Source organism: Xiphophorus hellerii, chromosome 1 (genome assembly GCF_003331165.1).
Source record: "Xiphophorus hellerii strain 12219 chromosome 1, Xiphophorus_hellerii-4.1, whole genome shotgun sequence".
NCBI classification, from domain to species: Eukaryota; Metazoa; Chordata; class Actinopteri; order Cyprinodontiformes; family Poeciliidae; genus Xiphophorus; species Xiphophorus hellerii.
In genome coordinates, this window is record NC_045672.1 from 14,478,498 (window position 1) to 14,621,771 (window position 143,274).

Genomic DNA, 143,274 nt, shown 5'->3' on the forward strand with positions numbered 1-143,274 from the left:
GGAGCTACCCTGTTCTTGCTCTGACAACAGGAAGCAAAATTAAGCCTTCACATTTCCTACATGACCCAACGAGGAGGGGAAAAAACACTTCATTAATCCAAAAGTTCTTAAACAGGAATAATTATATATGTATGTAAAGCAAAGTTATGTTTCGGTTTTTCCTGTAACATTCACACGTCCTTTTCGGTGCTCTCACCTTCAACTGTGATGTGGCTCTTTAATTGAATTCAAGCCAGCTGCCTGTTTGCCACCTAAATATAGTTTGTCTGCTCTGATCAAATTAAATCAGAATTAGCGTTGCTTGTGTTTTTAGTTTTCCTCGGGAGTCTCAGACTGATTATTTTGGCTGTTTGAATTCGTAAACTGAAGTGAGAAACAAGCAAACATCACTAGCTCTCATTTGAACCATATGAAGAAGCTGTTCTAAACGATTTTTGACTTATTGGTGTCAACATTTTAAAGAGTTTATAAGAAAGATGTACTTAAGAACTTCTAAGTTCCCATGGTAACTTGAATGTTAAATCCAGATCAAGGTGAAACAGCTTTAAAAATATATTTCGGAGGAGATTGAAAATTGTTGCATTAAGTGGATCATATTAGTTAAAAAATATTCTCAGACACAGAGTTTACAAAACATTCACAACAAAACAGAAACAGTTTTATCATGAATAAAAGAGTGAACACATTTCTCAATTAAAAGATTAACAGACAAATTATTACATCTCAAAATCATTAAGAGCAGCCATACAAGCATTAAGTGACAACACTAAATGCTGTTTAACTTCATGTTGTTTTCATCTGTCATATTTAACTTTGAGCTTGCTGACTTGAAGTGTAAAGGTCCATCAAGGTCACCGATAAACTTTCTGCTCCGCAAATCTGGAAAATAAACTTTCATTTGGTTATGGCCGTTAAAATAATCTTTGTTCAGGAGGGCAAGGAGTTGACTGAAGGCCAAATTAAACATTGAGCTACAGTCCAACTTGAGTCAAAATCTTTCAAAAGTTTTATTAAAGTAAGCATGGCACCCAAACACAAACCTAATACAAACCTGAAAGAGAACTTTAGTGACTCAACTTTTCTTCTGTGTGCTACTCAGTCAGAGAGAAAGGCGCTCTAAAAGCTATGGTCTATCCTGGGATCGGCCCAGACTGCTGCGGCAAGCTGAAGGAGCAGAGCGGCGGCCTGCAGGGCGACTCCATCGCCGACTCCATAGACTTGTCAGGGAAAAGCAAGAAGCGGCGCAACCGGACCACCTTCAGCACCTTTCAGCTGGAGGAGCTGGAGAAAGTGTTTCAGAAGACACACTACCCCGACGTGTACGCCCGAGAGCAGCTGGCTCTGAGGACGGAGCTCACCGAGGCCCGGGTTCAGGTGTGTGCATCACATCTTAAACCTTGTGTTAGGAATAGGAATTACAATTATGGATCCTAAAGATTGGCTAGTTTTGACTAACTTCTTTTAACATTATGGTCAGTGCCTTTAGAAGTGCCTTAAATATTTTTCACATTTTGACAGGCTACAATCATAAACTTTAATGTGTTTCTTTTTTTTTTTTGCATGGCTTCTTTTTTTTTTTTTTTTTTGGCAAATAAGATTTTGAAAAGCGTAGCAGGTATTTGTTTAGCCAGATTTATTCTCTAATGAAATTCAGTGCAAACAAATGCCAGTTTGTACATTTTTGATCAACAACATGACTGTCCACGTAAACTGACCAGCCTGCATTAATCACTGAGTCATCCTCAAGGTCTGTGGTACCTATGGAGGCACTGCAAAGATCCAGAGCTCAGCTGGGAAAATCTGCAGATTGAGCAACAATTTGTGGGTCTAGTAAGGAAAAGTTGTTGCTGAAAAAGCCAAAATAAAACTGATTTGCAGTTTGACACAAGAAATATAGATACAGCAAACATGTGGATGAAGAAACTTTGATCAGATTAAATTAGAAATTAACTTTTTGGCCTATGTGCAAAGAGCAATGTGTGGCAGAAAACCATCACCAACAGAATCCACATTGTGAAACATGGTGGAGGCACCATCATGCTGTTGGAGAGTTTTTTTCTTGTGGAGCATAAAGGGAAGCTTGTCAGGAGTTCAGTGGAAGATAAATAAAGTTGAATGTAAAATTCAAAATGCTGTCACCTAGGAAACGAATGCTGTCGATCACAAATCAATAATGAAACATGGGGGTGGCCTCTTCATGCAACATGGAGGATTTTTTTCACCTTGGACAGGAAAGATGTGTCCAGATGTAATTCCAATGTGGAATTTTGGGCAAAACATGGGAAGCTTAGTTCTTCATTTGAACTTTTTAAATAAAATAAAAATCCATTTCCCAATTAAACACACCATTGTGTTGGTTTGTCTCATGAAATTCACATAAAATCCAGTTAAGTTTGTGGTTGTAACTTTACAACACGCTCAGGCAGTATGAATATTTCTGCAAGGCACTTTATTTATTGTTTTTCTCTTTGATTCAAAGGTGTGGTTCCAAAACCGTCGAGCCAAATGGAGGAAACGGGAACGCTACGGGAAAATCCAGGATGTCCGCAACCATTTTGCAGCTTCTTACGATATTTCTCTTCTCCCTCGTCACGATGCATATCAGGTGGGTTACTCCAAATCCGACAAGTTACTCCACAAGAAATCTGACTTGTTTCCAATCATGCATTCAGAGCACTTTACTCTATATGAAGGATTTACATTTTTTCTTTCCATCAAGTTTCCCATCCTAAATTTGTCATCATCCAGATGCAGGGAAACCTGTGGCCAGCCACTGCTACAGCTGCCGGGGGCAGTTCAGGTGCGGCCTGCGTCCTAGGAGCCGACTCCATCCCATCGTCCTGCATGAGTCCATATCCTCACCCCCACAGCAACTTGCAGGGCTTCATGAGCATGCCTGCCTCCCCCAGCCACCCGCATCACCACCACCACCACCCGCCTCACCACCACGGCATCAACGGCCTATACTCCCTCCACAGCTTCCCGGGAGGCCTCGGCCCGCCCGCCATCGAGGGGCCGGAGGGCGACTACAAACCAACGGGTTTGGTGGCGCTGCGAATGAAAGCCAAAGAGCCGGGCAGTATCATCTCCTGGCCCACATGACCAAAAGTGATTCCCTTAACACACTGACTGAGCCAAAGCACACACAGCCGCAGAAACACACACCGCCCGCATGTTTCACTCATGCCGTTTTCACAGAACACCATTGGAAAAGTGATGGATATTTGGAAACACGGACACCTGTTTTGTCACCAGTTCCAGTTTCTTGTTACAGTGATGGGATAAAAGAAGAAGTTATTTAAGCATGTAAAAAAGCTGTAAGTATCATATTAGTCAGCGATGATCAGAAATAAAGTCCTCCATTTACATGTGCTGTCTGACAGGATGCAATTTTTGGTTTAAGACGAGACAAAAACCGAATCAGCTGGAATCGGTTCAGCCTCGACGCGGGTCTTTTGTTTGGGAGAAATGTGGTTGTGAGACAGAAATACTTTACAGGCGCATTTACCATAAACATGAGGATTTCTGCTCATTGCTCTGGTGCACATTGTGACTTAGTTTATTAAGAGCAAAACTAAAGCCAGTGACTACATGTCAGTATTGGTAATGAATCTTCACTCATGGCTGCTCATGCGCTTACACAGCTATTTGTCTTGTTTTTAACACAACTAATTATTGTGGCAATCTGAGTTACAGTTTCATGGAGAAAGTTTAATCTGGCACGTTTCTCCTGCAACCAAACCATCTGCTTCTTCGTTTTTTTCCTCATCTTTCAGAGGAAAAACAGGCCGTCTCATGTGACATATTCTGCATTACAGTATCTCCTTTTTTTTCCTCTGCCCTAAACATTTCACTTTACTGCTAAGTAAACATAGCATTGTATCGTACCATCCCATCTGGCTTAAATTGCTAAATACCAACATATTTGTGTGATGGGCAAACATGTCAGTCTATTTGAGGACTGAGCGCACAAGTTGAGCTGTGGAAGGAAAAAAAATATATATATTTCACTGGTGGACTAAAGTCCTCCCAGGAATGGAGATGGCAAAGAGGAATACTAGGTTTATTCTTTGCCTGCCTCACTGCGACTAGAACGCTCAGGGCAGATTATCTGATATTCCCTCGCTCCCTGTGCCAGGTCTCATTCAGGCTCTGTAACATGTGGTTCCAATTGAAGAATGCACAAAGCCGTCAGAAACACTTTCCACACCCACAGCCTCGAATTCCAGCCAGGCCGTGGGAGACGACTGCTAGCGCGCAGTGACATGGCGCTCTGCGACTGCGTCCCAGGATAAGTGGAGAAGATAAGAAGAGAAGGGACCACAGAGGTGGCCGTCTTTTGGAGAGATGAAGAAATATAGAATGATGATATTTTTTAATTACATATATTCTTGAGCAACAGGAATATTTTATATTTCTGCACAATTGAAAAAGGAAGTCATAGTTTTAGTGTCTTTGGTTTATTTTAAATACCTAGAATTTAGGAAAATAGTCACTGTGCAACTCATTGAAATACAGCAAAAATAAATTTACAATCAAATGTCTTTGATTGTAAATCAAAGAAATTGATTTCTTTATAAATATATAATGGATTTATATATTATGCTTAATCTCTTACTAATAAAATTGTCTTGATGGTCTTTAGGATAGGTCAAAAAGGACTTAAACGTGATGAATAAAAGCTGCAAGGCAGGATGAAAGATGAGCTCTACTCCTTCAGTTGAAATTCTTACAATAATATTTTTATGCTCTTTCAACTTTTTCACATTTTGTCATGCAACAACTACAAACTTCATTGGGTGTTATTGGTATTTGATATGACAGACAAACACAAAGTAACAATTGTGAAAAGGACACACGGCTGTCAGGATCTTTTACAAAGTAACGTCTTAAACGTGACGTGAATATGTATTCATCCTTCTGAGTCAACACACTGAAGAACCATATTTTACTGCAAAGGTAAGGAGGCGAGGCAAGTTTATTTGCATAGCACATTTCAGCAACAAGACGAGTGCTTCACATGATAACAAAACATCAAACAAAACACTGGAGTGGAAAGTTAAAGGAAATTGATTAAAAGTTGCAATACAGAGAAAAATGAATGATGTTACAGTTAATATTAGTCAAAAACAACTCTAAAAAAAAGGGGGGGTTTTAACCTCGATTTAAAGGAAGTTTGTTCCAGATTAGAGGAGAACATAAACACTGAATTCTGCTTCTCTGTGTTTGGTTCTGGTTTTGGGAAAACAGGAGGAGACGAGAACCAGAAGACCTGATTGGTCTGGAGGGTTGCTATAACAATTTACTCTTAAGTCAGTCAGTGATTGTTAAACCTATTGAAGTATTTTAAAGTCTATTATCTGAGATACAGGGAACCAGTGAAGGACTTTAGAACTGGAGTGATGTTCTCTATTTTCCTATTTTTATTGAGAACTCGACCAGCATTGTGCAGTAATGTTCACCTTAAACCAGCTTTCCACATCTAGACACTGAACGTTTTGCTCATTCTTATTTGAATAACAGCTAAAGCTCAGTCAGATTGAACATTAGTCTCAGCTTCTCAAGAGGATTTGAGTGTGGGCTTTGACTAGACCATTTTAACACAGGTTTTGATCTGAGCCATTTTAGGGTCATTGTTCTGCTGGAAGTTGAACCTTCGTTCCAGACTCAAGTCTTTAGTAGATTCCAGCAAGGTTTTTCTAATATTTCAATTTATTTATCTCCATTCAGTATCTAATTAACTTTGCTCATCTTTAACATCTCTGTTCAAGAAACGCAACCCCACAGCATGATGCTGCTATCACCATGGAGGAATGTGTTCAGAGTGGTGTGCAGAGTTAGTTTTCAATACAGAAGTTTAATTTTAGTCTTTTGTCCTCACAGCTTTCTTTCAGTAATTTCTTCTTGTCACAATTTCATAAAGATCATATTTGTGGAGTGCCAGATTAGTAGTTGGTATCTGCACAGATTATTCTACTTGAGATGTAGAGTAATCATCTCAGAGTTACAAATATATCACATTTAGCTTCATTCTGAGATTAATTCTGACTTTTGAAAGTATTTGGTTGCTCTTGGTTTTATCCAGCTGATCAGAGTAAAAATGCACACAGTTTCTGAAACCTCTAAAATTCTTATTAAAATATAGTATTATCTAGTTTAGTTTGTTTATACATATTACTTTTTTCCCCTAAAATATTTACTCCCCTAAGCTTGCAGTTATAGCTACTGGCACAAAGATGCAAGTTTACTCAAAGTAAAAAACAATCCACCAAGCTTCAGCAAAGTGTGGCATCTTTTGGTCCCCAGGTTACCATAACAACACTTACACACTATTTACATACCAAATTGTTGCTTGGGAATGATGATGCCAAGAATAAAAAGCTTTTTGTGTTCTACCGTGGCAAAGAAAAACACGTCGGGTTTGATAAACTCTGCTGGGATATTTAACTGGAACTGTGTACTTTAGTCAGATGTGATTAACCTCAAGCTTTACTGCAACAGAAACTCCAACTAGATCTGACATGAAACAAATAGAGAACATGTGAAAAAGCGCCTCATGGTCGTTAAGTATAATGGGAGATCTGCAGTGCTGCGGGTCCTCCAAAAATCCTCGTTTGAGCATCAATAATTCTTCAGTATAAAATAACACTTTAAACAAAAATTTAATGGCTACTACAAAACATGTGAAAATGTGTAAATATTAGCTGATTTGACAGGTTAAGGATTCAAAATAAGCAAACAATTTAAAAATCTTCTGGTTGATCTGGAGACAAGAGAGAATATTGGAGAACCGATGGCTGGATGATCTGGAGAAATTGTGAAAAGATGAAAAATTGTCAAAATGCCTCTATACTACGACCTTGTGAAAATGTGTAGCTGAATTCCCGTTTTATTGGCGAAAAGATGCTGATAAAGGCATCAGCAGCTGCATTGCAAATTAATATGACAACATTAAATATTGAGTAACAGTTTAAGCTACTGTGATAAAAAAAATCAATTCTGTGAACACTTTTTACTCTACAAAGGGTGCCATTCATTATGAAGACTGCTGTAAACAGGCTTTGATCACATTTTTTAACTTTATTATTTCAGATCTAGATTAGATGTGGTCACAGATGTCTTAACTCTGTTACACTAAAATTTATGCAGCAGAAATATTCATAACAAAAGGTTTTATCTATGAATAAAGACTGTGGCTGTCCTTAGGTTTATTGATTTCATGATAAAAACGATAGAAGTCTTCAAAAATATTGCTTAAATGCTGCCACCATGTGGTATCAAGTCGAGAAGAACTCAATGATCCATTAATGAAATGTGCCTATAAATTCTACAATTTTGTCAAAGTCTTAACATCTGCACCACAAAGTGCAGCAATGGACTGCAGGACTAATACAAAAACAAAGAAGGTTTCATCAGGCCTGAAGGACGACTTTTCTGTTTCATTATATTCCATATTGTTTGCAATGTGCTTTTAACTAACATCTTTCACAGTCAACAGTTAATCCAAAGAAAAACAAAAAAAAAAATAAACTGACTTAATGACAGAATATTTTGTTTGACAACTGCAGGAATCACTTTATATTATTTATTGCATAAACAGAAAAAAGGCTCCTTTTAAACACTGTTTTTGAGCATATTTTCTATATTTTAATTTTATATATTCAGGTTCCCTTAGTTCAAACAATATTGAATGCAAGCAATGAGGATTCAGTAATATTTTTTGGCAGAGAGAGTTTCATTGTGGAGAGTTTCATTGACTGCTACTGGATAACTGTAAAGTCAGAAGTCAAATTTTCTTTTGTAGACATGTGTGTACGCAACATTTTGGATGAGTTACCACAGTCCAACCCTTTATTATTTGGAAATTGTGCATTTGAGACATGTTTAAAGTAAACAAGTAGCTAAAAACCAGTTTCTTAAATTGCTAGTCAGTCAAATTGCACAATTCAGAAAATTAATAGCGGTTGAAAGAAATTGTTTTAGGTGAAAACTGTAATTTAACCATGAACATCAAGTTACTTCTTTGACTTACTTATTTGCTCTTGCAGTCATGTTGGGTGTAGAAGAATTTCAATAAAAGCTCAGCAAAGTCAGGAAGTAAAAGTACTGAGATTTGTTGACTGTTGTTGCAGAGATGGTTTTTGATAAAGCTGGTTAATGACACAGTCTAGAGGGGAAATTAGACTGCATTTGATCATATAGTTCAAAACAAGCATTTCATTATCCATTAAATTATACATCATATGTTGCTACAATTACATTTTAAAAAAAAATCTAATAATCCATCTTGGAGTGTGATTTATTGAAGGGCTGTTGCATGTTACAGTTTTATTATTTTCAGTTGAGAATTTAAACATGATTTTAATTAGTGATGGGTCCGGCAACACCGATGCGTCGGCGCATGCGTCAAGCACTTAGACAAAACCCCAAATTGTCTAATTTGGTCTAAATCCTTAGACCAGCGGGGGTTACGTTCCAAAAATAAATAAATAACCCGCGATAGGCGAAATCCGCGAAGTAGGAACCTTTATTTTTTTACAATTATTATACAATGAAATATTCCATAATACACTGAAACCAAAGAACAAAACCTCTTTACAGGCCCAAACATTTGTTTAACAAATAAAAAGTACTGTATAAACTTTGTTTTGTTTTTTTTTACAAATAACTACTGTACTGTAAAATAATAATTTTAATATGAACTGATTCCCGTGCCGAATTGCGGAGATCAGCGCCGCCCCACCGCGACCTGAGTTATTGGATTAGAACGGGAGAAAATAAAAAATGATTATGAAAAACAAAAACAAAAAAGTACAGTAGCACAAATAGTGACTCACGTGTATTTCACTGCTCTTCTGACTGAGCCGCTGCATCCTGACTCCGCTCTGTAGCGGTTTTTTCTTCTAAAGTCCGCGGTGCAGGTGTGTTTTTTTCGAGAGAAGAACATAGTTATCGGTAGCTGTTGTCGCTCTTTTTTCTTCTGGGCAAAAAGATTCTTATAAACTGACATGCCACCATCGATCATGTTAAATATGGCAAGCTGTTTTAAGTATGTGTACATATTAAACCGCAACGTTGTTGACACACAGGTAGAGAAGAAGCGGAGAGACTGTTTTGCCAATCAGAATGCAGAACACAATGCACGATGCAAATCCGCGAAGGAGCTAGACCGAGAAAGGTGAACCGGGAAATAGCCAGGGTTCACTGTACTCCGATGTTGTTTTGTTACTCATTCTGCTGCAAGTTGGCTCAATTTTGAAGCGCAAGACGTAACCGGTAAAATCCGGTTTAGGATTTTCATAATAAAAGATCCGGAAGTAGTTCATTATTTCTTGCGCGGCCCGGTACCAATTGGTCCCGGTCCGCGGCCCGGTGGTTGGGGACCACTGCCTTAGACCACAGGTGTCAAACTCCAGCCCTCAAGGGCCACTGTCCTCCAGTTTTTAGATGGACCACAGGTAGAAAACACTGGAATGAAGAGTGTCTCCATCCCTGTCCTTGGGTAACCACTGCCCTGCATATTTTAGATGCGTCTTTATTCCAAAACAAATGACTGTCTGACCTCCTCTGCAGACATCAAGTCCTGCAGAAACCTGTTAATTACTCACTTATTCAAATCAGGCGTGTGGCCGTAGGGAAAAGCCTAAAACATGCAAACGGATTGAGAAACACTGACTTAATTGCTTTTACTTTACAGAATTTAACTGCTAAAATAAATTAACTTTTAAAAATTTATTGGGAGGGCCCAAAACGTCGTTGATTGTGAATCGTATGACACATTATCATATTACAGGTAAAGTGAAAGAAGAGCTAAATTACAGACTGGAGTTTGTTTTTCACAATCTTCTGTAACAGTAACCATCTTTAATTGTTTTCGAAATACAGCCATGGTAGACACGGCTTTATTTATAAGGGCTCCGTTAATGATTGACAGGCATTTCAAAGGTTTCTGCCCACTTTTCAGCCAATCAGAACGAAGGGGCGGGATTTTAGGCTAATCTTAACAAAATGGCGACTGTTGTTGTTTTGCCGCAGGGTCACTGATTAAATCCGTTTATCGCTTCAGCTCATTTCTGCACCTGCAGGGCAGAAGTGCAAAGATAAGGCCACGAACCGGAAGGGTCGACTCCGCCCGGACTGAAATGAAAGGCAAAGAGCGGTCGCCGATTAAAAAACGGTCCCGGGCCTTGGAAGATATTCGAGACAGGGGAGGATGTCATCCGACCAGCAAGAAAATGGGGGCTCTGTCCGTTTCCAGCGGGAGTAATAATGGGAACACCTCGGCAAAAGGCGACGGCGGCTCTACGAGACGGAGTCTACTCGGTGAGAAAAGAGAAAGAGACTTCGACGGCCACGGCCGGACTGGAAATAACCACAGCTGTCAGTCCGCGGCGGGTAAAAACCACAGCCTGAGCCTGACGCTGGACTTAGCCTCGCCGAGGGGCGTCTCTTCGCGAGCGGAGCAGCGGATCCAGCCGCCCAGCACGGAGAGTGAGTACAAAACACTGAAAATCAGCGACCTCGGATCCCAGCTGAGCGACGAGGACATAGAGGACGGACTATTTCACGAATTCAAAAAGTTCGGCGACGTGAGCGTCAAGATGAGCCGCAGCAGCGACGGACGGATAGCGTTTGTGAATTTCAGAAAGCCGGAGGACGCCCGAGCCGCTAAGCACGCCAGGGGCCGGCTGGTGCTCTACGACCGGCCGCTGAAGATCGAGGCGGTCTACGTGAACCGGAGACGGAGCCGATCCCCGGTCGAGAGGGACTTGTACGTGGCGGCTCAGAGTCACAGACATCTACAGAGACCCCTGTCGCCCACTGGTCTTGGATACAGAGACTACAGGCTGCAGCAGCTGGCTCTGGGACAGCTGCCCCCGCCCCCGCCGCCGCCCCTGCCCAGGGATCTGGAGCGGGACCGAGAGTTTGCTCTGTTTGAAGCCAGGGCGCGTCCCGCTTTCATTGCAGAGCGGGCAGCGTTCAGAGAAGAGGATTTTATATCTCCCGAAGACGACCAAAGAGCCAACAGGACGTTGTTTCTGGGAAACCTGGACATATCTGTTACGGAGGCGGACCTGAGGAGGGCTTTTGACAGGTTTGGGGTCATCACGGAGGTGGACATAAAGAGACCCACCAGAGGACTAACCAGCACCTATGGATTTCTGAAATTTGAGAACCTTGACATGGCTCACCGTGCCAAGCTTAGTATGTCTGGCAAAATAGTGGGTCGCAACCCCATAAAGATAGGTTATGGAAAACCCATGCCCACCACGCGCTTGTGGGTGGGGGGACTTGGACCCTGGGTGCCTGTAACTGCCCTGGCCAGAGAGTTTGATCGCTTTGGGACAATAAGGACCATTGCCTATAGAAAAGGGGACACTTGGGCTTACATTCAGTATGAAAGTTTAGATGCTGCACAAGCAGCTTGGACACACATGAGGGGTTTTCCCTTGGGAGGACCAGAGAGACGACTCAGGGTGGACTTTGCAGACTCTGAGCATCGCTACCCGCAGCAGTTCCTGCAGCCTCTCCCCATAGCGCCGTTTGACATGGTGGCCGAGTCATTTGTTCACCGTGCCACGCCCGAACCTCTTCGGGTCAGAGAAAGGACTCCTCCACCACTTCATTTCAGGGACAGAGAGCTCTTCCCTGGAGCCGACTGGCCCAACCCTGCCATCCGGGAACGGGTACGGGCCTCGCCTTTTGAGCCTCTGGAACATTTGGAGCGGCGGACAAGGGAGCCTTGGTCTCTGGAACGAGAGCTGCAGGGACGAGAACCTGTACGCAAGAGGCGTGCAGTGGAGGAGGGACGCCATCTGGACCTCTCCCCGGACAGCACTGAGAGGACAGTACGACGTAGACGAGCCTCCCCAGAGGGGAGTCCCGGCGGCAGCAGCAGAGAGGGGGGGCGCTTCAGTGATTCAGAGCGCCCCATGCGAGGTGAGAGAGCCTCTCCAGTGAGAGAACGCCAAAGCAGCCTGGAGCGGGTTGGGACAGAACGCCGGCTCAAGAGCCAGGTTCTGTCTGATAAAGGACCTTCAGGTGGTGGAGGGGCAGCAGCTGGAGAACGCAAGCGTAAAGCAGTTGACGGTGGCAAAGGGCCGGCCAAGAGAGAACGCTCTGAAAGCAGCTCCAAGGGAGGTCAGCCGTCCAAGCTGGACGGCGCCAAACTTGGACTAGCTTGGCAAGGTATGCTGCTCCTGAAAAACAGCAACTTCCCAGCCAACATGCACCTGCTGGAGGGCGACCACAGCGTGGCCAGCGACCTGCTGATGGACAGCGCGACAGGGAGGCATGTGAGCGAGCTGAAGATCACGCAGCGTCTCCGCCTGGACCAGCCCAAGCTCGACGAAGTGTCTCGCCGCATCAAGGTGGCAGGTCCTGGCGGCTACGCCATCCTGCTGGCCGTTCCCGGAGCCACGGAGGAGTCGCTCTCAGATTCCGCGGCCTCGACCCAGCGGCCTCTCCGCAACCTGGTGTCCTACCTCAACCAAAAACAAGCAGCCGGAGTCATCAGCCTGCCTGTGGGGGGCAGCCGGGATAAAGACAACGCAGGGGTCCTTCATGCTTTCCCCCCGTGTGATTTCTCCCAGCAGTTCTTGGATTCGTCTGCCAAAGCTCTGGCAAAAAGCAAAGAGGACTACCTGGTCATGATCGTGGTTCGTGGCGCATCATAAAAAGTGACCGTACACTACAATGAAGCGGCGATTAGAAGAAAAAAAAAAAAATCTGCTGTATGTCAGAAATTATTGCATGCTGTGTGTTCTGCATCCTGGGGTACAGTAGTGTGCTTCTCCAGTGTTTGAATGTTGCCATATAACCCACTAAACGGACAAATGGTGCCCTTCCATACAACTAAAAGGTCTTTTTTTTTTAATTATTTTTTTTTAAGTACATTTATTGGGTGTTTGAACCCGATCACAATCACAAACCAGCTGTACTATCAGCCTTCTGGGGTTAAATATTGGGGTTGTTATAGAAATTCAATCAGTTCAAATCCAGTTACATGAGCCTTTAAGTCATTTTATCGTTTGGTTCATTTATGGGTTGACATGGTTACTTATCCAGTTATAAGCAAAATAAATGTTGGGCATTGAATGATTTTATACGATAACACCACCATTACAGTTAATCTACCGATTTAAAACAATGTTAGTTCAATATATTTTAAAATGTCCTAAAAACGTCATGTTTATCTCTAGGCTGCTATACTTGACGTCATCGGTCTGCAGTGGTGGTGTTATTACAACAACTTTCCTCCCTGGTTGTGTGGACCAGGCATGACCTACAGTACAGTAACATGTTGCAGTTTAAAATTGAGCTGTTCAAGTGTTGAAAAGAAGCTGAGCATAATTCCCCCCCCCCCCAATTTCAAGACAGAAAGAAATTGGTAATGTCGACGTTTAAAACAAATCGCACAGCTCTCCTCCAGTTGGTCACAATCCTGTTAAATGTACTACCTTAAATATTTATGTTGCTTCTACTGAAGCCGTTTGATACGTCTTGGAGTGTGATTTACTGAAGAAGTGTTGTGCAGGGTGTTTTAAAGTCAAATAAAATGTTTTGTCTGGATAAAAGGTGGAGAGCAATGTGAAGGTCAGCAGTTAAAGCATTTCTTAATACAGGTCAAACATTTCACTCTATGGAGTCTCATTCGTGCATTTTCTTCAAGGTCATTGTTCGAACCTTAGTGGATCTGTTTTAAAGGGATATGCTTAAAAAAAATTTGTTTTGAAGTGGGGTTTTTATTTACAATAGAAAGAGGCCACATCGCTTTAAGTTTGTAGAAAAGTGAAAATGTTCCCTAAATCTGTGAAAGTCTTAACAAGTCAGATGGACTCACTGATTTAGCCGTCTAAAATAACCCAAACTTAAAATGTTCATAATTGTGAGCTGAATTATATCAGTAAGTTTAAAACTGTCTAAACTTTCACAAAGGGGCTTTGATAAGATTTTTTTCCCCTTCTTTTCTCAGTCAAATTTAGTCTGTGCTACTGCTAGCTGGAGGATGCTGTTGGCTCTGCTGGTCCACCAGGATAAAATTTGCCATCTTTGATGCCTCTCTGCCCTGCTGGCATCCAGCTGGATCGATAACAGGTTGTTGGGACATTTAATGCCAAGCTCAAAATTACTATTTTCATTCAACCTAGAAGTTTCTGATCAGAAACGAGACGGGTGTCTCTCAGAAGATAATGCAAGATTTTTTAATTTGTATTTTGTTACAAATGGCTAGAAAAAAATAAAGTAGCACTGCAGTAATTAAAACCCTGAGGGCCCACTGACCTGCATGTTTTAGGTACAAGGAGATAATCATTCGAATCAGGTGTGCTGAAGCAGGAACACAAAAAACATGCAGGACCGTGAGAAGCTATCGGATTTAAATCGGGGCTTGACCTCTAAAAACGTTAACACTTCCAGTTAGAAGCACTCAAAAGGTATAACAAAATTTGTTTTACTCTTTTTTTTTGTTGTTTTTGTTAAAATGGGATTCAGTTTGAGTTATTTTAAATAGCTAAAATCAGATAAAACATTGAGTGTTTTTGACTGCTAGCCTTTCATGATGCTTAGGATTTTTAAAAAAAAATCTCACTGAGATGTCAGATTGCAAACTATTACTGGTAAAGGAGCCTCACTTCAAAAATGTTGAACTATTCCTTTAAGAGTCATCAATAGGATCAACAGATTTTTACAATATCTGTGAATTTAAGCGTCTCCCATGGGTCAAATAATAGTTGAATGCATTTTTTTTTTGGATAGCATAGAAACCAGCCCACACCTGCTACTAACAGAAAATACTGAACTTTTCTTGTGTTCTTAATGTGTTATTCGTTTGTGCATCCTTGTTTTGCTCGGAGAGGATCTAGCATTGCAATATATATATGAAAACTGAAGTACTTGTGGACAAAAAGACAAAAAAAGTTACATTTTTGTGTTTATAGTTTATTTATTTCCCTGAACCGGTGACCCTCCCCTTTTTATAGTAATAATTAACCCAGTAAGTGGATGGTACAAACTAATAAACCAACTATCAGTACAGCTACTTGGTTTTAGCAGTGGTTCAACAGTTAATGTGGAGTTTAATTTTAGAAGTATACTGTTACAATAACTCATGCCTGCCAATGCGGTTTTTTTTTTCTTAGATCTTCTTACCACAGTATTGTTTAGACATTTTTTTTGTATTTAGTCATGCAGTAGTGACTTACTCGGAATAATAATTTTCAGACTTTATTTTATTTTTTGTGTGTAATGAAAACATTCATGTTTGCTTGTACACTTGGACATCACACCCACTGAAACCTCGGACTCTGGAAGACGCAGAGCTGCAAAAACCCTCTGTGGAGAAAGAGAGAGAGAGAATAGGCACCGTTATCTGTGTGAGTCCTCGCTGACGAGGAAGCTTTTTAAGTTGTGTAAGTCCATCCCGCACCTGTGATGACTTCTGTTTTTAAGTGGGGGAAAAATTGAGCAATGTACGCTTTGATGTCATGGGGGAAAAGGAAAATCCGTAATGCCCATGCGAAGCTGTTCACGTAACTGCGAGTGCATTTGGGCGCCTGATGTGACCGATTGTCAATAAATTGTTCATGTGAAGGGGAAGTGTTTCTTCGATGGAAGTGAATTGACGAAAACGAGCTGCGATGCCCGGTTGTGTTTTCGAGGAGGAGTTTTGTTCACTTGAAAATGTTGTTTTCTGCTCGTGAGACGATTCGCAAGTCATTTAGCTCCAGAGAGGAGAGAGCCGTGGTTCCCCCCCCCCCCCAGAGGATCGCTGTTTGTTTAAACGAGGCCGGTTCTGGTTGTAACTTACTGTTCCTATTGACACGCAAAAACACCTGACAGGACGGATGGAGGAGCCGCCGCCTGCTCTTGTTTGAACCCGGCCTACAGAAGCAGCTTCGGCATCACTGTGAAGGTTTCCCCGTGCATCCGGTTCTGGTTCTGAACAGAAGGCAGGAGAATTGAGATTGTGACAACTCTGAAATTCGCAGAGCATCGACAGATCACTCGGTCTCCCTGGGGAGTTTTGGGTCCGATTCGTCTTTATCGCACTTTGCCCGGTTTTACTCAGATTTTCCCGGTCGTCAGGAAAGACGATTGGCTCAAATGTCAGCTAGGAATGCTGCCGCTGACCTCTCCTTCCCCGAGGAGCCGTGTTGAACCGGTACCACTTCATCATCTGAGGTCATCCGCAGCACCGGGGATGAAGTACGCGCGTCTTCGCTGGAAGGAGCAGAGGATACCGTTCACTGAAGTTCCGGGACCACTCCATGTCAAAAGCTTAAGTCCAAACTCAGCTACCATCTATTTTAGCTGAATTAGGGTTAAAAAAATGTTAAAAAAAGTAAAGTGATTCTGTGTCGAGGATGACCCACTCCCCCTTGAGAAACATTGCCACCATGAGGACCGCGGAGCGCCTGCCTTTCCTCTCCTCCTCCGGTTCTGTTAGCTGGCAGCCAGGACAGAGCAGGTATCACTGAACGGCTGCTGCTCAGAAACAGCAGCATGGTGAGTAAGAGCAAGGGCTGCCTGCCATGGCTGTGTCGGTGGCTTATAGGCAGCAGGGGGTGAGTATTACAGTGTAACACCACATTCTTAAGAAACATCATAAAAGTTTCTGTTTTGATCTGAAAATATTCAAGTTCGCCACTTTTTTCCTCTTCACTTGATCTGCTGCTCAGCAAAACATTAACTGGGAGATCAGAGGCTTCAAATCTGAAACATTCCCAAAGAAGGAAATGAAACTAGACGAGATGAAGATGAGGATTTTTTTTATTTTTTTTGGAAGAGATGCTGGTTTCTTGTTTTAGCCTCACACAGATGCGCCTTAGGTGGTTCTCGAGCTTCTTGCTTTCAGTAAAACAACTAGAAAAAATGTGCTAAGTTGTAAAAAGAGCAAGTGGCCATACAAGTCATCAAATGCTCTGTATGGAGAAGAAAATATATTTTAAATGTCCTTTTTTACATGGCAAATCAAATAATCATATTTTAGTCATAATTTTTATAGCCACTTTTTCATTTTACAACTGATTTTTAATTTTTTATTTTTTTTTTAACTGAAAGCAGGAAGCTTGATGCATGACCTAAATTAGATGAGATTTTAATTCTGCTTTAAGGTTGGTTTTTATATACCAAATACTGCAAACGTAGTTGTTTCTGTAGACACAATGTATAAAAAGTAGTGTTGAGTCTCTATGAAACATGGACATTAATAAACATTAGAAACAGGAACAGATGTTTATATGCTGAAGTTAGCGAGACAACTATTTCTCATCATTTTAGGTCAGATATAACAAATCCAGGTTCTACATACAAGAGGAAGATGATGCGGTGGCACAGGGCATATGCCTGCTATTCAGTGTGTTTATTATTAGCAGAGTTTGTGATTTCTTATATTCTAAATTATATAATGAAATAAAACTCTGTTTATCTTATTGAGATGTATTCTCTGAAGTAGTTTTTTTTTAGAGATCAAACTACAACTGCCTTTCATCTTCCAAGTCCAACTAAATACAACAAACTGGCAAAAAAATAAATACATACACTTCAAAAACACAAAATCTTATTCAAAGTATTTTTGTCTAGTTCCTAGTACAAATATCTTATTACACTTGAAATGAAAGAAAACTAACTCGCATGCAACTTTTCAGCAAGATGTAGGAGATTATTTTAAGGAAATAATTCCTTAATATTGATGAAAAAATACCAGTTCCCTTAGCAGACTATTTCACTTATAACAAGACATTTTTCCCATATTATAAGTTAATTAATCTCCCAGAGGAACAAGTATCTTTTCATCATAATAAGCGAACATTTACTTTAAAAAGCTTCCATTTCTTGCTAGAAAGTTACTTGTAAGTTAGTTTTGTCATATTTCAAGTGTAATAAAATATTTGCACTAGTCACTACTAGACCAAAACACTTGATAAAATGTAGGTTTTTTGTAGTGTAAATAAATAACAAACAAACAAGCGTGTATTCATTTTAAATTTGAAAGGCATTTTCCATTCATTGCCCAGCAAATAAACAATAAGTCAGTGGTGAGAAAAGCTGTATTAAGTTTTGGTATGTGCTTAGATATGGTGCAATACCATTGCCATAATACTTCACAACAAATCAGGTTATTGGATTATTTAACTTGACTACGTTTCATTTAGGTTATCAGTTTACTTTTAAGATGCTACACATTAGCGTGATTGAAAATATTGAATAAGTTGAAACATACCAACAGAATTGGTGATTAGATGACACTTATTGATCCTGGCAAACTGTTTATGATTTTGACCTTTGACGGTTGATGGATATAAGCCGTAACATCCCCTCCTCTACAATCCTGCAGACATTGATGTAGAAAATGGATGAAACCTTTTCTAACTTCAAGACAGATCACAACTTCAGTGTCCAAAGTCGGTCCTTGAGGGCCGCTGGCCTCCATGTTTTAGTCCTTTCCCTGGTTCAACACACCTGAATCAAATGAGGTAGATGGACCATCTCACCCAGCAGTTACAATAACAGACATGTACTTAGCTTATTATAATTAATAAAGTGACTATTTTAATACAAATACATCTAATTTACTATGGAATAGTGCCATAAAGACTGAATGTTTTCCAACAATAAGCTTCACGGGCCCTGGGCATAGCTGAGTGTATTCACTGTGGGGCGGGGGCATAGGCCAGTTATTCTCTGCATGATAACCTTGAGTAAGAATACCATGGAAACACAGTTTTTACACTAAACTTTACAACAATAATGGTCACATGGTCTAATTTTTTAATTTTTAAGCAAAAAACAAAAACCCTACCTGCTACTAATCTATTGAATCATTATTACAGCTACATTTAATGTTCAAATATACTATATTACTTACTACTGTTGATTGTAAGTGGAAATAATATGGGAATGCATGATAAATCAAAGTGTAGTACTTCTTTAATTGGTTATTAAACTAAATATTGGGTCTTTTGGTGTCCTCTACAGAATAGCACTGAAAGTCCTCTTAGCGCATACTAGCTGGTTGAAGAGGCGCGGGTAGCTAGCCTCCACCCAGCTGCTCACAAATATGCCTTTCATAGTTTGTCTAACACTTAGCTGTTCTTTCAGCCAGCTGGCTGGCAGTGTGCAGCAACAGATGGGGGAGGGGCGGTGCTGCATTATACTTTACTGTAAATGGCCAGAGAAAACTCAGATCACTTCCACACTGTCTCTGACATGCCATTAAAAATAAATAGTAGGACTGGTTTAATAGAAACTGAAAGCTAAAGGAGTTAATTTAATTTGTGAATTTGTTCATATATTTCGTCTTCCATTCACTTTTTTCTTTCCTGAAACCGACTTGTTGTCTACTTAGGTAATCTTGTTATGTCATCCACTACTAGCTCCAAATAATATTTTAATGAAATTTAGATAAAAAACTGAGAATTAAATAGGAAGTAAAACAACTGGGCAAAGAGGCCACAGTCATAAACTGATAAGATAAGATTCAATTTGCTAAGAGAGGTAAATGTTAGTAAACATCAGTTATTTATATTGACTAGGAAGGCTTTGCTATCAATGCACAGATTGTATGAACTGTAAAAACGTGGCTCATTTGGCAATACAAATACCAATGGAGGAAAGGCATTGTACAATACATGTATAGATATAAACACATCTGATGCACATTCTTGACACAAAGCAGAACAGTGAATCACTGGTAAAAGGGAACATGTTATGTTAGTCCCAGTCATAGGCAGTGATTTCATCCATGAAACTTATTGCTGATTTTATCTTACCTAACCTTTCTAATTAAAGCATTTTTGCTTTCTCAACAGACATCGATGGGTCTGCAGTTCTGTTTCCAAGACACCTCAGTGAGTAACCTTTACACAGGTAACAGAATACAAATTTATTTTTTTGTTTCAGTTCCATTTATAAAGATAAACTCTTACATTATATAGTCACTACACGGAGAGATTGAAAAGCTAAAATGTATTTTCTTAGAAAATCAAAACATTGAATAAAGTCCATAATTATATTTATTTGATGGCCTTGACAGTCATAGGTAAGACTGCTGTCTTGAGTTTCATTAACACCTTCCACTAAAAGGGCAAGTCATCAAAGGTTGGTACTAAAGATGCCCATAGAGGGCTGCTTTCCAGTACAAAAAGGAAAGTTGAATGGAAGGTAAAAGTGTGGTAGAAAAATATGCACAAGCATTGTGGTTAACAGAGAGGATTGTAAAACAACGCTCATTAAGGAGTCTAGGATTGAAGTAACAAAATAATTTCTATTGGCCTTATATAATATTCTAATATTGTAGGAAACACAAATTTGAGTTTTAATTAGCTCTAAGTGATAATCACCAGAATTACCAGCAATAGACACTGAAAATATCTGTGTATTATGAAAATTTATTGATTAATTTGACTTTCATATATATACAAAAACATATTCTTAATCTTTTTTGTTTGTATTCTTATTTATTTAGTTGCATCTGTTTGCTGATTAATATTAAAACTAACAAAATGAAATGGTAATATTGGATGTTTTTAAATGGAATTTTCAGAAAATCACTGTAAAAATACCTGAACATAAACACATTGGAATAAGTTATTTGTCCATTTTTTCTCTCAATAAAGTACTGTATGGTCAATGTGCTGTATGACTTGTGATTGTTTTTCCTGCCTGACGTCTGGGTTGTGTAAATCACACAATAACAGGTTGAGTCAGAAATCATTTTTATTACATCTGAGTTGGGCACCAATACAAGTTTTAAAAATGAAATCTAAATCTTGGAACAGAATGCCTATTATTGGTTAAGTTTATTTGCCAGACAAATCCAGGAACCAAAGCGTCAAACTAACGGAGCCTCTCCCAGTGATGCATTCACTGACAAAGAAACAAAAAAAGGTAAAAAAAAAAAAAAAACCAAACAAAAAACACACACACTCGTATGTTGTCTAGGTAAATGCCACCTTAGGACCAGATGTCTAAGACCGAGTACCATATACATACTTTTAAAGCATCAAATATTTTTTATAAGCTTTTTTTTTTTTTCTTCAACAGTACAAAAACCTTAGTGGCCCCAAATCTCAAAAACATAGCGGCTGTGAGTGAATGCAACTCGTGAGCCAAAAGAGCTTTAGTGCATGACTCGTCATGGAAACAATACAAAGAGCCTTGCTCAGTATTGTGAAAGCGAGTTGAGGGGGAATAATTTGGTGCTAATTGAGATAACATTCTTGGAGCAGGAGCCTTCTTAGTCCACAAGAGGGCAGCATGAGAAAACACACCAGCTGATTTTGAATTCAGGGTGAGGAGACCAGTTTAAATGATAGTCACAATCCACAGCATTTTATTTTCCACCCAGTTATAAGTTTCAAGTCGTAAGTAGGTTTTCTAATGTGATCTTTGGCTGACATCACAGGAAAGTTAGTAAAAGACACATTACCCTGTAAGGCAAAGGGTGAAAAAAACCCCCAAAAGAACCCACTGAAAACACACAAAAACTCTAAAATATGTGTGTGTGTATATATATATATATATATATATATATATATATATATAAGATTCAAGAACCGACAGCCTCATGTTTAAATGCAATGACACTGTAAGTTTGCACCAGAAAGTTTGGGCAACAGTCTGAAAAAAACTATCCATGTTAGACTAAATGGGCAACATCACATAATCAGTTGGTCACAGAGTTATAGACAAAGCTGACAAAGTAACAAATAATCACAGACAGCTGAGGAGAAAACTAATTTAGCTCCACCACCTCTAAATTCAACTGTGACCACAATTTGCAGAAAAACCTAACCGGATGTCTTGTCCGAAGAGCCGGTGGATTTGCAGCAAATAAACGTGTGCACCTTGATTCAAAGGAAAGCAAACGAGTGTGTAGTTGCATAGATCAGCCAGGTGTGCATCGGTAAAAAGTCAAAAATTAGTTTTTAGTTTGTAGCCAACAAAACGAAAAAGGTAGTCGATAGTTGTAGCATTTAAAAGGCGACAGCTGAGGCTTTGTGAGTAAAGTTTTCTAAATGAAACATTCTCTATTTTGCGGGCGCTTGCAGGCACTGCAACTTTAAACACAGGCCTTTGAAAAATTGTTCTCACCTGCTGAAAGTGTTTACATTTGGTCATGCTACAATCGCACCGTCAGTGAGTTTCAATGGGATTTTATGTGACAGAGAACACTGAGTGGTGCATAATTGTGAAGTGGAAGAAAATGAATACATTATTATAAGCTTTTAATGCATATGTTTTCATCCCCTCTTAATTTGATGCCCCTAAATAAAAGCCAGTGCTATCAATTTCCTTCAAAAGTCACCTAGCACCTAGATAAATGCAGCTGTTCTCTGAGGTTTGTTTGAGGACAGTAGTGAACATCCATGGATATGGCAAAGCTGCACATCTACTGACATTACACAAGCAGGATCCAAGAACCTTTACAATCCAAAAGGCCCTTTTTGTTCTCACTTCTCATAAAATTACATGATCTAGAGCTGCAAAACCTCCATGCCAGCTCAAATTTTAAGCTTACAGTAAAAACCTGGTTTGCGTTTTGGTAAAAAAAACCGTGAATTTATGTCTATCTTATGATTTTGGAACAAAAAGAATATCAAAGTTTTACAGTTTTTAAAGTTTTTCCCTGAACTGAACACATTCATGAAAAAAAGCTGAAAAAGAATGTAGCTACAATGGAAAAAAAAATAACAATGACACAACAATTTCTTGTATTATTGGCGTCATTGCTGAAGCCCTGCTAAAATAAGCATTTTTATTGCTTCTAAATTGAACAAAACTGTCCAGCTCCTTGTCAACCTCAGCTATTACCTATTCAGTTATTAACTGCCACTGTGGAGGGCAAAGCACTCATGGAGCGCCACAGCTCCGGTAATTTTTCGGACTACAAGCAAAACGATGTTTGAGGAAGAAAAACGAACATTCCTGCCTGCTGTTAAACACAGCAACGGCAGCGTCCTACTGTGGGGATGCCTTTTCTTCTTGCAGGACATGGAAGCTGGTTAGAGTTAATGAGGAGATGGATGGAGGTAAAAATCTAGGAGCTGAGATTCACCTACCAGCAGGAGCTACCACCATAAACAGTGAAATGCTTTAGATTAAAGCATCTATGGGTCTTAGGATGTCTAAGATCTAAATTAAAATTTTGAATTTGTGGCAAGACTTGAAAATTGATGCTCAGTGATGGTCTCCATCTAATCTGATTGAGTGTGAGCTATTTTGAAAAGTAGAACTTGCAAAAACGTCTGTTTATTTGCAAAGTTGGTAGAGACACACTCAAGACTTCAAAATCTAATTTCAACTTTTCCAGAGGCTCTGAATTCAAATTCAAGGCACACTTCTCATATTTCTGTTTGTAAAAACAAAACAAAACAAAAAAAAACATATTGTGTCTCTGTATTCATCCACTTCACACTCATGGTCTTCTTTGTGCCATTTTGTCACATCAAATTCCTATAAAACAAATTGACGTTTGTGGCTGCTATGTGACAAAAAAGAGAAAAAGTTCAAGCACTACTAATAACTGCAAGGCACTGTAGAGTACAACTGTTTTTAAATTTATAGGACAATATATTACTGTGAGCAACGACAGATGCAGAGATGATGAAATCAGTTGAAATGCGCAGAAGTAGTTATCATAGCTTACGTGCAAAAAGACTCAAAGGTCAGAATTACCATTTACAGGAGCTGGCAGTCAAAACGGTGAATGATTACAGAGAATTAGATTCTGACTGCAGTGTGAATGCGCTCTAAGTATTGCATAAACAGTGACAGCTGTATTTCTTACACAACTGTCTGTTAAACTAGTTCAGAAACTACTAGGGGATCAAAGCCAGTTTAGGTGTCAGGTCTTGCTGACCTTAATATGCTGAGACAGGCTTTGTGCCAGTTTAAATTTAGGAGATGAAAGTGAGTCTATGAGCAGCTGCGGGGCGATAGACGTGAAGAGTTCGTGTGGGTTTATACGAAAGCATAAAGTGAGAGTTGTGCAAAAAAGTCGACCGTCCGGCTACCCCACTGTTTGAAAGTTATGAAACACATATACCGCCTTCCTAAATATTGATCGGGTGGAGGGGAAGAAGCTGGGATGAATGGGTTCAAACCGACTGAAAAGAAACAGGAAATGTTAAAACGACAAGATGTCTTCTGTTAGCCTGGATGAACGTTAGCTTACACGTACATACTCATGAACTGTGCTTAAAGTTAAATGTTAGCACATGCCTACAATAATCTCACGGATTGTATCTTCCAATGCGCTTTTTTGGCTTCATACACGACATAATTCTCTGGGACACAGCAGCAGGCTACAGCGGCGGGGGGTTTGCTGAGTATTTTGGCTCCCTGGCAGTTTGAAATCATGCAGCATAGTCACAACTTGGCCAAAGTGCATATCAGTGAGAAAACGTTTTACACATACAGATAAATGCTACTCAAGACATCAAATCCAACACATGGATATGTGCTTCGATTGATAATGTCACAGAGACAGGAGACAGAATTGGGAGCTTGGTTCCTCGCTCTGCATTGTTCAGTTTAGTTGTTGCATTGGGTGGTAGAATACGTCGCTCCTTTGTGTGCTCGATTACCCTCAGTTGGGATGTTTGTGCTTCTGATATTAAAACTGTTTTGCAGAACACAAGGATTTTGGCTTTGTTCTTTATGCATAATCACATATCCAGAGCGTTGTGTGTTCCTGTGTTACTGTAATGCTGGTATCGCTTTTTGCCGAAAGTTATGGTCCAGGTCCCAGCTTTAGGTGAGAGGGTCCAGGCTCTGCGGGCCACGTTAGTCCAACTTCCAGGTTTCATTGTTACACAGCACCATTCTGGTCAGGGGTGAAGCAGCCGTTAATCTTACAGCTGCTTTCTGAGCTCTGGCTTTGAGAAAGTTTCTTCTTGGCTTTCCAGCGCTGAGCGAGCGGCTCCATGAACAAGGAGAGGGATGAGAGTAGGTAGCAGAGGCCCGCCAGGTAGAAAGAACAGTCGTACGTCTGTGTGTAGTCATACAGAAACCCTATGAAAACAGAAAAAACATGATCTTAGTCTTTGAAGACTATAACAGAGTGGTTTTGATTCACCAGTGTCTTTCCTCCAGTCAGCAACAGTCAGAACGACTTCCCACTTTTTAAAATGACTCGATCTAAAACCTTTTGTGGAAGTTAGAGGCATTTTTTTTTAGGTATTTTATATTTTCTCACTTTATTTGACATTTTTTAAAACTATTTACTAACAATTAAGTTTAGAATATTGTCATACCCCTGGCAGATTTATGTTTATGTTTTAATTTCACAGACTTTTTGTCTGACTGGAAGTAGCACAGTGGACCTCCACCTATTCACATTTCATTATTCACATTTCATTATTCACATTTCATTATTCACAGATTTGTCTGTGGAACGTAACAAATAATCTGAAAAGTTCACCATGAATTTTTTTATTGAAAATACTGACCACACATAACTATTCCACGCAACTATCAGATAATGTCTTTCTCAAGTATTTCATTTGATTACATCAATATTTATTAGAAATACAAAGGATGCAAAAAAACATATCGCTTTAGGCAACGATGACAACTTTTAAAAATATCTTCTGGCCAAAGGTCATTTCTCCCACTTATCTGATAAAGTCTGCCTACTCTTAAACTAGCTTAACATTGCCAGAGACCCATTTTAATGCAAATTCAAATGCAAATGCCTGAAAACCTTTTCTAAATGTTCCAGGTCACCACAAGGGTAGAATGTCTCCGATCAGTCAAATGTGTGCTGTGGGTCATTGTCCTAATGGCAGATGCAGACCTTCACCCCACACCTAGTTTTCTGACGTTGGGAAACAATTTGCTCTATAAGGTTTTGGTAATCTCTTGACGTATTCAAATTCTCCAGGTTGCATACAGAATAAAACAGTCCTACCTGTTTTTGTTTTTTTTACTGCAGGTGCTGTTTATTTTATGGGCTTCCTGATAGTGTAAACAATTTGGTGCTAATTCCCAGAGTACTTTTATGTGAGGTATATTTTTTAGAACAATTGTGTTCAGTGATTACAAAGACTGACTGTATCTCTCATCTCCAAGGAGCCACATGGCCAAGAAGAAGGAGTGTGGGGGCGAATACTTAATTTCAATTGAATTCATTCAAAGTTTCAAGTCAGGAAAAGTCGACTCCGCTGAATTTAGATTTATGACTTTTAAAGTTGGATAGATTATGTTGGACTAAGTACAGCAACAAGCAAGCCCCGCTTATTCTTCGACATGTTACATCACGTCCTAATCCGAATTAAGATTTCTGAAGTAAAAAAAAAATCAAGTGACAAAGTACAACCATGTTTCTAAAACTGGCAGCTTTAAATATACCTGTGTTAACTGGGAAAAGAAAAGGAGCCGAAGCAATTTATTTCTCAAGAGTGTCAGAGATGCGTCATAAAGAACTCAAAATACTGTGCTATTTCAAAAAAGTTCAAACATGTAATCTCTTTTCTCCATTTCCAGTCAGCTGTATAATATTTTAATATTTTATTATTGAACAGTTTATTTTTTCTCAAATTCTCCAATTTTTGGCTTACAGTCAATAAAAAAAAACCAAATTCAGTTTTCATGACATATATATTCTTCATAAGGTTCATAAAAAGTATTTGACAATGAAATCTTATCATCACAATCGTAAAGAATGACTGCTTACCACTGTCTAGTAGACAGTCACCACAGGGACAGTAAGCCGGAAAGGTTCATCTACAAAAGCTGCTTGTTAAAGAGTGTTGTATCATAGTATGCTGATGGAAAGTTGAGTGGAGGGTCACAAGCAAAGGCGACCAGGAATAACGGCCTTAAGAGGATTGTGTAGCAAACCCCATTCAAGAGTTTCAGGGTGATTTACAAGGTGCTGACTGTGAACTGAATTGGTCCTTCCACAACCTCTGCGTTGGACGTTTCCAGGACGCGGGCTACAAGCGTCACATTCCTTCTATTTTGTAAACCAGCAACGTCAGAAACATTGTACCTGGACTAAGGAGAAAAATTACTGGATTGTTGTGTCATGGCCCAAAGTCCTAAATTCAAATGAAAGAACACTTCTCCTTTGTTATGGAAATCACAATCCCAGAGTCTGCAGAGTTATGTTCTTTCATTTATTTAATGACTCTGCCTTCTTGCTTGAACACAGTAAATAAATCACGTTTCCTGCAGAAACCAGTGCAGCATTGTGACTGGTTCAAACGTTCAACAAACCTCATATGTCAAAGAATCCAAAAGTTGGATGAGATTAATTGAAAACTTGTCTGACAGCACTTGCTACACCCTGCAGCCAATAGGAAAGCTAGTCATTTTTTTTAAATAACGTTTCTCACTCAAATGGAGAGGATGGTAAACAGATCCTCAAGATATTTCTGTACCACCCTAAAGGGGCCATTCATCGTGTTTCAACTGATGCAATCTTCAAGCTTCATTGGGAGATTTGCAGAACACCATTGACAAGTCAGTATGTGAAAGGGCCCCCTGACTTTAACTTGTGCCAAGTGTTACCAATTAGGGCAAAGGGCGGTGGGGTATATTTTCCTAGAAGCATGAAAACAAGAAGTGAGACTATGAGGTTTTTTTTTCTCATGAGCAGACATATCCCTTATTTTTTGGGGTCTTTTTTGCCATTTACAGAAGGTATCAGCAGATCAGATGTCAGACAGATGACCTGCATTACTGTTATCTTTTTCAGCTGACCTGGAGAAGACATGGTTTGAACGGACTCTGACCTGATGTAACTAAAATACTGTAACAAAAACCTGATCCCAGATTAGAAACAGCTCTCTAAGACTACAAAAGGAGAGATGCCATCAGTTAAATAAAGTGACTGGAGTCCCCTATAAGAACAGCGCTGTTATTCTGGGGGATATGGCCCTGTAACCTACCGTGTGTTTTTCTACAAAGCCAATTGAACATTTCTAGTATGTAGAGAGATGAACTTTTACTGTACATTTTTTTCTCCTGTCTGCTTGAGTTTTTTTTTTTTTTTTTACTCCATAGTGTCTACATTCACACAGACATACATATACACACTTTGAGAGGCGGCAAGGAATTCAGGGCACAGAAAAAATATGAGACAGGAGGCCTATCAACCTGTCAAACATCACACTTATGCCTTCATGCCTCCCGCCCCTTTCACCATCCACACACACAAACATACTTTCCGCCTTTAGCTCTTACGAAACCCTGAAACATGCACAAACATCTCTATGGCCCTCTGTGTAACGAATTACTTCAGAAATGTAAAGCCATGGCAGCCATCCAGTGCACATGCAGAACTCATAAATGTGTTTGTGTACATTTGGGAAAAGTGGGTCAGCACATGCATAACTCTTGGTGAATTTACAAGAAGAGGTCTGCTCACCTGCCAGTGGAGGCCCAGTGAGGCAACCCAAGCCAACAAAGAACATGGAGAAACCCATGGAGTTATTGAGTTTCTCCGACCCAACAAGATCAACCTGCAAAGCAGAAAAGCACACATATCACTTGACATAATTAAATTTGAACTAAAGCTCCTTCAACTTACTTGTGCTTACATGCTACTTGGATAGTTTAAAAAAAGTTTAATTTTCACATTTCCATAGTGTCTGAGTTTTGTGAAACTGACATTTCATATAAATTAATAATATCGGAGTTGACTGTAGACTAATGGCCTCCACCATCGCCAGATCTCAATCCAACACAGTATCTTAAGGATCTGGCAGAACTGGACATTGTGGATGTGCAGCTGACAAATGTCCAGAAACTGTGCAACAGGGTTACATAAATATGGACCAACATCCAAGGATAAAGCTATGCCACAAATAATTAAGGCACTACAGAATTCAAAGGGAGGTCAAACCTCACACTATCCTCTAATAAAAAACCCGGCGATTGTATAATAAAACTAAAGTATGTTTATTTTGTCTGATGTACATCAATGAAGAAGCACAAAAGGAAATCCATCAACACTTCAGAGAACGTTAGCCCCTGTCCCTGACTCGGACGCTTGATGCCCAAGCAGTAGAATGATTTTACAAAGACATCAGACATTCAGCAATGAACGTTCACCGGCTTCGGTTCAGTCTCCATGGTAACTAACCATTATTCTGGCCAATGAATGGTGACGGTGATGCTTCCCACTTGGAAATCCCTCACAGTGCCTTGGAAATGCTTTATAATTAATAAGGAATCGATCGATCAGCAAATTGTACCTTCCATTTGGATGAGGTCAGCTGTCATTACGGTTCCTAAGAAATTAAATTCATCTGACAATAATGACCAGAGACCAGTGGCTTTAACATCAGTAGTAAGTATCTTGAGAAATATGTTGTGTCCCTCTTAAAAATCTGAGATCATTTCCAGTTCGCCTGTAGACCAGGATGGGGCATAGATGAAGCCATTAATGGCATTGCTCCCCTAACTCTTAAACACCTTCAAAATCCAAAGGCCTATACCTTATAGATTTTAGTTCTGCCTTTAATACCCAACAACAGCCTCACCTGTTCATTAAGAAATTGCACCGGATGAATGTTAATCCTTTTATCGTTACATAGTTTTATTCTTTTTCAACTAACAGATCACAGCTTAGAGTCAGCAACACTCAGCAACTCCCTGTCTCCCTCCCTAAAGGCTCTTTTTCCTTGTTTAGCAGTTCCTTTAGTTCACTAGTGAACCAGGGTTTGTTATTAGGAAGCATCTCACTGTTCTGATGTAGATTGTGCTTTCCATACAGCTGTTTATATCGTTGGTCACCACCAAAACAACCCTACAGGGTTTCTTCAGCTTCCTCTGACCACTTCCTCAGTCCTTTTCTTTACAGGTTGTCTCTGAACAAGAGTTTTATATTTTGAGCAAAGAAAAACTTATGGGAGGATAAAAAAGGTCTGCTACTGAACAAATACAGGTAAAAGTCCCAGTAATTTAGGCTGTCATATGTCAGAGGCATGTCTCAGCTTGTAAAGCTGATTCAGTGGCATGCAAATACCCAACAATCCGTTTTCAGATTATTGGAGCGATGTAATCAAATCTACAGAATAACCAATGATCCAATCAGTTGGACCGCCCACAACGACAGTTGCAGAAACATTTCCAACGATTTCTCCAGCCGTTATTTAATTATGTAGCGAGTATCACGCAATCCAAACAATGCACTTGATGTGAACTCAATGGATGGGCAACACTGATACTATGAAGGTAGCAGAAGTGGAAACTGATACAATGAGACAGAAGCATAAAAGATTAAATGTTCATAATCAAGAAGATAATTTAAAAAAAATCTAATTATTTACAGTTACTGGCTTACTTTCTCTACTGATTAAAAAAGATAGAGACTGTTACCCCCAAGAACAACAAAAATCATTGGTTTTCCTTACCAGAACAGGCAGCAACAGAGCCATGTAACCACCGCAGAAGATTGCAAAGAAGACCGCATACACCATCAGCAGTATGTAGGAGGTGGCCAGAGGGGAGAGCATGTTGACCAAGCCACAGAGGATCAGGTAGGCTTTGTGGAAATGATATTTATGAAACAGGTTCCTGTCTGTCACCCAACCTGAGGCCAATTGGGCGATAGTCTCTGTGATACCTGGAGATGAGAAACTTGTGTGAATAAAAGTGAAATTTAATCTAAGTGGGTGTGAAAGGTTTCATTGATCAAATAATGCAAAAAAAAAATGACACACATATAGAAATAAACTACAATAACAAATATTCACACCATCTGATTTGACTGATTGTTGACTGTGCCTGAGTACGATGACGAGGCAGATTATGGACTTTTCTCTGCTGAGGTCAACTGGAATGTGATCGGCAATGCGGAATCTGCAGTGGTATATTGACCGTTGCAGGAATAGCTACAAGCAAGCAGTGCTGAGCCTCTGATCAATGAAACAAGCTGGTCCTCTGCATATTAGAGTAACTCCTGATACCCTTTGTGGAATCTCAGGGGTGTCAGTGCACTGGATCTTTTGATGTCTTAAGTTTCTTAGACTTTGAAAGAACGCCTCTGCACTCTTTACCTAACAGGATCCAAAACTCTTTGTCTCCATCGGGGTTAAAGAAGACGACATGAGGCAGCTGTGCAATGTTTATGTGTCCTCCTCTTGTGATCCGAGAAATGTCCTGGTGTGTCCACTGCTTGGACACTGACGAGATGTGTCTTTGTTTGTGTGTTTTAGCCTCAGCAGGTTGGTTTAGCCCTGCAGCTGTTCCTGTTCAAACTCATCACAAAGCTGTTTAAATTTGGCCTCTCCAAGTAGCAGCACCTCAAGCCAAGTGCATTGGGGACGTTGGTTTTGTCCATTACCCTTCACTGTATCAGCAAGTAAAGAAATTGTTAGGGTTGGTGCTATGCTGGATTAACTCTCTGACCCTGACAAACAACTTCCAGTCCTTGGTATTATGAAATGCTGAAGGGCAAGAAGAAATGCTAATCAAGTTTCTTTAAACTGCGACATTTTGTCAAAAGACTAAATCAAAAGGTTATAAAAGGCATGTTGGTTTTCCCAGCTACTCTGAAACCACTGCTGGCTTTACTTGCCTTTTTTTATATTTTTTGCAAGCACAGCCTCATCAATGCCCCTCAGCAAAGTGTCTCCCACTTCAGAACTGGACTCAGACAAAACCAGGACCTCCTCTTGTAACCACGCCAACAACTTTACGCTGTTAGTCGTTGCCTAGCGACTCCAGTCGGCTCCAGTTTCGGAGGGGTGACGAGCACACTGACCCAGATGACAGCGGCCTCTCTTTCCCTTGGCCAAGTCGATGACAGCGCTGAGCTTGAATAAGAAGAACAGTGCGTTCTGGGGGTTTGCAGCTTTGTGGTGTGAGCGGCACCCGGTCTTCTTTTTCCTCTTTTATTACGGAGCAAGAGCAAGAGTAAAAAGAATCCATCTGTCCTGCTGAGCGCTGGAACAAAGCTTAGCAGTGTAAACCCAAGAAGCACTGAAGAAAACTCAATCACTGGAAAAGTTTTCACACCCCTCAAACTTTTTTGATTTCAACCAGAATCCTTATGGCGTTTTATGATATAGATCAATGCAAAGTAGCACAAGTAGAAGACAAAAAAATTAATTCACTCCATTACTAATAAAAGGTCACAAAGTGTGGCATGTGTTTATATTTAGACCCTGGTACCAATAAATAGTGTAACCAGTGCAACAAATTAACATCAGAAGCTGCCTTGTAAATAAATAGAGCTCACCAGTGTATAATTTAAAATCAGTATAAATCCAGTGGTTCTGTGAAGGCCTCAGCGGCCGAACTCTTTGAGAAATTGTTTAATCCATGTTTTGGCGTATAATCCTCTGTGGCACAACTGAAGACCTGCCATAAAATGTGGTCAACCATTGAAAGCATGGGTTGCTGGACCGCCCACAATGGGTAAAAATGTGCAGAGCCATTGTTTTTAAATATAGTTACAATAACAAATGCGGATTTTAGTTGTATATTTTTTCACTGAAAACTTCCCGCATTGAATTTTCACAACAAAATGGCACTAAAAGTATAAGAGACAGTATTTTATTTGACTTTATGTTGGAAACTAAGTACTTTTGTTTCCATTATGTCCTCACAAACAACAACATCCAGTAGAAAAAAAACTATATATATATATATATATATATATATATATATATATATATATAGTTTTTAGACCCTGGTACCAATAAATAGTGTACCAGGGTATATATATATGTATATATACAAAAAAAAAAAATTCCCTTCTCACCCACCGCGGGTGGTTCTTATCCTCTGGGCTCGGGTCCTCTACCAGAGGCCTGGGAGCTTGAGGGTTCTGCGCAGTATCTTGGCTGTGCCAAGGACTGCACATTTCTGGACTGAGATGTCTGATGTTGTTCCTGGGATCTGTTGTAGCCATTGGTCCAGTTTGGGGGTGACTGCCCCGAGGGCCCCGATGACCACAGGCACCACTGTGGTCTTCACCTTCCAGGCCCTCTCCAGTTCCTCCCTGAGGCCCTGGTATTTCTCTAGTTTCTCGTGCTCCTTTTTCCTGATGTTGCAGTCGCTTGGTATTGCTACATCTATCACAACGGCTTTCCTCTGTTGTTTATCCACTACGACAATGTCTGGTTGGTTCGCCATTACCATTTTGTCTGTCTGGATCTGGAAGTCCCACAGGATCTTAGCTCTGGCGTTCTCCGCCACCTTTGGGGGTGTTTCCCACTTTGATCTCTGGGTTTCCAGTCCATATTCTGCACAGATGTTTCTGTACACTATGCCTGCAACTTGGTTATGTCGTTCCATGTACGCTTTCCCTGCCAGTATCTTGCACCCTGCTGTTATGTGCTGGACTGTCTCAGGGGCCTCCTTGCACAACCTACACCTTGGGTCTTGTCTGGTGTGGTATATCTGGGCCTCTATTGCTCTGGTGTTTAGGGCCTGTTCCTGGGCGGCCAGGATGAGGGCCTCTGTGCTGTCCTTGAGTCCAGCTTTTTCCAGCCATTGGTAGGATTTACTGATATCAGCCACTTGGGTTATTTGCTGGTGGTACATCCCATGTAGGGGCTTGTCCTGCCATGATGGTATCTCTGGCACCTCAACCTCCGTTCCCTGCTGTCTGAGATATTCACTGAGCACATTGTCTGTTGAGGCTTTGTCCCTGATGTATTTATGGATCTTAGTTGTTTCGTCCTGGACTGTGGTTCTCACACTCACTAGTCCTCTGCCTCCTTCCTTGCGGCTCGTGTATAGTCTCAGGGTGCTGGATTTGGGATGGAATCCTCCATGCATTGTTAGTAGTTTTCTATCAGTGGCTTTTATCTCCTCCTTTGGCCAGCTAATTATTCCAGCAGGGTATCTGATTACTGGCAGGGCATAGCTGTTTATTGCGCGGATTTTGTTCTTGCCATTGAGCTGGCTTCTCAGGACTTGCCTTATTCGCTGGAGGTATTTAGCTGTGGCTCCTTTCCTTGTGACCTCATCGAGGTTGCCATTTGCTTGTGGTATACCTAGGTACTTGTAACTGTCCTCTATGTCTGCTATTGTTCCTTCTGGGAGTGAGACCCCTTCTGTGCGGATGACCTTCCCCCTCTTTGTGATCAGCCGACCACACTTCTCTAGTCCGAATGACATCCCAATGTCCGTGCTGTAGATCCTGGTGGTGTGGATCAGTGAGTCGATGTCTCGCTCACTCTTGGCATACAGCTTGATGTCATCCATGTAGAGAAGGTGGCTGATGTTGGCCCCATTTTTGAGTCGGTATCCGTAGCCAGTCTTGTTGATAATTTGGCTGAGGGGGTTCAGGCCTATGCAGAACAGTAGCGGGGACAGAGCATCTCCTTGGTATATGCCACATTTGATGGACACTTGTGCAAGTGGTTTGCAGTTGGCTTCAAGGGTGGTTTTCCACAGCTTCATCGAGTTTGCAATGAAGGCTCTCAGAGTCTCAGAGTTATACATCTCTAAGCATTCAATGATCCAAGTATGCGGCATTGAGTCATAGGCTTTCTTGTAATCAATCCAGTCAGGGAGGTTAACAACATGGTTATTACAACAGGGTAATAACCATGTTGTTATTACCCTGCCATTGAGAGTACACCGGTTAATCCTTCTGGATTCGTTCTCCCTTGTGTATCTCTTTAGGCGGCTGGCCAAGGCTTGGAGCCTCTGTTTGGCAGTTTCGAGTGCTTCAGGTATGGGCATCTGCCTGTACTTTCTGGGTACTGGTCTTTTCATTGTACCCTTGTGGAGCTCTGACAGTTGGCTCACTTCCCTCCTTGATGAGTTGTAGATCAGCTCATTGGTTTCTGTTATGATTCCCTACCAACAATCCCTACCATTGAGAATCATTCACATTCTCAATGATCTCTGATGATCTCTGATGATCATGATTTTCTCTCTCAGGTCAGCAGCCGTCTCGTTCAGCTCTGATTCGCTCAATGGGGCCGTGTATCCCCTGACTGGGTGGGGACTTGTAGTTAAGTCCCCACAGTTCTGACATCCAGGTTCCTCCTTTTTGCCGTAGCATTTGTGTTGTATCTCGTCAATCTCAAGTTGTGATAGCAGTTGCCGTTTGCGGATGTTGGAACACTGAGCTACTAGTTGTTTAGCGCTTAGTGTTGACTGGGGATGTCGAAGTAACCATTCCTTCACCAGTCTTTGCATGTAACCTCTCTGATTAGGGTTACTTGAGTAGTAGCATTCCAACAGATCCACATTTTCATCTCTCGCCCATTTCCGTCTTGTTCCAGTAGCCCATTTGTCATCAAGGTGCTCTGGTTCCCCAACACCTGACACAGACCTTGTTTGGCCGGGCGACGTCTGAGCCGGCATGTTATGCATTTTTGTGTCTCTCATGGTATGAGGTAGGCAGTAGCTTGAAGGGTCTTGCCTAAGGACCCAGACTGGATTCGAACCCTGCCCTCTCGGGTGTATATCGCCCTCTCGGGTGATATACTGATGCCTTATCTATTGAGCTATCCAGCCATATATATATATATATATATATATATATATATATATATATATGGTTAAAGACTAACCAGTTACCTGATGAAAACAAAAAATAAACATATATATATATATATATATATATATATATATATATATATATATATATATATATATATATAGCCTTGTTTTATGTTTTTCTTTATTTTGAAACCTAAAAATAAAAATGCAATATCATATTTCTGAAAAGGTTATGTAACATTTGTGGCTCAAAACAAGTTTGTTTTGCTGGACTGAGGGCGGAAATGGCTCTTTGGTTGGTAAAGGTTGCAAACTCCTCTCCTAAAGTGACAGTCCGAGCAAGGAGAGCATTAATCAGAGAAGTAGCTAAGGGGCCTGTGGTAACTCTAGAGCAGTGGTCCCCAACCACTGGTCCGCGGACCGGTACCGGTTCGCGGACCAACTACTTCCGGATCTTTTATTTTGAAAATCCTAAACCGGATTTTACCGGTTACGTCTTGCGCATCATAATGAAACAACATCGGAGTACTGCAGCGCACCACTCCCCCCCCCCCCAGCAAAATTGGAAAGGGCTGACCGGTCCGAGCGACTAAAAGGTAAAACAAAACGTGGCTCCCTTAAAAGAGAGTACTTAAATAAGACAGTACTGAACTGCTTCTCTGAAAGGCACCTCGGCTCAGTTAATACTGGATCTGAAAGCTTGCAGACAACTATCAGTGATTACATTATGAAACATAAGTGCTTAAATGAGCAACCTTCAGGCATTTCAATTATTCACAGAGCCTGACAAAGCACTAACAGAATTACATGTCCATGTGGTTGGTGGACAAATGTTAATACCATTTTCTGGTCATATGGAGGGGCCTCGTCAGTTGTATACTGCTAAACCCACCCGTCCTGGCCAGTGGACCAAAGTTCAGCTTTTATGTAAGCACATTCATTACATAAGACTGCAGAGTCTGAGTAGCTCACAAATAATTAATGCCTAAAAGTTGACTGAGCACTTCTTTTGCATAGCTTAGAAGATCCAGACTGGAAAAAAGAGATGGACTGCCCGCTGCACAGTCCCTGCGAAAATAAAAACATGAGATCTGCAAAATACAAAGACATGCAAGCTGAAGCCTGTCAGAAGCGGATCCTGTCAGATCAGTGGCTCTAAGTTTTGCAAAAGCATTAATGATCTATAAAACCTGCTAGTTATGTATTTTATTGTATGTTAAAGACTAACCAGTTACCTGATGAAAACAAAAAATAAACAAACACTTATAAGGGCAGCAGACAGATTTTACAAATTTAAACTCCTGTGAAAAGTACAAGTGTCCCGTGTAAGTATCCCTAAAGAAGAATACAACTAAACTCAACACATAATTTCGTATATTTTTTTTAATTTACCTGTTGAGTAAAATTACGTTCATAGTTTAAATGCAAAAAGATGTTTCCAGTAAAAACTGATCGTTTTTTTAATTTGGCATGAATGAGGCAATTTAAACGTATTGGTGGCTTTTTTCAAGGAACCTCTTGTTTCCAGTTCTTACATCATCTGTTGGCTCAAGTTCAGGACTCATTCTAAGCTAATTCCAAAGATCTAATCTCAGTGCTGTTCTTTGGTGGAGGAAGATGTTTGATTCTGATATTGCTGAACCACCCACCCTCTACTTAGTTTTAAATTAAAGACAAAACTCCTGATATGTTCACTTAAGTTAACTAATGGCCACTCAGAATAAATCTCTCCATCACTGAGGGCCTTCTGGCCTCTATGAAGCAAAACAAGCTTGAATGTTTCAAACATACGGTTCTTATTCAGGGATTTACATTTACTTCTTACCTAAAGGGGCACTATTATGCATTGTCCAGGCACATAGTGCCATTTTATAGCACGATCAAGTAACTATGTTACCTTCAGTGTTGTATATATCAAACATGACATAAGAAATTTGGCTGCACAATTTAATGCCTTGAAATTGGCCTTTGTCTCTTTAAGAAGCTACTACTGTTTCCAACACGTGTTATCAGCATGTTATCCCAACAGTGCTTTCCATTATACTGTTTACAACCATTCTTAAGAGAGTTGGGCTGAGAAGTAGTTTATATAACACATAGTTCCCCGTGTTGTTTGATAATTGCTGCTGCTGCTAGTCTGCAGGAGCTGTGCGTGGGCGGGTGGTGGGAGACGACAGGTGCTCTGTGAGGTGGAAGCTCAGCTGGTGGCTGCTGCTCCAAGGACTAACTTTGTGGGAGCAAGCGTTTAGGCACCCCGAAGAGTTGCCATGGGAGATTCAAGGATTTCTTTAATACCCCCTCTTTAAACTAAAAGGATCTGTGGTGTTGTCATTCACCAAACATGATCAAATTCTGCTCCAGCAGTCCTCGTCCACATGCTATTTAACAATCTGAGCAAGGTTCTCTCTAGCAGCAGTTGTTTTCTATTTGCAGTCATGCATAATCATTGTTGCTCAGTGATTTTCTGATGTCGGACTCATTAACAAAAGTCAATGCAAAAGCCGTCTTTATCTGTGTAAAAGAAACTCTAGAATTTTCTCTGAACTCACAGGTTATTAAGTCGCTTTCTTTTACAAGCTTTTACAACAGTACCAAATTAAACAGAAAATGGTATTTGAAAGTGCTGGAAATATTTGTTTGGCACAATTCCTATGCTAAATGAAGATTCATGTATGCTGAAAGTTGCATTTAAAAAAAAAATAAAGGTAAATAAGTTCTCTTGTACAAATAACAAAACTTTTGTTATGATTTTCAGAAGTGAATGCCTATTAAGTCAATTGACTAATGCTAGCCTCACCTGCTACAGAGATGATGAAAGAAGCATCCATGGCATCAATCCCCAGGTTCCTGGCCCTGGCAGACAGGTGGAAGTACGGGATGAAGTAGGCCAGTTGACTGAACACCAAGGACCAAGTGTAGATGCAAAAGAATGGGTCCTTCAGCAAAGTGAAGTCCAATAATTTGGGTTTAACGACGGCCACTGCAGTCGGCACACCGGTGTGTAGGGGAACTCCAACAGTGGTGGAGCCATTCATGGTACCATTCATCTCCGCTGGGCTGTCTGGACTTGCAGGCTTACACTGACCTAAGTCATGTTGGGGCTCATGGCCATTTATGTTATTGAGGACCAGTCGAGTCAATTCAGAGTTCAATAACTGGCTCTCTTGTCCATGAATGGATTGTTCTTTTAAGTTTTCATTGTCCCTGTGAGGTATAGGAGAGGACTGGAGAGAATCAGACTTGGAGACACCATTGGATAGAGGAGAAGAGCTGCTCAAGCAGCTTTTAGGATATTCCTTCTCTGCAGAGCTCTTAAGGGAAATAGAAGGGCTCTTTTGGATAGGCAAAGATGTAGAGTTTGTTACAGGTGGCTTCACATTAATGGGTCTCAAAAGCATCCCAGAAGCCACCAGGTTCAGCATGAGGCCGCCGAGAATCAGCATTGCACCTACAGATGACAAACACGAAACGCGGCATAAGATTCATGACACACAAGAGCTCGTCCGAAAAGTTTTCCTTCCTATCCTACCTTGCCAAGCATACTGGTCCAAAAGCAGCTGGGTGAACGGGGCTAGGGCAAAGGTCAAACCCATTCCAGATCGACCAATCGCGTATGCGGTCGCCAGCCGTTTTCTGAAGTACAGCGCTGTGATTACTGAAAATGACTGGTATAGTAATGCAAAGCCCATTCCTGACAGGAGAAAAAAAATACATTAGTGGGATTCATCTCTGTTTCATTGTGAGAAACCTGATTTCTGAAAAGTAAAATGAAGTAGCCACCAACACTGAGCGACAACACCATTTATTTTCACTTGAACTCACCGACTATCACTCCCATGCTGATGTAGAGGTATATTACACTGCTGGCAAAGATGCTTATGATGAAGCCTCCGCTAACTAGCACTGCCCCAGCGATTGAGGTCACCCGCGGTCCCAGCTTGGCACAGGCCACCGAGGCAATGGGTGCTGCAGCACAAGATTTTAGATGGTTCTTTGGGCATATTTAATCACTTTCAGTTATTAAATACATATTTGCGTATGTATGAACATGTATATAGAAAGATTTGTGTTACTAATCAGAGGAAATAAGCTAACAGACAAATATCGTTGTCACTCCCACCTCCAGACAGACGTAAACTAGACATGATGGAACCTATCCAGCTGATGCTCTCTGCCGAACCACCAAACTCATCTTGGAATGCCACAAAGAAGATCCCAAAGCTTTTGAGGGTGCCCATCACAAGAACATTTACCTGCAAGTACATACAAATACCAATAAATAGAAATGTATTAAAATGAATACTTGCTTTTATTACGCACATAGTTCCTCTAAAAGACAGCTGTAATTAAAACGGAGGTAGATTCTAGAGCAACCTCCTTAATACAATCCACATTAAAAAGAAAGATACTTGCTTTAATATTTATTTACATAGCAAAAGATTTTATACAGAAGATGTTTCATATGGCATTAAGAACTAAATATACAAAAAATAGAGCCAACACAAGAAGAGCAGGTACCATCAGGTGTAGCATCGCAATAGACAATGTGAGGTGAAAAAAACCCAACAAATACAATGTGGTCAGATATTCATGTTGAGCTATTTATTTTGTTTAGATTGAAACAAAATAAGTCTTAAAGTAATCACAGACATTTTAGAAGCATTTGGGATTTTAGTGACAAATTGTGACATAAAATGTAAAACAAAAATTCAGAAAAAAGAAACTGGGTCAGTTCATCATACCAGGAAACAATGGAGCACCACCATCCAGCCCCAGCCTCCATCTGGAGGGTCAGCATACTGAATTTCTTTCTCCTTCTCCTTCTTTGTGGTCATGGCGTCTCTGCCGAACAGATTCATGGTGGCCTTTGTTTCACTGGAAGCAAACAGAAAAATAAGCAAATGGATCTTGATTATTATGCAGCATTTTAAAGGTATGTACACAATATATTTCTTCACCTTCACCAATTTATAACATATGATATAACAATAAGATTGTTGAGCTGTCATATTCCAAAAATGTGAGCTCTACAGCAGCAGGAATAAGTTGTTTTGCAACACAATGTTTGCATTCAAAGTGATTTTACAGATAACATTTTGTATTACACTAATAATAATTATTTTATAACAACAAATTCACTCAACTTGAAACCCTCAACTTGCACTGGCAAAGTATATCGTTCACCCCGTGACACGTCACAGCTCATATAAACCAGAAGTGTTTTTAACATGTGACTCACAAAAAAAGATAGGAAAATCAAAATGACACAGAAAAGTCTTTTTTAGACTCAGCTCATCAAAATGAGCTGAACATTTTTTATGTTCTTGATCATTTGTGTTTGTTTTAAGCTTTTATAACTTAATCAACCAAAGTTTTTAAAAAGGTGCACGAAAATAGCAATCTAACCCTTTTTTGAACAAAGAATACATATAAAAATAATCAGCAGAGTATTGAATGTTTTTCACTTTTTAAAATCTCCAGTGACATTTTCCAAATTCTATCCAAAGCATTAAAAACAAAAGTTGCAAAAACCCCAGCTACTAATGTATAAATCCTGACAGTGACAGTGCAAGCCAGGCTAGTGACTTTTCCCCTCCGCCTGTCTGAATGTCTGAGCAGCCTTCATATTATATGAGTCTGTGTCTCAGCAGGAGCAAATATTTAATTATGTATACTCCGGGGCTGACTGACTGCATGAGCAGCATGCTCGCTGCACGTGGAGCAGATGATACTTTAACTTTCTGTTTTTTGGGGGGTTTTTTCAATTCTGCCTAAAGATATAAATTATTTAAGGAAGACAAGGTAATGATTGATCTAGATATACCAGAAACTTTGTCCCATATGAATCAACAAAGAATTGGCTCTGTAACAGAATTTCTCCACTCTTTCACATCAAACGATCTAAAAAGCAAATCAGTAAAAGAGGTTAGGCATCAGTTTGTGTTGTTCTTTAGTGTCCTGCAGGCCAAGTCAGAAAAGGCAGTAGAAATGTTGCTCTATTGGCATTTACAGTGGTTAAGTTCATGGACACTTTGTGACCCCAAACACCCTTCATTTGGCTGCAGTTCTCCAAAAGTTAACTTTGGAGATTTTTCTCTCTCTATGACTCTCCTCCTTGCTGTCTGTGGTGGTAGGAAAAACTTTGTCCAGCCTCATCTATCACAGTTACACTTGCCTTAAAGAATTGGATTACTGCTCTGACTATAGATAGGAGCAAGTTTTTCAATCAGCAGCTCTTCTTGAGGCCATTTTCTGACTTTGAAAGATCCACACACATCCTCTTTTCTCAAATGCCAAGTTCTTATCTGTCCCATTCTTCACAGATGCTGACAGACTCAGAACTCCTTGTTACATTAATTTCACCCACAGAGAAACAATAATGCAATAAAACAAAAAGTAATATTAATAATAATAATAAAAACATTGTGGGACTCTTAATCCCTTCACATTTTTATCATTTTATTTGTTTTTGTATTTTTTTACATCTTTATCGATGGTGGAGTTGATATGAATTAAAACTAAGGTTATATGTCTTGTGGAAAACATTTAACTGCAATGCTGTTGCTGAATATTCACATGCGATACTGAATGAAACTAATCCACAATTTCCTGACTCTTTCCTTTCTTTTATCATCCCACCATTTTCTATAAACTTTGCATATCAACTTCTAAAATACACACCAACCTTTTCAAGAAATAAGACCATTATCAAAAAGTTATTTTATTTCAGTAATTAAATTCACTATGTGAAACACTTAATACAGATTAATCACACGCAGTCTGTTTTTAAGTCTTTATTTCTGTTAGTTATGATGATTTTCACTTAAGACTAAAGCACTAAGAGTACAATATTATATTTGATCAATAAAGATTTTTATACAGAAATGAACTTAATGAAAAGCATGTTTAATACCCAATTAAAAGGTTACTGCTTTCTAACTCATCACAATGCAGATTCTAATGTATTGAATATGATAGTAGATGGTGTGTGTCAACAATAGTTAAGACACACAACACACTATGACTATATGAATCCAAAACGTAATTATGATAGTGCTAACAATGTTGTGATTGTAATTCAAAATGTTGTGCAATGCTAAGATATTTAAAGAATATTCTATAGCTATATAATTAATCTGTTAAGAGTATATTTTTGGTTCAAAATATGTGCTCAGTTGTTGGATGATGCCTCCGTAATGAAAGATTGAAAGTTTGTGGTTTAAAGCCTTAGAGCAAAACAATGATCCCAAACTTTGGTCCTGATTACCTTATTTCTATATGACAGAGAAGAAAAACTTCTTCTTAAATAAGATGTGAATATAATAAAAGCACTGTCGTTTATAAGATCAGGATGGATGAAACACTGCATAAAGCTTTGCAAAACCCATAAGCTCTTAAATGTGCACACTTTGCCATGAAACTGCATCAGCAAGAAATAGATATCCCTATTGGGATTTTCAGATTGGACAGTCATTGTATTCTTGAGAGTATCCATGACTTAGCAAAAGTTGTCTTCTATCCCAAGTTATATGTTTCTGCAGAGGATGCACAGACACAAGCTGTGTTTCTAACTGTACTGTAGTCTGACTACCAACAGTCCATGGTTGACCTTGGACTGCTTTGATCATTTCTCTGAATATTCTTTCCCAGAATCCCTCTCCCGGGACTTAGAGAGATCTTTAACAAGCCTTACTAAAACAACAGAAACCATGTTTTGCATAATAATTGATCAATGTTAACCACACAGGGCGTACTCTGCCTCTCAGCCAATGGCAGCTGGAGGAGCCCTTGATCGATCTGATAGGTGGACGGATGCCAAACACATAAAACAAAAATAGAAAATTGTTTCTGCCAAACACAGCTCCACCAAACTAGCAGCAGCAGCAATTAGCAAACACCTGCTGAACTTCTACCACCAACCACTCATAAGAATGGTTGTAAACAGCATAATGAGAAACATTGTCGTGATGACGTAAGAAAGTGGAGCGTCAGAAAGAGAAAGAGCTTCTTAAAGAGACAGAGGCCCAATTTCAAGAAGTCAAATTGCAAAGTCAAATTTCTTTTAAGTTATGTTTGATACAGCATTTTTATAACTGAAGGTAACTACTTAATTGTGCAGATACATAACACTGCCCCTTTAAACACTAGTTATTCTTACTGAGAATAACAGAAAAATGGAAGAAACAGAATAAAACAGAGCAAACCATTACAACCACAGTGAAATACTCACAGACTAAACTGGAACAAAACTGCAAGAAGTGCCTTGTAAGTAAAAAGAAGCAACGATGAATTACTTTTTAGGTTACAAATCTCTATTAGTATTAATTTAGTAAAATCAATGGTTGCATATTGTTGACATTATCATCTACAGAAAGACGTTTTGAAGTTTTTTTCTGTAAATTGGCACACATGGGGGAATTGTTTGATTGCATATTCTTGTTTTTTTATAGACTAAGAATAAAACTATACTTTGAAACAACAACAGAGTTGGCTGATGCTTTCCTCCAAATTTGTGTATTTAGCACTTCCAGTTTGCAGAAAATCTATTTGCATATATAAACTCTTTTGCAAGCCACCTCTTGGTATATTGTGGGGATTCGTGGTTATGTAATAAAGCCAGCCCCCGAATTTCAAGCCTACTTGCCAATTCGGAATTGGGACACAATGCAAGGTCAACTTTGATGCCCCGTTTCTCCGTTGCTTCACAAACCAAACCAAGACCGAGAAAAAACTTTTCAGGCCCGAGTTTTTTGTGCCTTATGAAACTTTTTAAATCAATCCATCTCTTGGCAGATGAGAGATGGACCATCACTGGATTTTCCTCAAACCTTCATTCATTATGAACACAACAAAACATTCATCTATCAGATATAAAAGTCTAGGGCATGGCTGTTTGTATGACTCTGTGTTGACCTGGCAACCTGCCTCTCCGTCAAAGACCAGCCTCCCGGCGATGCGGCGCAGACATGTGGATATAGACAATGGATGAATGGATGAAATATTTTTTTCATGACTCGTTGACGTATTAGCTTCATAAGCCAGCGGTGTGCTGTGCCCTTTAGGGTTTCTTCATTGCACCAAAAATATTACACAATTTTGCTGTCACACATGTAGAATTTACGATTACTCTGCTCAGTTTTTATGCATGCACACATTTCTTCAGGGTTGAATGTAGGGCAGCTCATTCAAGCAGAAAAAAAATATTGCCCATTTAAAATCATCCAGTCATCCAAAATTCTTGCACAAGACAATTATAGATGATGAAGTTACCTATAAATTATGTGTACAGTCAGTTTTTTAAGGCATCACTCTCGTTGCATAATTACATGATGCTTCGTCCTCAAAATTCATCCATTAGTAGGTTTTCCAAAAGCTTATAGTTAATATTTGATCTTATGTCACTTTGCCTTATTCAGTAGGTACAGCAGGACGATTCTGGCTAGTCTATTTTTACAGCAAGCCATCACAACCTCAGGTTTATTTTCCTCTGAAGGGCTCCATGTGCCTCTCTGACCAGAACAAACTTGGTTTATTATGAGGTTTTCCACATCTGGAATCCACAATAGCTGATGACTATGATGCAAATGTGCTAAATCAGCACATTTGCATCAGCACACACATGTTGGATCATCTTTGGACTGTGATGCTGGCAGACTGTCGAGTCCAGCTCCACATTAAGACCTCTAAAGGAGAATGTGACGAAAAGGGAACAAAGTCCATGAGCTTGTCAACAAGGTGTGACAGTGAACTAAAGGGTCGTAGAGGGAAAACATATTTAAGGCTGAATTGATTTGAAATTGAAATTAAAAAATTAAAAGCAGCCGTGTCCAGGAGGAAGTAGGGTTAGAAAATAAATTAATAAAAATATATATAGCAATAAACACATAACCAATATACGTCCAATAGCATATTCAATAATTTCACTTAACTCCGATCCAGAATTGCAAAGCATTCTGGGGGATGTAGGCAGAGGAAAGGCGTTAGCCGCTCAGCTCACAGCTGGCTAAGGTGGGTGGCATCAACTAACTCACTCACTCTTTGGTTACCTAGCAACAACTTGTTGAGCAACTTGTGCAACAGCCAATTTATCAGTGTCCCGTTTTGGTGAGCCTATGTGAAATGTAGCCTCAGTTTCCAGTTCTCACCCGACAACAGCACTACTCTGTGTGATTTTCTCCTACCACAGCCTATCTGCTTCAAGGTGTGACGTGTTGTGGGTTCAGATTATATTCTCAGCTAATCTCGGTTACAGCAACTGGTAATTTGAGCAACTGATGCCTTTCTTTCATTTAAAAGCAGTCTGTTCATTTCCCTCTGACCTCCAACATCAACTAAGCAGTTTGTTGTGCCTCCAGCCATGAAGGCCTGAACTACTGGGAACAAAGAGACTGGTTTAAACCCCGTTAATCCTAGAATGAACTGTATTAGCCCACTTTTAGTTCCAGGGGGAGGAAGAGGAAGAGCTTCAGGAAAGGAAACTCTTTCCTGATGATGTCATACGGAGTATTTAACTCTAGTAGGATGTAGACAAAGATTGTTCCAAGTAACCCAGGATCCTAAGTAACATCAGATTACTGTTTGTGTACCCAGTGTTTGCATTCTGGCCAGTAAAACAAGTCTGCAGCCGTGTCTTTACTCCATCCCTGGAGCTGAGTGGAGGAACCTCAGTAAGAGCTACCGTGTCGATGCTCCTCCAGCTGCTAGCAGAGGAGGTCCAGAGTCTGTAGTTTTCCTGAACAACGCTAGTAATTTTGGTCAATTGACCAAAAGGTTATTGATTTCTAATTCAGAAAATCATTTAATAAAACTTTATTTACAAATAATGAATTATCTTCACTTCTGCTTAGCATTGTGAACTGGTTGTTTGAACACATACCAACTGCTGTAATTTAATCCTAAAAGTAGTTTTAGTTAGCGTAGAGCAAATTTAGTATTATTTCCATAGGTCTTTTAACATAGAGAGAGACAGACAGACCGACCGACCACCAAAAGTGGGTGTTGGTGACTGCTGACTGCAAACATTGACATAGTGTATGTCACCTGCAAGCTAGAGAAATTGATTTAGTTTATCATCATCTACAGACTGCAGACATCTCACTAATCAAGAGAAGATACAGGTGGTATTGCCAAAGGTTTTGGCTCTAGCCCAACATGAGTCATGGAGCCACAAAGCTGAAAGTCAAAGTTTCAACATCAACATAAAAAGTCCTGAGTGCTAAACTGATTTCACAGTCTGACAAAAAAAAGTTGTGCTCCACTGCAGTGACAGAGACACTCAGAGGAACTGAAGGGGTTAAATATTCCCTAAATGTTAACATTATATTTAGTAGTTTATTTTCTTGTCTTTGACACTTAGATGTAGAAAAGACAAGCATACAGTAAAAAAGGCCACCTTACGCTTCAAAACTGTCGACACAACTAAGACTTAAACTGTCATGACGAAACACAGATTTATTTTCTATTTAGCTCATTTTTGTAAAAGATCAAATAAAAGTCCTTACTCCGAGCTGAGGATTTGGTGTTTGTAATGATCAGAAGTGAAGAGTTTCACATCCTAGACCTGAAGCTGCTCAGAGGCTAAAGTTCCTCCAAGCTGATGTGCAGGACGGATCAATATTTTACCTTTAGTTATAGTAACTGCTGCACAAGTCGTAAAAGCTAAGCACTTTAAGCTGTGGGGTCGTGTGCTTTTGACAGTTGGATTTTCTTTAAGTCTCATGTAGACGAAATCTGAAATTATAGTGCTGTAAAAAGAGTATTTACCACCTCAACTATTTCTTCTACTTTTTGTCACACTTAATGTTTAACATCAAACAAGTTTACATGTTAGAATGAGTTAACCAGAATAAACCTACGCATGTATAAGGTGATTATTTCATATGTATCTTTCCAGTGTATAAACCCATTTATCTTTATAGGGTCATGGAGGTGAAGCAGGGGGTGGAGAGGTGGGGATTATATCTCCAGCAGTCATTGGGTGAGAGGCGGGACAGGTCACCAGTCCATCGCAGTGCAATATAGAGACACACATGACAAACAACCGTGCACTCACATTCACACCTAAGGACAACTTAGAGGAGAACAGTTCACCTAACGGTCATGTTTTTGGCCTGAAGGAAGTCGGAGTACCCGGAGAGAACCCACTCATGCATAGGGAGAACATGCACCCAAGCAGAACGACCCCAGATGGAGATTTAAACCTGAGGTCTTCTTTCTGCAAGACAACAGTGCTATCCACAGCTCCTGCATGCTCACAGTCCGCTCACGGTCCCACATTCCCACCCATGTTCCTGTCCATATTCATATCCACATAATGAGGAACAAACTTCCAATGGAGACACACCCAACTTGGCTTGAACAGAACCAGACATTAACTGGCTACAGAAACTTGACAATGGCTAGAGAAGGGGCTTTTGTGACCTAATCAAGGAGGCCACAAAAGAACCTGAAACTACAACCAAAGCCTGTCTAAGTTGAAGTCAATGGTAATGTTTCAGCAATAAGATAGAAACTGACATAAATGAGAGAGATCCATTCACCTCAACAGGCCTTTAAAGCTGAAAACCTGCATAATGGGTAAATAAAACAACTCTACGATGAGGAGTGGGTCAAAATGCCTCCACAGTTATTTCAAAGATGAATTGCAGTTATTATAAATGACATATGTTTGATATGCCTGGCTGCTACTGCCTCTAATACAGCCACAACCAGTAGATGGAAACAATTATTTTACATTCAGTAGGAGAGACTGATTACATAGCTTTCTTCCTTATTAAATGAAGACATGATGATTTAAATTTTGGTTGATAATCTGAAACATTTAAATTTTAGCAACAAACAGAGGAAATCAGTAAAACATCAAATGTTTTTTTTTAGCACTGTGGATTATAATTATGCAAAAACATAAATTTCAACACGAATTGAAACTTTTAAAAGCCCCTGTCCTTTGTAAAGTTTTAAAGCACAAAGTGTTATTCTTGTGGGAAATGACCTTCACTAACCCAACAAGTCAAGACAAACTCTTTGTTTTATGAACATACTAATGAGTGCATTTGTCACTTTTTACAGCCAACAACTATAATAAATTGAGGGTAAATTAAATTGTCACTAGGGGAGAAAAATCCCTCACACTTATTTTTTAAGTTACAACTATAACAGCATATCCTGTGATATTCAGACAGGGGTGGCCCGATTCATCTTCACAATAAAAATCCTAATAAATTTGAACTTATGATCTTTTAATTGAAAAATTGTTCTACAGGGTGGCATATTTTTACAAACCTCACCAATATTTGGGGAAATTTCACATTTCTTGGTAGCCACCAAAAAAGTTCTGGCATAATTTTGTCAGGATTTCTAAACACTTTTTGTGTCAAAATTGTTCAAACTCATTCCACATATTTGACTTTAAAAGAAAGTCCTCACTTTCCATAAAACAGTTGCGGTGTTTGGGTTACCCTTCTTTTTCCATTCGAAAACTAGTTTTGCTGTGTATTTGGGAAAACCCTAAGTGTCAGACAAATAAATAAATAAATACAAAAAAGCTGAATGATTTAATCGCCCATCTATTAGGGGAATCTTTTATCTTCACTCTGTAAAGGAGGAACCGGACCAACAAGTCTTTCTTCCTGCTCAGCCATATCAAAGCAGTATCAAAGTTCAGTGTTGTAGCTTTAGTCGTTACAATTGACCACTCTCATCCCATCAGCTTGAACTGGAAATACCCGATACTCACTGATCACACAGTACAGTACAATCAACGCTCCAAAGGGAAACATGAGATAAATGAATGATCACATCAAAATTGACACCACAAACCACCGTAGCTTGCTTTTCAGCTATTCTACTTCTCGTTCTATCACAAAAAATACTCGGAATAGCATTTAGCTTGTTTTTGGGAATACCTGTAATGCTGTCTTGGAGCCGTCCCTGAAGGCACTGCAGGTGAAGAAAGGACTCAGAAGTCCTATAGCCTCATTCTAAGGATTGGTGAAGAGCACTTGGAACTACGGATGCAACCAGTTCAGCTTCAAACCTGAAAGAAAAATTATGCAACAATGAGAACCAGTACAGACTGTAACTCTTTCCGGACTAAAATATGTCAAAGTATAATCTTTCAGCAAAAAAAATGTGCCTAATTACAATAATTTACAATTTAACAAGATGGGAAATATCTTGTTTATATAGGATCAGGTTGGTGTGGAAGCATTTCACTGCATTTAAGACATGAGTAGTTACTTTGTAAATGTTTTTCGTATTCATTCAGCTATCTTTACTTTATTTTAAAAGTTATTTAGTAAAAAATCTGAAGAAAAAAAAAGCTTTTCATGGCACTACATCAAATTAACCGCTTATAAACATAACCTTTGCCGCCTGCAGGGATATGTGGCTCCAGTCCTAAGACAATACTTATAGGGAATAATTTAAAAAAATATCTCTTTGGTCTGGAAGAGAAAAGGGCATCAAGGATGAATTTAATAACCTTCACTGACATTAAATGATTGATAATAAACATTCTTTCCATGTTCAGACAAGCCTTCTCCAGGTTTTGCAAGTGTTCCAACTGCAAAACATCACCACACCTGCAATATAAAAGCCGCCATACAAGCAAAGAGAAGTTGGGATAAACATGTTTGGTCCCTGCTTCAACCGTAACAACCCAACTCACCGGGTTCAATGGGTTTAATGTTTTCAAATGTTTTTGTCTTGCTAATTTACATTTCTCATTATCTCAATGTGAAAGATCTATGCAGGCAAAAAAAAAAGAAAAAAGAAAGCACTCAGAGACTGAGAAGGAAAGTCAGCAATCAGATTGATAACATTTTTGCCGATAGCTGCTTCTGAACCGGCATGTCCTCAAGCAAGGAGCTGCAAACCCGACGGCATAACTCGAATTTTGAAAAGGCGTCATTCCTTAAATAGGAAGTTCTGAAAGGGCTTAGAGCTAAGGCAGGGAAAGCAGCTTCTCCAATTCAATCCAATTCAATTTATTTATATGGAGTTAATTCATAACACGTCTTCTCAAGGTGCTTTGGAACAAAAGTCATTTCAATTCAATTATACATACATTCCAATTGATCTACTTATTTTCTGACAGAGTAACGTGTTCAAGAAAGTAGGTCAAGAAACAGGACTCCCTCCACAACAGTTGCACATGTTACTCTGACACTGCATAAACACTCAGTGTATAGTACTGGATTACATTAGACAGAAGTATCCATGCATCTCATTATCAAATGAAAATCAATTATATAATGTATCTACGGGAGATTGGCTTTGGTAATCTCCTCCTGCGACATTGCTGCTGTCAAATGAATCCAAAGATCTCCAGCTGAACTTGCAGTCTGAACATGTTTGCTTACATACTTATGACTAGAGCTGAAGCAGCATGACGCTCCAGATCCAGTGCATATTTATATTAAAAAGTGGCATCATACTTATTTACTCATAGTAGTGGATCCGGTCATGTTCAAACCTGACAGTAACCTACTTTTGAGCAGATTACTTAATGCCTTAACTGTTTCATGATCTTACTTTTTTTTTTATTAACGATTTGTTGTCTCTCAATGAGTTGTTTTTAATGTAGCCATTTTCTCTGCTTTTAGTCCTTCGGCTGCGAGTTTGACAACTGCTGTAGTTTGGAGCCGAGACCCCGAAAACCTATGGATCAGATTGTGTAGTGAATAAAAGGTGTTTAGCTGTAAGCTGCAGGCTTAGTCTCTTAGGAGCAAAGCACAAAACCGCATTATTATGGGGTGGAGAGAAAGAGAGAGAGAGAGAGAGAACAGAGTGGTCTTACCGTGCGCAGCTGCGGGTCGGTTATCTTTAACATTGCGCCCCTTACTCACTTCTGAAAGAATAAACTTAAAAAGGGAGAAAAAAAACAGAGAGACACTTTAAATAAATAAAAAAATCGCAATGTCATTCGGTAACAAGAGCCAAAACTCAGCGCAGACTTCAATGTGGGTGAAAAGTTTTGAGCACATAAATTACTGGAGGGTCACAGAGGATGACAGGTCGGGGCAGTAAAAGCATGACTAAAATGTTGCTGTCAGTTATAAGACCTCTGGATAATGTTCCTATAATAAGGAGCAACACATACCTGTAAATTTCCCTCTCCTGTCGCCGCCGACTCGCCTCAGACCCTATTTTCCCCACACTTAGATTGATTTGACGGGCTGCGTGAGAGGGATTTCTCGCGTGTCTGGAGATGCAATGCGCGCTCCCGGTGCGGGACTGTGGCACAAACTGCTCCGGGACGCTCTGCTCTGCTGCGAGGAGGAGGAGGATGGCCGTGCCATAACTTTCGCCTCTACGCGCCGGAGCAGCAACTCCTCATCTCTCACCGCAGCCTCAGCATCGCTGGCCGTGCAGAGGAGCAGAGAGAGAGAGAGAAAGAGAGAGAGGGGTAGGTGGGGAGAGGAGCCCTCATCGATGGGACAGCCACGTGATTGGGACGTCGCAGTGAGCCCCCCCTTGTTTCTGGGTGGGTGCAACTATGCGTATCAAAATCCTGCGTACCAACACACAGTTCGCTCAGGTGCGACACCAAAAGACGTCTCGCAAAAGTATTCATTCCCTTTAGACTCTCCTCCATTTTTTCCCCAAATAAACACCACAAACTTTTAGTGTATTTTTATTAAACCCCGAAATACTGTGTCTCTAAATAAAATCCTACAGCAGAATGCAGAAGGAACACAGCAGACAGGTCAGGGATAAACTTATTGACATGGTTCAAAGGTTTCAAAACTATATTTCCAAACTCTGAACGTCTATGTCAGTCTCTATGCAAACCTGGCAGACACACAACTCAAGAGACTTGCACCTGTAATTGAAATATATTTCACCAAAATACAGTATATTTACACTTTTCACAATTTTATTTTGTAAGTCATGTAGCATTTGTTTCCCCTTTCTCAATTACGTATTATTTTGTGTTTGCCTGTGGCATAAAATCCAAATAAAACCCACTGAAACTTGTGAGCAAACTGTAAATTCTTTTTGCAAAACGCTGCAGGTCCCAAAATATTCTCCGCCCAGCTTATTAAAATGTTTGTGCCGCTCGCTTTTGTTGAGTTGTGCAAATAGAGCTGGTGTCAGTCGATAATTACCATCTGTCAAACCAGTTCTGCATGAGAGGAAAACGTACTGCAAGAGGACAGCTGAAAGTCAAGTTAAAGTTTATTTAGAGCTGTTTATGTCGAATTTTAACACGCAAAAAAAAACAAGACAAACCCAAGTAGTTTACAGAAACTTGTATGTAACAAACAAGCTGCTCTGTTACATGATACCAATAACATTAGCATCAACATAACAAGCACAACTGTTTAGGTCTAAAAATGCAGATTCCAAAAACTTAGCAAATGAATGCAGAAGCTACAGTTTACTGTTTCTCAGATTTGTACTGCATAAATTTAGTCTCTGTTCATTTCGTTACAATAAAACTGCTAAGGAGTCCTGCTGTCTTCAGGATGCGATCTTGTGGACTGCTATTGTGATGCTTCCATGACTCCGCACCAAAATGTTCCTACAAAACAATCAAAGAGTCAGTGACAAAAACACATGCTGATCAAGTCTGTACAATATTAGGAAAATATGTGATATGCAATAATATTGCAACTACAGTATATGACTTGCAGTAAATAAAACATATATTTAAAACATGTCGATGTTTTTCTGATTTGGGTATTAAAATGTTTGCACTGCAATAAAAATTCGCAAATGTTAAGCTTCAAATGTACTGCAGTTAAACAAAGTTTTAAAAAAAATTATTTTATAATAAAATTTAAAAAAAATATTCTAATGAAGAAACTCAAACATTTCTACAAAACCACAAAAAGAAATATTGATCTAGATTGTATAAATTTTCCTATTCAAGGAGAATAAACCTTGATTTTAAAAATAAATGTCTGATTTATTTTTAAATCAAACATTTCACACTGTCAACCCAGCTATACATAGATGTTGGGTAAAGTTAAAGTAAATATGCACATGGCTGCAAGGTTTTAGGACATAAAGTACTTTCCACCGTTTAATTCAGAAACATTAGCTTTACATACACCAGCAGGTGGCAGCAGAGGCACTAAAATGCAAAACAACAAGAGACGAACAAATAGCCGCTCCAGCTCAGGCGCCACTGGACTGGAAAGCAACTGGATGGACCGTCACCCCCCACAAACCAGGAAACTTTCCTTTACCAAATTCCTCTTGACTTATTGATCTCCGCAAGCATTAACCAAATCCAGCACAGGCTTCCCCAAGACAGATTATAGATATAAAAATGTACAAGTCAAGCCGAAACAGTGTCCGTGCTCACCCCGAGTCAGACTCCAGGCAGACGGTCGGGGAGTCTGTCGGGTCTTTGGGGAGAGCCGCAGCTTGTTTGGCCAAAACCGACACAACACCACCGTGTTCGTCGGACAACGACCCACGACCTGGAAATAAAAACAGGACTTATTGAATAAAGAAACGTTGGCGAAGCTCATGAGCATTGCTGAGTACTTTGTCTCAGTAAAGTTAGCTCATCTCCGTTTTAGCTCCTGTTCATTTATAATTATCAGCAAGAAACAGATGTACAACTTGTGGCTACAGCTGCACCAATCACGTGTAAATCGAAATTGTCCGATATTCCCTTGATCAAATCGGCTCTTAGCAAGTTGGAGACAATTTTAAATGAAAAAAGAAATACTGCTAATGGAATTACACCATTATTTACTATCAAATTTCTGAATTTTTCAGTGCTGTAAATCAATTTTTATCTTTTTGATGAAAATTGATTTGATGCTCGAGTCTTGAGGGTTGCAGATGCCACCTTATTGCCTGCAGTATGTATTTTAATAAATGTTTTTCTGAATTAATCGTGATGTGTTGGTGCCAAACCCTGATAAAGGAAATGGATATATCAGTAGTTTAATAAGCATTTACTAATGTTGTTTAGATTAGTTCAGAGACGCTTGCAAACAACCTAAATACCAGAGTGAGAAAAAAATCTACATTATTTTTGTATGCTTTACTTACATTTACAGAAAAAAGTGCCACCTCTCTTTGGGAAAAAGTGGCAGAACGACTAGAACAATGGTGATGAATCACCTGCAAGTCCTCTGTCTAACAGACACGCACCACTCCACCATCTTGGACAAACAATAGCAAATGTACTCCCTCTTCCTCCCTGCAGTCCAAGTTTGGTGTAGCAACATACCAATTAGTTATAAAAAAAAAGCTAAAACAAATCTAATATGAAGATTTTAAATGTTAAAGTTCAACCACGACCACAGAAAAAGAGACTAACCAGCTGAGAGTTTCGTGCTATAATTGCAGCAACAAAACCGTTATTGTAAAAATAATTGCATAATCTTTAAAGTTTTGATGATACACTTAATAATGATTCTCTTTTGGTCTCTAAAACAGCCCTGATCAATAAAGACACAAACTATAAATAGACCAGGCCTCTGAAGGTCGTTGCTACTTCAAGTTCTCAGTTTTTGTAGTTCTAGAAATTAATGAAATTTCTGTTTATGTTTATAATACTGATTCATAACCAATGCCATCTAAAGGCACTTATTCAAATCAGGTACAATAATCAACACTTGATCCTTACTCACATAATCCACTCGTAATACCATAACTATAAGTTTAGAACCAAAAAACGTTTTGGATTTAAAACTTTCCAACTTGTTGTGAGTTTTATCACTTATGACCGCAAAAAATCAGTGACTTATTAATGAATCCAGAAGAGATTTATGAATCCCACATCAAGTTTTCAATTATTCCATAAATTTCATGAAAAAAATGAACCGTGAACAGACTCTTACAGCCCAGACTGTGTCCCTGCTGGTCTGTGCAGAGGACTCCGACCACAGCTGGATTCTTCATGCTAAAACACAAAAACACAAAGAGAAAAGTCAACATCGTTCTCAAAAACTGTGAAATAGAAACGAAGTTACCGAAACTCACGTGTCATCAAGATGTTGTTCAAGCGTCGACTCCATCGATAAACATCCGCGGATGACTGAAAAGTCAGTTTTCTGGATGAAAACCTCTTTTTGTTGCTGTCCTCTTCGTGAAACGTTTCCGGATAGAGTCAGCTGACTATCACTTGCGCTAAGAGTCCTTATGAGGACCAAAACGTACGAAGCGCGATTGCGTGGAGATACTAAAAAGTAAAAAATTAAGAAAAACAAAGAAATAAAATAAAATTGAACAAAAGTCTGGACGATTAGGAGAGGAGCGCTACGAAATATTATTAACAAACACCTGCTATTTATTTATTTATTTATTTATTTATTTATTTATTTATTTATTTATTTATTTATTTATTTATTTATTTATTTATTTATTTATTTATTTATTTTCATATGCCTGTTTGTTACTTATTTATGTATTTATTTGTTTGTTTATTTCTTTATTTACATTTAGTCATTTTGAACTGTCATCACTCTTAGGTTAATATATATATTAATATATATAAACATACAAATGTAGCCATATATGTAAGGTTATATTTATATTATTAATATTTTTTTTACCTCAGATGAAGTAGCTTGACAATGAATAAGCAATAAGTGAATAAGCAAAGTATATTCTATTCTATTCTATTCTATTCTATTCTATTCTAAGAGATAGATTCTATTCTATCTTTATTTGATTATATTAACACCGTGCCTTCTTATGTTCTTAGTGAAGTGCAGGTACCATTTACATTGAGAAAGAGGGGGAAAGTGCCTCACTTTGACTTAAATTGTGATTCGTGTCTGTGTCTGCTGCACTTCTTTGGTTAAAACATGTTAGTTCATTTAGTGACGTTACTCACAGTGGGTAGAAAGTCAATAAGTTTTACTTAAGTAAGGGTAGCAATACTTCATAGTAATATGAAGTCTCACACTCAAACATGTCACAGACATGACAGACATGTCACAGCAACAATATTATGGTATAGGATTTCAAAATTATTCCGCTAAAAATCACAGAGTTTCACAAATATTCAAAGCTTCAACTTGTCACAAAGGTCATAATCTCAGAATTTGTAAGGACGAGGGAATATTCTTTTTATGGTCTTGCTTTTAGTTTGTAGAGAAATCAAGGTTATGCTTCTACAAAAACACAATATACTGAGGGTAACAAGAGTCAAGAATCTTTTTCCTACTGTTGTTAAAAGACGTTAGTTAAGATATGTTTTCTTACTTTGAAGTGTATAAACCTGAGCGATTTCTGTTGTCTTTTCCAAAAGGATGCAGCCTCAGTGCTCCTGCTGACAGGGCAGAACTGATTGAATATAATTATGTGACAGCAATGTTGGAGGAATCCATCACATCCCCAGAAGAAGGTTAACATCCTGATGACTAACACACCAGGTACATGCTTCTCTTATACTTTAATTCTCGTCTCTTATGGTTTCTTTCTTCTCTTCCACATATTTCTCTTTATGTATCTTAAATTCCTGCCTTCCTGCTTTTTGGCAACAACCCGCTGCCCTCACCATTTGTAGCTCCAAGTATGCACTTATGCAAGTGAATGTGTAAGCAGAATAATTTACTGCTGCTATGTGTCGTTTCATATTTCCTGGCTGGACACATTTAAGAAGTTTTCAATATTTTTTAAATGCTGCCTGGCTGAAATACCACATTTTAGCATTCAGACAAATAAGAGCAAATAAAAAGACAATTGCGTTGCACCCTTTTCCTCCTCTTGGCGCTTTACCAATGAACTTTAATTTCACAGGAGACAATATGATTCACCCTCAATGATGAGACTTGTATCAGGAGATAAAGTTGACCATTAAATGAGTGAAAATCAGAGAAACAGTGTTCAGTTCACTGAAGATAACCTTCAGCTTAGGTTATCTTAAGGATGGAGCCAAAAGAAGCAAAGAAACAAAGACACATGTGTATTTATCTACTGCTAAGATACATGTTTTCTATACTTTTGTTTATGATTATATGTGGCTAAACCGGCCTTAGCTGATTTCCTCAGTCATGGAGGTTAAGAGATGGCCGTGTGCATACGAACAAGATAAAATGATCAAAAACAGGTACAAACAGTTTCAGCTGAGAGCACAAACAGTTTCACCTCTCCCATGAAATGATAAAACAGATGTTTTATCATTTCATGGGAACATTATTTATTACACTATTACAATCCAATCTCATGGTCTGTAGATGGAGGCCTTAAAGACTTGCAACAGTTCCTCTGTAAAGTATCTAGTCATAAGGACTGAACACATATTCTTGCTACATTTTTAGATACTAGTTTGAAAATATGTTTCCGTGACGTCCTGTCCTTTGTTTAGCCATTGTTACTCTCTTTCTATTCCAACTTGTTTTGTCTGTTCTTTAGCCTGAGGAAATTCTCTGACCTTTATGTAATCTGTACATATTCTCTTAAATTTGAAGCGATGATGTTTGGAGTTTATTTGAGAGTTAGCCATCTCATGCAGGAGGCAGAAATCTACAAGCACAGGAGGAGTGAAGAGAACCTTCATCTTCCAGATGACGACAAAGGGAGGGTGTGGGGAAATGTCAGATGTAGTGAGTGGGGTGTTGGGTGGGGTGGAGGCTGCAGGTGGATAAAGAGAAGGAGAGAGTGAGCATCCTCTCTGTTTCTGAGAAGTTCTGCAACCCTTCATTACTGCCTGAAGGGTCTGAACCTGCCAGTGTAAAGCGCTGCAGACGCACTGTCAACATTTCAGAGAATCCCTGCTGCTGACATGGACATCCGTGCCGTCTGTCTGTCCTTCCTGCTGGTGACTATGAGGCTGTCCAGAGGAGCTGTGGCCCCATCGGTGAGTGGGAAACTTGGAGGCTGTTGTTAGTTAGTGACAAAACCTTTTTGGACTAAAATAAGATGTTATTACATATTTGCAACAGTTTTTTTGATTTTGTCAAATTAATTTTCAGTAACAAAGTGTCTCTGTAATAGTATTATTTTTAGGTGATATTGAAATAGCTTAATTTTAAAACAGTTTGTTTTTATCAGATTGAAAATAAGCTACTTTTAAGGAATGTAACTGTTGCTAATAGAAACATCTTCAGTAATTATACATAGTTACTGATGCATTTGTTGTTTGACATTTAAAATGTAAGTAGCTGATAACATGAAGCGTCCCACCAGTTATGCGTCTTTTGTTTGAAACTTATAAAAAAAATAAATAATTAATGCACTACGCTGATTTCTCTGTAATATAAATATAAAAAACTTTGTGCCCGATGTTAAAGCCTAATTGAACAGGTTGCGTTTCTGGATAATTATGTTTAATTGAATTACACAGCAGACCACATCCTCTTCTGCTTTAGTCTTTTGGAAAAATCCAAAAGGAAATCATCTCAATTTCCCAAGCATTTGTCATTTATAATTCAACTATGAAGATGACACATAATTGAAATAAAAATGTCACAATATTTGAAGTTATTGTAGCGTGCTTCCATTACAATAATGAGATGAATTTATAATCACTTTGCATTTGTTCTTTCATCTGTTAATGTTTCAATAAGAAAACCTTTTAGACTAAGTTGCTGTTTGAATTGCTGCCTCATTGTCCCTCTGCTTGTCCTGCAGACCTGTGAAAAAGATGAGCAGTGTGGTCATCTTGAATGCTGTGCCGTTAGTCTGTGGAAGAGCAATCAGAGGATGTGCATCTCACTAGGAGTGGAAGGGGATGAATGCCACCCGTTGAGCTTCAAGGTGGATCCAAATACAGCAACCACAACTACAGCAAATAAAAAGTATAGTGTGTTTCACTGGGATGTTACATAACAGACCAGCAAAGACTAGTCCAGAGTTGTCAGGTGGAAGTAAAGCAAAAGTCTGCCGGTGTGTGATTTCATCCCAACATGTATGCGGTTGCTAAGCATGCTTACTCTGGCATATTTGTAGCTGTAATGGCAACAAAAGGTTGTTCGAGTATTTTGGATTATTATTTTGTCTTGAAAAACTAAGGTCTTGCACCACTTCAAGATGATTTTCTTTTTTTCATCTAAAGACTTAATTATTTGTGATGGCAGCATTGTCGTAAAACAAAAATTCAAGATGCGTGAATACTTTATCATTTCAGTTATCTTCCAGCATCAGTCTCACACACACTGAACCTGTCACTCATGCATCCCACACTTGCAGTGAGAGATTTAGATGAAATAATTTAGATATCAAGTGTTGGCAGTGTTGGCCGGAGCGTTGTAAAAGCTGATGATAACTGCAGAGGCAATTGATCTTGTCCACACCGAATGAGGCGATTAGAGTCATGGATCTCTTTGATAATCTAGACGAGTGAAAAGTTTGCTCAGCAAGGACTGAATCCACCTCTGCGGTTCAGTAAAAGACGCTTTGAAGTATCTCCACATGTCAACTGATAAAAGATTAAAATGTCAGATTAGTCCATCTCCTCCTCTCAATTCTTCTCTTTTGTCCCACTTTCAGGTGCCGTACAGTGGGATAAGGCAAGAGCACACCTGTCCCTGTCTCCCAAACCTGACGTGCAAGTTTTCTTACGACCTGTTCAAATGTATTGAAGACTTAAAAAAGTAAATAACAAAATAACACATTTTCTTATCTTAGAAAGGAATCAAAAGATAATCACAATAAAATTGCGCTAAAATCATTAGCACTGATTTGATGATTGCTGCAGTGATGAACATGTCCGAGTACAGATGCTCAGACTCTTCAATAAACAACAGAGAAAATTATGCAATTTCTTCGTACTTTTGAAAGGTAATCTGTACCGTATTCAAGTTTGCTTAATGCTTGTTGAGTGTTTCCATGAGAAAATCTGAGGCTTAAAGTTTATCATGTCTAGCTTTTGAAGGGGAAGTACTATGTAAAATTGATCTTTTTGAGCTTTGCATTATGCCATGACATTATTCCCTCATCAATAACATACCTGAAGTGTTGCATTGAATCTTTCATGCATGTTTGTGAAATCCTTTAATCTCCCATGGCAACCAATAAGCTGTGCAAAACTCTTGGTGGGACTGAGCGTCGCCTTTGAGGTGCAGCTCCTCCTTGGGGTTACAGTTTTCAATCTTCCCACCATCCGCCTCTCAGCGCTGCCACCTCTACCCCACTGACTGACCCATGTCTCCTTCAGACTAGCCAGCAGCTATTAGCAAAGACCTGGTGCCACTTCACATCTCCTGAGCTCATTATATGAGCTACCTCTCAATGAAACGCTGGTAAAAAAAAAAAAACATTGTTAAGCGGAAAATGGAAGAGCAATGTTGTGATGACAAGAGTAGGAGTTTCTTAAAGAGACAGAGGCCCAGTTTCAAGGCGTTAAATTACGAAGTCAAATGTCTTTTAAGTCATACTTGATATATATAGCATTTTTATTTTACTAAAAGTAACATAGTTAATTTGATTGTGTTATTGTGGCTGGAAAACACATAATATGTACTGTCCCTTTAAGGAATGGAATTTAGAAAATAACTTACCAAGAATCTAAAAGATATAATTTGTTATACAATTAAACTGGCACAAAATTGACAGCTAAGATTTCTTTTTCATAGTTGTTGAATTGTACAATCGTACAATAGATTTCAAATATTGAGTTTTCTGCTTCCAAGATGAAAGCAAATATTGGAACTAGAGATTTGGAGGAGAAACGACTGGAGGAGAAATCATCCTTACAGGAGAAAAGATTACCCAACTAACACTGAGGAGCTATGATTGTCATAAAATACACAGTCAATACAACAGATTGAACTCACCACATATAAACATGGAGAGCAGCTCTCTCCCTCCACTAAGGTGCTGACAGCATGGCTGAATATCTAGTCAGGAGCAAGATTTAGGGCATCAAACCCCCCTGGAATAAAATGCAAAGTGTATTTACACTTCCAGCTGGCGTGACCCTGTGGTCCGTTGAACTTTGACTGACAGAGTGCAGGTGGGCAACATTTTTCTGCTGAGCCAAGAAGTTGAAATTAAGCAGACAGAGCCTCCCCTCCCCCACATAGCTCACATGCAGCCTGACGACTGCTGGGATCGTCTTTTACCGCTGTCTGTTTGAATTGGACAACATGAAAAAGCAAGAGCAGATGCCTCAGCTGAGGCTCTGGGAGCACTGGGAGCATGCTGGGAGGGAGATTGGCTCTCAGAATAGTAGAGGGCTGGCCACCACTGATGTAATGTAGTAGACACAGATAAAAACAAACATTGATACAAAATTAGATAACATGTCAACCTGATCTGGTAAGGCTGCTGACACCGCAGCAAGTGAACACAAACAGAGGGGGAAAGTCACAGAAAACAGTTTTTTAAATTGTCTTAGTAACAAAAGAGTTTAATACTTTGATGTTGTGCTGTAGATTTACATGCAAATGCGTCAACATAGGCAAACTATTTAAAGGGAAAGTTAAGAAATCAATGCTGCAGTTCAACTGGAAACTCACAGAGGAACCTTTCTTTTTTGTTTAATAACTAGAACTTCATGAATGGGTGAAAAGCATGTTATAGGCTGCCATTTGCCTCTAAATTGCTTTAATTTTACCACTTGTACTTTTTCACATTTTGTCTATTTGTCACTATAAATTTCAAGACACTTCATTGGGATTTTATTTGATACACCGGCACAACGTAGTCCATGACTGCAAAATGAAAATGAATGGTTACTTACTGCAATCCTAACTAAAAATCAAATAAACAAAGAGGCATCCCAAGATTTACAGAGATAACGGCAGCAAAAGCTGGTTGTGTAGAGTTGGGGAGGTAGAATATCAATGTAAACCACGGCTCAGACTCTGAGTTTAAAAAATGTCTTAAAAATTTTTTTATTGTTTACCTTCCACTTCACAATTACGCACTGCTTTCTGCTGGTCTGACTCTATCACAATCCTAATAAAACACATAGAAGTTTGTGAAAAAATATGAAACTTTTCAAGGTATTCAAGGTAAAGTCCAGTCCTCCACACCTACCATCCTACCACTTTCAGACACCTAAATCAGACAGCTGAATGCCCACATCAAGTTTCATTCAGCTCTGCAGAGACCTGGTAACGAGCCATTCATTTGATTCTGGTGTGTTGGAGCAGATGCACATAAAGGTTGCAGGACTGCAGCTCTAGAGGACTGGACTTTGGGTCCTCTGGTTTGTGGGTATAAATACCCTCAGACGGTTCGAATCACAGCTGGATTGCCAATGTGGAGTACTCCACTGTCCCAGCATTGTCCGCTTGAGAGATGCTTTCTCCAGTTCTCTGCTCTTCCAGGTTTGCATACACCCCCTCAGGTTTCTGACGAGGCTTAAAGTCCACTATTGCATAGACGATTCCACTCATTTCCTGAAAGAGACGACGTGTATTCAGGGATTGCGGAGTAGAGGAAGTTCAAAACAACAATATCTCCTTGTAAGCCGGGCAGTGAGTCAAAGTCACAGCTGGCTCCCAGTTCTGCACCTACCGGGGCGTCTCGTTTCTGTGACTCACACAGAGCTTCTCCATGAACGTCTACAAAACAGGAATAAAAACAACAAGGCATTACACTGGCTGGCTTCTCTATAAATAAACCCCAAAACAGACAGACTGGCAGACAGTCACATTGGAGAGGTGTAATGAGTTTCAGGAAAATGCTTACTTGACTTTTTGCGTTTTGCTTTGACTTTACAGCAAACAGCAACAACAACAGATACAACAGAGATCATGGCTGTGATGGACACAGTGACAAAGAGCAGCATGCGAAAATTCCAGGAGGCTCTGAAAGAGAGACATGTTATGAAATTCAGTTATACCTTATAAATCACAAACAATACAAAGAAAAGACTGCAGACCTGTCATTGTCTCTGAAGTCCTGCACTGGGACCAGTACAGTAGAGGCCAGGAGTGTTGTGAAGCTGCTTGGGACCCTGACTGCTGGGGTTGTCAGTGGAAACTGAGACTTGCTGTAGTGATCAGAGGTTTCTGCAAAATCATCAGTTCAGAAATCTGAGTTTAGAGCAAGACCTAAAGGAAAAGGTTTCCTTTGCACATCAAGAAATTATATTGCAGGATAAATATTTTCATGCAGGCTTACTTACCAAACACCTCCACATAGTGGTCAGAATAAATGTGGTTCTGGATTCCCAGAACCGCACATCTGTAATAACCCGCATCTCCGACCTGCACGTTTGATATCCTGAACTCGATCCATCCGTCTTCCTCCGTTGTGGTGACTCTTCCCCTCAGTGAATCACAGGTGTACCCTGCACTGTCCAGCACTTTGTAGCATTGGCCAGGATACAGTTTACAGCAGGACTTGTTGTAGCCGTTGTAAAACGGAGGAAACACGAGTCTCAGCACAATGTGCTGAACCTCCTCAGTCCTCGGCTGTGCTTTTAGGAGGCAGTTCTCTGGAAAACAAGAAGTCAATTTTCATGTTTCAGTAAAATCTAATTAGGGGAAAATCCCAAACTGTTGCTTTGCCATACCTTGCAAGAAGCAGAACAACATAAAGAGAATCTTCATCTTCACCGAGTCTCAGCGCCTGTAAAGAGTTTTTTCCCTCTTGTAAGACAATTATAGGCAGCTCCTCAGGGAAGAGGGAAGTTATTCTTTCAACAGCAGAAAAAAAACTGACATAATAAGCATATTTGCTGCAGTCTCTTGCTGTGATTACTCATGTGGAAATTTTCTTGGAATTATGAAAAAAAATAAAACCATCCCCTGAAACAGCAAATGTTCCTCCAGAACATACATTTAGCATTAGGGTAACATTCACTTTTCTAGTTCTCATATGCAGTTTTCCCTCTTCAGTGTTACTTCTAATGGCCAGCAAAATACTATTCTAGGCCAAATGTGCTGCAATTAAATATGAAATGCTTTCATTAAAATGTGAAATACAGTGAACAAATAAACACAAAGAGAAAAAAAGAATAGAGGAAAGGAGAAAATGTCAACAACAGACTGACCAGCAGACAGAACTAAAACGTTGGACCCAGTCGGACCATTATGGACTTCTGGCTCAGAAGCAGACTTTGCTTCTGATTGGTTGATCAGCACCTTGTGTGATATTTTCTTTACGTCTTACACGACTGCATGTCATTACATGAGTATCTTTAAACATGTTTTTTTTTTATGTAATTTTTTCTCTTCAAAATGTTGATTTACTTTAATTTCTTTTAGATAATTCTAGTATTACAAACCAAAAATATTTCACATCCTCTAAATAGCAAGGTCATGCATCTCTGCTGCTTCCACGATCTCCCAACAGCAACAACAAAAACTGTTTCGTAGACACATGCAAAAGGCTCTAGACATTTATACACAAAGCCATTTATTTGGTGTTAGCTTTTAACTTATGATACATGTCTTAGCAACTCAAAACACATCATCCATAATAAAGCAAACGACTAATGAAAAACGTATTTACATAAATATTTCATAACTCAGTTGTAAAATACTAAACAATTAACTTAATATGAATATAAAATAAACACTCCCTTTTGTCCTTCATTTCTCTTATAAAACTAAAAACAAAAATTTTACATTTTCTAAAACATGTTAGATAACATTGTCTTGCGAGTTGAAGCAGCTCAGGCACACAAACACCGTTCTTAAACTCACAAAACAGACAAACCTTGTTCAAATGTACTCTGAAACGTGCAGCCCCTATTAATAATTTAGAAGCAACAAGTCTGAAAATGTGCATTTATTTTCCACAAGCTGTTAATCTTTTGCAAGACGAGGCTTCGGTTCGCAGCCTTGTGAATGCATGGATGCATATATGAGTTGAGGTCGCGGTTTTCTGAGCTCGCATGTACGTCTCTACTCGTTGGTGAAGGTAATGACATCATAGGGGATGCCCTGCTGCTGCAGCTGCTCCAGCTGCTCCGGTGTAGCCTCAGTGTAAAGTGTTTGGGTCTGCCCCATGGCCGCATCTGCTACAGCTGCAAGAAGAAAAGTTATGTTTATTATTATTATTAAAAAGCTGGCATCCCACTTGAGGTTGTTGAGGAAGGAGGGAGAGAAACGTGACAGAAGCTCACAGAATTTGTTGTATATTTTAAAGTAGTTTTGTCCAACTAAAAGCAACAATTTTAGCTTCAAGAGATAAATAAATAAATAAAAAACAGTCTGATTTTGTGTACATGATTCCTTTAGATGGCATTTGAAAGTAGCATTTGCATATTGAGCAGTGAGCAAGACTCTAAAGAAAATAAGCCTTATATATATATATATAAATGGCATTTTCTTCTCCTAAGTAAAATTTAAGCTGATAATTAAGGTCCACAAACCTCCCATATTTATATTGAAATTCAGCACAATCTGAGGAAACATCATGTAATATATGCAGGGGTACCAACGTGATGGAATATCAGAATAAGTACAATAGAAAATACAGCGTCCTTAGTATTTAAATTGAAGCAGAGATTCCTGAAAGCCTTCACATTGGTGTTAGGTTTTCTATATGTGCCATCATTCACATGGAGATCTTAGGGAAGTCTTAAGCTGCTGTGAATATGATCAGAATATTTTTATTATTATTATTATTATTATTAATAAATGTGAGACATGTATATAAATTAATGCAATCTTTAAAAAATTTCTCCACAAACCTAACCTGTGACAGCAGAATGTGCTGCAGCTTCCAGGTCCTCCGTGTTCACCACCTGAGCTTGAGAGCTGACAGGTACGTACTGGATCTGCCCATCATGACTTACAGCAATCTGCACAAACATATATAGCAAATAAACAACAACAAAAAAACCCAAAACGTCTCATTGCAGATTATCCAGCATCAACCACCTCCCTTTAATCAGTTTAATTTACCGACATTAAGTTTAAAATAAATCGAGTCTGCCTTACCGGCTGTTCATGCTCGTACTGGATAATGTGTCCATCAGGCATCTGCCCAGCAGAAAAACACCTTCAGACATTGAAGGCTTTCATTGGGAAAAGTGGTTAACTGAGAGAAACTGAATATTACTCACCTGAATTTGGTTACCATCAGAAACTACAACATACTCCTGAGGAATTAAGTGCTCAACTCCATCCTGTGAGATGATATACTGAACCTGAAAAAGAAAAAAAACCCCACAAATGATACACATACTGCAGCTTAAGCTTTATAAATGTAATAATTATACGTGAGCAGGCGACGTTTAGTTTCTTATTAAAACGACCAGACATAAAAATCAAGAAAACTGTACTTAAAACTTTGTAATGTGATTTTAGGAACTACATAAAAGAAATACATATCTTTGATTATTTATAATGCCTTTTTCCCATAGTTTGTCATGGGACTCCAAATAAATTAGCCCAATGAATCAGCAAAGTGTCTCTTACTTCTGTCACCTGGTTATCTCCAGTCATCAGGTGCTGAACAGTCTGACCATCGATGGTGGTTATCTGCTGGATGTACGGCCCTTCCTCCTGACGAATGCACATAGAAATGGATGTTTTCACATATTCAAACAACAAGCAAAAATCATTCACTTAATTTTCAAATAAGTAAATGATGATTTTAGTAACGTTAACACTAGAACTGCTGATGATGTTACCTGATCGGATAGCGGCTGCTCTTGAGATACAATGATGTGATCCTGACCAAGCGCCTGCAACCGCTCTGGAGTGATCGTTGTCTGATGAGCCTGCAAGGCTGTTGCAAAAACAAATGAACAGCTTGTAGTATTTATTATGTTTTATATCAAATCATAGCAAAAAAAAGAGACAAACAATTATGTTGGCCAATTAGTTCTTCATTTTAACAATGCTTCTTGGCTGTTTACTTTCTTTTAAATTATGTGACATTGGGAAGGAAAATGCATTTGTGGGTTGAGCAGCAAAGATGCCAATATGACACTTTGACCCAATGAAAACTTCCTAAATCCTCTCCACCAATGGCAAACAGCTAGCCTGGCCATTGCCTTCCTACACAGTTCTCACCTCCCTTCAGTTCACTGTCTGGGATTTCTCTACCTTAAGAGAGAGTCACTGTTAGCAGAATCTCATCTTGATATCTCTTTAAACTGAGATAATTCCCAAAGATTAAAATTCTTGCTTTCTGGTTAATTTCTTTAACCAGATGACATATTTATTACACTGACCAACACCAGTGCAATATAATGTACAAGTTATGGTAACACTTTATTTGAAGGGGTGTGAATAAGACTGTCATAAGCATGACATAACATCTGTTATGAACATGAAGGGGTCTTCATGAATGTTTAAGACTGTCGTCATGAAGTGTCAGTTGGTAAATAATGACACTTTTATTGCAAAGTTGCAATAAAAGTTCATTAAAGTTGCCAACTTTGCATTATTCAGTAAATAATAACTCTTTCAATGCAAAGCTGTACTAAAGTTTCCATTAAAAGCGCATTAAAAGTGTCAACTTTGCACTAAAGTGTCATTATATACAGAATGACACTTCATGACAACAGTCATAGACATTCATGAAGACTCCTTTATGTTCATAATAGGTGTAATGTTATATTTATGACAGTATTAAGAAAGTCTTATGCACACCACTTCAAAGAAGGAGTTACCCACGTTTATTTTGTGAGTGCGGCTTACACTGCAGGGTGGCTAAGGCCTCTTCGTCACTGTTCACAATGATTGTTTGCTGAGATGAATTGCTGCGGCTTTTGCGAGTGGGATGATCCTGACTATGGAGACGCTCCATGTGGAACTTCAGATGACCATTACGGTTAAACCTTAAAGAAAAAACAAAACAAAACAAAGAACCAGTCACATGTACAGCTGCTCGGCACATCTCATCCTCAAATCTTATTAAAAAAAAAAAGATGGTCGCTCCCAACCTTTGTCCACAATATTTGCAAGCGAACGGCTTTTCGTTGGTGTGGGTCATCATGTGACGACGCAAGTCTTTCTTATTCTTTGAGGCAAAGCTGCAACTTGGACACTTATGCGGGCGCAGGTAGGAGTGCATCCCCATGTGAGACTAAGGACGTTGTGTAGAAGAGACAAATATTTTTTCCCTCTTTGATACTAAATGGTGCTTAAATTAACAATTAAAATGATATTAAATATCTGATATAGAAATGAATTTATGAAGCTGCTGCTGATAGACTTGCCTTCACTTCAGGCCATGAGGTCGAGGTGAAATCACAGTCAGGACATTTAAAAGTGTTGGAATCCAAGTGCGCCCTCTTGTGGTTCTCCATGTCGGAGCGACCGTTGAATGACTCCATGCAGATGCGGCAGCAAAATCTCTTGGTGTTGGGAGAGCTCGTCGCTGTAGGCGAGGCTGGAGCTTCACTGCTCAGCTAACAGGAGAGACGAAGCACAGATGTGAGAAACTAGAAACGACGTTTATACACACCCATCAAATAAAAATACTGGTCATTACCTCTACTTGCTGCAATACACCGTCAGCCAGGGCTGAAGTTAGATAGTACTTGTCATTTTTCAGGTTCTCTGATGCAGAGACGTCTAAACCCTGACTGCTTTCATCAACACTGAAACACAGTATTTTAATAGGATTAAAACCTAAAAACACTTATCAGAACAATGCAAACTTAAGAAACAAAACAAAACAGATATTCTCTGTGTTCCACTCAGTCTTTAGACACCTGTATGCGGGGCTGTGGACTTCTCCAGCAGGTTCTTCCACAACACTGAACTCGCCTCCATCCTCGAAGCTTCCTATGGCAATGTGGGTAAGCTCCCCAGCTTCAGAGGCGGCTGCCTCGTAGGCCTCCTGCAGCACTGCTTCACCATTCTCAGACACATGAAAGGTCATGATCTTTTGACCCTGGCCAGGTGCAACGGCCAGGGCACCGACTGTTCCACCTTCCCCTTCACTTCCTTCTGATTTCAGCACTGCCACCTGTGAAGCATGAAGAATTAAAAGAACCCTAAATATTAACACATTTTTGTAAAACTATAATTAACCCATTAAGCCTTTCACATTTTGTCACATTACAGCCACAAATTTTAACGTATCTTATGTGATTAACCAACAGAATAGTACATAATTGTGAAGTGGACAGAAAAAGGGACTTGATAAAAAAAATGCAAATAAGAACGATAAAGGTATAGGGTGCATTGAATTTCAGCCTGTATTTACTTAAAGAATTTATGGTTGAAGTTTGTGAAGATGCCAGAAGTTTGTTAGAGATCAAACTTCATCATGAGGACTAAGGGACAGAGTCGACAGCTCAGGGACAGAGTTGTGGAAAAGTTTAAAGCAAACAAATTCCAAACAAGTTCTGTCCCTCGCTTTATACTGTCAAGATTTCTGGGTACAGGACAACTAGACGCCTACCAAAACACCGTAACTGACTGGATAGGAGCTTTAAAGAACCAAAAGAGATTCACAGCTCAGTTGTGCAAAACTGTTCCCATTATAAAAAAAGGTCTTGAAAGGACAAAGGAATTTTGGTCTTCCTGAAAGAGTGGTAGGTAGAAAACCATTGTTTAAAGAAAAATGTTGACAAAATTTGCAAAAAAGGTATGCACAGTGTTGGTAAGAACTGCTACAAATATATCTTAAAAAGACAATTTTTAACAAACCTGTAAAGAGTTTCCAACAATTTCCCGAGCGTTGCTCATGTTCAGCAACAGATCCAGGGCATTTTGAGCAGACAGACCACTAGACTCAGCTAAGGAACAGATTTAGAAAAAGTCGGTTAACATGTTAAAAAATATCGAAGAAATGTCTTACTAAATAATTAACTGACCATGTTCATAGATTATAGTTGTATTTCCCAATGCATCCTGGGTAACGGAAGCATTTTCTATCCCCTGCATAGCCTGCAGTGTTTCAGGATCCACAGTAATCTAAAGAATGATGATGGAAAAAAAAAAAAAGCTAAATATATCAAACAGCAAAGCGATGTGTGCTGTTTAATAAGACAGTTTAAATGGACTCACTATGGTGTTCTGTAATGTCGGATTGTTGTCGTCATGTTGTTGTTTGAGCTCCTCTATCTGCTGCAGGGTGAAGAAGGGTTTCCTTCGTCTTCTGACCGGCTCCTCAGGGTGAGCCAGAGACCACTCGTCAAAGGCCTCTGGGTGGCGACATTGCACATGGAGACGCAGGTTCTTCCTGTGCTTGGTGGTGAAGTGACACATATCACAAGAGAAAGGCTTCTCCCCTGCAGAGATACCATGAGTACAGACTCAGTATAAAGGGGAGGGGGGTGAAACATGGAGACACAATGAAATCTCTACTCAAACACCAACCTGTGTGTTTGATGGCCATGTGTGAGACCAGGAACTCCTCTTTGGACGTGGAATATTTACAGTAGTCACACCTGAAGGGCCTGTCGTTGGTGTGGGAGAGCTGATGGTTGAGCAGCAGCTTCTTGTTTTCACAAGAATAGTCGCAAAACTCGCACTTGAACCTTGAAAATGTACATAGACGTAAATTTACAATATGTATAATCATATATATATGTTTAGTCGTTGCAACATTGCTTGTGAAAGGGTGCCAAAGGATGAACGGGAACATAAAGCTTTCAGTACTGACTTGTCTCCAAGACTCTGGATGTGGGTCAATAAGTGCATTTTGAATGTGTACCTCTTCTTAAAGGATTTTCCACACTACGAAAAAACAAAGAAGGTTCAAGAAATTCTCTTTATACACAGAAGACTGTGACGTAAAAGCAGAATTTGATAGGAAAAGACTCCACACCTTGTCACACATGTGTGGCTTCTCAGAGCTGTGAGTTTTCATGTGTTGGGTGAGTCTCTTTTGCATCGGGTACACCTTGTCACACACCGGGCACGGGAACTCCAACACCTTGGGAACCTGCAGGAATGAAAAAGACAAACACGCTGGTGAGAGATAACACAGGGCTACAGAAAGATAAGATCCACCCATCAAATCAGAAAATATGCGATGAGGGCGGTATGTCCTGCAGGGTGTCAAAAGGCTTAAATTATATTTCTGTTGCTTATTTTTATTTTCATTTAGTAAAGAAAATATACATTGCTTAGTAAGTTACTTTCAAAGATGTCAGGAAATCTTATATGGGAGATCTTTGTGGTACTTTAAGAACCCTAACACTTGGCTTAACACAGAAGGACTGCATACATTTCAACCTAAGATCTGAGACAAGCTACTAAACAGGATGCTATATATTACTCACCAACTCTTTTTTTCTTCTCCTGCAAGATCATAAAGATATTATTAGTTGTAATTTCAGAAATTATGGGGAAATCTTATATATTTGTTAAATAAGTTGCTCACTTCTCTTTGCTGTGGACTGCAGAGTGTCGAATAACATCTTTCTTGTAAACACTTGAGTAGTCACACTCCTCACATTTAAATGGCTTTGTGCCTTCATGATTGAACATGTGCTCCTGCATAAAAGATAAAAAGTCTTCTTGTGACACATTTCAGAAAACCCCCCCCGCTACAAATAACAAAGTGATGTGGAGCCTGAAAGCTGCTTTGTTTCTACTGACCTTCAGTGAAGACCAGCGCTTGCAGCGGTAGCTGCACTGGAGGCACTTAAACAGCTCTGGGTCATTGCCTTCATGAGAGTCGATGTGAAAGCGCAGGTCCTCCTGGGTGAGGAAGCGCGAACCGCAGATCCAGCAGTTGTGGGGCCGCAGCAGAGGTTTGAGTGATTTATAGTACCGACTAGAACACATTGAAGTCGAATAAGTCATTTATATATCATAAAATCTTTTTATGCCACTCATGACATTTAAATACTTTGGAGCTTACTTGCGGTTCATATACTTCCTATATTTCTTGCGTAGGAAGCGCTTAGAAGGTCGGCCCCGTTTCCTTGGGAGGAACTCCTCCTCTGGCTGAGAGTTTGATGAAGGGTCTTTGTTCTCGGAGTCAGATTGGCTGATCGCTGCCTCAGCTGTGTCCTCGTTAATCTCTCTACCCAGACCTTGGCCCAAACCAGAAGAGCTTGCCTCTTCAGCTGCAGAGGGATCCGCACTGAGCCTGGACCACTTAGAGATGCATTCTGCTTCTGTGACAAACAACCGAGGATAAGGGACGAATCGACTGCAAGCTAAAAGTTTGAATGTGGGTTATGCAAGCAACGTTTCACCTTTGCTGCTGTTTCCTTCACCAGAAACGTTGTACTTCCTTGGGCGACCGACCTTTCGCCGGGGACGCCCTTGAGATGAGGAGGAGATGGGAGTGGGTGGTTTCCTCGGGAAAGCTGGAGGTCTTCCTTTAATCTCCTGATCTACTGGGTTGTAGTCGCTGTCCTCTGGAGACAAACAGAAGAGCAACGTTAAGGTTGTAATGCTCTGCAAAATTAGCCTCAGTACTTCAACTCTTTCGTATTTTGTCACATTATAATCACAAACTTTAATATATTTTATAGAGATTTTATATGACAAGAAACAAAATGTAACACATTATTGTAAGGTTAAATGAATTTGATATGTTGCATTTAATATGTTTTATAAATTGAAAAACTGTAGGTTGTAATTTGGTAATACATTTAAATATGTACTTAAGACATAACTCTTTTTACTTGAATTTTGGCCCACTACAGATTATGAGTTAATCGTTTTTCTAAGTTTGTCTTTTACTAATACTGTTATTTCTGGATGGATATTTTAAAAGTATTTTATTTCAAATGTTTTTCATGCTCAACACTTTGTTATTTGCTTTCTGTTTTTAATGGTAAATAAAGATGGCTTGACTGAGTTAAGCCAAGTTAACCTGTGTAATTTAATCTTAGTATAAATACAAAACCCCTAAAGTCACAGGTTGGCAAAGAATAGCATTTATTAGAGAGGCAGCATCATGGTAGCTTTGAAGGAGCTGCTTTACCTTCCAGCAGGAGAATAAACCTAAATAAACAGACAGAGCAACAACTGAGCTCAGTACAAACACACACCACAACATCTAGGAATTTGTTTGATAGACTTTGAAAATCGTGTTTTTCTTTCCTCTTCACAATCATGTGCTATTTTGTGTTACCTAATACCTAAAATCCCAATAATATGCAACAAATTGTGTCACTGCAACAAGTCAAAATGTGAAAAGGTTTAAGGAAAACTTTTGCATAGTGCTGTAGATGTTGGTTTTATAACTTAAACAATGGCAGGAGGAAATCTGTTTGAGTGTTTAAAGAAAATGTTTCCCACCACTCACCTTCTGGATCGTCGATGGCGCCAGCGTCCACAATATCGTCCACTTCTTCTTCTGGTTGCTTCACAGCATCCTTCACCTCTTCTGCTTTCCTCCTTTCTGCCTCTTCTCGCTCTGCTTTTTGACGAGCTAACGTCTCGCTTTTAGGAGGTCGACCACGTTTCCGTTTCATTGATATTTCACCTATAACAAAAAAATAAATAAATAAATAAATCGGTAAATAGGAATAAAAAATATGATTGCGACTATCCATTCAGCTTTCTCGTTTATATGCGTCATCGGAATCCTTACCGGCGGGTTTAAAGTGTTTGTCCCTCATGTGGTTAATGAGCGTGTCTTTGGAAACACTTTTGTACGGACACATTTTGCACTTGAATTGATGAACAATCACCACCTCCATCATCTCCTCTAACTCAGCCAGGTTCGGCTGGTGGTCTCCTGAACCCTGTGGCGCAGCTGACGTGTCCATGTCTCTGGAGAACCCCTGTTCATCCCGGGAGCCTCGAGGCTCCTCCAGACACGGGGAGCTCTGTTGGGCCTGTTCAGGTTCTTGATTAGATGCATATGTGCCACTGCTGCTGATGTACAGACCAGGCTGACTCTCGTTGCATTCCAGCGCCTCAGGAAGTCCGCCCGTGCCCGCCGTGTCTGCAAGTGGGTGGTCTGACGAGGAGCTGTCGTCGTGATAGAGGGATGCCTCAGGGCCGTTGCTGTTCTCCGTGTAGCAGGAGTGCTGTGGCTGCTGCTGAGAGTGCTGTGGCTGATCTGGATCCTGGTTCTGCTCATCATCGTCGTCGTCGTCATCGTCATGTCTTGTCTGATATCGTGAACAGCCGGGCTGCTCAGAGTCTGCAGCCGCAATACATTCCCCCCCAGACTCTCCAGCGTACTGTCGACTGGTCTGAGTCCGGTGGTCAGCGCTGCTGTCGATGTAGCTGCGTGAATGATGCGGCTGCTCTCTATCACCTGCTACACGCTGGAGATACCCAGAGCTACAATCCACTACGTAGTGGCTTCTGCTGGTGGGGTTTGAGTCGGCTCCACTGCATTCCACGTATCCAGGAAGGTCCTGGTCACTGTTGTTACCGCTGTAGTCAGGGAAGCCGGTCTGGGAGCGAGTCTGGTCGGGTTCCTCGCCCGAACACTCCAGAAACGACGATGAAGACTCCTCGGTCTGGTCCGGGCCGTCCGCGCTGCAGTCCATATACTGGGAAGGATGGGAATGCTGGGGCTGGTCGGGCTGGCTGCTGCTCTCTTCTCTGTAACCGGAGTGTCCCGGATGATCATCGGGCTGGTCCGGTTCAAGGCCGCCCTGCAGGTCTCCCTGATCCTGGCAGGTGGACGTGGGGCCTTCAGCATGAGCCTCAATGGCTGCACGGTTGGACATGGCTGAAGATGACATCTGGGCTACCATAGGAGCCCCTGCAACATGCAAAAAACAGAGATGGATTTGAAAAGTTGTGTAGAGTCCATAAAGAAACAAAAGTATGGATGATCTTATTGCTTTACTGAAATTTATGCTTTTACATTCACGTGGCACAACACCACATGATGGTGAAGATAATATACCTTCTCTGAAAATAGACATTTCATGAAAGTGATGATAACATTTAAAGTGGGTTAATGGATGAAACACACTTACCGTCATCTGGTCCTTGTAAAAGAAGATACTGAGTAGTTTCTGCACCTCCATCTTCTGCGCTGGTGACAGCTATACAACCTTAATTAAAAACACAGCAGACATCACTCACTGTACTATGAAAAATAAGTACAATTCCTCAAACTTTTACACATTTGTGTGAATTACTGGGATTACCGTTCATGACATCGGGGCCGATGGTGGACTCTATGATCTTGTCGATTGCAGACCCCAGATCTGATGAGGTAGAGGCAGTGGAGTCAGAAACCATCATAGCTCCGTCTGACACAGCACTGGAGTGGACCAGAACTTGAGCCGATTCAGACACCAGCACTGACTGGGTCACCGTGGAGACACTAGACACGCTGGTGGACTGAGCCACGGAAGACGAGTCTGGAAGATGAACTGAAGAAACTCTGACATCTGTGCTGGAGCTGGTCTCTGGGATGAACACCTGGAAAACAAGTGGAAACAGTATGTTGTCTTCCGATGGCTTAATTAAATTCAAGTTGTCTTCCAAAAGAGGACATTCAGAAAACCTCACCACGAGTCCTTCTGAGCTCTGTCCCACATGACAGTCTGATTCTGGGGCCTGCGCGTGGGAGGCAGCAGCATCACTGCTGTCTGCGGACATCGCCTCTGATGATTCCATGCCCATGCCGCTTTCAGACGGCTCCTCCATCCCCGATGGGCCTGCATCGCTGCTGCTTTCCACCTCATTCTCCTCCGAATCCATAACTACAAAAGAAGAAGAAAATAAATTAGGTCAAAGTTTCATCTTTAAAACATGTTTAAAACATTCACATAAGTGTACAGTGGGCTGCACAGTGGAGCAGTTGGTAGGACTGTTGCCTTGCAGCAAGAAGGTCCTGGGTTCGATTCCCGGCCCGGGGTCTTTCTGCATGGAGTTTGCATGTTCTCCCTGTGCATGCGTGGGTTCTCTCCGGGTACTCCGGCTTCCTCCAAAAATATGACTGTTAGGTTAATTGGTCTCTCTAAATTCTCCCTAGGTGTGTGTGTGTGTGTGCATGGTTGTTTGTCCTGTCTGTCTCTGTGTTGCCCTGCGACAGACTGGCGACCTGTCCAGGGTGAACCCCGCCTCTCGCCCAGAACGTTAGCTGGAGATAGGCACCAGCACTCCTCCCGACCCCAGTAGGGACAAGGGTGTCAGAAAATGGATGGATGGATAAGTGTACAATTTCAAGGTGCATACATCTAAGCGATATTTAGTTGCCATCAAGCAATTAAGTCTTAAATGTTAAAAGAAGATATTGCACAAATATAAAAAAGTAACTGGCAGTTAAATAGTGGAGGGTAAGATGCCCCTAAAAGCTCATGTGACCTAATAGATTTTTTTAAACTGATTTTTTAACACAAAAATTATCTGTGTTTATTTCAGTATTTCATCAGTCTGAGGCATTTAAACCAAATACAAATGGTGAAGAAAACACTGACTCATGTCTTTGTGTTTCATAATCTCAGTGTATTACAAATATTCATAACACATTTTAAGATCATATTGGCCTCAAGTCTATCTATTAAAATCAACAAATGATTTTGAGTGTTGCCTTGCCAGGCCATATCAACATAATTTCCTCCTAGCTTAAGTCATACATTTATTTACAACATTGTCACATACACTTACTTCATGGTAATCAAAGTCTTGACTTCTTTTTGATTACCAACAAAATATATGATGACTCAATTGTAAAAATATTAGTGATGTGCACCACTGTGATTGTGCATAGCAATAATTCAACATTTTGGGTGGCCTACTTTGCAATAAGCATAGAATATGGGACTGCCTCTGGTTGCAGCATTTCATCTTTATCTCTCTCAATGAGATTGACTCCAATTATTTCAAGTCTTGTTGTTTCCCGCGAGGGAAATACAGTCCAATACTATCATTCTGCCTCCACCTAAAGCTGTTTGTTTGTAGACAGGATTTCACAAGTTTTTTTTTTAATGGGCATAACAAACTCATTTAGGAGATATAAATAGGTTTGCCTTCAGCACATTTATTTGAACAAGAAAGGGAAAGAAACACCAACGACAGACGTGTCTTCTTTTTGTTTTCAGCGTCAATCGTATATTTTGTTGTAACTACTTTGGTACTTAAAAGTGTCGACTAATATACCTGCGTTTCTCCTTAATCATACTTCCTATCTTGCACCTTTATCCTTACAGATTTAAGTGTTTTTTAATAAACGTGCATTTGGGCGGATAAACGTGATTTGCATTGATCATGATTCAGGATAAGTCTTCTTGGTTACTGTTCATTTGCTTATCCAGAGACATAAGCTAACAAGTGAACATAGAAGCTAACGGATTAGCATTGTGTTGGATCAGTGATACTACTGGAATGCGTTTTAATATGTTTTAACAAAAACAGGCCCTGTTTCTAATGCTGTAAGGCTGACGGTCGGCAAAAATAAAGCCGTCCCAAACATAAAACGACAACATTATCCCAGCACAAAGCTAATTTGACTCAGACAACGGCGAAGGTTAGCAGCTTTAAGCAGGCCTAGCTGCCCTTCACCCTGCCTGCTGCGCGTCGCCATTATACACCACTTCAAGTCTTTTCCATTCAGGCATTCTGTGAGCTCTACTGGCCCGGGGACCTCGAGGGCCTGAGCGGCGACAGACCGCCCAAATACCCTCCCTGAAGAAAATTAAAACATTTTCCTTTCCCGACATCAGAGTTGTTGCTCTTTTTTCTTACCTTGTATTTTTGAGGAGACGAGTATCCTGTAGCGTAGAGGCACCGAGTAGATCACAACATAGCAACCGATAATTGTCGATTCTTTCTAGTCGGGCGCCATGAGTTTCTCCTCGCTTCCTGTCTTTGCAACCGGATCTTATTTATTGTTTTTGTTTCAAAAGGCACTTTTTGAGATTTGCAAATTAAACAAAGCCAACAAAATCAAGCATCAGCTTTTACCGTGTAGTTGTCCCGAATTAGACCCGAGTAATTATCTGAAATCTTTATCATTTTGTGGACTATTGTTTTTAGAGGAGGACGTATTACACAGAAGTGCGGAGGAATATTAGGCTTAACTGCCCTTCTGTACGATGTTAGTTTTTCTCTATTTTTAAAACATATTTACACAAATTCAGATGTAAAAAAAAGTCTTCTAAATGTGCTTTTCCTAACGAATTTCTATCTAATGTAAAACCCGTAAATTAGTGGTGATTCCTACCTTTCAACAGAGTATAATAAAAAAAATGTCTCGTCTTCTGTTAATTTTTTGTTCTTCACCTTAATTTCACGTTTGCATTTGAAATCTTATTTCTAGAAATGAATTGTGGTTTGTACAATTTATTAAATAAAATACAAATATGTGTTCATCAAATTTCTTTGGTGCATTTCTCTGATTAGACTCAAAATGTGATCAGAGAATTTCAGACTTCACTCTAAAGAAGTCTGATATAGAAGTATTACAAGGTCTGTCAGTGTGCAGTAAAAAATATATATACAACAGACTATAATATATATATAATATATAATAATAATCAGGAGTTTTCTTAAGTTCCTTAATGTAACCTGCATGATTTTATACTTCTGTTGTTTATTTAAAATATGCATTTTTTTTTGTTATTGGCAGTTTTTCGAGATTCACTTCTATTATTTCTTCCTACAATAAAATTTAAAATGTTTAACCCAGTCATTATTTTTTTTATAATATCTGGAAACCCAGTATGTTAAAAAAATCTTCTGGTAAATGGTTTTAGTACTACGACCCCTAACTTCCATTCCTGTCTCGAAAATCAAGAGATTTTTTTTTTAAATCGATTTGGCACCCTAAACCTAGTTATGCCTTTTTATATAGTTGGTGGGTGCAACTCTGTTATATTCTGTAGTAAAGAATGAATAGTAAACGCTCCACGTTTCTTATGCACTTTTTACCTGCTTAAAAAAACAGATTTTACATTTTCTCAGTCTATATCAAGAAAATACACAGGCAGATGTAACTAAGCTACAATTTCATTAAGACTCAGAAATCATTGTGGTGTTTAAACACTAGGGGGAGACGTGCGCACATTTGATGATGATGAACATAGGCTTTTGTGTTAGTTACCCTACACTACCTGACATCTTTGTTAAATGCAGTATCTGTTTAACAAAGCAGTGCAAGGAAGAAAAAGTAGGAAAGAAATAAATTGACTTACCATATACAGCTTTTCTTTCAGATATCATTTCAGCCCTGTCACTCGCAACTTAGAAGTTTCTCTTGAATATGTCATCAATCAGAGGTCATTTTCTGGAGAAATGTTTAAAGATTCATGTAGAGGTGCATCTCAATACATCAGAATATTATTGCTAAATAAATTTATTTACTGGTTTATTTAATAAAGGCAGACGTGTATCAGTTTCTCAAAAAGTACAATGTTGTATAAGACGGGTAAACACCTATTTTGATTACAGACTGCTGTGTTCGGTTATTACTTATTTGAATGGGGACAATTGTTAAGTACACATAATACCAAGAACTGTAACATTTATAGCCTGAGGTAATTTGCAATGCACATGGCTTCACGTCTGTCCAGTCGGCTGTCCTTGACATACTCAGTCATTGTTAAAGAAGCTGGCTGCACAGAGCGTGCTGTCCCAAAGCATAATAATGTGAAGTTTATTGGAAGAAAAAGGGTGGGATAGAAGAAGACCTGCAAGGCGTGGCGTTAGTACTTCAGTCATATCCAGGAATGGGCAACAACTAGCACGCTACTTGAGTTAAGCCAGTGGAACCCAAAGTCTGGGTAGAGACCCCAGTTTGGGTCACCATTTTGTAATTATGGAGTGCTAAGATGCAAAGATCAACCTAAATAATAAACATGACTAAAGTAAATCATGTTGTTACTGTTAACATTCTTATAGTTTGGCATAACTTTAGAATAGATAAAAGCATAACGTTGACCCATGTATTAGCTGTTGTTGCTGTTTATGTTGTCATTGTTCCCCATTTTTAACTGATTCAAAGAGTTGAAGTCCCCAGTGTAGAAAAGTTTGGAAACTAAACCACTCCTGAAACAGAGACAACTTCAGAAAAATATTACCTGGGCTAAAAAGAGGGCTGGTGTATGGAACCAGTAGTTTATTATCGTCTTAAAAATGGTCAGTATTTAACCTGAAAATAAAGATTGCATTGCCTTACATGCCTTAAATGTAGAAGGAGCTCCAAGCAAGAACAGAGTAAATATATTGTGCGGCACATAGAAATATTTTTTCACTAAGTCAATATTTTTGTAATAGAAATAAAAGGTTAATGGACTTATGCAATATTTGGATTTTCTTAAACTTTTTCATGTTTTCTTTTGCCATAACTCATAATCTTGCACACTAAACACAAATAAATGTCAGGAATATGCCACCTTATAAGGAATAAACCTATTAGAATGAAATAAATAAACACTGTGAGGATAATTTATTAAGATAAATTTGTACAGGTTTTTCATTTCTAGGCAGACTTTTTCATCCAGTCCCACAAAAACCTCGGAAACAAAAATCCTCCATGCTAAAAAATATTTAATTACCATAATCTCTCATCTTTCTTCCAGTCATCAAATGCCTCCACTGTCTTCTCAGAGCTTTGGAGGTGCACATCTCAGCAGTGCTTAGAGTTAAATTAAGAGGACAACATGATAAACAGTATCAAAATACAAGCTTGGTGTGTTATTACCAAGTGCTCATGAAGCCATTTTGGTTTTCTGTAATATTAACATTCCATCTTTGACTTTGAGGGGCATTTATAATCTGAAGTGAAATTCTCTCATGGTTTAAATGTAAAAAATAAACATTCATTAACATTGCGACACGGATTTCTGTAACAGGTAATTAGTTTCCTGCGCAGCTGGACTGAATCTGGTTTTGGGAGTCTGTGTCTATGAAGACAAAATGAACCATCTGTTTACTCTCTCCTGCCAGCTCAATATCAATCATAGTTTTGATGTCGCCACAAAGAGGGAAAAGCAAGATGCCGAACACACATTCACCCAAATTAAATCCGAAGGACAGAGGACAGTATTCTCCTCTTTTTTAACATTGCCTCGGGTGAGACGTGTTGAGGCAACCTCTGCATAAAAAGGTCGCTCTCACGGTGTCAACTCTCTTTTGAGTGGGAATTGATCTTATCTGTGCGCTTGCGCAGCCTATTGTGAATATTATTGTGAGAATAATTGTAACTATAAAGGAACTGTTTGTTTTATTCGCAGTGGAAGCTGGTTGGGGTTCTCTGCCATTTTCATCTTCTGTTTTGTGGACAGTTAATTAAAGTGTAGCCTTGGTAGAATTTTGTTTATTTATAGTGGTATTTTATTTCATAGTTAGGAGGTGTTTTGCTTTAATTGTTTTGGCCTGTGGAAACCCTGAAGCATAGGTCTTCCGTGTGTAGGTTCTTTTAATTTCTCATGTGTTTTGTTTTTGCTAAACTGAAAAATTAAAGTTTGTTTCTACTGACACCAGTTGTTGGGTGGAAACGGTTTCTTGTGTCATTTCTTGTGCCAGAAATAAACTTTGCTGTTTTGAGGGGGTTGCGACACAAGGTCATCCCTGAGCAGTGCAACGACTGGACATTCCTGTGGTGTTTATATTTTGGTACAATTGTTTTAACAGATGAATGTGTCACTTCCAGGCAACCAGGCATTCTGAGGTCCACTGTGCTTCTCCACAATGTCACAGAAATCAGTAGGGTGTTTGAGGTGATGATGGACAGGTAGGTCGCCAGTTTGAGAATCTTAAATCTACAAAATTATGATCTGGGCTTTCGTAGTAATTTTAGCTTATTAAAACTTTAGAACTTCATGAAAGTTTAACACAAATCTGAGGTTTTTATTGTCCAGGCAATTAGCAAGTAGTTTAGAAATATCTCTGGTTATTTGATTTAAACTGGAAAAGTGAAGTGCGAAATGTTTTTTGTTGGTTGTGTATAGCAGAAATAAAGAAACATATCAATCCAAAAGTATTTGCTAATGATAAAGACGCTGACCAAGAAGAATGTTCTCACATAATTTTTATTGCATTGAAAGCTGGAATATTTGTACAAAATTATTAGTTTTATAAATAATTTCAATTAAGGAGACACAGAATGTCTTCCAGTGCAAGTTTATGGCTTTGAAACCATTTTCAGAAAAACACATAAAACCACACAAAACAAATAGGCTTATGACATAAAATAATAATATTAGATGTTGATATAAATACCAAAAAAAATTGAATACTGACAAGGGTCTGAACCAGTCAGACATGAAATTTCATCTGCAAATTTGGATTTTTATCCAGAAAGCATGTGTTGAAGTTACTTGTATGGGTCTTAAATTATAGGCCACTATGGTCATCAGTTCACAGCATATCAGACTGAGTGCAAACGATGGTTGTTTGCCTTCTTGTTCTGGGCCTTTGACTTGTATTCAGTCCAATGCTGTTTGAGTAATAATCAGCCAAATTCAATAGAGGCCAGTCGTTCACATTGCTTAAAGCACATACATCATACAAAAGGCATGATGCGCAAACACTGCATCACATTCTTTCAGACACCTGCACAAAGAAACATTTGGTTGCTACAGCCTCACAGCCCATCTGCGCATGTATCTCAGTAGTGATTTCTTGAGGCATCTGGGCATTTCAGAAGATCGTATTTCACGTAGCCGACGCGGTCCACCTGCCTGCGAGAATTCATGCGCCAGTAGAAACGATCTCTGCAGAAGTAAATGTTGCCTGAAAGAGAAACGGTGATGTTACAACAACCACAATGTATGCCATGTTTTGTTGATGTTTGTGGATTTGGGTTCCTGAGCGGTATGTTTACCGTTGTGCTGGAAAACATCATGAGCATCATTAGGGACACCTCCAAAGACGGCATCGGTATATTTGGGGTATCCTTTGTCAATTCTTTGGGTCTTGAGATCAAACCTGTACAGATGAGAGACAGAATGAGATCTGCTGTTGGTCCTTTAACACAAAACGTTTTTAAGGATGGATTAAATTACAGATTTTGTCTAAAAAAAGGTGGCAATTTCTACTCACCTCCAGAAGTTCTCTCCACTGAAGAGAAGCACTTTGCTCTTCCCTCTCTGCAGTGCTCCCTCCACCTTCTGCACACTTGGGGGCAAACCAAGCTTCTCAATACTGCGGGGACCAAGCACACTGCCTTCTGTGTACACCCAGAACCTGCTTCCTGTTGTAATGTAACAATAATAATATGATTAAAACTCTTTGTCTAACATTTCAGTGCTGTGATGAGCTCTTGAAAGAACACTCCTTACCTGAAAAAAAGTATAATTTTTTGGTCTGAACATCCTCAAAGGCAGAGTCAATGACAGCTGGTAGAGCTGGCCAAAACTCAGAAATGGAAAATGGTCCCTTTCGAACTCCTTCTCCCTTGCTTGGTACCGCCCATAATTGCCTGTTAACCAGAAATGCAAGATTATCATCTTATTAGGTTGTGTTTCTAGAAAATAAGTAGAACTAGGTATTTACTCACCCATCTTTGAAGAAATGCAGATCTCCCAGAAACACAGCGATGGTGTCAAACTTGAGTATCTTGCAGGGGTCTTTGGTTTCATCCACAGTGGATGGTGTTGTCATGACAGATGAATCAGTGGGTTCAGGCTCTTCTGTGGCGTCGCTCTCGTCGGGGTAAGGAGTTGTGGTAGGAGTATTAGGTTGAGGGGGAGTAGGATCAGGGCCTGTTTTACTTCCTGCAAAATAGGGGAATGTTCTTGGTTAAGGCAAAGTTTTCATGTGTTTGACGAGATTCATCGTGAAAGAGTACCGAGTTCTCAGCTCACCATAGAGGTACTGAATGCCTTCAATGTCATCCTCATGCAGGGAGAAATCCTCTATATAGCTGTACATGGGGAACATCAGAGCTTCTCTAATGTTGGAGTGATCCAAACCAAGGGCGTGTCCGAACTCGTGGGCAGCCACCAGGAACAGGCTATAACCTGGAAGATAGTCGGTTAGAAATTTTACCATCGCATAAAATGATAAACGCAGAACAAAGTCTTGCATTCATGTTGCTCACCCTGGTCAGGACAGAAACCCCATTTCTTGTCTTCATCATAGCTGTCAGTGGTGCCACACCACAATTTGCCGTCTTCTCTCCCCTCACTCGTACATGAGTGGTATTCCTTGCCCAGAAACACAAAAGGAAAGTGGCAGGGATCTCCCTCTGAGTTTCCTCCAATTACAGCAGTGTCTGGACAAACAGAGACAAAATAACTGTGGTTAAACAAAGCAACAAGCCACTGTGGCAGGACTTTCACGCCTTGTGTTTCCTGTTACCCACCACGGTTGGGACAGAAGCCATATTTCTTGTCCGTGTCAAAGTTGCTAGTGGTGGCACACCAGCGGTATCCGTCGCTGCGGCCCTCGGTGGTACAGCTCTCATACTCCTTATCCAGGAAGGTGAAGGGGAAGACACAGGGGGCTCCATCCGCGTTTCCGTCAAATGTGTACAAGACTGTGAGAATTACAATAGAAAGCGTAGTTGGATGAGTTCCAGTTTTCTTTCACAAGCTCATAAACATAAAGGGCAACTTCAGGCTTGTCGTTTTAGTCATGCTTACGTTCACTTGGGCAGAAGCCGTATTTCTTGTCTTTGTTGTAGTCGGCTGTGGTTGCACACCAGGGCAGGTTGTCGGTTCGGCCTTCGGTGGTGCAGGTGGTGTACGATTTCCCCTCGAAAGTGAAGGGGAAGTGACATATGTCGCCTCCTGCATTGCCATAGTAAGTCTTCACCACTGAGAAGACAGATTGGATTTTATGTTAAAGGAAATCTGTGCAAAGAACACCAGAGGAAGGCAGCGGCATGTGATTTCTGAGGTGTAGTTACCTGCTCCTTTTCCCAGAGTCCAGTGTTCGTCATCGTCAAAGTGGGCGTCCCCCTGAATGCCCTCACCAGGAGGATAGGCGTGAGCTAGAAGGCCATCCTTACCGTCAAAAGGGTATGGATCCCCGTGGTCTAAAAAGAACATGAAGCAGCTCATCAATGTTTGATTTTTAGAATTCAGCTTCTTAATTTGTTAGGATGCAAAGGTTTGACTTAAGAATGTAAAAAGGCACATACCAGCTTTTCCAAAGGAGATCATGATGTCTGCATTGCCTCGAAAAAGGCGGGTAAATGTCAGAGGAGTGACATCACTCCACACCTTGAAGGCTCTTGCGAAAGCATCATCAATCAGTTTGCTGTCCATGTCAGGAGAATAGTTCAGGATCCTGAGGACACAGTGAACTCAAAATGACTAGCTGATCCAGTCCAATGGAAACTTATCAACACTTTTCAGCTACAAGAGATAGTTTTCTGAAACTATAGTTTGTTGCCTGTAGCACAACATGTCATGATATAATTTGCTTTTGATTTTAGCCTGTGATTTTTCTTTTATTAAAAATATAATCTACCATAGCAAAAACATCTCTGGTGAAATCACACAAGGCACTGGGTAGTGTGTCAGTTTTTACTTTTCTCTTTATTTGCATGTTTTCAAGCATTTTAAGTTAATATTATTTAAACTTTCCCTTGCATGATCATCTATGATTTGTTGTTTTTTTGTATAAAGTGCTATTTTTCAAAAATGTTGTTTTCTGAAATCCTGCCTTGAAAATCAATGCTTTATTAACAAGCAAAGTTTTTTATAGCCACTGCATATTTGGTAGAATAAAAAATATCTCACTATGTAATCGTTAATGTAATGACAGTATTTCTGCCTTCCACTCACATGTATGTAACATCATTATGGTCCCATTTGAGGTCCCCGTCAAAGGTTTTATAATTGGCCACGTCAGGAACACCACAGCGAGGATGCTTCATGGCCTTCAGTGTGGGCTTGTCCAGTTCTCCAGTCTCCTCCAGGCCCAGCTGTCTCTGCATCCTCTTCAGAGCCTTTGCTGTGGATACCATGGACTGAAATCCACTGCGTTGCTCCGTCTCCATGTAACCAAACCTTTTCAGATAACTCTGTGAAACAAGACAAAGCACATCAGAGCTCAGCTGAACACTCCCATTCTCAATTTGTGTTTTGTGACATTTATAAATTGCTTTCATAAAAGACATCTGTAGCTTTAATTTAGAGCGTAAATATTTCCATTGACATTGTGATATCAGTCTCTGTTCAGGTAATTTGTTTCCCCCGAACAGCTTTATTAAAACTCCGTTCTGGGAGTCTCAGACTGTGAAAAGAAGAATAAACCATCTGCTACTCACTTCTGCCAGCTCCACATCTGTCACATTTTTGACGACGTCCCCTGGGAAAGTGACAAAGACCGACTTGACAGGAAGGCTCCATCCGTTCTGCACGCCTATTCCCAAAAGTAAACACACCACTAACGCAAAGCACCTCATGACGAGCTCAGCTGCAGCACAAAATGCAACAAAGATGCAAAAACTAACTTCAAAGACAGATAAGCAAGTGTGAACCAAAGTCAAAAGAAGAAAAAAAACTCAGAAGATCGTCAAAGTTTCCGCTTCAGTTTTGTAAGTTGGTCCCTGTAGTCTGTCTGAACTGTGCTGCTGGTTGGGGTTGGAGATGTTGTATTTATACAGAGTAGAGTCTTAGTCATCAAACCCTCGCTCCCGCCTACTGTAACATCAGTTCTGTGTAGAAATTTACAGGCTGGGGGAATTTCCAGAACATCCACATTTATTTCATACCTTCTAACTAATGAGTGGATAATAGGTTGGTGTTTTTTTCTTCTTCTTTTAAAGCTTTTTCCATGTAAAGTGTGACTATTCGTCTCTTAAAATAAGAGCACATCAAAAATATTTTGCTTCTTTGTATAGCACTGCGAAGAAAAAGCTCCTTGTTAAGCTTTTGCTTCTTACTCTGAGAGGAATCTGTAAAAAAACAAAGTAAACCATGTATTGTTGATTAGATGATAAAATCAATTTGCATAGATTGTTTACATAATTGTTAACAATGTAAAGATTGAAGAGCATCGATTACAGATAAAGGAGCTGATTTGTTTTCATCATTCATTTCCAGGAAACTACTCATCTGTTTATGAGTGTGTTTATGAAAAGGCAAAAATCATCATGAGACCAAGCCAGACACTTCTGTTATTTCACCGCTTAAAGTGTAAATGTAAAAATATCCGCTTCCACATTTTTATTTATTTATTTTTTTTACAAATATAGAGTTATGCTTCCTCTTTGTTATAAGCTGGATGCTAACTGAAATGCAAAATTAGGTCAAGGATAAAGCAGACTAAGAAAACTGTGTTCTGATGTTTTATGTACTCAGTCTCTTGAGTGTTTTTACTTTTGTTTGATTAATAGCAATAGTGATTAAAACCTTGCTCAGTTTCATTGAATAGAAAATAAGTAAGACATAAAAAAGGGAATAAAGCAGCTACCAAATGAATCAAACATGCTTATTAAAAGTTTTTCTCAGTTTTCCTACATCAGTGTGTGTTTGGTCTGATTTTTGGGAACTTTCTGCTATCTCCTCACTGTAGCTGCTGATGCAACACAACTAACTTCACTCAGAAATTACCCAGATCATTAGTAATGACCCATACGTGTTATTTCATAGCATATATTACCTCACATATGTTGGTGATGTGATTTCAGTCAAAAGTGTCTTCTCACGCATGTTTCTTCCCATATATTTCAATAACATTTCTCTTCTTATTAAAAAACAACTTGTGTGTTCAACTACGAACTTGACAGAGAAAGATAAGAGCCTTGCTATGGTGGGTAAAAAATGTTTTCATTCATGCTTCAGGATATGTAAGATGCATGGTGGTAGATGTTCCTCATATAGCATGTTACGACTCGCTAACCCACATGGTTGGTCGGAGTGGAGGATAAGGGATTTTTCTTTTAAGTGAACACATTGCTGACATCGTGTCTTGCTGTGCAAACATTTTTTTTTTTGTTAGTTTGCTGCTCTGCACTTTTTCATGCTGGCACACATCTGCAAAGTTGTAAACCAGAGAAGGAAAGTCCCATACAAGTCCCTCTTGACTAAATTGACCCCATTGTCAAAACTATAATCCGATGCAAAAAAGTAAACCCTATTGTTAAGCTTCGTTGACCTAATTCAATCTGAAAAGCAGCAGCCTCTGCCTCGCAGACGTTTTGCCTTTTATGGAAGTTTTCCACCTTTTGAATAGGAGAAGGAGGTGTGAAATGATGCACCTACAACTTATAGAGGAAGAAGTGGTCAGTGGCTCAATCAGTTTGACACATATCCTTCTGCCACGTTACAGTAGACATTACTCATGAATGTTGTCATATCTTCCAGTTCCTCTTTTCAGAAATATATATTAACAAATACCAGGTAGGATCAGCAGAAGTGGTCATGATTGCTTCCAATGTAAATAAAAGATAAAACTGATCAAATCAAAATATTTCTTATGGGTTTGAAGTGCTATCTAACCTCATCTCACAATGTTTATTTTGGCTTCTTATGGTTTTAGCTTGTTGGTCACTGCCTCACCACCCCCAGTGATATGTGAGGATGAGCTAGCATGCTGATGCAACTCCACTAACAATGGATGGACAGCTTGGATGTCTATCCTTAGACAATGGATGGATAGTTTAATACATTTCCTGACTCAGTTGTTTAGTGAAATGGCAGAGCTGATGCACAAGTAAAAGTGCTTCCTAGTCCTGGGACAGAAATGGCAACATCTACCTGACATGTGCCTGAATTTATTTATTTATTTTTTAGATTTCAGTGTTGGCCACAAGAAGTCATTCATTATTGTGGCAAATGACAGGCAGACTCTGCTTTCAAGCTCCTGCTTTCAGAGTACATTCCTCCTCATTTCCTCCCCCTCAGTGGATAAAAAGGTATATAGATGTTTATACGAATCAATGTCTGAGTTTGTATGTGTCGCCAGCGCTTTTGGAAAATTTCATTGTGTTCTTACCCGCATTGCGTTTGCCCTCTTTAATGCTTTCTTACATTTTTCTTATTACATGCAAAAGAATGTAGCAAAAAGTAAAAAAAAAAAAAAACTGTAAAAATTGAGACATGTTGTTCCTTGACATCATACTTGTAGACGTATTACTGTGGCAGACACTGGTTTTCTCCCGAAAGTTTGCCAGCAGCGCTGAAGCTACATCACATCCTCGTTATTGAACAATATCTGTGCTCATTTTCACTTTTTCAACTGTCCTACCTTGCCACAAATCTAATTCGTTTTTGCTTTTTTAAATTTGTTTCCTTTTTAGTACTTTGGACAAAAGCCTAAAGGTTATTTCTGCTCGTATATAAGTCTTTAGAGTATATGAAGCTCTCCTTTAAAAACATCTGCCACTGATTTCCCTTGGCGTCAAAGATTTAATGAGCACGGCTCCACTGACTTTTACGAATGCTTCATTTCATTTGGTTTTGCCACTTGGTTCTCAAATTGAAATCTGGCACTTGCCCATGAATAAACTTTTCTTGTATGGCAATCTTCCCAAGTTCTTCTTGCCACAGCCTGTTGGCACACACAATAGACCCATATGAGGTCAAACTGCGTCATTAGAGAGCTGGATAATATCAGAGTGCAGCAGCAAGACCGTCACTGCTCATATGGGTGCAGTTTTGTAATTATGTTAATTTTGTTAGCGTAAAAGACATGAAGTGCCAAAATGTTATCCTTTCTGACTTCTCCATGTATGTCTCTTAGGCTGTAAAAAGACCCAACAAATACAGATGTAGAAGCACTGCCTCATATCTGGGACATATTCTAGATGTTGACATTTTACGGTCACTATTTGCTCAGGGAGAAAACTCTATTTTTCTGTGGAATCTCAAAACCGAGCATATTTCACAAGAAACCACCTTGCACACTGCTCCCATTTTCTTTCCAGCAGCCCGGATTCAGTGTTTACAGTTTAAGTTAAAGAGTTGCTTACATGCAAAGCCCAGTTTACGTGTGGAGAGTATTTCACAAATGCTCTCACTTTCCTCCAGGCAGCCCAGATTTAGTGTTTACAGTTCAGCATTGCATAACAAGCTTGGTCTAACTTTGTCCCTAACTGTGACATGCTTTGGTTTAGATTAATTCATATTCCTTATGGTATGTTTCTAGCAGGCTGTTATAGATGCAAAAGAAAAAAAAAAATCGCTTTACGTCTGCTGCCACTGATGTGGTTTTCGGCCCACTTCCTTTTCAGCTGTGTTGCGTTTTATGACGGCGGGCTTGTTTGATTTGTTCACTTTGCGGTGGGACTCTGAGACTTGTCAACAAAGAGGGCCGTCACCTCATCTGATGTGGAGGAAACATTGCCCCATCACCAAACTCCAGGTACTTTACCAAGCTGACTCTTCTGTGCCCTCCAGTTATTCTGGGAAAAGTTTTGCTTTTCTAACCCTGTCAAACTGTTTATGTTAATATTCTCAGAAGAGTCTGAGTTTTACTTTGAATCCTTTGTTGTTGTTTTTTTTTCTCATTTCATCATGGCAATAACTATGTTCAGAGCATTGTCTCAGAGTATATATTTACATATATATTTTATTTTTATTTGAAGGGACACTATGGTTGTTGTTGGTACGTCAATGTCCTTTCAGCATAAAGGTTAAATAAAACAAATCAGAGAATATTAGCACAAACTGATCTAAACGAGCAATGGACAGACCAGAAAGCATTTTATTGTCACGTTGACTGTAGAGAGTGGAGAAAGAGAGGACAAGAAGGCAGAGAGAAATAATTACAAGAAAGAAGTCTGCAGTGTTGCGTTCAGTCCATGATTGGAACTGAACGCACAGAAGCACAGAAGCACAGGAGCACAGAAGCGATCGTGTTTGACTCATGTTTCCTGAGGCAACAGACAGGAAAGTTGCCGCCGTTTCACTAATATATCTGCGAAATCCAGGCTATTAGTCACCTTTGGGAATATTTCTGGCTTACGCGTTTAAACTTGCTCACCTAATCTAATTAACTGTTAGAAAAAAAGACAAAATCAAAGGACAGTGAAGTTGTGCCGTATCTCAGCTTAGATCAGAATGAAATTTGGAATTCAAAGAAACTTGAAATGCCATTCATACATCCATTATCTATACCTGTTTTTTAAATTATTGTCAGTATAAAGCCTTAATATATCATGATAAACTCTTTTATGGGATTTTATTCTAAAGCAGCTGAGCCAGGTTGATTCTTGAAAAGGAAATGCATTTCCACATACGGATGATGATGTGTCACCAAGTACCACATGGTATTACATGATGCCATCAACAGAAAATAAGTTAATTTTTTCAACGAAATAAATCAAAATCTGTTGAGTGAATCTGTTGGCGTTTATTGATAAAACATAAAAATCGATTAAGCACTTTTACTTTTACCTCAATAATTTTGTTGTGTTAAAGTCGGAAACCGTCTAAAAAAACCATATTGATGGACAAACTTTAAAGAAATAACTATGGATGTATGACAGTGGTGACATTCTTTCAAATACTGTTTTGACAGACCGGTCATCTTGTAATCATAAAGTTATTGTTTTGATTCTACCTCCCTATAAAATTATACCGCGTCCTTGTTAAACCAAAATTGTTTAAGTGTGTTTGCATGTCAGTAATTGTCTTTCAATCTGAAGGTTGTAGGTTTGATTCCAGCTTCTTCCTGTTAAATGTTGATGTGTTTCTGGGGCTGTATTGTAATAAACTGCAAGATAACTGCAATGTTATCACGAAAATTCAGTCTGTATACTGTAAAAGCAATTTGATTCACCATGAGAAGGAAAGGATTCATTCTGGAGACAGAGTTGTATTAAGTAAAGGAAGTGATGTTTGCATCAGAGTCACTATGTTAATCAGAACTGAAGCAACAGTTACGTCTCGCTGAATCCTGCCAGAATTGTAGCTGCTTTTAAATTTCAGTGTTGTTCATTATTATAGCTAATTACAGGCAGACAGGGCTCACCACGGAGAGTTTCAAATCCCCCCGCCAAAGGATGTTGGTTGCTTAGGTCTTCAAGCTACTGAGTTTCAGACAGAACTTCTCCAAGATTTAATTTTCTACACTGGACAAATTTCCATGCAAATCTCTTCCATCTGGACTCACATTCTCTTTTTTCTCTTTGGGTAACCACTGTTTTATGTGTTGATGTCCAAGTTTGGAGTTTTAAATACAAGCTTCCTCTTGTTTTGATAAGACTCCGTCATCCTCTTAGATGCTGTGCTTTGTTTGCTTTTAAACTCTTGCTTTGTTTATTTTAAACTGTCTTATGACAGATGTTTTGGCTCTGGATATGGGAATGAACAACATAAACTACAATCTTAAACACAATTGAGAAAGGAAAGTTAGAGAAATTAAGATGTATACTAAGTACATCTGTACTGCTAGTTACCATACTCTAATAATTCATTAGCATTAAAAATAACCTCTGTTTTATTACCTTTTGGATTCGTAAGAGGAATAACCTCTTAAAACCAAAACCATTTCTTATAAAATCTGAACTATCCTTTTAAAAGTTCTATGTGCTCCATAAATAGATTGTCAGCCTCCGACAGCCTTTGGGAAAATCCACTCCACACATCCACTGATCAAGGCTTTTAGACAGTCTGCGTCATGTAGCCCTTTTTTTTTAACATGTTTTTCTTATATGAACACCAGAACACCTCCTTTGCTTGTGTTTCTACTTAGGTAATCCACAGTATTGGCACATACTGATGAGTGAGACAGGATATGATGGAATGTTTTTAAATGTGCGTCCACACATTTTCTGCAACGACTGAGTGATTATGAGGTTGATGATAATGTTCCCAGATCCTTGTTGGGTAATTTGGGGTTTGTGGTATTCAAAGTGTACCTGTGCTACCGGTCAAAAATATTCAGAGACTGTAAATGTGTCAGAAATACTTTGGAGTGTAGATCGAAATAAAGCATGAAGCTACAGAAGAAGAAGCTTTTCAGGGAAGAGTAACCCAGCAGGATGTGAAACGGATTGTTGTGGTTCATGGTTGGCGCCTTAATACCGACACCACTAGTCCACCCCAAGGGAACTGTAACTCTAAGCTATATTTTTTTTTCCAATTTGTACGAGCTTGTGAGCATCCACAGCAGAAAACAAGAAACTGTTGTGCTTGTTGTCCTTTTATAAGAACTGACTGAGCTCGCTGCCAGCACAGAACAAGTGGAGGCAGACGGGGGGAATATGGCAAGCTTTTGCTCTGCCATCATTAAAAACAATTTGCTGCCAGTCTTAAGCTGCGGTTATCATGGGTGGATGCCATTCAAAGCACAACCACAAGGAGGGAAGCCAGGCCCACGATGGGCACTCTGATTGCACAGAATATTATTATTGCTTGTTAACGCCCTTATAACATTTTTAAGTTGTTTTCAGCATCTGCCGCCAAGAAAATAGGGGCTATAACCCACACTTCCCCCCAGTTTAAAAGTCATTTCTCGTCCATCACTCCTCAGCACATTTTTAAACACACGGTGTGGGGAAAGAAACGGGAAAAGCTATGGGAATTTCCCCTCCTTGATAGAGTAGGAACAGCTGATAGCAAGTTGGAAGTGAGTCAGGCTCAGCACTTCGGCTGCCTCTGCAGCCACAACTTTGGCGCAGACTTGTTGAGGCAGGCGGTTGTTCCTCTTTCTGTGTGTTTGCTGCTCTCGGGGGGCCTTTTTGTTGCAAGATGTGCAAGCCGTCGTGGTTTGAACTCACACGACCCTATGTGTAAGCAGCAGCATCTCTTGCCATGACAAACATGCCTTGCTTGTTCATGCTGTTGTCGGCTTCCAGTAACGAAGCCTGAAATGTGGAGTTACTGCTGTGGTTGCACATCTGCCATTGACTGAGTCAGTACCACTAGAAGTAGACGAGAGCAGAACTCTTCCCCCCCCACTTCCAGAACGCGACAGGAGCAAGAACAACATTTCATTTTCCAAAACATGGACCACTTAATTATATCAACTTTGGCCACAATAATATCTGATGGAGTGTGGGTGCTCTAATGTGGGTATGTGGAAACATTTTTTTTGCACTGTGCCCAAACTATTTTCAGCAAGACAGAGGGAAGCTTCAAACACCTGCTCAGAAATCTAACAAGATAAACAAAACTGATTTTTCTGATGAAAACTGATGGTACTCCAGATCACGTCTTGCAACTTCTTCCCTGAATTCCTAAGGAATCTAAATTCTTGAATATTCCTGCCACTGTTCAGAGAGCTTTCAATAAAAGACTTGCTTTTGCCGCGAGTCTATAAGGCTCTGAGCAGAATTTCATTTGAGAGCAGAAAAGCCCATCAAAGATTAGAGGTCATTGATATTTACTGCCTTTACACCAAAGCAGTTCAGAGCAGTGGGGTTCAAACCTTTTTAGACAAAACCACCCACTAGAATCAGTTTCTTGTGATTTTTATTGCTAAAAAAACCCCAAAACATTTATTTTTTTAATGAAATTAAAAAGTAGCATGATTGTTTGTAGAAAAATGGTCTGTAAATACTTCTTATATCCAAACCCTGAAACTGATCGCTCATGAACCGCTTTTAATAAAAAAAATTTAAAAAAGGAATCTGATGTCATAAATATTGTGGGTCTGACTTCTGTTTTTATTGGTCTACAAAAATTATTAAGAATGACTTGTGATTCACTCTTTCTTTGAAAAGACTTGCTTTATGCAGCCAATTTTAATCATTGGGTGTGAGTAAGACTGCTTTTCAGTAAAAGTTGCTGGACTTTCCAGTCCTGTTAACTGTGAAGTTAAAGAGCTAAATAGTTAATGTGTTCCAATTGATATTACATCGTTTTTTGCCTCCCTTTAGTAAAAATTCTACCTCAAAATGCTAAAATGTGTCTGTCTGGATCAACCGCCTGCTGCTGGGCCAGACGTTTTTTATGATCGTTTGTGAATTTTGGTTTTGGGCCACACAAAATCCTTACAACGGCCAAGATGACTTAACTGGCTGATTTTGGACATTGTGATGTATAAATCACTTAAAATGAGAACACTAGACCGTGTGGATGTGTCTGCACATTTTGTTTTAAAGAAATTTTAGAAATATTGCATTGTAAACATTTCTTGTTGCTTTAACAATAAAATAAGTACATTCAGCTTGTTTTCTAAAAAAGCAATTTACAGCAAATCACTGAGGAGTTAGTGGTTTTCACAAAAAAACTATCATATTCTTAGTAGTTTTTTTTTTTACTACATGGTCTGTTATTGTAGATTTATTGTTATTTGAATAATAATAACTAAGTGGAAAAAAGCAACAGCTAGCGGTTGGGTTTTTGACAAATGTCGGGTAATTTCCTGTTCGTCTCTTCTGAGGACCCACAGCACAGCGTGATGACCAGAAGCTGCTTGAATATCACTACAGGATTGTCTTTTTCTACTCTTGTCATTATCAGCAATCTTTTTTTTAATCTTTTTTTTTTTCAGATCCATTATTCTTGCGCTGCACATCCCCTCGTGACGTTAATTAGTATGTGAATAAGAGCCAGGCTCATCTTGGAGCGCCCATAAAGATATTTTTAATAAAAGATTGTGCACTGGAAACGGGCCAGCTCAATAATGACCTCCCCCACTTAGTAGTAATGAAATTCTTTGGCTTTAGCAAGCTTCACCAGCAGGTGGCACTCTGTCACCAGGAGACGCACAGACCGAGGTGGCTTTAAAATGGAGCTGAGGTCGTGGGAATTCATGTTTTAGCAGATGATGCATCAGTGAGCCGGAGAACGCCTCACACTGCCTCTGGAAAATCTCTCCTTCACACAAGCAGACAATTATGCGACCAAAAATCTTTCCAGCTTAGTCTGATCTGCAAAATGATCATTGTGAACTAAACATTGTGCCACTGTATTTATTTATCCTTCACATAACAAGACAATTCCATCTAATTTACTTCTATCCTTCAGCATTTAATTATATATAATTAATCCACAGGCCCCTATTTAGAGAAGTGTAAAGATTAATGCTTGTTTCCTTTTTGCAAGGCTCTTATTTGAATAACCGATTTCACAGACATGATTTTGTAAATTAGTTTGATTGTGATGCTTTTTTATCGAAGCATTTTGTATAGAATCATACCTTGTTGCTCATTAAGGAAGTGAAGATCAATCACTAATAGCTATTAGGTTCAGCTAACATTTTCTAACATTACTGAAGAAGTCCAGATAAATTATGGGCATCATTTCAGTTTAACTAGCTGAGCTCAGCTGTTACTGAGTGCAAATTTTCCATCTGCTGCTAATTCAAATGATCTGTTTTTTGTATTTATTTATTTATTTACATATTTTTTTGCTTATCAGTTTGGATGCAGCCTCTTGTTAGCTGTAATGCCAACTTGGCGTCGAGTTTCCTTCTCTGATTCTTCTTCACTCTGCAGATAAGTTTGACACAGATGCAGAACTGGTGGCCCGATTCTACATCAAGTGTTTTTGTTTGTTTGTTTGTTTGTTTTTTTTATGACTGATCTCTTCAGTTTGAAGTCATGCAGAACTATGTTAGCAATTAACTTTATGTGACAGATGATCCTGCGCTTTTCAGGATCAACTGTAAAGTGCAGTTGAAACGCCTTTTGGTCTCAGCTGCATTTGTTTACAGCTCTTACAAGGAGCCGTGATTGCTGCTGTGCAGCACCAACAGAAACACACAAGCACACAATGTTTGCTCGTTCATTATGGCTGCATAATGAGAGCCCAGGTAGCTCACACTGCTCCTCCATTTTTAATGTAAGAGAAAAAAAAAAACTCTCCACTGTGACATAAATATTATGCCATGCATTTCCTCCTCAGCTTCCAGCAGCGTTGGAGCTGCAGGGAGTCTTTTGAGGCTTGAAACTCTGCGCATGTCATTATTCCCATGAAACATGATTGAAACAAACTGACCAGAGGGATATATTGATCAACACACATGCTGGCCAACCAAAGGGAAGGTTGAGAATGGCGAAGGACACTGGTGCTCTTTTTGGTAACATTAATCAGGCATATCACTAACCTGCCCACATTTTCTGAACATTTTTCTTACACATGTAGTCAAGCTGATTATTAAAGATTCATCTCAATGAACCAGAATAGTGTCAAAAATTGTACAAAAGAAAATTTCACACTCTAGTACCACATTATGTGTCTAATCAATCTAAACAATTTTGAAATTATTTTTAATTGATGATTTGCTTAATTTACTGACATGAACTTGTGATTTTGGTTATTTCTGCTGGTTTTAAAGTGGGTTATTATTGAATTAGGGCAAATTTGTATTGAGAACCTGCAGGTAAAATCCACATTAACCCCACAGACACGCAAAGGTCACCTCAGTTCTAATATTCCCACTCTTCCTGTTGTTCTTCTCAGGAATCCTTTCTTACTTGATATTCGATCACTCATTTTATTACCAGAATAAGAATAGCCTCAGAATGCAATATCGGCTCTCCGCTCTTTATAAAGCATTAGATTTGTTTATTGATTTTTGTTAGCAAATGTTGCATATAAAAAGCACCACATCTTCCTCTGTGGGTATTCCTGTGTTATATCTGAGTGAGGTGACTGAAGCAAATCTGATGGCAGCTTGTGAGAAGAAAATCCAGTAGAAACACAGCACTGAGCGAACAGTGTTTACTTTGATTATGTGATCTACCTGGAGCTTCACGACTTCACCGATCAGAGGAATTCACTTAGTCTTTGATGGGAAAAATGAGCCGCCACTCCAGCGTTACATAACACAAACTCTTTGCATTATTGTGCTGTGTTGATGAATGTCCTGACAGCCATCTGCTGCACCAACGTGCAGCGCAAAGTGGGATATTAGCGGCTTGGAGTTGATGATTGCAACTCAAGTGATGACTCATAAAGAGGGAACGATAGAAAGCAAACATCCACTTTTTTTTAAGAAAAGGAACTAAATAGATGTACCCCATACATTCAAACAAATTGCATTTTCTGTCATGTATATTTAAATTTAATAGCATTATCATTTACTGCAGCATAAAAAGTACTGACACTACATTTTTGAAAAGCCAGACAGGAAAGCACATTTACGTCAGAATGTATTGAATATTTTGGGGCATTTTACAGCAGCGTGTATTAAAATAATAATAATAAAAAACCTGGTGTATTAAAATCAATCCTTGAGTTAGTAAAGTGCCTGCTTTTAAAATCCACAGAAACTTGTTTGAGTGTATGTGCGTGTGCTCCTTAGGTCAATTAAGATATGGCTTCTTTCAGACCCCTAATAAAATGGCTCTGCCTGAATGATTGAGGATGATTTATTGAATTCAACTATGGTCTTCTGCCCAGAGTCCTAAATGCTCTTAATGAACTTATCTTTCCTTTTTAAAAATGGGCATGAGAGGAGCGTTAATATATGTTTAGCCACTTGTTTATTTTTATTTTTCACAAAGATCCCACTTCCTAAAGTTAAAAGGGAAGCACAGATGTGGCTGATATTGAATGTGTTTGTGAAGTTGTGGGTAGTTTTTAGCGATTCACAATGTTGATAATTTAAAATGACATGAATGAATGAATGAATGTTTTACTTGGGTTTTGCTCATTTTCTTTAACAACCCTATTAGTGCCGACAATTTTATTTTTTTTGTTCTGTTGTCGGGGGAGAAGAGGTCAGAAGCTGCCCTTTGTTTAAGCAGAAATGTGTGCAGATGTGACTGAAGTTACTTTGTAGAAGAAAGTCCATACTCCTTAATAAATGTATTTTTCTTTAGACTTTCAATGAGAATTGAAATGTTGTTTTTCTAAAAATGCTTCTTGTTTTCTAGCCCGGGTTTTAATTTTGAGGAAAACAGTTGAACCAGTCGCTGAAATGCCTCATAATGCTGCAGATCCTGTGAGAACGTAATGAACTGCAAAACCAGACAATTTGTGTTTTCATGAATGTGTCCAGCAACAGCAATTTGCAGCCTTCCAAGGCTGCTGTTTAACATAATTTACCCTGTAAATGAATAGAAAACAGTCTGGTCTGCATGACCTTTCCATCAAATCATATTTCCTGTTGCTAAACAGCTTTAGTGTACAAACATGGTTTCTACAAAGGCAAGCTCAAACTGTGTTATCAGTACTCATTTGTGAGGACTGCATTGATTCTTTTCTTCTCAAAAGGGTGAGAAGCAATCAAAATGTCCTCCTTCTTAAAACCGAAGCGTTTACAACAAATGGATAAAATTCCTGACCTTGAAAGAGAGAAATATTCTTAAAACAACTCCACTTTTGAAAATGCCATGGTAGTTTGCATAAATACTGTTTTTTTGTGACATTTTAGTAAAGTGGTTATTTACCATCAAACTGGTCAGTATGTACACAGGGAAACTGATTTCTCAAGATGGTGCAGTCGAACCAACTGGCTGATGAAAAACATGTGAAAAGTGAAAAACATAGTTATTTAATTGAATGCTGTATTAGTCATTTTTGCATTAGCTTGTTTTTATTTTCCATTCTCAGTATATTTCACATAGGAAGATCACTAGCGAAACACCACTCACTATCTTCATTTTCTATGTAAATATTCATTGACTTCTGTGTAAATAACAACCCAATGAAAGAATAATGACAGATTAAGGTTTCATTCATCCTGGACTAATAATAATCTGTGTTCTGTAAATAACCACCCAATAACAAATGTAGCAACAGTTTAAAGATTCATCCCATCAACTGTTATAAAATTTTTTAAACTGGAATTATTTTTAAGGGATAAAAGTTCATTTTGGCCACCCTGAAGTGGCTGTTAGGTTACAGCTAATCTGGATTTAAACAAAATGAGGATGTCAAGAGCTTTAGCAACAGCAGGTAAGATGCTAAGTATTTATAAAATTTCAACAGATCCTCTCTAAGCTATCCCTTCAAGCAAGATTATTAAATATGAATAATGGGTAGACAAAAACAGCTTTACATCCTGTGTTTAAGAGGTATTGAACATAGTTTAATTATGAATCTGAAGATGCTTCAGTTTGGCAAGATGCAAAATAATAAGTTTACAGGTAAAACTCACAATCTTCAGGTTGACATTTCAGAATTTAGTCAGTGTTCGGTTGAATATTTGAACAAGGCCATGAAAGCCACAGTTGGTGATGGTAAACTGTCATGATGTAGCGATGACAAGGAGCTAAAGAAAACTTCACTCGCAGCTTACTGACGTGGAGACTGAACAAACATGAGATCTAAGAGCATCTTGTGTTTTTCCCCTGTGAGCTGCTACAAGTGTCCTGCATGTAGCTTTTAAAATTTTAAAGCCTCTGTGTGCTTGTTTATATCCCCGTCCATCTCGTCTGCAATGGAAAACTGCAGCTGGATCACCTGAGGCCTGACTGAGCTCCATAGGAGAGATGCTAGCTCTCGTTACATTATTCTGTCCCTTAACACTGCTTCCTGCGCACGTCATTGTGCGATTTAGACCCTGAAGATTAGTCGAGCATTCACAAGTGAATGCCGTCTCATATTTACATGATTACATTCATATATATTTATATATATTTTTTTAGCCAGAGTCAGTTGGAACATACACAGTATTAAAGTAGTAAGATTACCCTGCTCTGTCTGATGTATAAATGTTCAGGCAAGTCGTAACACAGAGACGTTGATACTGACAAAGCACAATAACTTATATTGCACATTTTCTAATGTTCACACAAACTGCTTCACCATAAGTAATAGAACAGTTAAAGCTTCATGTGCTCAGTATCTTACTGAGATAAGCACGTAAATAGACATTGCAGGCTTCTCAGTATGCTGCCTGCACTGTTTTGTGCATGTGTGCTCTTCCTGAGGACGAACAATCTTCCACAGAACCACGTTGCTAATCGCAAGAGCTTTGCGGCGCCTTGCTGTGATCTGTTCTCTTCAAACTACATTCAGATGAGGAGAGAGCCACCGCTTTTGGACAAGAGCTTATTTCTTTAACCAACCATTTCTCTCCTTCGCTCAGGCTACACTCTGCTCGACAAAAGGGGGAAGTTTGTAAGTTTGCTGAGGTGTTTTAATCTTCTGCTCGTCCTGGAGCTCCAGCGGAGACGGCTGCAGCTGCAGCTCCAGCGAAGGATACGATTTAAAGACCCCCAATTGAGCAGGCTGAAGCGATGCAACCGGTTTTGGCTCCAGATTGGCCTTGTCTTTTCTGTCACTTTGCTGGAAGTCCAAAGCCAGCGTCTCCTTGCAGCAGAAGTACTGCTGCCATATTTTCTGAAACGCAGTGCGAAACTTTTTGATGCGGAAAGCGTAGACGATTGGGTTGACAGCGGAGTTGCCGTGAGTGAGTAGGATGGCAATGTAGAGCAGAACCATTGGCTTGTCACACTGGGGACAGAAGAACGTGATGCAGTTGATGATGTGAAGAGGGAGCCAGCTGATGGCAAACAGAACAAACACCAGAACAAGAGATTTGGCAAGATTCAACTCTTTGTCGTAGTACTTGTTGGGGTCTGAGAAGCTGGAGGTGATTTTCTTGTTGTTCAGCTGCTTGTGGATCATGTAAAAGATTTCCACATATATGACCAGCATGAACAGCAGCGGCGGCAGGACGCAGCCGAAGAAGTTGAAGTAAACCATGTACTTCATACTGATGACGGTCTCAAACTGGCAGGTGACGATGAGGTCCGAGCCGATCGTGCCGTTCTCCTGGAGGCGCTTCAGATTGTTCCACCCTAACATGGGCGTCAGCCCCACGATGAACGCCAACGTCCAGCATATCACCACAGCCAGGCCCGCCCGCCGGGACGTCACCACCCGCTTGTACCTGCAGGAAAAACCAGAAATACGTCAAAATGTCTTCACTGTTGGAACATGCATGTTTTCTTTCACAAACCGTAACAGTTGATGTATATATTTTTTAAACTTAGCAAACTAATATTATCTTCTTGTGTTGGTTGAACATCATATTTGACATTTGTTGAAATGTTTTTTATTTTACTATCTTTATTTATTTTTTTATATGCAACCAGAATAAGTTTTATTTTATTGTCCTTGACTTGAATACTTTAAACCCTAAGCTGATGGGTTGCAGCTCATTGCAGTGCAAATTAGGCAGCATCCCTGAAAGTAACATCAGCGTACTTTATACTCTGCAGCCATATTGTTTTTCATACATGATTCTTAACTTTGCAATTTAATTTTGCAGATGCAATATTTGGTCCACCAGACTTCCCATTTCTGCTTCAGATTTATATCTTCTAAATAACCTACTATAAAGGATTAATGGTGAGAGACTGATTGAGGTAAAAGATTCAGGGTCTCTGAAATGTTATTATTCCTCTCGCGTCTACAGAGAAAGAAATGAAACAGGTGCAGCCTAAAGGCACACATGTAAACATTTATCTGATCCACCTCGATGCTAGAAAGCATGCAGAGCAGTAATTGGATCATGTGTAGATTACCATTGGTTGATATTTACAGAGTATGATGAGAAAATGTTTGCATCATCACAAGCTGACCTTTGCTAAAAAGGGAGCCTGGAGCTAAACCGGACCTTGCATTTTAGCCCGACTGTCACTGGTGCCATGTGCTGTGTCTAGTATTGATTAGGAGGCATATGTGTTGAGATGCAGCGGTACAGAGACGCATGAACCAGTCTGTTCGCTCCTTAGAGAAGAAAAATAGCATCAAAAAGCACCATTTGTTTCATTGTTCTGATGGAGCAAAAGACTTAAATGGTTTGAAGATTTTAGTACGTAATTGGTGACAGCTTGGCTGCCCAGTTCACTCTTTTTCTTTCAAGCTTTTTTAAGCATATTTCCAGAGTTTGGAAATGGAAACTGGCTTGTCTGTCACAAGCTACAAGCGTCACCACAACTAAAAAGGAAATGTTGCGAAAACTGTAATATGTGCCCATTAATTGTGGTATATCTGTGAATTAGTGTTTTTGCTTTTGTTAGAAAGTATGGAAGATGCTGAACATCCCTGAAAATTGCTGATTTATTTCACTTGAGCCACAATTAAAAGGACTTTGGATTGCTGAAAGAAATAAGACGCCAACAGCTAAAGGTTTTCCAAGAGTGTCGTAATGAGCCACAAGCTATTATCTGTGGTGACAAGAAATAATAAATTACGTTTAGTTGATACTTGGCTGTTATATCAGCTCCTAGTCATTATCCTGGACTGCTCTAGTTCTGTCATTAAAATCACATGCATTCAGACCTTACAAAAAAATTCACACCCTTGAACTTTTCTACAGTTTGTGACATTACATACAATACTGCACATCAACATCTATATAGCCCTTTCATTCTGATACACCTGAATAAAATCCAATTTCATGTTCAGTTTTCAATTTCTTAAGGAAGTCCCCTGGTAAATACAATAATCAGAGTACGCCTGTTTGTCAGTGTAAATTTGTTCTGTGTTGTTAGAAAACAGCAGCGACATAAAGATGAAGGAACACAGCAGTCAGGTCAAGGATAAAGCTGTGAAGATGCTTAAAGCAGAATTTGGCTATAAAACATTTATCGAAACTCTAAGCCTACAAAGAGATGAATGTCCATCTTGAACACATTATCCCTACCATACACAGTGACTGCAGCATCAAGTTGCTTTTCTGTAGCAGGGAAACCAGTAAGGGTTGATGGGATGATGGATGGCTCTACAGAAGAATACATGTTTCTGTTCTGGTAAATACCTGAAATCAACATTGTCTGGCTTGAAAAGGAAAACTTTAATCATAGAAGCAGCCAAGAGGCCAATGGTAACTCTGGAGAAGAAGTTCCATTTGCAGTTTATCAAAAACTAAGCAGGAAAAACAGCAAACATGTGGAAGAAAAAAAAACTGTGGTTAGATAAAGTGAAACTGTACGTTTTTTGACCACTTAGGATAAACTATTTGTGGCAAAAAAGAGTAATATTTCCCATCACGCTGGTCATATCGTCCACACAATGGTGGCAGCATGATAGAGGCTGACCAGGTTTATTAGGAAGATATACGAAGCTAACAGTGGGCAATCAGGAAAACTTAAAAGTGGTTTTAAAAACCTGAGGCTAATCTTCCAGCACAGGGGTGGCAATGTCCAGTCTTTATGACCAACCATCCTACAGCTTTTAGATACCTTTATTTTTCCAACACACCTGAATCAAATGCCTGAATTCTCTCATCAGCAGTCATTCAGCCCTGCAGAGGCCTGGTAAGGCAACCCATGGTAAGGAGGCATTCATTGGATTCAGCTGCAGTAGGAATGACTGTAAAGGCTGCAGGACAGCAGCTCTCAAGGATCTATAGCAGGACAAACAGCCTCAAACACAAAGCCAGAGATGCATTGTACTCCATGTGTCACAACGGCCCAGTCAAAGTCCAGACATGGATTCAGTTGTCTGCACCAAAACGTCAAAACTTTTTGTCAACAGCAGTGAAGATATGTAGACTTGTAGATTCATTGTAACAAAAGATTGGTTTGCAAATTATTGACCCAGGGAGTTGGAACCCAAGCATGACCCACGTCTCTGATTATCTTTAGTTAAATAATGAGTCAGCTTTTCTTTTTCTTCCTGTTCACATTAATGTGAACCTTTGTGTTGGTTTGTCATATAAAAATCAACTTAAGCCCGTTGAGGGTTATGCTTGCTGAGTTCAGTGGTGTCAGGTCTATATTTCCGCAAGGCCCTGTTAAGACGGGACAAACAGAAACTCACAGGCTACTGCGTGATCAGCATGCCCCTGTTGTTTTCATGAATCCTCTGGCGAGCTAAATCTACCCAAATGTGTACCTTAACACGACAGTCTGAAGTGAAACACGATCCCCGTGCAAATCGATTCACAAGAAGAGAGCTGTAGTAGCTCTGACCTCTGTGTGAAGAAACGACCACCATCATCCCTTCCCACATGGAGCAAACAATAATCAGACTTGAACCTTGACCCGACCTCCTCCCGTCCTTCCCCGTGCGCGTTGAGAGGAAAGACCTACATTACCTGGTCGGGATCTTGACCCTGAGATAGCGGTCAATTGCGATGGCCAGCAGGGCCAGGATTGAACTTTGCGTCAGCACCAGCATGGTGCACGTCCCGAGCAGGCAGCTGTAAAAGTAAGTCTTAAGTCCGATGCTGACCGTGATGGCCAGGGGGATGACCAGCGCTCCCACCGCAATATCCGCCACGGCCAGGGAGACGATGAAGCAAAACGTGGTGTCTCGCAGGGACTTATTAATTTTCACCGCCCAAACCACCATCACATTCCCGATCACGGAGGCGACAGCTATCAGAACCTCCATGCCTATGTAGAGCAGCGGCGCCGAGGAGACCGTCCCGGGCATTTCAGCAGATCTCTGTGATCAACAAAAACGTACACACTATCTTTGTTTTCTTCTCTTGTCCTCTAAGGTGTTTTCCAAATTAGTTGTGCGTCCGTCAGTCTCATGGCGCCCGTATTCCCCACTCTGGATGCCAGATGCACATTTCGTGAGATAAAATCCAGCTGTTAAAAAAAGGAAAGAAGCAGCAAAGACTGCTGGCTGTTCCTCTGAAGCAGGTGCTTTTGTCCAGCGGCTCCAGCGGGTCGCTCCTGCTCCGTTCCCTGCGTCCCCTCCACTTGGCTGGATACACCTGCTTCTCGTAAGCGCAGCATCCTTCCCACTGGCTCCAGTTTCTTCGAGAGGGCGCTGGGCGTTTTGTCAGCCTACGTCTTTCAGTTTGACAGAGCACGTTTTAACAGCGCTGCTGCCTGCGCATTTTTGACAGGAAAGCGCGCACAGATTCAGCTGCTGTGCAGGCGGCAGTGCGCTCTGTTCCCCATCTCTCTATCGCTCTCTCTCTCGCTCCGCTCTCTCTCTCCCTCGTTCTCTCTCTTTCTTTATCTCTGTGTGTTTTCTTTCTCTATTTTTATTAGGCGTGACCGTGAAACGCGAAGTTCCAGAAAATGGTTTCATTTGCTCCTGTTTTCGTTTAACAGAGCTTTTTCGACCGGCTTCTTTTCCATGTAATGGAGTGGATTCATTAGTAATGGGAACTTGGAGAGAGGGTTTGCTCTGTATCTAATCTTTCAAGAAATTCTGTGCAACTTTCTGTGGAACCATCCCAAAGGAAGTCTCGCTCTCCTCCCCGAGGATATTTCTCTGCCACGGGCCTCGACAAGTGCAAGTGTTGCACAATTTCCACAGAACAATTTTTGACAGATGAGATGAAACAGATTACAAGAGAAAACTTTGTTTTTTCATAATACAAAGGATGGTTTCACAGTGATCAATTTTGAAGTTATTAGATTCATTTTGTTCTTGGCAAGAGCTCAATTTCATTTGCATTTTTGACATAAAGACATCCAATGGTCTTGTGCTTTTCCATATTTTGCATTGTGAGAAAATTTTGCTGCAATGAATTTTGAACTTATTTTAAGGTCAAGGCCAAATATTTTTCTTTATCACTCTAAGATACTTATGGAACAAATAAGGATAACTTATCCGGTCCTATGTGCGATCTGAGAGGCACAGTATCTTATCTTGTTGTTTCGGGTTCAAAGTGAGAGGTGTGAGCTTTGAGCAAAGGCAGGGATAATCATTCATAATGAAAGGTGCCACAGATGGTGCACTTTACTCACTCAGATGTTTTATGGAAGCGGGAAGGCAGCATTTACACTTGGTAAGTTAATTATTGTAGAAAACGACATGACATTGGGGTAAACATTTATATGTAGAAGCAGTTATGGCAGGAGAACTGAAAATACTTGAGCTGTGAAAATTGTCAGCTTGAGTTAGCTATAGAGGTCAGCCAATACAGACAGGGGAAGGCAGCAGCCATATGGCCGCCCCGCGCCAACTCCTACTCACCTGGGAGATCATAATGAACATGATCCAAGCCATGGATGGAAAAATCAATCATCATAGAGCACATGTTGTAAACTAACACATCAGTATTGCTGACAATTAGAGACTGTAGGTTCACCCCTTCCAGCGTTTTTTTAGTTTAAATTACAAAGCAGTCTGAGTAAATGTTGTTATAGTGCGGTGAACCAGAACGGGGCACGCTCGCCTAACTTTGTTTCCAGATGTCTAAACATAGTTTATTTCTGAATTCTGTCGACACACACTGAGGACATTAGTGCACAATTGAAATAAAGGGTTTCAGACGTCCCTGCAGTGGCCTGATGTACTTACTTTTAACCCTAAAATTACTCATTCCCCTAGCATTTTTAAAATCTGCTTTTTTTTTTCATTGTAACAACAAATGAGAAAAGTTTCTCTCAAACTATCAAGAAAATAGTAATGTGTGATAGTAGTATCGGTTTTGAAACAAAAACAATTCCACATCAAGTTGAAGTTACCCCAAAGTGTCAAAATCAAGGTTATTTTAAAGCTACACCTGCCAGAGGTTTGAGTAATTTGGGGCTTTACTGTACAGTCTTCACACAATACTTTTCAGGTTTCCTGGGATGTATTTCTGCAGCACCTCTGAATCACTCATGTGACAGGAGGTTCAGTGAGACTTACTTTAATGCCCGCAGAATGTGAACATAAAGAAACGCTTCAGTAAACATTTGTCAGATTTTGCCATTTGAGGCTGAATGACCAGTGAAGTGCAGAGTGCTTCAGCTGTACGAACCAGATTCTGCTGTTCAGTGAACATTTTCTGTTGAGTCTAGAATCAAAAACAATGCAATCTATAAAAGTGATACCACAGATTTACTTGGATCCAGGTACAAACGCCTGTTTGCATGCAATTGCCTGGGCACCATTACAACATATTTGTTTTACATACATACATTATATCCATTTATATGTATATATTGTTTGTTTAATTTATTTGTGAATTCTTAGCACAACACTGTCACCCCGTGCTTGCAGATTTGTTTGGGACAATTATATGATTGAACGCACTCTGTTTTTACACAAGCCTCCTCAGCATGGATTAAAAGGTCAGTGTCATGTAAAATCAACTTTTTTGAGCTTTACATAATTATTTCCTCATCAAAAAACATACTGGGAGTGTTACCTTGATTCTTTCATGCATGCTTGAGAAATCCCCTAATTTCCCATGGCAACTATATTTTGTTATCTTTCTTACATTAGTAGTTTTATATTAATAGTTGTTTTTTATTTTAAGATGAGAGAGGAAGAACTTGTTTAACTGTGTGTAAGAGATAATTAACCTTTCCTTGACCTCAAGCATGTTTTTTGCAGGTGCTTCTTTAGGAGAAATTCCTGAGAAACTCCTTAGTTGCCTCTAATTGTCTGTGTGTAGAATTTAGTTTCTGTTTTCCCTTCCTTGTTATCAGGGCAGCCCCCCCTTTTTGTTAAGATCACTCGTCCACATCCCATTCACTCCCTTTCTCTGCTAATAAAAAGACAAGTTCTGCAGCAGAATGGCAGAACGCAAGGAGGTCGGCTTGTAGGAGCTGATCCTCTGTGCCTTCTCAATTCTTGCAAGAATTTGGTTGAAAACTAAGTAACGTTGTCTGTGGTTCTTTTTATATAGGTTGAGAAAATACCTATCAGCAACCATTCAGCTGCCCAAAACGTCTGGGAGGACCAAATACCACCTTCAAGGCGCAGCTCCTCCTCGGAGATGCAGTGTTCACGATGCAGAGCTTATGCCTATCAGCACATCTCACCCCATCTCAGCTCCTTCAGACTAGCCAGCAGCAGTTAGCAAACACCTGGCGGAACTGCACTTCTGCTGAGCTCCTTAAACGAGATGCTGCTCAATGTGATCCTGGTAAAAACATCGCTAAAAGGTTAATAGAGGAGCGCAGTTGTTATGACTTCCTGAAGGCGGTGTTTCAGAAGAAGCAGGAGTTTATAAAGAAACATAGGTCTAATTTGTTTCAGAGTCACATCCATCCATCCATTCGTCCATCTAACTTCTTGCAGCCTTATCCCTTTGGGATCGGGAAGGGTGCTGGTGCCTATCTCCAGCTGTCATCGGGTGAGAAGCAGGGTACATCCTGGACAGGTCGCCAGTCCATCGCAGTTCAGTCACAATTTCTTGAAATATTGCCAAATTAGTGCTAACATGCACACAAAAAACAAGTAATATTAATCTTGTTAAATTCTGAAAATAGTGTTTTGTGCCTTTTGGTGATGTTTTGAGTCTTATCTGCTGAACTTTTCAAAAAGCCATGTATGCTGGGTGCCAAAAAGGTGCACACCTCAGACATCCTGTAGAAATGGGAAGCTTATGCTTTTCATGGGTCAATAGGTGGTGAGTGATGGAGACTGGATGGGCCACGGCGTGACACAGGAGGGTTTTATAAAGCACATAAAGCTTTTTGTTTTGATGAACAAGAAAATTTATATGGCTATTTCATCTGCGCGGATGAAGAACAACTCAATGAACCATGATCACAATTTAATGAGGAAAGACATTGTCTCTCTCCTCAGCCTCCTGTCTGCTGAACTAAGCTCAAAACTATTATTACTTGCTCATTAAAAAGCCCCAGTGATGAACTGCTGAGGTCTTCTCGGAAGACTACTCAACCGGACAGAATGAAAACTTTGGATCGCAACACATTAATCAGAATCTTTTCCTCAGAGGATAGGTTTTATTATGTAAAACCAAAAATGTTACCATCATTCAAAAAAAAAAAAAAAAAAACAAGAAACTGGAAGTCTAAGGAAAAGTTGAATCAGTCAGTGGGAAGAGGTAGATTTTCTGATTACCGTAATTTGAAACCATCTGGAAATGAGCGGCATATAACAGTGATTCCCCATTTAATCTCTTCATTTTCAAATAAACACAGGTTTAAGGTTTCCTTAAAAATGAAGATGGAAATGTAATACAATTAGTTTCATTTCTGGAAACAATTTTAAACAACTTGACTCTATAAAAAGTTACATTCACAAAGGCAGTGACTTACCCTTTTCCAAAAAAATCAATAGCATTAAAACTGTAATGTTAATCATGGGATATTGCATGTTACTGAATTCTGTAAAATGCATTTACAGAATTAAACTCCACATTATCCGTGTGACCCAGATTTAAGGTAAGGTGGCCAGTGTTGTGACTGCTGAGTCTCATGTCCTGCTGTGAACAGAGGCTATCTATTGATTTTCTGTTTGCAAAAAAAACAAAACAGCGGCGTCTATATCACAGTTTCAGTCTTCTCAGGGCTGTTAGCTTCCTGACCCACAACCTGTTTGAGAAATTTACCACAACAGCCCATTTCAAGCTCGAGCTGATAGTGAAAATGAAACACATCAACAACAAGTAGCCGTCGTCACACAAAAGGTCTCTGTTGGTCAAAGCAGGGATGTTTGGTGAGAGAATCTCTCCAAACACCCTGCTGATGTCAGGGATTACTGATAGGCCTGTGCAGATCCCAGAAACGGAGAAGTCACTCGCCCTCTAAGTGTTTTGACTCAACAAGCCAAGAAAATCAAGTAGAAGCTTAGTTTTTGTTTATTTGGTACAGTTTGTCATAAATCATGTTGAATAACAATACTTTCATAACATTTATTTTACATGGATTCTTGACAATGAATAATTCACTTATTATACCTGCACCATTAAAGAAAAAAGTCTAAAAAAAATAAATAATAATGCGGCATTTGTGTGATATTTGACACCATAACTGCATAACATGCACACTGCACAGTGTAGAACATTTCCATTATATATGACTGCTTCAACAGCAGCAATCCACATTTACTATAAGTCTAACATAAAGGGGATTTATTTTATTTTTAATGGCATTTATTTCGTAACAACTCATGACAAATCAGCTTTTGAATACCTTCCTGAATATCAGTGTTTTTACTTCTTACTTTTACGCTAGCTTCTTTATAGCTAGAATAAAAGTACAATGACGTACTACGACGAAGCAATCTGTTCAGATGACATGTGCTAGCATACATGCTGAGAACCACAGCAGACATTTTTGTTTTCTGAACAGTAATTTTTTTGTAACAAGCCGTTGTTCTCCACTGTGTTGAACTACAGCTGGACTCGTCTTACCACAGCATGCTTTTAAATTCCTGGGTAGGGTGCTGGTTTGTGAAGTCTGACGTGCTCTCCTTACTTCCTCATGCTTGTGGATGCATTTCCAAATACATCTTTACTTTATGAACTAAAACCTCCTTTAATTTTCTGTCACTACTTCCTCAAGCTACGGTATCTTTAGCTGTGTGCTATGGTGCTTTGTTCTTTCTTTCTTTTTCTTTTTTTAAATTACTCCTACTTGTATAGTAGTATCAGACAGAAATCAATAAAATTATTCTGGGTTACTGTACTGAAGTTGTAAAAAGTCCATGTGTCCCCATTAATACAAAAAATTAAATTGTAAATATATTCTCTCTCTCTATATATATATACAGTATATATATATATGTATATATATATATACATACATACATACACCAGGAAGTTTCCTACACAATATTTTTCATTAATTTCAAAAGTATCCGACCTCATACAATTGTTTCCTTAACAGAATACCATCCGATAAATAAACATAACACATTAAACTCAGCTTTCAGTGAGTGGAGCAATTTTGTTGAGTGAAGAGGATTTATTTAAATACTTTCCGCATGGTGCTTTTTCCATATCCAACATATAATTATTAACCCTGATATGTACAGAAATATAAATACAAAAAATATATAATATAAATACAAAAATATATATATATATATATTATTGTAGACAAAGTTAAGAGCAGACTAACAGATCAACAGTTAGATGTGTGATATATAATAAAAGACAATCAGTTACCTCTTCAGTGAAAGTAGGGATTGATCTGAGTATAATCCAGCTGTCAAACACAAATCAGGTAAGAGAGAAAATCCAAGGAAGACACAGCTTGGTGATGGGTGTGACGAGGAACAGGTGTGACAACCTGCAAGGGATCAAAACGCTGCTCCTGCAGGGCAGCAAGCAGTAGAGAAAATTGAGGAGATGAAAAGAAAATTACAATCCAAACTGCCACCGTGAAGCATAACAACAGGGATGTTTCTTGTCTCCGAAATCTCAGCTTCCCTCTTTTTTACAACATTTTCTGCTAAAGATCACGACAATGTGTATCTTTTCATAAGAATCAAACGAGAAAATCTGCCATTCGTTGGCAGTAAAGTCAAGTGATGACCAAAAACGTAAACTATCTGACTATTCGTATTTATTTGGAAGTTAATCAGACTTAAATTAGAATAAATCTCTTCCGATATGAAATATGTTCCAAAGGACAGCTAATGCAGGGAAAGATGTGTTTTGTGTTTGTTGATAAAAGCATTTGAATCTTGCAGAACATTTTAATGTATCCGCAAGTTGTGAATTAAAACCCTAGCTGATGTAGAAAACTCTACTTCAACACTTGTTAAAATCTCCACAACATGTATCTTAAAGTAAAATAGCTTCACGGGTGGTTACAATTTTCAGAGAAAAGATTTCAGTGTCCCTTCTTTTTGGAACATGGTGACATTTTCTGAGAAATACCCAAAGCTCCTAAAGGCAAGATTTGATTTGCAAATCCCAGTGTTAGCACACTGTTTTCCATAGTTTTGTTGATACTTACAATTGTATTCCTGTCATAGATCCATTTTAGTGAGTGATTACAATATATTGAGAATGAAAAACATATAAACAAGTACAGACAACCTTTGTAGTGAAAAAAAAAAAAAAATAAGAGTCAACACTCAGTCTCATAGGTATGTTATGCTATTTTCCTATTCTGGAGCCACTTTTCCACCTCTGAATGGAAACTTTATTCTGGCTGATAAGTGCATGATAAGGCATGCAGTGATGCGTGTTGTTGAGGTGCTTGCAGCAAAAACATTTAGATATAGCCTGTCCGCAGTTTTACAAGTTCAACAGCTGGTAGCGTTCTTTTAAATGTTTGGTAAAGTGTAGGTGTGTTGTCACATATTTTATTGAGAGATCCAATTGAGATTTCCAGCAATTTCTCAGTGTTCATTTTTATTTCTTCCTAGATGTAAAGAACTGATGCAACAACAGCAAGTGGAAGAAGCCATCAGTCGGATGAAAGCAGAGCGACTTTGGAAAAACTACCAAAGATCTGGAAATTTAAATGATAGGAAATTTTGTTGTGACCTCATTTTTCAATTTGGACTTTGCTTTGTGCCTATGCTTTGTTGGCTTAAGCTAGTTCCTGTTTATTCATAGTAATTTTTAAGTTTTCTTCCCCCATTTTGCTTAATTATGTACTAATTAAGTTGAATTTCATGCTTTATATATTGCCCAGCAGGTGATTGCTGGTTTTTTCTTTCTCTAGTGCACGGTTATTTTGTCAACAATTAATGACATGCTAAACCCTGACAACTCTGACATGTCCCCCCTGTTTTAAGCTAACACCTCTTCCCACTGGCAAACATTTAGGACAGCCACTCCTCCCTTGCCACTTGGCATCACTTCAGTCTTTCTCATGCACAGGCTAAAGGAAAAAGAAGTAAACGTACTGCTCCGCAAAAGCACTGCCAAGGTGCTGAATATTTCAGTCTTCTTGAGGAGACAGAAAAAAGTGATGCTCCCACAGATTTATATCTTACGCGGTGCTAGGTGCCAACACGGCTAATTGCCACATATTCCCTTGAGAATTTGGGTATTTGCAGAATATGTTGGATTTTAATATGGACCTCTATAATTAGTAAGAAAATGCATAATAAATAATGAGACACTTGGAAATAAAAAACCACAAAAGAACATGGTGAGGCAGTAAATATAATACCTCAGACTGCAGTTCTATTATATAGCTTTACATGCCTCTCTCAAATTTGACACCTACAATGAGGCCTGGGTGGAGTGTAAGGGGATTAATGGGGCAGCATCCAGCTCCCTGGGTGCAGTAAACCTGAAAGCCTCAGACTTCATCACAGACCACAAAGACACTAAGCAAGCTCTCCATCGGCAGAAAAGCTCCCCACAGCAGCTGCTGCGTGCCACCTGCTGAATTCACGTCAAGACTTCCTGTGAATAGCTGTTAAAACTAGAAAATTTCGGAAGAAATTTAGCCGGGGCCTGCCAAGGCGCGCCCGTGGGGTTTGGGCCCGGCGTCGTCATGCTACAAATTGGCATCGACGCTAAAGAACGCCGCAACATAATCAATGGCACGCGGAGAACCACAAGAACGTTAAGTAAGGCGGACGTGCACCATTCAGTACGATTTAAAATTTTTGTCAAGGCTTTTATTTTGGAAGTTTAGTTAAACTTCATTTCAAAGGGCCAACCTAATCCCATGAATAACAGTCATTGGATAAAATCAGTTATATAGTGCTCAAAACAGCAATAATCTCATGTAAAAATTCTCAAGGCTTTTATTTTGAAATTTTCAGTATGCTCCATTTTAAAGTTCTGAACGAATCCCATGTGTAACAGTGCTTTGGATAAAAAAGTCACATAAAGCCAAAAAGCGCAATTACCTGATGTAAAAATATGCAAGGCTTTTATTTTGAAATTATTATTATGCTCCATTTTAAAGTTCCGAACTAATCCCATGTGTAACAGTGCTTTGGATGAAAAAGTCACATAAAGCCAAAAAGCGCAATTACCTGATGTAAAAATATTCAAGGCTTTTATTTTGAAATTATTATTATGCTCCATTTTAAAGTTCCGAACTAATCCCATGTGTAACAGTGCTTTGGATGAAACAGTCATATACGGCCAAAAAGAGCAATTACATGATGTAAAAATATTCAAGGCTTTTATTTTGAAATTTTCAGTATGCTTCATTTCAGAGGGCCAAACTATTCCATTGTGTAACAGTGCTTTGGATAAAAAAGTCACATAAAGCCAAAAAGCGCAATTACCTGATGTAAAAATATTCAAGGCTTTTATTTTGAAATTATTATTATGCTCCATTTTAAAGTTCCGAACAAATCCCATGTGTAACAGTGCTTTGGATGAAAAAGTCATATACGGCCAAAAAGAGCAATTACATGACGTAAAAATATTCAAGGCTTTTATTTTGAAATTTTCAGTATGCTTCATTTCAGAGGGCCAAACTATTCCATTGTGTAACAGTGCTTTGGATAAAAAAGTCACATAAAGCCAAAAAGAGCAATTACCTGATGTAAAAATATTCAAGGCTTTTATTTTGAAATTTTCAGTATGCTTCATTTTAAAGTTCTGAACTAATACCAGGTGTAAGAGTGCTTTGGATGAAAAAGTCAAATAAAGGCAAAAAGAGCAATTACGTCATGTAAAAATATTCAAGGCTTTTATTTTGAAATTTTCATTATGCTTCATTTCAAAGGGCCAAACTAATACCATGTGTAACAGTGCTTTGGATGAAAAAGTCAAATAAAGCCAAAAAGGGCAATTACATGATGTAAAAATATTCAAGGCTTTTATTTTGAAATTATTATTATGCTCCATTTTAAAGTTCCGAACTAATCCCATGTGTAACAGTGCTTTGGATGAAAAAGTCATACAAAGCCAAAAACAGCAATTACATGATGTAAAAATATTCAAGGCTTTTATTTTGAAATTATTATTATGCTCCATTTTAAAGTTCCGAACTAATCCCATGTGTAACAGTGCTTTGGATGAAAAAGTCATACAAAGCCAAAAACAGCAATTACATGATGTAAAAATATTCAAGGCTTTTATTTTGAAATTTTCAGTATGCTTCATTTCAGAGGGCCAAACTAATACCACGTGTAACAGTGCTTTGGATGAAAAAGTCACATAAAGCCAAAAACAGCAATTACCTGATGTAAAAATATTCAAGGCTTTTATTTTGAAATTATTATTATGCTCCATTTTAAAGTTCCGAACTAATCCCATGTGTAACATTGCTTTGGATGAAAAAGTCATACAAAGCCAAAAAGAGCAATTACATGATGTAACAATATTCAAGGCTTTTATTTTGAAATTTTCAGTATGCTTAATTTTAATGTTCCAAACTAATCCCATGTGTAACAGTTACTGAGTTAAATCAGTTATATACAGCCCATAGCAGCAGGTAGTTCTAAAGGCCAGTTCTCAGTCCTGATCTGTTTCAACTGAGGATAGATAGAACTACAGTGATGCGTATTCGTAGTCCTAACCAGCAGCCAATAGCCTCTTGAGTTCCGTTGCTATGGTAAATAATGGTCTCAGCAGGGTGTGAGCTCTGAGCTCTGAGCTCTCAAACACACAATTGTGTGTTTGAGCAAACACGTTTTACTGACAAAAAAGCATTGGAAACAAATCCTTCTTGTTCGGGAACCGTAATACATATTCGAAAAGCGTTTCGAGCGTATGAGAGGGCAATGTGTCTTCTGCGATAGTCCCGAGATTCATATCTGTACCTCACTCAGAGCATTTACAGCGATGAGAGAAAGAAATGTTGTGCCCAGATCTGAACCTAGATCGGCTGTCACTCTAATTTGAGCAAAAATGAGAAACTTTGGGTCGCTTAGAGGCAAATTGTGGACAAACCATAACTGGTATCGACGAGCCGTCTTCACTTTCGAAGAGATCACAGACGTATCTACAAAATGAAATTTGAATGGCATTTCTAGGTGAATTTGTGACGACACAGCAAATCCTCAAAAATAGGGTATTTCTAGGATTTTTCCCATTGACTTATAATGGGTTTTTTTTCGTAGTTTTTTGCGAATTATGTCGCCACGTTAAGCCCAAATCCCACCAGAAGTAATAGCTCCAATGGTGTGAATTTTCTGCACGTTTTGATACCTCATTTGTAGGTGTGCACCCAGCGGTACGAGCCGCATTAACGGTTACGGAAGAAAAATAAAGATTAAAGAGACGCTTCTCTCCGACAATAGTAATAGGTTCCTGCCATTGCTTTGCATGGCAGGCCCCAATAATGCTGTCTTTTCTTCCACAAGATGGGCCAAATCAACAATAAAATGCCACTGCTTTGGGGACGTGCTGTTCACACTGCCCTGACAAGTCGCTTCAGAGTACGCATGCAGCACAATCTGCACCTCAATCGGGTCAAACATAATACTGGGAGATTTATGGCTCTTCTTAGAAGAACCTTTGTACCTGTTCTATGGAAACAGAACAGGTATAAATAAAATCCATTATCAGTTCATAATAAAATTAACCTGAAACTAAAACTGTAGAATTTAAGAAAGCTACTTTAGTGGATTAGGATGTAAATAAAAATAATAATAAAAAATCTAGGTCTCCTTTTGTTCAGTGTTTAACAAGCAGTCAGAAAGAGCAAAAGATATTCCTTACAGGCATATTGTTTCAGCATGTTATAAAGGGATCTGTAAGCAAGAAGCAATATTTGAAAGCAAGGCAAAAGAAATGCTAACAGGGTTCCTAAACAGTGGGAACAAAAGCTTTATGAATGAAGCCTGTACTTAGAAGTGATAAGAAAAAGTCGCTCTCTCCTGCAGAGCAACAGAAAGTAAATAGCATGGCAACAAAAATACCAAATTAAGAAAATACATTAAACATTTCAGAACTGTCTTTGACAAATGCTTTATAAGGGAAGAACAATCAAACGACTTATGCTCTGTGAAGGGATCAACGGCTCCATAGCTTAAGCACTGTGCAACATACAAAGCTCATGTTGGATCTTTTCATGGTGGAAGAGCACAAAGGAAGCCGAAAAAACAAGCAGCAAAGCACAAATTTTCTCCTTCGTGTTGACATAAAAACTGCCCTCTGGCCAGCTATCTGAAGCATCACCAGTGATGTGCCCTGCTCTCGCTCAGAGCAGTATCTTCAGAGGCTAAAGAAATGTCTAAGATGGGAAGCACATTTTTTTAGAGAAGCTGAGCATTTTTGACCATCTAAAAGAACAACTCCTCCAGTTATTCTTCTCACACTTTATCACTAAAGAAGTTCTTTATCACTTCTTTAGTTATAAAGAAGAAGAGAAAGGTCTTAGCCTTTCTATACTAAAGGCTGAGACAGCCTTTAGTATAGTGCACTATAGGCTTTCTGGCAGCCTGCATAAAGATTTATAACCTCTTATTTCAGTAGCACAATCTCATCTAGATATTGAGGAATACTAGTTTACTTGCTACAAGACAGAAAACGTGTGCAAAAGATGAACGGTGTTGCTACGGGGAGTAGAAGTAAAGAAAACAGAGGACTTCAAATACTTGGGGTCAGCGATCCAGAGCGAAGGAGAAAGTTGAAAATAGATGAAGAAGCATGTTCAAAAAGGAGAGAAAGGGTGGAGAAAAGTGTCAGATGTAATGTGCAATAAAAGGCTATCAGCAAAAATGAAAGGAAAGCTATACAGGACAGCAGTGAGAGCAGCAATGCTGTATGATTTGGAGACAGGCTGAAAGAGAAGAAGAATCTCATCCTGAAATAAAAACAATTCATTTCAAATAAATGTAAAAAATGAAGCATTTTGAAATCTATACATTAATTTGCTAAACTAATTGGAATTCTCGGGGTCTTTAAAGTGGTAATTAATGCCTTCCATTTGTTTCAGGTGAATAAATTTGATAAATTAGATTTATTCACCAGAGAAATTAGTCAAAAGAGACCGACTTTCTGATGACGTGAAAAGAGACTCGTGTTTCCTAAAGGGGAAAGACAAGAGAACATGACAGGTGTAGTGGGAGTGCTTTAGTCTTCATAAATCAAAAAATGGCACAAGAAAAATGCTAATTTATAGTTTTAAATAAATGGAACCATGACAAACACAGCTACACGTTACTTAGCACAGTGAAGATAAAAACACTCTGAAACTCACTTTAAAAAACTGTATTAAGAATTAGGAACTTCTTCATAAAATGCTTTCAATAAGTGCTAATGACTAAATCTTGTCCATGTGAATGGTTTTTACATTTGGGCAGCAGCAGGGCCTTTTATCATTAACAAAACTAAGCCCCTTTTTGGTAATCCTATTGCATTGTCTATTCTAAAGAAATATTCATTTGAAATTATAATCTTTGTTCCGCAACGTACAACTGAGCTATCCATTTTCTATCCTGCCTCTCACCTGCAGACTTCTTTGAAAGTTTCCATAGTCATCCAAAACCAAGTCAGTAAAATAATTGAGTGACTCTTCAGATTTCAATCTTGAATCTCATGTCTTTGAGTGTTTTTACCTGGTCATTCCCAGAGTGTTTTCATTCCCTTACACATAACAGTGTGTCATTTTATAGCACATTAAAAGTAACAATCACTGCGGCAAAATAGCATAAACCTATGGCTCCCTAATGCAACCCTCTGTGGAGAGTCTTCCTCTGTCATCTAACACTGGTCCCAAATAAGATTACTGTGCAAAAAATACCAAGCCTCTCAAAACGCTTGGCTTTATCTCCCACTTTTCACCACTCCAATTGTCTGAAAGAAAATACAGCCAGGAGTGCAGTTCTCTGATGCTCTCTGTACATGGAGAGTAAAATTGTTCTTTAGTTCTGCTTATTGTGGAGAAACATTGCAGCTGCTCCTTCAGATAACGTTATCTGGACATTTTCTGCTCAGCAATTATGCATAATTGCATGTCTTGTTTGCGTGAAAGTTGAAGTACTGGCTTTTAATTAGTCACAAACCTAAGAAGCTTTTAGCCCTTTCAAACAGTTACACTGATGATTTATTAAAAAATATATTTTTAATTGAGTGGCTTCTGGGAAGGAGATGAAAATCATATTTGTTACTGGAACAATATATCAGAGGTACTATGAAAGAAGCATGAATTAACATCACTTGCATGTTCAAAGCTTAAAGCAAATATGAAAAACTGCTGGTTTTTTAAAACTATTGTCAGATGCTCTGCAAAATTTCAATAGTAAACAAGGTGAGAATCAGGGAACCACAGAATGAATGATAATTCTCCCTATAGCATTGTGAACTCTTGTATATAACTAAATCACTCTGAGTAAATGTGAGGACAGTATAGCAAAACACAAATGATCATTCACGTCTCTTTGAAATCAGCCATCTGTTTTTGTTTTCCTCGGCCACACTGACCTCAGAATATAAAATCAACTCGGGGCTCGGGCTGTGAATTAGTCAAAGGCAGAGCGGATATAAGACACAGAATAAGGAGGGATTCATCAGTTCACGCTTTGTGCCTTGAATGGAGAGATGAGCATGGGGTTGAAAGAAAAAGAAAAGAAAGACAGCAAATTAAAGGAATAATGGCAGAACTATGAATCCTAATTTACCTCTGAGGTGTCATCGGGCCTGAATCAAAGTATCTGATGCAGCCTAGTTTGCATCGAGCTGCTTTGTATTCTTTTAAGTGGCCAGTCTGTTTTGCTGTGATGCTCCTTTTTTGAAGAGCAGGTCCAGATGAGAAAATAAAAAAAACTGGGTCAAACATGGAGTATTTGCTCTCTGTGGGAGGAGACATTATGCACAGGCGTTGCCTCCTTTGATGTCTGCTCAGTTATTTTGGAGCCTGTCTACTATCTGGTGTTGCAAGGCTTGAGACCAGTAGTCAGACTCATTTAAAGAGGATGATCCATCTGGAAGCGGCACTGTTCTGAGCGCTCAGCTGGCATATAAAATACAAGTTCATTTCGATCTGTCATTCACTCAGCTAAGCAGCAAAACTCAATCAATCTGTCCTGGGTTTATGGGCTGATCCTCACCTATCATGTACGACTGAGTAAACGCCAAATAATCAATTTCCAAAGTTATGCTAGTGTTTTCTAAGTGGACTGCTATCTTTCTAACATATTGATTCTTCTAACCTTCTCTAATCCTTATAAACTTTGCCATTAATTCTCTCTTTGTAGCAAAAGTACACACCTTACTACTGGTTTTCATTGATTTCCAAAACTGCCGGTACGCTCATGTCAGGCAGCATACTGCGTGTTAGATGAGCTTTAATGAAGAGATCATGTAGTTGCCTTGGTTCAGGCATTTACTTTCCTGCAAAGAAAACATTCTCTTATTTTTGAAACTTACCTTCGGTGATGTCACACTTATCATGCAGCTTCCTATCAAGATAATGAAAAAGTACCTAGTGATTTAGACCCCATTGTGACCTTCGCTCAGTGCCTTAATTATGGCAACTCTTTCTTGGTGAACACATTTTTCAAACCAGCTTGCCAGGTTATTTCTAACACATCCAGCCCAGAAATCCATCGATTGGACAACCCTCAAGGTCAGCTTGTAATAAGATTTAGCGTCCAGAGAAGGCAGTGATGCTGGCAACTGGGACAAAAAAGGTTGATCTGGTCAATGGAGTCAGTGTATCTGTGGCATCATAAACAGGTGCCAGCTGAGACGTAACGGACACCAGCAGCCTTTGGTTCAGTTGTGCACTGCCTAGCAACGGCGTTTCACCATTTGCAGAAGCAGCCTCTATAAAACCGAGGTGGGCGATTTTGATCGTTAAAGACGTCCTGCTTGAGACAGATTTGCACCTGATCCCCAGATTAAAGTTCCCAAATTATCCTTTCAGTCTGTAACCAGATCTTTTAAACCAGATGAATATTGATAATCAAAAATAAGAAGCGCCCTTTGCTTGAGGATCAGAATTAGCATCTCTGCTTATGTCTGTCATAATAAACAATTAATCAATCAGTCGCATTGTAAATTGAAAAGAGCTCAATACTTTTCCTTCTGATGATTTTATTTACTGATATCAGAATCTATTTTATTTATGGCTTTAGCTGTTTTTTTATTTCTGTTTTATTTATTGTTTCTAGTCTTTGTTTGTTTTTATTTTGGATATTAAGAACTTCTTCCAGCTCCTGTGTTATTTTCAAAATTAATGTTTATTGGCCTTTGAGAGGGTGAACTTGCTTTATTATCTCATCATCAGTAAATTACTTACAAAAGATAAACGATAATAACATTATCGTTTAGCTCAATAATGATCGGGACAATTTATTGTCCAGCAAAATTTGTTCTCATGACAGGCCTTTCTCTGCTATAAAACAAAGATAAGAACAAATAGTCTGTTGAGATTTAATTTTGTGCAACAATTGAAAGATCAGTATTTGTGGAAAGATGGTGGGGTGCCTGTCTCTGGAGGTGCACTGCCTGTGTGGCGCCCTGCAGCGTTGTTTCCATTCACCCCCCACAAGTTTAAGAATGCCCTGAATTTAAGTGAGTGCTTGTAAGAGGCTTTTGTGGGTGAAGTTAATTAAACATTCAACACCTAGTGTGAAGTTTGCAGGGGAAACTTTTTTTTTTTTTTTTTACTCCCTCCAGCAAAGACAAATCCTTATAACTCTATATCAATATTCAGTTTGGTAACACAGCTTACTTTAGGGAAAACAGTTTTATCACATAATACGTGACATTAAATAACCCCCTGAACTACGGTGAAGGAGGGGTGTGATAACTATTTTAATGCAGAGAAACCATTTTTTTCCTGCCATGTTTATTACATCGCTGGTTTCACTCCCTGAAAAACAAAAAATTCATTTTAAAGACCCTAAAGCCTCATGTCACCCCAACTCCTTTCCAGGCATGCGAGACTTGACAGCAGGTGCAATATTTTATTAATGGGAAATCCTTGCACTTTCCAGACACTTGTTTTTTTTCCTGTTAAGAACAACTCTGCAGATGTAGAAGTGCAATGCCCTTAGGACATCAGTGTGTGTTAACATGAAAATGGGAGAAAATAAATAAAAAAGACAGTCAGTAATTATAGTAGCAAACGCTAAGTTATTCTCATTTTGGTGAAAAGTGGCTACATTTTGTTTTTCACGCTTTTGTGTGAATGTGTCTCTGTGGCCTCAAAGAGACAAAATTCACGTAGAAGATGAGAAAGAAGACTTACAGCAAAATATATTTTTCCATCTGCATTAAAAAATGTGAGGTTTGGAGTTAAGGTAAGATAAATCATCTGCACTCATCCATGTGTCCCACTGCTGGAAGGCAGTCACCTAGACATATGATCTAGATGTGTAATTATATCTCTGGCTGCCGGTTAACAAATCATAAAACTTGGTTCCTACTCCAAAGCCGCACTGTGACTTTATTGAAACCTGGTGATGGGACACTCCTACCAGGAAAGATGAGCAAGTAAGAGAAAAATCTCCATGTTTAATCCTCATAAACAGGTAAAGGACATCTCCTCACTGCCCAATTTCTGCGATTATAGAGCTTTACTGAATACTCTGGCAATTACTCGTCTCTCTGCTGTACCATTTGTATGGCATAATATATAAATGCAATTAAACTTTCAAATGTAGGTCAATGTTTTCAAAGTTCTGTTTGAAAATGGCTTAGTGCAAGTGCAAATGCCTCATAAGTCTAAGTTTTGGTTTATTTTGATTATATTTTTGAAATCCTGACTGACTGACAATCATTCTTTCTTGTATCGCCTGTCCATTTGAGCATTTATTTTTTATTCAATTCATCTCACAATCCACCAGTCCACTCATTGTTGGGTTTACTGATTTATAGATTAATTCAACCTGCTCCCCTGACATTTATTACATGAATCCACTTCCCATCCATTCATTCTTCCATCAACCACACTGGATCAACCTGTCCATATCAAGGTAGCCTTCATCAATTCAGGAAGGCAATGAACCATCAGTCTCATCTCTCATCCATCATACCAATTTTTCCATAGTTTCCATTTCTTTTCTTACCATCAGCATTTGTTGTGTTATATAAACTCGGCTAAGATTTAGCCCACATATTGGAAGTGTTGTGTCACATAATGCTTTAGCATTGATACACAGATTGTGTCATGACATTGGGTGTTTATTTAAGGCGGCTGGATCATTTGTGGCCTGCTGATCCAAAAAGCGTATGTAACAACCTCGGAAAAATCCTTTGTTTCGAAGCAAAACCCATTACTTGTCCTCTTATGCAAGCTTCCTCTGTCACCTGCCTGCACTCAGACATTTGTTCCTATGGCCACACATATTGGTGCAGGAACTAATGCATTTTGAAATTTGCATCAGATAGGGAAGATTTGGTGATAGCATTAGTGCTGGTGACGATTCAGACAAATACGCAAAGCTCTCAGCACCAGAGTGAAGTCAGGCTGAACCGGGTCGTTTTCATTTGCTTGCAAAGCAAAACAAGGCGGATGGTTTCCAAAACCACCCAGTGAGAGTTTCCCCCTCATTTGTCTCAAATCCTTTTAACCCAGGCCTTTGACCTTTGATTGCAAGCAACATAAATGTTTTACACCTGGGCGAGCAATGTAAATTTACACATGGAGAGGTAAAAGCTTGTGACTCAAAAGTGAAGAGGTGCTCCTGCAAGAGAAAGGAGCTCCTGTTTGCAGAGACATGAAGATTATTAAGAGACTGTTAGACTGTCAATGTTTTCATAGGGAACCAGAGTGGAGAGGTCACATGAGGGCTGTTAAGTTTGGAGATAAAATCAGTGGAGAACACGTGAGTAAATATGAAATGAGGCGGAATAAATGGCTTCTCCCTTATGGCTCTGTTTTTTTCCCCTGAAAATGAAGCCCCTTAAGCTAATTACTCTGGACTTTTCTTCACTTGACAACCCCCGTTTTAGGTAGTTATTGTAGTAACCACCCCCGACTCAACAGAGATGGAAAGAAGTCTCACAGCCACCACAACAACTGGCTGAAATGGCCTCAGAGGAATCGCTGCCAAAGCTGGCAGCAGACAAACTGCTGACTGACTCAGAGGTCCAAATGTTGAGATGTAACGAGACTGTGAAACACCCAGTGGCTCTCTCCTCTCCTATTTGAATATTTATGCATGGGAGCTGATTCAGTGTGACACAACCAAACACACACACTGCTGCAGCTACAACCAGAGGCTTTTGCACCTTGTCAGAAAGTGATTAAACAGACGTAAGTGTTAAATTTGAGGATGACAGAAATACGGGGTCTTTGTTTGAAGCTATGACATTTTTCACATAATGGCTGCAAACTATTTGGTACCTTATGAAGTATTCACACTTTCTCCTATATTTTAATGTTACAACCACAAAGATAATGGAATTTTAATTGGATTTTATGTAAAGAACTGAAACAGATTATCATAATTGTGAAGTGAAAATATGTATTTTAACTTTTCAATACATAAAATGCAACATTTTCTCAAAGAACAAAATATTTTTCTTTAAAAACAGTAATAAAACATTTTATTTGTATAGTGCGTTTATAAAGATTCAAAGACACTACAGAACATCAAACAAAATTATAAAAGAAAAGCAATTAAATACAAAATACTGGAAACTAGAAAACACAGGAAAGGCATAAAACCGGACATTAATCACAGATTAGAGCAGTTCTGAAAGGTTTTGAGATGTGATTTGAATGTGGATAGTTTTATACGGCCATTGATGGTTGGAGGAGTTTCTTCCAGAGGCAGCAGCTATCGAGGAGGTTCTGTCACCCCAGGTCCGGTTCTTGGTTCTGATGGCGGAGACAGGAAGTTGGCATCAGAGGAGCGGAGGCTGCAGGACAAAGTGTGACATTATCAGTGCAATATCTTTGTTTTCTCCCCAAAATAGAAATACAACTGTGGTTCTTCAACTGTAAAACAAATAAAACTTCACAAGTTACCTTTTTTCAAATGGTTATAAACGATAATATTGTTGTTTGAGATTATTTTCAAGTAATACATTGATAATTGCAATAAACATACATTTTGTAAACATAAATAAAATAAAAATTAAATACCTGTAACACTGGAACTGGAATATAATTGAATTAACATCCCAAAATAAAAATAAACCAACAAGTAAAAGCAACAAATAAAACAAAAATAAAAACTACGCACACCCAAAGCCATAAATAAAATGAATTATGAGGTTTCTGTAAACAAAACTGACCTTCAAAAAATATTAATCATCAGAATGGAAATTATTGAGCTCATTTTAATTTACCATGTTAATTGGTTAATTAATTTATTAATTGCTTATTGCTTTATTTGACTCTTCCATAAATGTCAGATTCTAGGAGTGCATAATTAATAGTAGAATTACTCCGATCCTCTCTGATAAATCTTTTCCTGATCTATCAGTTTATGTGAACGGCCATGTTGTGTTTGGTTTGACTGATCAGCGCTATGTGAACTGTTTAAAGATTGGGATACTGTTTTATAACCTAACCGCGCTTTAAACGTCTCCACAATGTTAATCCCACGTGTCTCCTGCACCCCTTGGACTTCATAATGCCGTTTGCACACATTGACTTTAATTTGTAATTAGGTAACTTTTGAAGATAATTAGATCCACTGGATTTTATTTAAGAGTATCAGAGAAAAGGAGGATAAATACATGAGCATTTAATTTTTTCAGTTTCTTTGTAGCCAGTATAGAAAATATTTGCTTTATTATTTAATCTCTGAAAACCACCTGCGGTGATGAAATTTAAGCTCCTGGAGTATTTTCACCTTGCAAAAGATTCTGCTGGCTTACTCTTATCCTTTCAATGACTAAGTTCCCAAGCATTAATTATACTTTTAGGTCTGAGTGATGGATTGATTTTTATTCACCCCAAGAGGGGGAAATGTGGTTCCTCTATGCACTGTAACAAGGTTTATTTTAAGCCTCTTAAAAACAAAAACATACCTTTCTAATAAATTCTAAGCTCCAAGCTGTGAAGGATTTAGGAAATGTTCGCCTCAGCCTACAACTGGGAAAAAGCAGACGTAAGATTTGTAGTTTAATGGTTTATTCTGGGTTTTTTATTATTTGTAGCATTGGCAAAGATCTTAAATTAACCACAGGCAGTAGAGTTATTTTATCATTATTACTTAATTAAATCCACACCAATGCATGAATGTTCGCCCAAAAGCATTTATGGCTGCTTTCAAAATAACATTGTAGTTCTTTGCTTGGCAGCAGCAGTATAAACAGAACACATTGTTCTATTATATTAGAGCAAAGGCACTTAACTATAAATTCTGGTAAATCCCAGTGTTTAATCCATAAATCTTATGACGTATTGTGGTTTACATGTCATAAAAAGGCAAATACAGGAATTTGTTTTTAATTAGTCAGTACTGGAATCAAGTACAGTTCTTCTAAATAGCAGTGTTTCTCTTGGTAATCTATCGATGAATCTACAGAATAATTTCAGTTCATCACATAAATCTTCTCAACAGGAGGCTGCAACATGATTACATAAAGCCTAAAATCATTCTTTTACTTAAAAGACTATAAATGTAATGGCTGAATTGCTGAAATACATATATTCCATTCATCCATCCATTTTCTGACACCCTTGTCCCTAGTGGGGTCAGGAGGGGGCCTGCTGCCTATCTCCAGCTAACGTTCAGGGCGAGAGGCGGGGTACACCCTGGACAGGTTGTCAGTCTGTCACAGGGCAACACAGAAACAGACAGAACACACAACCATACACACACACACCCACACCTAGGGAGAATTTAGAGAGCCCAATTAACTTGACAGTCATGTTTTTGGACTGTGGGAGGAAGCCGGAGTACCCAGAGAGAACCCACGCATGCACAAGGAGAACATGCAAACTCCCTGCAGAAAGACCCCGGGCTGGGAATCGAACCCAGGACCTTCTTGCTGCAAGGCAACAGTGCTACCAACTGCGCCACTGTGCAAGTTAAAAGATAACTAAAAACAAGGAGAGTTGTTATTTTGCATCATACTGATAGCTTGGTAATTTAAGTACACATTTTATGCTGTTTTTAGGATTTAATAAGTATTTACTTCACCTTAAATTGAGGAATTGTAAATCTACTCTACTTTTTTATATATAGTGTAACTGAAGTTATAAAGCTGTCACATTTTTGTGAATGTTTTTCAGTAGCGGTTGATATTGGTCACATAGGCATTTGAACAGGACATCATTCGAAAGGGGAGGGACTGTCAATGAGGAAACATATAAAATATATAGATATATGTAGCCTGAACAAATTAATTTCATGCAGGAGAACATCTACTGAACACATGTCTCCTGGTTGCTAAGTTTTCTGATTGTTAGCTCACATGCGTTTTGTGGTTATGAACTGCGGCCCTTGGATCTTGTTTCTTTTTATCTTTTTTGCATTCAGTGGTTATTTGTTCGAAATAAAAATTTGATTCAATTGTTAACTCATTCAATATGTTTTGGCCTCATGATTCATCCAAAATAGTTGTGCATAAATGAAGGGTTTCTTGTCTTTAGTCAAAAAAGTCTATATTTTGAAGGACTATGCAGTAGATTGTACAAGAATAGCTAAAGAAATCATTGCTTCACATGACAATACTTTGTTTCTCTTTTAGGAACTTCTTTTTGTTTCAACCATTTAAAAATAGGGTCTAATATTAGCAGAGCTTTTAAGATCTGAGGTTTTCACGCATTTGTTCTTGTTCACAGAATGAACTTAGTTTATTTCTGTCCCCGCCTGTAAACACAAATGTCGTCTCTGTTTCTTTGTCTTTGCTTCTTTATGTTTTCTTACATAAATATTTTGGAGCCATAATTCTGCCAGACGGCCATCCAAAATAAAGGCCGTCTCTCTATTATTCCTTCTCAGTCATCTCATGGGAACAATAAGAAGCAGTGCACACTGTGTTATATATTGCCCTCATACATTTTGTTATTATCATTCATAAAATTCTCTGCGGCCTAGCATGCTGAGCAAAACCCTCTGAAGAAAAATGAGATAGTCTCGGCTGGATTTGTGTCACAGGGTTTTCACGACAAATGAGGGCGCAGATTAGGAGGAAAGCAGAAACTCCCACACAGAAAGCCTGATGCTGGGATCAGGATAATCCCAGTGTTGCAAAGGTATTTGCTGAGATTCCTTGATTTGCTCAAGCCGCTTCAGAGCAAATCAGTCATCTATTTTAAACCAGATGACTGGGTGAGCATAATTTAAACCTCATGTAACTGTCTATTTTGCTTCTTGTTCATGTTATATTTATTTAAGTGTTAACAAGTTGCAAAGTCATTTAGTTTTAGAAATACCTTTTGTTACCTCACCATTAATATACATGAATAATGCAGTCCAAGGTCTTTCATTAATTTCCTTTAAAGCATCTAGAGAGGTGTCCGGGTCCTTACCCAAGGGCAGGACATCAGGAATCTTCTTCCTCTGCATACTGATTTCTCTCAGTGCAGAACCTCCAACAAACAAACTCTAATGAGCCCAGTTCTAACCCACTGATCAGCCAGTTTGTTGGATGATGATTAATTTGATCAAAACTGGAATCCTAACTGTACTTATTGAATTAAAAAAGGGTTTTCCTAAGTGTGTTTGTAGCAGCGTTAGATCATGTGAAGAAGAGCTTTTCTTTCAAAGCTGAAACAACTAGAGTGAAAAAAATTTGTCTTTTTGATGATTTTATTCTGAAAATAGATGAGATTTTAAACGCAAAATCTCATAGAAAACTGTTTCATCTGGCAACAGGTTATTTCTAATAAAAAGCAATGTGTCAAAAATAATTTACATAATTCTCTATAATTAACTTACAAGTCTTACTACAGCATTCAAAAGGTTCTCATAATCGCTGACAAGTGTTGTGCATCTTTCCACTGGCATCTTCATCGTTCATCTGCTTCAATGAGCTTCAAGTCTTTGAGTTTGGAAGGCCTCCTTGCCATCACCATAATCTTTACTTTCCACTACAGATTCTCTAATGAATTCAATTCTGGAATCCATCGGCACCAGTCAAAAACATAAAAGTTACATATAACCAGTCAAGAAAAAAAAAAAACTGGGTGAAATTAAACAATTACTTATCGCTTTAATCTGCTATGGGTATGAATAACATACTCATAGCAGAATAACATATAGTTATGTTGGGCTTAACATAACCATATGTTATGTTAACAGTGTTTTTTTTTTGCATCTTAACCTACTGAAAAGTAGCTAAAAAGACAGATTTGACTTAAAATTATTTTTATAGACCCTGGATTGCAAACATATGCACATCAAAATTAGTTAACAGAAAAAATGCTTTGGATATTTTGTTGTGACACTGAACAACAACAACCAAAAAAAAAGCTGGAGATCTGACCACTTAGCAATTCCACACCCATATTCTGCCCAAACACAATCAGATTTCAGTAATGTCCCATGTAAACAAAACTGATTTTGTGGTTTTGAAGTGCAGTGGTGAATCATATTTCCTCTAACAAAATAGCAATCAGCGTAAAACCGCACATTTTTCAAGGAAGCTGTGACAAAACATTGGGTTGTCTCAGTCAGACAAGATGGAAAACAACGATGGAAAACAGAGATAAGAAATAAAATACATGTAGTTTTCTGCTGCATTCAGAAGCAAAAAAAAAAAAAATGAAAACATCCATAGCATGGAAGGCCATGATATAACAATATCTATTCAGCAGAGTAGAAAGAGTCCTTTATTCTGTTAGCTTTACATTCAAGTCCTTTAGGAAATACTTTGTTAATTGGCCAACAGAAAGAAGAAATCTAAATTTGTATGTTGCACCGTCCTGTCCAAATGGTCTCCAAATGGTCAACCTGCTTAGTGATATGATTAAATATCACTGAATAGCTGTCATGTGAGAACGTCTGGTTGAAACCCTGAATCAAGAGCACTGCAAGCCTGCATTAGAGAAACAGATGAGAAGGCAGAGAAACCAACTCCTCAGAACAAACCTGCTAAATTATAGAGTAACTGAATAACAAAAAGTGTTTGCCTAATGGAAACATTTTTACTAGTGGGTGGAAACAAAAATGAAGAGAAGAAATGTAAAAAGAAAGTTTCTGAGAAAAGAAGTGAGTTTGAAATGTACATTTCATTCTTTTTGTCTGTCTTCTTTTAGCACTACTCATTTCTGACAGGATCAGTCTGTCTCAGCTCTGTTGCTTAACAACCCTGACCGCATCCTTCATGTCATCTCTCCTTGCACTCACCGAGTTGAATCAAACTCACACATGGATTCAGAACAATGCTCCAGACTTTTGATTTTAGGATTTAATAATGGTAAGTATGTTATTTTTCTGACCATTGAACAACATCCTTGGTGTTTATTTTGCTCATCTTTTTCCTTCTGCTTTTCTTATTACCAGTCCAGATCAGAGATTTTCTCAAACATCTGTTCATCCTATCATTTTCTTTTTACTCTTCTTCCCTCTTTTTCTCTTTTTTTTAAATTCTGCACTTTTTTCCCATACACTTCCTCATGTCCCACTCAGACGATTTAATGACATGTCTTTGCACTTTTACTGCATGTTTGTGATTTCACCAGATGCTCCCACACAGTCATGTCAGCACTCGGGCAACGTCCGCTAGAAGTGGGCCTTGGTGTAAAATCCCAGAGTCGTTCCCAGCAGGAGGCCGAGATGCCTTTCCATCAGAATGCAATCAAGAAGGACGCTCAGTTAACCACGGTTCCGACAACTCAGCTCCAATATGTCATCATAAAATTGTCGATTTAATGACCGTAGTGGAAATCATTTGCTGCATCCTTGGCTGATTTCCATTTTAAATTGCTGCGTATCTTGCGTGTGATGATTCTGACGTGTTGGAGCATGTGTCCTTTCGTTACATTTACATTTGGCGACATTTTTATGTTACTTGCTGATGGCAAATGTCACTCTGTAAGTTTCACTATCAATCAGCACAATGAGCGCCGAGAGTTTTCCTCTTGATTGCTTCTTCTTTATGTTTGCTGTGACCTCCTCCTTCCTCATGAGTTCATAGCCTGAGATCTCCTTGTAAATGTGCAGTCAGTCTGCAGAGGAAACTTTAAGTGGGTGACTTAAGGAGTGGCACTATTGCATAATATTTAGAACCACAAAAATTTATTACTTCAGGATAGAAATATGGTCTGCCTTCAGCTAACTATGGAAAAAATGTGTCAAAGCTTACAGTTTTCATTTATGTTCATTAAATCTCATTCTTAACTATGGTTAAGAATGAGTTTTTTGCATGTAATGTAGGGAAATACATTTTTTCAAACAATAATGGTCAAGAGCTAGTCTAAATTAAATGACCATATACACAAATGAGTGTGAAGCCAATATCTGCTCAGATCTGATGGATAAATTATTTCCTTCACAGGGCCGACCACAAATTTAAAGCAAATAGGTTGTGTGTATTTCTCAAAATTAAGTTTAAGGTGGATTTTTATGTGATTTCTTTAAGCAAAAGAAACACAAAAACATAATACAACAAAAACTTACTGTTCAGAGAGACAGTAAGTCTACTTCCTTTCTTTTTCCTCTGAATGATGTTGATGTTAGATATGATCAGAACTGCAAAGTAAAAGCCTCTCGAAGAGTGCTAGATATATAAATGCCATAAACTGAAAATTTGATTAATCTCAGTCAATTATTTCTTGAGAATCTCAGTACTTACAGAGGAATGAGCACTGATTGAACATCCAGGATGTTGCATTTTACCTCTCCTTAAATACACACACACTCAAACACACATAATTTCTAATTTCTACAAAGTCACCTTGCTCTCTATCTGGCTTCACCCATCAGCATCTCAGAGTCACCTGGGTATCTTGTTTTGGAGGTCTTGTCTCTGACGCCTAAAAGGACTTACAATGACACAGACAGTACAGTGGGATAAGTGGGGGCTGACAGCATGCCGTCGCTGCTTTCTGCAGCTCTTAACACCTGCACAGATTTGTGCTGAATGTGACAAATGGCAGTTTGAGAACTGGCTAAAAAACTTAACTCTTATTTGACAGGTTTCTGCCAAAAAAAAAAGAAAAAGAAAAAGAAAAAGGGAAGAACATTGGACAGACAATGTAGCAACTGTATTTTTTGCTTGTCTCTGCTAGAAAATCCAATACATGTTTCATGTCTCCAAGCATGAAAAATGATATGAATAATTAATTGGCACTAATGTTGGTCTGAAAATAGTCCTGTGTCAACATGGCGGCCCGGCATGACAATGGGAGGATATTGAATATTGGATTGCGTCTCTCATTGCTGAAATTGTTTGGTGGGTCAGCATCTTTTCAAGAACCTGACACATCAAAATAAAAAGGATGTTCAAGGTTGAGCAAACAACAGAGTGCAAGCTCTCTTCCATAAGTGATTGATATTGTTAAAAGGTTAAAATAAAATGACAGGATTAATAGATTACTGAGTAAAAGCAAATGTAACAACAACCGTTTTTAAGACTCCTGCTGTAATTTTCTCCTTCGTCTCCCAAGATTTCCAAAACATTAAAAGATACCAAGGATTCCCTATTCATTACAACATCAGTAGTCCCCACAGGCTCACTTTTTTGTGATATTAATTGCACTGCTGCCTTTAATAAGTCAAGCTGTGTGAAGGTAAACATGGGGGAAGGGGAATACTCTTTAGGACCCACTTGGGCCTGCTGGCTGCTCAGATGCTGCTCCCTTAAAAATATGAGACATCATTAGTGCCTTTATAAAGTATTCATGCCCTCTTAAAGTTTCATATGTGTCACAGTGCAACTGGAAACCTGAAAGAACGAAAATCTAAGGTGATAAATCAACAAAATTAGCTGACCACTGACATGGTCTTCAAATGTTTGGCTTGCGTTTGTATTTACTCTCATGTAATCTAAATAAAATTCTTCGATACAAATCGGGCTGATCTGTGAATGTCTCAGAGGTTTGTAGATGGATGGTGGTGCAAAATAAAGTCATCCTGAATGATAAGCCGTTAAAGGCAACAAAAGCCTTGCAACTGCAGCAGAGGTTCACCTTTCTGCATGAAAACGATCAGCCGCAGCTACACTGATATGGTTAAAGTGTGTTAAAGTCCAGACCTTACTTCAGATGAGATTTTGTGGAATGAGTTTGTCCAGTCTGAGCTACTGTATTTTGCAAGGGAAGTTGGACCTACATTTTGGTTTCAGTTTTATGCAACTTTGTGATGGTCTGGTCTCGAGATTGACAAATGTTTGAGTGGTTTAAATATTTTTGTACAGCATTGTAAAAAAACAAAATAATAGAACAAAGAGCTGTATAAACAATAAGGAAGTATGTCTCAGAAGTAATTTAAAGAACTGAATATCTTTCTGCTTTGCATCTATTAGACAAACTATAAAATCCGATCAGAGGGAAATCTTTCTCTGTTTTTCTTTAAGAAAAAAACAATCCCCTCCATTATTCCTTGTTAAATGTACTCACCATCAGTTTTTTTGACCCGGAGCTGAGGTTAAGGTTGTGAAAGTGCTGATGTCTCCTGTGTTTTCTCTCCAGCCTCCCCTTCCCTCACACCTTAGTGGGCTTATCTTTCTCTGTGAAGATAAACCAGTATGTGATACACCGAGAGCGGCTGCTGATTTATAAAGCGTATCACCTGCTGGAAGAGTCTCTGGGATGTGGGTAATTCGTCTTTGTAGGCCCCATAACAAAAGACTTATATATAATAATAAAGAGGTGCAGCTTCACAGCAGACCAAACTTCAATAATGAGCCAATTAAGAAAAAATAACTATTCTGGTAATTTAGTTACTAGAGGAGAGAGCCACTGGGTTGACACATTTGAATGATTTCAGGCTTTATACCCTCTGGTTTCAGTGGGAGCTGCTTTTTAAATACCCCAGGGGGGATTGCTGGAGTAAAGTAAAAAAAAAAAAAAAAAGAAAGAAAATAATTCACACGCTCCTGCTTCTTCATTCAGGGCTCTTATCGGCTCAGCAGGAAAGGTCCCAGCAGAGATTTTATTTTTCTTTTACCTCTTTCTGTCTGAGCTCTGGACATTCACTCCCTGCAGCCTTGACAAGTGAAGCTACTAAAAATATCTCGAGCCAGAGTCTGAAGGCTGTTTTAAATTAATCCACTCCAACTAAGTTCTTAGGTGTATAGCTCTTTGCCAAAGGACTCTCCGCCTCAACGTAGAATGGTAATAAGGATGCCGCAGACAATGAAATTGACGCAGCTGACATCCGTTGCACCTAGCAGTAGAATGAGGCTGACTGCTAATTTTAAAGCTTTAAAGATATATTTCTGCTTCCTTCGTTTCGCCTGATTTCATCAGCAACTTTCTAAAGAAAAGGCCTTCGGAGGCAGTTGTTTTTGCTGACACTTTGCTGGCGAATTAGAGACATGTATGCTCTGTTTTTACTGTCATCGCTCCAGTGAATGTTTTATGTTTGACAGAGCGAAATCAAAGTGTTTTTGGGGAACTGTACTTTAAAAGCTCAAGAACAATCGCTCCACTACCTCCTGGTTTGAACATGCAGCTATTTTTATAATCTACAGCAGGTCTTTGCTACAGACCCGGGAGAATAAAACAAAGGATTTTGCTAACACATTTAGCCCTGTGTGCCTCTGAAGGTATTAATATTTTACTGTTAAAGAGCAACACCAAAATTTAAGACCTGCAGGCCGACAGTAAATCTTAAAGGTCAACACAAGAGGAGCTGAATATACGACCTGATCTATTGTAGCTTTTAGGAAGCATTATATCTAACTGTGATGTTCACAAATGCTAAAAGAGTTCATCTGTTTGTATAATCTATCATCAGTATGTATCTAAGTTCAGCTAATATAGGACTGGATCAATAATACAACTCAATCCACACCTGATCAGATACTATTGATGGCCTTCATTGTGTGTTTAATGAAGCAGGCCTGTTCCAGCTCCTTAGCCCATTATTTTGAAAAAAGGCAATGCTAATAGCTCATGTGACACCTGTAGTTTGTAAAACAGGCTTTCTCTGATGTCTGTAGGCTTGTGGTCTTGTTTTTTTTTCATTATTATTATTTCATTATTGTTTATTCCCACTGATCTTACACAGCTCTTTTCAGCAGGCAAGTGTTTCTGTTGAAGAAGCTCCAGGACCAGACATGGCCCCTCCACAGGAGTAAGTGCTGCACTACAAAGACTCCCAGTGAGGAAACATTTCATCTCATGTCATCAGCTGGTGTCTAAATAAGCCTCGTATGAACTCGAGGGTTGTAAAATGTATGAAGTGATTTTTTATTTAAAAATTTAATAATTTTGACAACTTTACTTTTTATTGAACCTATGTTTTGATTATCATCTTATATTGCTCCTTTTAAATTTTCAAATATTCAAAGATTACATGCATCTTAACATTGTTTATTCAACATCCATCTGTTATGTAACACTCATCTGGGGCCAGAAGCCTAAGCAGAGATGCCCAGATTTCCCTCTTCCCAGCTCCTGGCACCAAGTGTCTGGGCGTTCAGCCGAGAGACACAGTCCATCCAGCATGTCCTGGGTCTCATCCAGGTGTGACGTCCCTGTAGCACCTCACCGGGGAGACATAATGAAGACTTCCTAATCAGAACCCCCAGTCGTCAACTGGCTCCTCTCAATGTGGAAAAGCAGCAGCTCTAACCCCGAAGCGCTGCTGCTAAGCTACATGGTAACACTTTATTTGAAGGGGCTGCATAAGACTGACATGGCAATGTCATAAATATGACATAACACCTGTTATGAACATGAACACTTGCATTGAAAGTCCATTAAAATTGTCAACTTTGCTCTAAAGGTGTCTTTATTTACCGAATGACACTTCATGACTACAGTCATAGACACTCATGAAGACTCCTTCATGTTCATAACAGGTGTAATGTTATATTTATGACAGCATTATGTCGGTGTTATGCACATCACTTCAAATAAAGTGTCACCAGATACATTAATGGAAATTGTTCTTCTGTTTAAACTCTCCGCACAGGGTGTTAAGACTTCAGAGGGAATGTCAGCAGTCATCTCACTCATGAACAAGAACAGCAATTATCACACAGTGGAGTCATGATGCTGCCTGTAGTTCATTTGAATGACAGACTGACACTGCAGCTATAAGTCAATACAAAGTGTAGTACTATGTAACCGTCCTGCAACATTAAAAACAAAATTTCTGCAAGACTTCACAATGCTACAGCTTTATTACAAACATAAAAAATAAGGGACTTGGATATGAAATGATGTCATGATGACATTAACAAATGAACAGTGAGATAATGGCTCTTTTAAATTTTAAAGAGGACTACTATGCAGCACATCTTTCAAGAAGAAGATGAAGCAGATCTGAAATCAGAAAGGCAATGTCCCAAAATGTTCCACTAAATCAAAGGTGTCAAACTCCAGTCCTCAAGGGTCGGTGTCCTGCAGTTTTTAGATGTGCCACAGGTACAAAACACTGGAATGAAATGGCTTAATTGCCTCCTCCTTGTGTAGATCAGTCCTCCAGAGCCTTGCTAATGACCTAATTATTCTATTCAGGTGTGGTGCAGCAGAGACACATCTAAAAGTTGCAGGACAGCGGCCCTTGAGGACTGGAGTTTGACACCTGTGCACTAAATCCACCAAGAGCTTGCTTAGAGTGAGAAAATGGAAAGTCTTTGACTGAGTTAAAGCTGAGATCTTGATCTCATTGAGATGCTGTGGGGTGATTTGAAACAGGCTGTACCTGCAAGAAACCTTTGATACATCTCACATCCACATGTGAGCATTTCCTCTTAAAAGAACTGAATATTTAATTGGGTTTTTTTTCTTTTTGCATGACTGAATCAAAACTAAATGGAAGAAGGAGATGTTTGGTCAAACTACAATGGGAAGGTGAATTAACATGGCCAGTCTAAACAGAAAAAAGTCAAAGTTGAAACCAAACCTATGGTGGAAACACACATGAAAACTCCATACACATATATTTAATGAACAATGTGATGAATTACAGTCTTATCAGTAACTTTCTGAGTTGTGTATTAGATCTAATGTAAACACCTGGACTCCAGTACTTGATTTCATATAAATCATTAGATTTTAAACCAGTGTTCAAAAGAAATAAAGAAACTACTTACATTGTCCCAATATTTTTTTTAAGAGGAGTGTCTACTTTACAAAGCTACAGCATTCAACTGTTAAGTAAAAACTCTTTAATTAATCCATGTCTGTGAACAATTGTTTTTTTAGCTGGCCATTGTAAAGACGCAATATAAATGCTGAGGTCAGAGCTATTAAATGCTGGCCAAAACAAAACTATCCTCCAAATGAGCACAACCCACCCCATCTGCACCACTAACAAGAGCTCTAAAATGACCATAGAGCTGCATCATCATCATTAAGAGTAAATATTAAAAACAACATTGTTAGTTTGATTTGCTTGTTTGTCCTTGCTGGAGAGTTCACTCTTAATTTTAAGTCCTCCATTGCTTCTGCATCAGATGAAGATTTTCCAATGTATGACCTTTAAACCCACACAGCGAGCTGTTTCTGTCCTCAGCAGACACAAGATGTGTAGAGTTCACCTCTGTTTCCACTGCCTGAAGGTGGAACTGAGTGAGCAACTAGTAAGAATTACTTATTAGCTGTTAAACAGGGGGTGAGATAAGACAAAATAAATTATTTTATTCAGGCTCTGGAGGCATTCAGCTGTTTGTCTCATTTTTTGTAATTTGTTCACATCTGGCTGTTTCAAAATGTATGCTGATTTTTCTTACTGGGGGGTGCTAGCTTCGGTTTTACAGATGTTGTTTTCAGAAGATGAGAGGGAAATTAATTATAGAAAAACAAACTGAGCGTCAGAATAAATATTCCTTCAGTAACTTCTCAGAGTGTGGAAACCTGCTGTTAGTTTTTGCATAGAAAGGAAAATGGAAAACATTCATTTAGCTTGCCAGATTAGTTGTTTTTTTTAAAAAATGTTTACAGACACAGGGGGAAGTCATCAGCCTATCAGAAGGTTGAGATTAAAGAAATAATAATAATTTAGAGAACAACAGTTGAACAATTGGATGAATTCAAAGCGCCTGGAGACAAGAAACACAGAGAAGACACAAAACAGCCCACACAGACCAGAGTCAAGACCTTGATGCAACTGGGCTGTAAAAACAATTACATCATCACAAAATAAGTATTTTTTTTATAAATAGTATTGTTCAAGTGGGCTGAAGTGCTATAAAACCTTCTCACATTTGACTGAGAAAAATCTTTTCCTGAGTTTTTTGTGGATTTTTTTCTAACTAATCCCACAGAAGGAGATAAGACTTAAACTGCTATCACAGTGAGTGGATCTGATCTCGTATTTGATAGTTACTGACTTTGCTTTTAGATGATTGCAGACAAAGGTCGGACTCTGAACGACGGCGGCATGAGCATGCAGAGAGAAAAGGTGGGAATTTTCTAGTGAGTGCAGACGGTTCACACAACCCCTTATTTCACTACAGGAATTCAATCTTTATTGATTGTAAAGCAGATAGAAACAATCACTTACCTTTATAAAGTGAACTGATTTCCAGAGTTGGCAACTGTCACCCTTTTTCTCACTCTGCCCGAAATAAAATTCACACCAAAATTGAAAACGTTTTTTCCCAAATACTGATTGTGACTGTCTACATAACCCCAGTGACAATTTTTACTCTTTGCTCTTTTAATACACAGCTAAGAGCACACCACTTTAAAGCACAAAAGGCAAGGTGCCATTCTTGTTACTGAGAGTAGACAAAAGCAGTTTCTAGAACAAGAAAATAGAAAACAATAAAACCTAGAAATTTGGGAAATTGCTTATCTTTCATTTGATAACACAAAATGCAAGTACGTCCATCTTGGAGGTTGTAGCCCATGCATGTAGCAAAAAAAGAAAGCAGCTCTTCAGGGAACCACTGATGTGTATGGAAAAGGAAATAGAGGCAATTTGGCAACTTTTTGTTTTCTCTTTTAATGTCATATAGAGCTAATCTGGTTTAAAAATGTCCATCCAGCTGTTTTTGAAACACTGATCCCTCTGCAAACCAAGCAACTCAAGTTTCAAATGTGTGAATTTTGACCAGAGTGGTTCATATTGTGAAAGGTTGTCTTCCACAGCCTCCACTGACTGTTTGGCATACTAGGAACTAGATTTTCTCCAACCTTTGACTTTGCTCAATTTGAAAACTGTAGGCTAAGCTTCTTCTACAGGATAACACACATGACTGAGCTTTATGCCTGCTGGGCGTACTCTGGCGTATGCGGGTGTGTGTGTGTGTGTGTTTACTTCATTACCAGCAGCCTGAAGTTCTGCTCTAAAGTTTGTCTGCTTCAGCACCCACACTGTAATGAGCATAAACAAGTTTACATACGCAGGGAAAAAAACCCCTTCTGACTATTTTAAGCAGGCTACAAATAAAACACACCACGCCTCCACAGAACCACAAACACACACCATTTCCTCTGCCAATCGCCATTGATCAGTAGCACTTCGAATGTGTGAAACCAGAACAGAAGCAGCTCCTATTTTAAGCGCTTCTTCATGACCGTGGGCAGTGCAACTATTATGGTAAATAGCCGAGTGGGTTTTCTTGACACACCCTGTGACGTGGCTCCTAATGGGCAAATGGAAACACTTTGTTAAATCATGAGAACAGACATTATTTGTCTTTGCACATTGACACACTGCAGTAGCATAATGCATCCCTGTGAAAACAGTGTCTTTGGGCTCCTTATAATCAATTATTCATGCCGCTTTATTACAGTTTCAGGGCATGCTGCCAGTACCCATACAGATATCTAAAACCTGAACCACCTGTTCAAAGTGACAGTAAAGGTAGTACAGTGGTCTCATTCAATAAAACAGTCACACCATTCCCAACGAGTGGCCTTATAACATAATAAAGCACATGAGAAAGTTTTACTTTTACTCATCCTTAGCTATTCTTCTGTTCCTTTAATTTTTTACACTGATGAAACAGAAGATCTACTCTGATTTCTCACTGGATAACCAACCTGCTCATGGTATCTCTAAACCCGAGTTTAGCAAAACAATGGCGAAAGTCCACTTCATCTCATTTGTTAATGAGTCAAAGGGTTGGAATATACAGTAGATGGACCTGTAAAATTAGAGGCTCCCTTTGAGGTTTAGGTTTCTTTACCATTGTTAACCAGATGAGGCCTTACTCGTCATTCTGTTCTTTAATCCATCCCACCATCAATGTTGAAGAAAACATTTTATTATTGTCCTCAAGAGTAAATCAGCAGACAGCTTGATGTTCCTGTTGACAGATATTTGTGAGGAGCTGTCAACCAGCTGTCAGCGCTGCTGTAAATGTGGTGGTAATTATAACGAGAAGTCTGTGACAAATATTTAGCAAAACCGCAACAATTGTTCATTTTCAAAATATAAAACTTGACTTTTTGTTTTGTAGTTTTGTATTTTTGAAAAGTGTACATTAGTACATTAATGCATAATGCATTACATTAATGCATAATTTTGAAGGAATATACAGTATTATCTCTTCTGTACACCTCAACCTTTATCCAGTGGAAAACCCATCAGGGAGTAAAGCAAAGATGGATTACAGCGAAATTTAAGCACACCTATATCACTCAGTTGTAATGGTTTAATAAGCACAGAAGATTAATAATAATTTGTTTACTCCTTCCTTCAGGTGTTTGGGTTGCATCTGTTTCCATTAAAGACTAGTCTGGTTGATAAATGGGCTAGCCTTTTTGCATAGATGGAGAGAATTAATGAACAGCTACAACCAAGCCCTTATGAAATCTCTCAGTTCTCTCCAGCTAGGATTCCCCCTCTCCTGCTTCTTATGCTGAGAAATTCAGAAATATTCAGAGCTCTAGAGGAAGGCGATTAATGTCATTTTTCTTCCCCTGTACAGCTCTGCTGCCACAGCAAGTCATATGGTGATTACTATACATAATGTAGATCCACTAAAGCGCTTTCCTTTACAGGCCCGTATAGGATTTTCAGAAACACTTTGATAATCTCAAGTAACTAATGAAATCAGTCAAACAGCCAAGTCTGCCCACACATGTCGGCCCTTATCATGGTTTAAAATTGAAGAAATAATCTTCAGCGGATGCTGAAGGGTGGCCACTCAAGACAGAAGAGGCAGCAGTCACACCGTTGCATTATCACATTGTGCAAGTGGGCTGGCCTGTCAAAAGATGACATACTGCAAGTATGCTGCGAATGACAGCTGGGAAGAATGAAGTAAAGAAGAAAAACAAAGACTTACTACACAGAGATTGCGGAGGAAAGAGAGTGACATAGTGGGGAGAAAAGTAAGCAGATGGATCACTGAGAATGTTTGCCAAATTCTGGATTAGTATCTTCAGGAGTGGCCTGTTTGTTGTGAGCAAACATGAATATTTTTAGCTCCTCGCACATTTCCATAAATACCTCGGGAGTTCGTTTGCAGGACCTTTGCATCATCCCTGAAGAGACATAAGGCATAAACCTCCATCACCCCCGACTGAACAAATTTGTTGATTCTGATGAATGGGCAGAAAGACCAGGGCTGTTCTGCTCTTAATTCCCATGGGATGAATAAAAGACGATGCCAGGAGATGAGAGAATTTTCAGGAAGGCTGGGGGGAGATGTTTTAGTGGGCCACTGATTTCATTTAGTCATCAAAGTGCAGCTGCATATTTCACAGGACTTGACACCTGCAATGCTTGTAAATACCTTCAACAAAATTTAAATGACAGCTTATGAGCAAATAAGGTCTCAATACATCAATGAGGATCCATACAAGTGTACAGAGGATTTAAAGCATTGTCTGTGATATCAGCAGCGACAGACTGCAGACTGTGCAGCCATCTGCTTTCTCTGCATCTCTGCTGCTGTTTGACAGCAGTTTTGCTTTGTGCCAACTTATTCTGCTGACCTCTGCGACCTTTGGCTTGACACATTCTAACAGGGCTGCTTATTCCATCCTAGTTGCAATGTTTTCATGTGAAACCAAGAGAGGCAGGAAAGTATGCAATACAACGCCATACAAAATTGTTCATACAACCTTGAAAATCTTTGCATTTTCCCACATTGTAATCAAAACAATTTCATGTTTTTATTGTAGAGAAAAGGTTTGACTGTATTTGTATTTGAGTCATTTCTTTATAGCCACCTTTTGTGGCAATTACAGCTTTCAAGCATTTTGTGGTAAGTTTTTACCTGATTTACTCAATAAAACATTTGTTCATACCAATCAGGTTGCTATATTTCACCCTCTGGCCTTCTGACCACCACCAGCAGGCAAGGTTGGTGAAGTGTCTTGTCCAAGGACACAATAACAGAGGAGGGAATCAAACTGCCAATCCACTGATTGAAAATTCCCTCCGCCATCGTCACTGTCACCCCACTTCAATGTGAGGAGTTACTTTCTTGCCATCTTTAGCTACTGACATAGCTCAAAAGTGTTTGCTGTGTCCCTACATGGGAAAACTGTCTTTGAATAATGGTTTTCTTCTTGCTGCAGAATAAAGGGCTGATTTGTGAAGAGCGTAGCTATTAGACCAACAGATTCTACTTTTGCTCCTAATCTTTCTCCTGGGCTTTGGATCTTTGATTTTCCTAAAGATGAGAAATGAGAAAAACCCGAAGCCTCTGGGATTAACTCTCACCTCGCCCAGCCTCTCAGTTTAGGCAGATGACAGCATATTCGTAGGATTGTCGCTGTGTCATTATTTTTCTATTTTGAGGTGATGGACAGAAAGATTGTTCTCCTTGACATATTGGGAGTTTGGGAGATTGTGTTTTATAGCTTTTTCCATAAATGTATCCCTAGCTTGCCTGTTGTGTCACTTTATGCTTCTTCTGTTTCGTTGCTAATGCTCACTGAACCTCAGATCTCAGAATAGCTGAACTCTTGTTTTACCAAAATAAATTACTTCTAAATGCCTAAAAACAAGATTATGTGGATTATTTTAGTGGCATCACAGTAAAGGGTGTCTCAGCACATAACCATGTATCATTTTACCTGGCACTTATGTCCGATTATGGTCTATCACATAAAATTCCAATAAAA

The 143,274-nt window shown here is 39.1% G+C and overlaps 9 protein-coding genes and 1 long non-coding RNA gene across 12 annotated transcripts in view; 4 read left to right on the forward strand and 6 right to left on the reverse strand.

Moving 5' to 3' along the window:
* Positions 1-3,368, forward strand: part of alx3 (ALX homeobox 3) — a 5,338-nt gene extending 1,970 nt beyond the window's left edge. The window contains exons 2-4 of the mRNA XM_032561742.1: positions 1,100-1,374; positions 2,480-2,605; positions 2,749-3,368. Of these exons, the coding sequence (XP_032417633.1) occupies positions 1,100-1,374; positions 2,480-2,605; positions 2,749-3,102 (755 nt within the window). The 3' untranslated portion in view covers positions 3,103-3,368. The remainder of the gene's footprint in view (positions 1-1,099; positions 1,375-2,479; positions 2,606-2,748) is intronic.
* A 6,607-nt stretch (positions 3,369-9,975) lies between these two features.
* rbm15 (RNA binding motif protein 15) lies at positions 9,976-16,332 on the forward strand. The gene has a single exon (XM_032573132.1). The coding sequence runs from the start codon at positions 10,143-10,145 to the stop codon at positions 12,675-12,677; it is 2,535 nt and encodes an 844-aa protein (XP_032429023.1). The 5' UTR covers positions 9,976-10,142; the 3' UTR covers positions 12,678-16,332.
* Positions 16,333-17,669: 1,337 nt separating this feature from the next.
* Positions 17,670-20,632, forward strand: LOC116726436 (uncharacterized). The gene is made up of 2 exons (XR_004340602.1): positions 17,670-18,476; positions 19,812-20,632. It is a non-coding gene; the product is annotated as an uncharacterized LOC116726436 (long non-coding RNA).
* Positions 20,633-20,702: 70 nt separating this feature from the next.
* slc16a4 (solute carrier family 16 member 4) lies at positions 20,703-51,956 on the reverse strand. The gene is made up of 11 exons (XM_032573144.1): positions 51,527-51,956; positions 51,224-51,287; positions 49,329-49,459; positions 40,167-40,299; positions 39,545-39,677; positions 39,247-39,390; positions 38,954-39,115; positions 38,222-38,872; positions 30,369-30,580; positions 28,379-28,472; positions 20,703-25,017 (listed from the first exon to the last, which is right to left on the reverse strand). The coding sequence occupies exons 4-11, from the start codon at positions 40,281-40,283 to the stop codon at positions 24,815-24,817; spliced, it is 1,716 nt and encodes a 571-aa protein (XP_032429035.1). The 5' UTR covers positions 40,284-40,299; positions 49,329-49,459; positions 51,224-51,287; positions 51,527-51,956; the 3' UTR covers positions 20,703-24,814.
* A 631-nt stretch (positions 51,957-52,587) lies between these two features.
* Positions 52,588-55,521, reverse strand: lamtor5 (late endosomal/lysosomal adaptor, MAPK and MTOR activator 5). The gene is made up of 4 exons (XM_032573155.1): positions 55,378-55,521; positions 55,236-55,297; positions 53,741-53,858; positions 52,588-52,951 (listed from the first exon to the last, which is right to left on the reverse strand). The coding sequence occupies exons 1-4, from the start codon at positions 55,410-55,412 to the stop codon at positions 52,891-52,893; spliced, it is 276 nt and encodes a 91-aa protein (XP_032429046.1). The 5' UTR covers positions 55,413-55,521; the 3' UTR covers positions 52,588-52,890.
* Positions 55,522-57,503: 1,982 nt separating this feature from the next.
* On the forward strand, positions 57,504-60,098 carry prok1 (prokineticin 1). Its single transcript, XM_032568100.1, has 3 exons — positions 57,504-58,201; positions 58,975-59,100; positions 59,833-60,098. Exons 1-3 carry the CDS (start codon positions 58,127-58,129, stop codon positions 59,938-59,940), a joined length of 309 nt encoding a protein of 102 aa, XP_032423991.1. The 5' UTR covers positions 57,504-58,126; the 3' UTR covers positions 59,941-60,098.
* Positions 60,099-61,672: 1,574 nt separating this feature from the next.
* On the reverse strand, positions 61,673-64,527 carry LOC116726460 (uncharacterized). The gene is made up of 6 exons (XM_032573203.1): positions 63,812-64,527; positions 63,422-63,733; positions 63,176-63,305; positions 62,983-63,101; positions 62,809-62,855; positions 61,673-62,690 (listed from the first exon to the last, which is right to left on the reverse strand). The coding sequence occupies exons 1-6, from the start codon at positions 63,846-63,848 to the stop codon at positions 62,532-62,534; spliced, it is 804 nt and encodes a 267-aa protein (XP_032429094.1). The 5' UTR covers positions 63,849-64,527; the 3' UTR covers positions 61,673-62,531.
* A 112-nt stretch (positions 64,528-64,639) lies between these two features.
* On the reverse strand, positions 64,640-78,036 carry LOC116726441 (zinc finger protein 335). 3 transcript variants are annotated; one of them, XM_032573186.1, is made up of 28 exons: positions 77,784-78,034; positions 75,606-75,799; positions 75,239-75,515; positions 75,065-75,142; positions 73,714-74,844; positions 73,426-73,605; positions 72,365-72,529; positions 72,025-72,283; positions 71,760-71,937; positions 71,542-71,654; positions 71,441-71,459; positions 70,984-71,100; positions 70,819-70,892; positions 70,533-70,693; positions 70,221-70,444; positions 70,028-70,127; positions 69,861-69,949; positions 68,918-69,174; positions 68,695-68,803; positions 68,420-68,611; positions 68,144-68,286; positions 67,899-68,038; positions 66,884-66,981; positions 66,678-66,755; positions 66,314-66,397; positions 66,189-66,230; positions 65,944-66,049; positions 64,640-65,269 (listed from the first exon to the last, which is right to left on the reverse strand). In XM_032573186.1, exons 2-28 carry the CDS (start codon positions 75,795-75,797, stop codon positions 65,148-65,150), a joined length of 4,728 nt encoding a protein of 1,575 aa, XP_032429077.1. In that variant the 5' UTR covers positions 75,798-75,799; positions 77,784-78,034; the 3' UTR covers positions 64,640-65,147. The 3 variants fall into 3 exon arrangements, with proteins under 3 accessions (XP_032429077.1, XP_032429068.1, XP_032429084.1); XM_032573177.1 differs by having other exon boundaries at positions 66,669-66,755; XM_032573193.1 differs by having other exon boundaries at positions 65,146-65,269; positions 65,939-66,049; positions 66,669-66,755; positions 77,784-78,036.
* A 4,014-nt stretch (positions 78,037-82,050) lies between these two features.
* On the reverse strand, positions 82,051-86,575 carry mmp9 (matrix metallopeptidase 9). Its single transcript, XM_032573210.1, has 13 exons — positions 86,260-86,575; positions 85,775-86,013; positions 85,126-85,274; positions 84,892-85,020; positions 84,626-84,799; positions 84,346-84,519; positions 84,082-84,255; positions 83,846-84,001; positions 83,539-83,755; positions 83,321-83,460; positions 83,082-83,232; positions 82,864-82,967; positions 82,051-82,772 (listed from the first exon to the last, which is right to left on the reverse strand). The coding sequence occupies exons 1-13, from the start codon at positions 86,395-86,397 to the stop codon at positions 82,648-82,650; spliced, it is 2,070 nt and encodes a 689-aa protein (XP_032429101.1). The 5' UTR covers positions 86,398-86,575; the 3' UTR covers positions 82,051-82,647.
* Positions 86,576-97,965: 11,390 nt separating this feature from the next.
* adora1b (adenosine A1 receptor b) lies at positions 97,966-106,098 on the reverse strand. The gene is made up of 2 exons (XM_032573221.1): positions 104,832-106,098; positions 97,966-101,675 (listed from the first exon to the last, which is right to left on the reverse strand). Exons 1-2 carry the CDS (start codon positions 105,170-105,172, stop codon positions 100,865-100,867), a joined length of 1,152 nt encoding a protein of 383 aa, XP_032429112.1. The 5' UTR covers positions 105,173-106,098; the 3' UTR covers positions 97,966-100,864.
* Positions 106,099-143,274: the final 37,176 nt, after the last annotated feature.

Bases quoted from the DNA above. Each gene is read 5' to 3' on its own strand.
- rbm15 (XM_032573132.1), top strand. From the start codon at position 10,143: ATGAAAGGCAAAGAGCGGTCGCCGATTAAAAAACGGTCCCGGGCCTTG.
- slc16a4 (XM_032573144.1), bottom strand. From the start codon at position 40,283: ATGAATCTGTTCGGCAGAGACGCCATGACCACAAAGAAGGAGAAGGAG. The intron at 38,873-38,953 runs GTAGGATAGGAA...TGTCATCTGTAG, and splicing joins GGACCAGTATGCTTGGCAAG to GTGCAATGCTGATTCTCGGC. The intron at 30,581-38,221 runs GTGAGGCTAGCA...TCTCATCTCCAG, and splicing joins TTTCATCATCTCTGTAGCAG to GTATCACAGAGACTATCGCC.
- lamtor5 (XM_032573155.1), bottom strand. From the start codon at position 55,412: ATGGAGTCGACGCTTGAACAACATCTTGATGACAC. The intron at 55,298-55,377 runs GTGAGTTTCGGT...TTTGTGTTTTAG, and splicing joins GAACAACATCTTGATGACAC to CATGAAGAATCCAGCTGTGG. The intron at 52,952-53,740 runs GTGAGCACGGAC...ATTGTTTTGTAG, and splicing joins TGCCTGGAGTCTGACTCGGG to GAACATTTTGGTGCGGAGTC.
- prok1 (XM_032568100.1), top strand. From the start codon at position 58,127: ATGGACATCCGTGCCGTCTGTCTGTCCTTCCTGCTGGTGACTATGAGG. The intron at 58,202-58,974 runs GTGAGTGGGAAA...CTTGTCCTGCAG, and splicing joins GAGGAGCTGTGGCCCCATCG to ACCTGTGAAAAAGATGAGCA. The intron at 59,101-59,832 runs GTGGATCCAAAT...TCCCACTTTCAG, and splicing joins GCCACCCGTTGAGCTTCAAG to GTGCCGTACAGTGGGATAAG.
- LOC116726460 (XM_032573203.1), bottom strand. From the start codon at position 63,848: ATGAAGATTCTCTTTATGTTGTTCTGCTTCTTGCAAG. The intron at 63,306-63,421 runs GTAAGTAAGCCT...ATGATTTTGCAG, and splicing joins CCACTATGTGGAGGTGTTTG to AAACCTCTGATCACTACAGC. The intron at 63,102-63,175 runs GTCTGCAGTCTT...TCTCTCTTTCAG, and splicing joins GACTTCAGAGACAATGACAG to AGCCTCCTGGAATTTTCGCA.
- LOC116726441 (XM_032573177.1), bottom strand. From the start codon at position 75,797: ATGGATTCGGAGGAGAATGAGGTGGAAAGCAGCAGCGATGCAGGCCCA. The intron at 70,893-70,983 runs GTGTGGAGTCTT...GTTTTTTCGTAG, and splicing joins AGCCACACATGTGTGACAAG to TGTGGAAAATCCTTTAAGAA. The intron at 68,612-68,694 runs GTAATGACCAGT...CTCTCCTGTTAG, and splicing joins GTGTATTGCAGCAAGTAGAG to CTGAGCAGTGAAGCTCCAGC.
- mmp9 (XM_032573210.1), bottom strand. From the start codon at position 86,397: ATGAGGTGCTTTGCGTTAGTGGTGTGTTTACTTTTGGGAATAGGCGTG. The intron at 86,014-86,259 runs GTGAGTAGCAGA...CTTGTTTCACAG, and splicing joins CAGATGTGGAGCTGGCAGAA to AGTTATCTGAAAAGGTTTGG. The intron at 85,275-85,774 runs GTGAGTGGAAGG...CTGTGTCCTCAG, and splicing joins CATAATGATGTTACATACAT to GATCCTGAACTATTCTCCTG.
- adora1b (XM_032573221.1), bottom strand. From the start codon at position 105,172: ATGCCCGGGACGGTCTCCTCGGCGCCGCTGCTCTACATAGGCATGGAG. The intron at 101,676-104,831 runs GTAATGTAGGTC...TTTTTCCTGCAG, and splicing joins AGGGTCAAGATCCCGACCAG to GTACAAGCGGGTGGTGACGT.